This window comes from Lissotriton helveticus, chromosome 3_2 (assembly GCF_964261635.1).
Source record: "Lissotriton helveticus chromosome 3_2, aLisHel1.1, whole genome shotgun sequence".
Classification (NCBI taxonomy): Eukaryota; Metazoa; Chordata; class Amphibia; order Caudata; family Salamandridae; genus Lissotriton; species Lissotriton helveticus.
The window spans coordinates 390,080,553-390,224,731 of NC_136062.1; the positions used below are offsets into that span (position 1 = coordinate 390,080,553).

The 144,179-nt window shown below is 46.9% G+C and overlaps 1 protein-coding gene across 1 annotated transcript; it reads left to right on the forward strand.

Moving 5' to 3' along the window:
• Positions 1-20,244: 20,244 nt before the first annotated feature.
• LOC144826333 (uncharacterized) lies at positions 20,245-94,864 on the forward strand. The gene is made up of 10 exons (XM_078684673.1): positions 20,245-20,999; positions 35,565-35,700; positions 38,237-38,376; positions 44,066-44,201; positions 55,762-55,982; positions 60,908-61,061; positions 67,393-67,508; positions 82,329-82,355; positions 82,448-82,526; positions 93,980-94,864. The coding sequence occupies exons 1-10, from the start codon at positions 20,924-20,926 to the stop codon at positions 94,296-94,298; spliced, it is 1,404 nt and encodes a 467-aa protein (XP_078540799.1). The 5' UTR covers positions 20,245-20,923; the 3' UTR covers positions 94,299-94,864.
• Positions 94,865-144,179: the final 49,315 nt, after the last annotated feature.

A 144,179-nucleotide genomic window follows, 5' to 3' on the forward strand; every position in this document is an offset into this window, starting at 1 on the left:
GTTAAAATTAGAATCTTCTGAGTTAAGTAACTACCCTCAATTACAGGGGCAGGGAGGCCGTGGTTGAAATCTGACGGTAATTGCAAACATCAATATGATGATGCAGGCAGAGAACCTTGAGGACCCTAGGCAATAAGGTAATCCTTACAGGAATACTTTCAGTGAGGTGTGCAAGAACCATTCAACAGAAAGGACTACGGGGGATTTATTTGCAAGTTGCGGTGAAAGGAATCCCCGGGATTCCCGTTTAGCTGGGTGTGTTTCCACACCACGGCGAAAGTAATCCTGTGGATTAGCATGGAACTTTTGATGATATGATCATTATGTGTGGCCTGCCCCTCCTCTGGCCTCGGAAACTCCATGGAGTTCCTCAGCCCTCTGAAGAAGGAGATGGGTGACTACCCCATGATAAGAGCTGCTCAGCTGCACTAACACTCCACCGCTGGCATTCCATATGAGAATTCACCTAGCTCTCTGCCACACAGTTATTGCATGGCATGGGTTTGATCTGCTGCCCTCAGTGGTGGAAATGGTGACTCTGCCATCCGATTGGTGGTGTCCCTACCTTCATTCCACCAAGTAATTCGCTGGGCGGTGAAACCCTCACAGTAGATTGGCTCCTGATCCATAGAACAAAGTGTAGATGCATGCAAGATTACAATTTGCAATGAAGAACATCCCCAAGCAGTGAGTTGGTCACAGCATCATTATGATTGGTCACTACTTTCATCTATATATGTAACACAAAACAGGAAATGCATTATTAACTAAACCTTCATCTTCAGCCTATAATGCCATTTAAAAAAGTAGGGATTTATAGGTAACGCTTTGTAATACCAGTGCAAGTCATTTTCCAAACTCACACTACTGAAAACAGAACTGTCTCCTTCTGTAGCACAGGATCTACTAGAGTCCATGCTGGTAATGGCAAGTGGAGTGCAGATTGCCACTCTAACTGCCAAATAGGGCTCTGGTGGCCAACCAGCCCTGGGAGCAGCACCAACACCCACCGACCACGCACGCAACCTGGGATTCATCCTCGACTCAACACTCTTCATGACCAAGCAAGTCAACGCCATCTCATCCTCCTGTTTCAACACCCTCCGCATGCTCCGACAGATCTACAGGTGGATCCATACCGATACTAGAAGTACGGTCACCCAGGTCCTCGTCAGCAGCAGACTGGACTACGGAAATGCCCTCTACGCGGGAGCCCCGGCCAAACTGCTGAAACGACTGCAACGCATTTAGAAAGCCTAATCCTCGACATCCTTCCCCACAGCCACATCACAGCCCACCTGAGAGACCTGCACTGGCTTCCCTTCAACAAGAGGATCGCCTTCAAGCTCCTCACCCACGCACACAAAGCACTCTACAACACCGGACCAGCTCACCTCAACAAACGACTCACCTTCCACACCCCGAACCGCCAGCTCTCCTCCTCCGACCTCGCCACCATCCCCCGCATTTATAGAGAGACCACCGGCGGCAGAACATTTTCCTACCTCTCCGCCAAGTCCTGGAACACCCTCCCTATCCTCCTACAGCAGACCAAAGACCTATTTACCTGCAGGAGGCTACTCAAGACTTGGCTGTTCGGGCAGTAGCAGCAGTCCACCCCCCCCTTCCCCCAGCGCCTTGACACGGGTAAGTAACACGCTTTACAAATGTCTTGATTGCTTGTATAAAACAAATTAGGACATTTAAAAAAGTGTGATGATTAAGAATTATAATTAATAAAGGGTTAGGGCATGGTTTGGAGACTGAATAAGGGATATGAATATATGAATATAGGTAGGGCATTAAGCCCTAAAGGATTGAATTATGATAAGGAAAAGCATTATATTTAGAACAGGGCCTGAGGTCACTGTAAAGGTAAAAGTTACGTTAGGAGACGGGTTAGGAAGAAAGTTACAAAAAAAGGGATGGGAATAGGCTTTTTGTGAAGGGTGGTAGTAGATGAGGTTTAGGGTTACTATTAGGTTGAGCATAAATATTGGGTTAGGGTTAGAGTGAGAGATTGCTGTAGGAAAATTTAAAGGATCAGAGTAAGAGTTCGTGTTGGGTTAAACATAAGGGTAAGATGTGTAGTAACTGTTAAAAGATTAGGTTGAGAGATAAAGTAGAGCAAGTTGGGGTAGGTTTAGGGTTACAAAAAGGTAAGAGATCACATGGTAAAATTCAGCAGTTTTTGCAGTTTCTTTTTGTAGATGGAATTACACACCTCTTCTACTTCTATGTTTTTATCTTGTAGTATTTTTAAATGCATCTTTTTATGTGCGGTCATAGACATGATCATAAGATTTTCAAGTCGAGTTGAGCCAATTCTAATCAATTCAACTCCTATCTTTCTATCAATCTGTCTATCTATCAATTTATTTATCTATCTATCTAACTATCTATCTATCTATCTATCTATCTATCTATCTATCTATCTATCTATCTATCTATCTATCTATCTATCTGTCTGTCTGTCTGTCTCTCTGTCTGTCTGTCTTTCTGTCTGTGTGTCTGCCTCTCTGCCTGTCTGTCTGTAAGTACAGCTATCAATGTATCAATATGCTGAACTGTCAGTCTATAGGATCATGCATCGAAAGCTGCACAGATGATTGCAGTTGTATATCTATCTCATGCTGGTGACTGTGTCTGCCTCCTTCATTCCACATCATCTTGTAGAAATATCTTTATCTCGTACTGCATGAACTCAAGTGTAGTGCTTCTTAACCCGTGGTCCGCGGACCCCTGAGGGCTCATGGGTACTGTGGCTATTTAGTAATTATTAATAGACTAATAATATATTTATATAGAATAAAAAGCATAATTGATTTTTTTTAAGATATTGAAATTAGAGGCTAAAAATTTAATTGATATGATGATCCTCATCGTGGAAGCAGCCCAAATATACAAAAGGAACCTAGGGGCATATTATCAAGCCCCTTATCGTCGCGTTATTGGCACTTTTATGCCGGTAACGCGGCGATATTTTCATCGCCTTATTATCAAGGCAGTGTTAAGTCAACTAACGTGGCTGAAAGCAGGCAGTACTAAGTCAATTAACGTGGCTGAAAGCCACGTTAATTGACTTGACACTGCCTTGGTAATAGGGCCCCTTTCACAATAAACTCAGTGGGTGTTGTGTGGGCATTCCACCGCAAAACCCATTCACTCTGACGCTGCCACCTATTATCAAGCTTGGCGATAATAGGTGGCAGTGCCAAATTTAACACCTGAAAGGTGGCGAAACGAGGAGAAATGCTTCATTTTTCCTCGTTTTTGCTTTTTTCATGTGTGCTGCCTTATGCAGCACACATGGAAAAAGCAAAACGCCAAGGTTTCTTTATGTACAGGAAGGAACAAACCTCTTTTTAAAAATGCCAATTTGTAACTAACATATGTACTGCATAAAGCAGCACACATATGGTGCGGCCTAGCGTTTCCGAAGTGGCGAAGAGAGGGGCGTTAAGGCAAGATGGCTAACGCCTCTCTTCGCCACTTTCTTGATAATATGCCCCCTAGTGCGGGTGATTGGGTTTCTCAACTGAAGCACGGGCAGTTGGCGACAAAAAGAAATCATACATGTAAAACAAAAAGACAAGGTGATATGCTAGCGTCCATAATGCTTTCACTTTTAAGCACCTTGGGCCTCATTTATGAGAAATGACCCGTCGCTGCGTGAAAGCAGCGACGCGTCACTTCTCAGTGCGCACTCCTTGCGACACCAATGATGCGTCATATTTAATGTATGACACATCATGTCGCAAGCAGTTACAGATACGTCAGTATTTCTGACGTATCTGTAAGCGCAAAAGTGAAGCATTGCTAGAGTGTGTCACAAAAGTGACGGAACTCCAGCAATGCGTCCTTTCACATGGGGCAAGCCCCATGTGAAAGGGCCTGCGTCAGTCTTACGCCTGCTGTGAGGCAGGCGCAAGATTTTGACGCAACAGCGTCCTAAAAGTGAGGCAGTGAAATCTCATAGATTTTACTGCGTCACTTCTACGACCCTTCCTTGCGTCAATACGCCCCCCTTGCATACATTATACCTGGCGCAGGTATAATGTGGCGCAGGGGTTTACAAAGTGACGCATCTACCTAGATGCGTCGCTTTGTAAATATGGGGCCTCATTTATGAGGCCTTGCGTCAGTTTTGCGCTTCCGATGCGTCACTTTTTGTAACGCATCGGCGGCGTAAAACATGCCTCCTGTTGCGCACTATTTACAAAGTGACGCATCTAAGCAGAGGGGATGCGTCACTTTGTAAACCCCTGCGCTACATTATACCTGCGCCAGGTATAATGTATGCAGAGGGGGCGTTCCCCCGCAAAAAGCCTCGTAATAGTGACGCAGTGAAATCTATGAGATTTCACTGCGTCACTTTTAGGATGCTGTTGCGTCAAATTCTTGCGCCTGCCTCACAGCAGGCGTAAGGCTGACGCAAGCCCTTTCACATGGGGCTTACCCCATGTGAAAGGATGCATTGCTGGAGTTGCGTCACTTTTGTGACACACTCCAGCAATGCGTCACTTTTGCGCTTACAGATACGTCAGAAATACTGACGTATCTGTAACTCCTTGCGACATGATGCGTCATACTGTAAATATGACGCATCAGGAATGTCGCAAGGAGTGCGCACTGAGAAGTGACGCATCGCTGCTTTCACGCAGCGATGCGTCATTTCTCATAAATGAGGCCCATGGTGCAACAAGGCACATTATTTACGATGCTGGTGCGTCACAAAAAATGACGCACTGGCGGCGTAAAAGTGACGCACAGCCTCATAAATGAGGCCCCTTACTTTTTAAAAATGTTTTACATTTTTCTAAATTATTCTAAATTTAAAAAGTTCCAACTCTCCCGTTGTCTGCATCATACGTTATTGCTGAATTAAAAATATATATATATATTTGTGTATTTCTGTGCAGGTACACCTTTGTCTGTACTTTTGTGTATTGTTTTCAGATACAAATGCTAAAACTTGCTACGGTGGCGGTACCTCTCCTCTTGATTCATAGGGGGTCTGTAGACGAGAGAAGGTCAAGAACCGCTACTCCAGTGCTAGGGTCTTCAAGGGGGGTATGCAGCGCTACACACATGGTCGAGAGCTGTACTTTCTCCTACTTACAAGCATTTACACGCCTGCCGGCTCTTGCAGCTCCGTGACGTGTCTATTCCGAGGCGCTATGCACTGGGAGTAAATGTACAGTCATTATAAATGCTCACGTTATGGTACGTGACAACATTCCATCTCTGGTGCCCGAAGCACTGACTTCCAGTGTCTCCGATTGACTCTTACACGCGTACTAAAGATAGACCAGGAGGAGCGCTTCAGCTTTTCACCCAGTCTGAGGTGTAGAGAGATCTCTGCTCTGACGTGCCCCGAGGCCCCAGGCCGTGTCTGTGCCTGCGTGCTCTGCCCTGCCCTAGGGAGCACCCTCTGACGTCACGTCACGCAGGCCTGCCTGAACCTGCGCCCCACCCACAGCCCCAGCCGAACCCCAGCCCACATCGCCCCGACCTCTTTAAGGTGGGGAGCTCGGAGGCAGAGCGCGAGCGGCACCGAGTAAGAGAGCGACCGAGCCCCATCGATAGCTGTCCGCCACCTGACCTGCACTGTCTAAGAGCCCGGAACCACGTGCTCTGCACCTGCATAAGGCCCATCTCAGGACCGAGGCACCTGCTGTACACCTGTCTAAGTCCCACCTCAGGACCGAGGCACCTGTTCTGCACCTGTCCAAGGCCCATCTCAGGACCGAGGCACCTGTTCTGCACCTGTCCAAGGCCCATCCCAGGACCGAGGGACCTGCTCGGCACCTGTCTAAGGCCCATCTCTGGACTCCCGCACCTGCTCTGCACCTGTCAATTGGCCATCTCAGGACCCCGGCTCCTGCTCTGTACCTGTCAAAGGCCCATCTCAGGACCCCGGCTCCTGCTCTGCACCTGTCTAAGGCCCATCTGAGGACTCCTGAGGGCATCCTCCAGTCCCGCAGCATGCTCGTGCTCCTGGGAGCCCTGCTGACCCTCGCGGCCTCGTCTGTGGCTGTCCCGTGCCCGGACTACTGTGAAGGTAAGTCCGCTCCGCTGCAGGTCGGCGGGGCCCCGTGAGCAGAAGGACTTCTGGCTGCCGAGGCCATATCTACGGACACCGTTCCCAATAGACAAACAGTGGGTGAGACCCTTGCACACATCTGGCCCATAGTAAATGAGTCTCAAGCTATATTGCTCCTCTGTTCCAGAATGTCCTATCCTATCATCACTTTAGGGGAATTCGTTTATCTATCATTCTGTCCGTCTGCCCATCGGTTTCTGCATCTTTGCATACCTCTGTGACCTTCTATATTTGAATTATCTACTTTATCATCACTAATATGTCGACTGTCCAAATATCTATTTATATTCACACCCATATGTACAGTTATCTACAATCTGTTCATCCTTCTATCTTTACATCAGCCCACCATTTATACATTCGCCTATCTATCTATCTATCTATCTATCTATCTATCTATCTATCTATCTATCTATCTATCTATCTATCTGTCTGTCCGTCCGTCCGTCCGTCCGTCCGTCCGTCCGTCCGTCCGTCCGTCCGTCCGTCTGTCTGTCTGTCTGTCTGTCTGTCTGTCTGTCTGTCTGTCTGTCCGTCTGTCTGTCTGTCTGTCTGTCTGTCTATCTATATATTTGTCTGTCTGTCTATCTGCCTATCTATCTATCGGTTTCTCTGTCTGTCTGTCTATCTATCTATCTATCTACATATCTAGATGAATGTAGTTTGTCTTTCTGTCAGTACATCTGTCTGAATGCCACACTTCACATGTAAAGTTAAACTGTAGAATCCAAATATGAATCTATATAGACATTGGCGTGTGTATACATGGCATAAATGCAAATAGGCAGAGAGGATTGATGTATTCATTGCCATATCTGAGTGTGGGTAGTACCATGCTACATGATATGGGAGGCCACAAGTGGGCCTAAATGCCCCCTGTCTCTTTCTACAGCAGGAAATGTGCCTTTGTAAAGTGCATTTCTCAAGCGTGGAGCATTGTGGGTTAGAAGAGAGAGGCTGGAGAGCTGGTCCATTGGAGTTTATTTATCTTCTTACTCAAGTGCGTTCCCAGTGCCTAACAGATGCCCATACCTAGGCCCATTTTAATCACATTAACAGACAGTGCAACGCTGAGAGCCACCTTGCCGCGCTGCGTGAAAGGGAAAGGGCCGCAATGTGTAGTATTTGCCAATATACAGCGTATTCCTCTCCTTTCCTAGTGTCGGTGCACGTTTGGCCTCTTACTGCCAATGCAGACACCCTTGTGTCAAAGTGCAAGGGAGCCTGCACTGTAGGCAGGATTGTTTTTATACAGAAAGAGACACCTTCCTGCACAAAAACAATTTAGAGAGTCATATTCCTCTTTCTATGTGTGCTGTAGACAGAAAGAGTCAAACAAGCATTTACAATGCAATCAGTCTCACTTTCGGGACCTTATACGTGTTTAGCATGAGCTATTGGCTCTGCTAATGCACAATTGGGGTTACAGAAAGGTTATGTTTCAAGGCACATCTGGGGCCCTCTTGGCACATACCCATATAATCAGGATAGTGCGCACTAAACCTGTGTTGAAGACATGGACCATGTTATAAGGTGACACTTGAACGCTGAGCTATTCAGTTGTGCCAACAGCTGCCTAAATCCCCCTTCACATCTGGCACTCTTAAGGCAACAGTGAAAATCAAAACACCAGAGAGGCTCACTATGCCACCTTGGGGGTCGTTCCAGACTCCCATCTCCTTGACTCCCTCTTGCCTGCCAGGTGCACACAGCTCTTGCTGGAGTGGTTGCACACTGAGTAGGAAAAGAGGGAGACACACGGATGAGAAGCCAAGACACAGGGAGATATGAGATGGAGGGAAGGTAGGCAGAGAGTAGAGGGAGGTGATTTAAGGTAGAAAAAAGGTGAGGCAGCAGTTCACTGATGAAGAAAGCAAGGAAAGAGATACAAAGTCCAAATGGGATCAGGAGGCCCTCCTTCAACTTCTTCCCAAAACCTGCGTAAAATAACAAGCAATGGCAGGCATGCACTTCATACATATGTATAAATGAACCCACAGCCCTAGCACTGAAACACGCATTTTCAGGCAGTAGTGGGCACGTCATCACAGTGCAAGACAGCTGCTGGATGTAGCAGGCTGACTCATTACTCCATGCTGTAACGGCAGACAGAAAAGGTAACCAGACCAATGTATCAATAACAAAAAAGACATGCACTACGACATTGGTACTGTATTCCATTGTTTTGTTAGATTCAGTTACTTTCTTACCTGACTTCACCAGGTCCTCACTGCTCCAGAGAGCTAGAGAGACTCGACCACATTGCAATCCTCGTGGGAGAATGGGGAACGCCATTGGACCTATCCATGTCGTTATGTGGAAGAGGGGGTACATTTAGGCCCTTTTCTACAGAATTACTGACCAGCTTGCACTGTTGCATCGTTGCAAGCAAGTAAGTAATGCAATAAAAAAGGGACTAAATGTTCCCCCTGTTCCAAATAATGACATGATGGTGCCTTACTCCATGCACACGGAAGTGGTGGGCTGAAGGAAACGCAGTATTCATGCTCGAAGAGGGGAGGACTCAACGGCAATTGGGAGGGTGAGATCTTTTAAGCTCCGATGTCAGCTCCTGTGGAGGCATAATTTTTTTGAAAAAAATAACGCGCCGGCGAACAAATGGAAAGGCAGCCCCCACCCCCCCAAATCTCTGCCTTCCTTTCTAAGACTCCACTTCGACTGAGAGTTTTCCCAAGCAGTTGTAGAGCCGGCTATTTTAATTTTGTCAGGCCGGCCTCGGTCTGTTGTGCTAGCGCTTTTGAAGACCTTTGGGGCATGTTTTATTAATCTCCATAACATAACTCGTGTTCCGCGGACCCCTGAGGGCTCATGGGTTCTGTGACTTTTTAGTAATTATGTATCAAGAAAGATGCACAAGGCTGTTCCTGGTAAGTGTTAGTGTGCTGGTCACAAGGAAGTGGGGACGTGGTGATTGACGTATGCAAGCCTACCACTGGGTATCCATTATGTTGGATATAGTTGCCTCACACACCTTTGCAGGTGTCATGCTTCATCATAGGCAGTGCTCCTCGTCCACCTCAAAGAGGGGCCCTTTGGCGGAGATCTTTTTATCCAACTGCCTGTGGGTGAAGTGCGGGTGTGGGGCCAAGGGGTTGTAGACAAAACAGTAAATTAAAACGAAGCAAAGAGTACCATAAACAACTTTATTTGGGCGGTCCCTTGCTTCAATTAAAAAATGGAAGCTAGTCTGGGTTTGCTGGAAATTAATGTTTCCTGGCTCTAGACTAGACTAAGAAGTGTAAAAATCGGTCAACATGTTTCTCGCTTAGGTACATTGACACGCGATTCATCAGGACCTATATGGCGGAGTCTACAAACAATCAGCCTATGTCAGTATCATATGCTCATTACCGGTTATGAGAATGTAGTACCTCTGTTGCACTGTTCCTTGCCTAGAGTGGGGAACAAAAGAGGCTGGTTCAAGGGCATATGCGGCGTAGTACCCACAATTCTAGTGACCAAGTGAACACAACGTGACATGCTAAAATGTGAGTTGCACTAGCATGTGTGAGGGAACAGGTGAGTGCTCAACACAATGAGTAGAACGAGTAACATGCTCTTGTGGAATCGCACGCTTAGAATCAAAGCGAGCAGTGAAAACATAGGTACACATATATGGAAATAAATAAAAACAATAAAAACAATATAGCAGCATTCCGGTTGATCCCAAATGGGGACACCAACTCACCTAAGGGTCAAGATTTATATGCAACATCAATGCCCGGCGGGTCGTACATCAGGGATGAGGCCTCTGTGTCTAAGGCTAAACATATGGGAGATAAAGTGGGGTTGAGGTGGAAAGTACATGACAAATCGTAATATCCTCCCCTCTGTAGTGTTTCAAAGCTCTTGTTCTGGTAGGGTGGGGTGTGGGTTAGGTAGGTGTAGTTAGGGCCCCTTGAATGTATATGAGACCTCCTCCCCTTTTCAAGTATTCCATATTTGTTGGTCTCGTAGAGGGTGCGGGGGGGAGAGAGTGGGCAGTAGGCGAGGGGTCTGGCAAAGGAGAATGCAAGCTCGTTGGTCATCTTAGAATCCCATTCTTTAAGCTGATCATGTGAAGAGGTTTGGTTTACTCTTAATGTGGTTTGCGCCTAATGTGCGGGTGAGAGAGAGGATGGCCGCACACCTGGTGCCCAAGTTTGTTACACAATTTGGGTAGCATTAATTATGATTAAAGAATGGTCGTTATGGACCGGGGTGGGCTTGTTAAATGACAGCCATTGTTAGCGGGTCCCTTTGAATAGTTAACCCGGATGCGACCAAAGGTGCCAACCAAATCTGCCATATCCTTATCAGAACCCTAGTATAGCGCATTAACCCGCTGTTTCTCATGATCCGTGTCTCCACGAGCCGGCGCCTTGGCCAGTTAAAAGGGAGCAGCAGTGAGGTTCGCGGTTACCAGGCGCGGAGGGCGCCGTGCCTAACCTCGTCCAGGGTGGGAGCACTCACCCCAAGTCTCCTGTGTCTGTGACATTTGTCCTACCCCTCTCCGCCGGGATCGGGTAGATGCAGTCGGACGTACTCAGCCTCCATTATATTGTGTGCCAGGCGTGCCCATACCGGTGAAAGTCACGGGGCCTGCATGCCACGTGGTTATTATTGAAAGAGTGGCGGCCATCTTGGGATGGTCTATTGGAGCGACCAGGGATTTGCGCCACACATGAGGAATGTTGTTCGATATCATTCTAATGATGCCAAATCGTGCAGGATTAATAATAAATCAAATTAAATCAAGTGAAGGCTTCTTGCCAGTTGATTACATTGCTTGATTGGCGCTTAATAAAATACCTTATTATGGAGACCACCTCTTTATGGAATAGGCGCTCTACCCAAGTGAACGAGATAGATGTCTCAACTATGGGTCTAGGTTGGTTATGGGGTGAACCATGCCGACCCCTGGAGTCTCACTGGTGCTGCCAGTCGTGGTCAGGCAGGTCACGTGGTTTAGGCGGTTCGAGTGGTGGCCATTTTGTAGTGGTTATGGAGTTGGTGTTAGAAAACGGTGTACACAGCGTAGGATGCTTTATTCAGAAGGCCCAGGTTGGGTTGTGGTGTGCTTGATGATTGCCTATGTCCCACCCTCCAGGAGTTCTCTGTGGGGCGATGGGTGTGTGAGGGGACCAGAACTATGTCGGTGGTTATAGGGAACTCCAGGAAATATCTTCATTCAAACCTCTTTTGTCTGTGGCCAATCGGTGTATCCACCGCTGTTCCTTCAAGAATAGGTTCTGCTTGGGACAATTCGGGCTGGCTTCCAGTATTAACCACTTGAGTGAGTCAGCAGTGTGGTTATTGTCAATGAAATGCCTACACATTTTGGTGTTGCTCTTTTTGCAGCGAAAGTTGCTGCGATGTTCAGTAATGCGTGTTTTAATGGGACATGAGGTCATTCCCACATATTGGAGTCCACATGGGCATAGTAGTAGATATATGCAGTTGGATGTGTTGCAATTAGTGTGCCCCCTTAACTCCCACTTGAAGGACTCTGTCAGCTGTACAGTCTTGTGTATAGTAGTGTATGGGCATTAGCTGCAAGAACCACAGGGGTAGTGCCCTTTCACCGGTGGTAGTTGCCATAGGGTGGACTGGGAGATTTTGTTCAGTATCCTCGGTCTAGTCTTGATCAGAATGTCTTTCACATTCTTAGATCTCTTGAATGCGAACCTGGGGAGTTTGAGGCAGAGATCACCGGTGTTCAAAATTTGCCAGTGGCGTTTGATGATGCTCTTAACTTTTGATGATGCTGGTGTTAAAGTGGTTACACATGTCATGGGTTCGTTTTCCTTAGGGGTTTTCACCCTGTGTTCCAGCAGTGCCTCTCTGTGATTGTTCTTGGCGCTTTTCTGGGCTTTTGCTATATCCTTGCATGGATACCCCCTATCAGATAGGTACCTAGGTAAGATGGCGGATTGGTTCCTGTACTCGGAGAGGCTACTACAAGTACGCCTTACTCTCAGGAACTGCCCAAATGGAAGGTTGGTTCGTAGGGCTCTAGGGTGGTGGCTGGTGAAGTGGAGCAGGCTATTGCGGTCAGTGGGTTTCCTGAACATGGTGGTACTGAGTTGACCTTCCGTTAGCTTGATAGTCAGGTCCAGGAAGGGGATCTGTGTATCAGAAACTGCCATAGTGAAATGCAGGTAGGGATTGAGTGTATTAACCCAATCATAGAAAGCCTTTTAGGAGTCTGTGGTGCCTGTCCAAAAGATCAAGATGTCGTCGATGAACCTCTTCCACAATTTGAATGAAATGAAATGAAATGAAAAGGGGTTTTATTGAGCGCTACAGCTGCCCTGAGGCGTCCAGGCGCTAGGACTAAAACAGTGTCTTCCAGAGAGGCGATCCGAAGATGGTCAAATTAGTTGAAAAGAAAGGTCTTAAGCTGTTTACGGAAGCTCAACAGGTTGGAATTGGTTCTCAGTTGAAGGGGGAGAGTTCCATAATTTGGAAGCATTGTAGGCGAAAGTTCGGCCTCCTGCTCTAGCTCTCTGAATCCTAGAGACTTTGGCCAGAAAGGCATTTGAAGAGCGGAGTAGTTTGTTTGGTTGATAGGGTGAGATCAGGGAGTGACTGATTTCTGGGCCAGATTTCCAAAAAGCTTGATGAGCAATACACATAGATTTAAACTTAACTCTCTCCCTAATGGGGAGCCAGTGCAGAGCTCTTAGACCGGGCTTTATCGAAATTCTGCGTGGAATTCCAAGCAATGTGCGAGCTGCACAGTTTTGGGTCCGCTGAAGGTTTTGCAGGCTATACTCAGGCACCCCAAGGTACAGGGAATTACTGAAATCAAGGCGAGATTGACCACTTCCGCTTGGTCTCAAAATAGGGGCACCGACGGACAGAGCGGGGCCTCCTACTCCCGAGCGGTCGCCGGGTGAGGTGAGGCCTTCACCCACACAAAGCTGGGAAGAAGCCAGTTCCTTCTTCCTCCAGTGGGCAAGGCTCCTACCAGATATGTAACTTTTTAAGTACATCTATTGTTTGATCTGTTGACTAAAATGAATTGTTTTTCACTGAAATTATTCTGTGTATTTGCAGTAGCCAGTTTAGGTCCTGAAGAAAGCTGGGGCAAAGCCCCGACAGCTGAAACATGTCGACCGTTGTACATTGCGCTTCAGGGTAGTCTTACTACCCAGCGTGTTTTTAACTGTAGACACTTGGATTCCCTTTTCAAGGCAATAAGGATCCACGTAGCCTATTTTATCCATTTTTCACTAGCAATCGAGCACTGCACTTTTCTCACATTAGTCTAGGTTCAACACTAGAGCTAGACTACTGACATCCACTCGCGCCCCGGCACTATCTGGTCGGTCACATGATGGATTGTCTAAATAATTCCCACATGACGTAACTTCCACCACAACGGTGGTCTGATGGGAATCATTCTAGCCCTCTGTGCTTTCAACAACATTATGCGCTCTATCGCATTTTCTTCAAGAGTACTTTTTTTACACAGTCATCCAACTGGATCACAGTCTGGTTCAGACACACACTATCTCCAGACCTGGTCTGCTTTATTGTGTATTGTAGCTTGTGAATAGGGGTATGAGCAGACAGGTCTTTAAATATTCCCCTTGACCCTCCCCCACCCTTGTTTTTTCCGAGATTGAATTAAGCCTTGTATCACTATCTGCTTGGACTCAAAGGGAAGAAGTGGAAGTATTTTTTTAATCATCCTGAGGAGGCCAAAGCAGGTCGCTGACACCTTGGTTGCCTGTGTGTTGAAGGTCAATGATTTGTCCAGCCACACCCCCAGACTTTTTATATTATCTCTGGGAGTGGGAGGGGTGCCCATGCTCAGAGGCCATAACAGCTCCAAGGTGGAGGGGGCTGATGGGCCAAGGAGCATGAGCTCCGTTTTATCATCATTGAGCTTCAAACAGGACTTCGTCATCCAGCTCTTGACCTGTTCCAAGCATGTTGTTAAGTTGGATTGTGGTTGGAGGCCGTTCTTTTGCACAAGGGAGATCACTAGCTGGGTGTCATCCGCATAGGTAATGATGTTAATACCAGGTGGACGAACAATCCCAGCCAGCGGTCTCATGTATGCATTAAAGAACGTGAGGCTCAGTGAAGAGCCCTGCGGCACCCCACAGCCCAAAGGCTTGCTTGAAGAGACAGATGTGCCTTCAAAAACCTGGAAAGTTTGATCACTTAAGAAGGACTTGAACCAGGCCAAGGCTTCTCCTGATATTCCTAGGTCAAAGAGACGGTTTAGAAGGATTTTATGGTTTACCGTGTCAAAGGCACGTCGTGTGTTGTTGTGGTAAGGGTTCATCTGGTGGTGTATAAATTTACTCTCGAAATCAGCCATGTGCAAACATGCCACCGATGGGGCAAAAGTGCTGCCCATCGAGGTGCCCTGCGTTTGATGGTAATGTCTCCCCTTGAACTCGAAGTAATTCTCTGTCAGTGCTAAGGTAGCGCATTCCATTATGAATGCGGGCGGTGTATTTGAACCCCAGACCTCGTTATTGAGAATTTCTTCTATCACCCCTAGTGTGGCCCTCAGTGGGATGTTGGTGTAGAGGGCCTCCACATCCAAGGTGATGAGAAAGTCAATCTGGGTGCTGTCCTTGAAGGTGTCTAGAAGACGTAGGACATCGGTCGTGTCCTGTATGTAGGAGGGTATGCGTTTAACCAAGGGTTGGAGGAAGTGGTCACAGAATTGTGAGAGGGGTTCAAGCCCTGAATCTATACCCGAAACTATCGGGCGTCCGGGTACTGGGGTGATCTCCTTGTGGATCTTAGTGAGTATGTAGAAATAGGGGACCCTGGGGTCCTTCTTTACCAGGAATTCCGCTTCTTTTCTACTGATCCACTCCTCGCATTTCTGCAGACCCTCCTACATACAGGACACGACTGATGTCCTACGTCTTCTGCCTCGATGGGCAGCACTTTTGCCCCATCGGTGGCCTTTTTGTACATGGCTGATTTCGAGGGGAAATTTATACACCACCAGATGAACCCTTATCACAACAACATTAAATTGTGGAAGAGGTTCATCGACGACATCTTGATCTTTTGGACAGGCACCACCGACTCCTATAAGGCTTTCTTTAATTGGGTTAATAAACTCAATCCCTACCTGCATTTCACTATGATGGTTTCTGATACACAGACACCCTTCCTGGACCTGACTATCAAGCTAACGGAAGGTCAACTCAGTACCACCATGTTCAGGAAACCCACCGACCGCAATAGCCTGCTCCACTTCACCAGCCACCACCCTAAAGCCCTAAGAACCAACCTTCCATTTGGGCAGTTCCTGAGAGTAAGGCGTAATTGTAGTAGCCTCTCCGAGTACAGGAACCTATCCGCCATCTTATCTAGGGACCTATCTGATAGGGGGTATCCATGCAGGGATATAGCAAAAGCCCAGAAAAGAGCCAAGAACAATCACAGAGAGGCACTACTGGAACACAGGGTGAACACCCCTAAGGAAAACGAACCCATGACATGTGTAACCACTTTCACGCCAGCATCATCAAAAGTTAAGAGCATCATTAAACGCCACTGGCAAATTTTGAACACCTGTGATCTCTCCCTCGAACTCCCCAGTTTCGCATTCAAGAGATCTAAGAATGTAAAAGACATTCTGATCAAGACCAGACCGAGGATACTGAACAAAACCTCCCAGTCCACCCTATGGCAAATACCAACGGTGGAAGGGCACTACCCCTGTGGTTCTTGCAGCGCATGCCCATACACTTCTATACACAAGACTGTACAGCTGACAGAGTCCTTCAAGTGGGAGTTAAAGTGGCACACTAATTGCAACAAATCCAACTGCATATATCTACTACTATGCCCATGTGGACTCCAATATGTGGTAATGACCTCACGTCCCATTAAAACACGCATTACTGAACATCGCAGCAACTTTCGCTGCAAAAAGAGCAACACCAAAATGTGTAGGCATTTCATTGACAATAACCACACTGCTGACTCACTCAAGTGGTTAATACTGGAGGCCAGCCGAATTGTCCCAAGCAGAACCTATTCTTGAAGGAACAGCGGTGGATACACCGATTGGCCACAGACAAAAGAGGTTTGAATGAAGATATTCCCTGGAGTTCCCTATAACCACCGACATAGTTCTGGTCCCCTCACACACCCATCGCCCCACAGAGAACTCCTGGAGGGTGGGACATAGGCAATAATCAAGCACATCACAACCCAACCTGGGCCTTCTGAATGAAGCATCCTACGCTGTGTACACCGTTTTCTAACACCAACTCCATAACCACTACAAAATGGCCACCACTCGAACCGCCCAAACCACATGACCTGCCTGACCACGACCGGCAGCACCAGTGAGACTCCAGGGGTCGGCATATTTCACCCTTTAACCAACCTAGACCCATAGTTGAGACATCTCTCTCGTTCACTTGGGTAGGGCGCCTATTCCATAAAGAGGTGGTCTCCAGAATAAGGTATTTGATTTAGCGCCAATCAAGCAATGTAATAAACTGGCAAGAAGCCTTCACTTGATTTAATTTGATTTATTATTAATCCCGCACGATTTGGCATCATTAGAATGATATCGAACAACCTTCCTCATGTGTGGCGCAAATCCCTGGTCGCTCCAATAGACCATCACAAGATGGCCGCCACTCTTTCAATAATAACCACGTGACATGCAGGCCCCGTGACTTTCACCGGTATGGCCACGCCTGGGACACAATATAATGGAGGCTGAGTACGTCCGACCGCATCTACCCGATCCCGGAGGAGCTGGTAGGACAAATGTCGCGGACACAGGAGACTTGAGGTGAGTGCTCCCACCCTGGACGAGGTTAGGCATGGCGCCCTACGCGCCTGGTAACCGCGAACCTCACTGTTGCCCCCTTTTAACTGGCAAGGCGCCGGCTCGTGGAGACGCGGACCATGAGAAACAGCGGGTTAATGCGCTATACTAGGGCTCTGAAAAGCATATGGCAGAATTGGTTGGCACCTTTGGTCGCATCCGGGTGAACTATTGCCGGGGACCCGCTATCAATGGCTTTCATATAACAAGCACACCCCGGTCCATAACGACCATTCTTTAATCATAACTAATGCTACCCAAATTGTGTAACACACTTGGGCACCAGGTGTGCGGCCATTCTCTCTCTCACCCGCACATTAAGCGCAAACCACATTAAGAGTAAACCAAACCTCTTCACATGATCGGCATAAAGAATGGGCTTCTAAGACGACCATCAAGCCTGCATTCTCCTTTGCCAGCCCCCTCGCCTACTGCCCACACTCTCCCCCCAGCACCCGCTACGAGACCAACAAATATGGAATACTTGAAAAGGGAAGGAGGTCTCAAATACATTCAAGGGGCCCTCACTACACCTACCTGACCCACACCCCACCCTACCAGAACAAGAGCTATGAAACACTACAGAGGGGAGGATATTACGATTTGTCACGTACTTTCTACCTCAACCCCACTTTATCTCCCATATGTTTAGCCTTAGACACAGAGTCCTCATCCCTGATGTACGACCCGCCGGGCATTGATGTTGCATATAAATCTTGACCCTTAGGTGAGTTGGGGTCCCCATTTGGGAACACCGGAATGCTGCTACATTGTTTTTATTGTTTTTATTTATTTCCATATATGTGTACCTATGTTTTCACTGCTCGCTTTGATTCCAAGCGTGCGATTCCACAAGAGCATGTTTCTCGTTCTACTCATTGTGTTGAGCACTCACCTGTTCCCTCACACATGCTAGTGCAACTCACATTTTAGCATGTCACGTTGTGTGCACTTGGTCACTAGAATTGTGGGTACTACACCGCATATGCCCTTTAAACTGCCTCTTTTGTTCCCCACTCTAGGCAAGGAACAGTGCAACAGAGGTACTACATTCTCATAACCGGTAATGAGCATATGATACTGACATAGGCTTGATTGTTTGTAGACTCCGCCATATAGGTCCTGATGAATCGCGTGTCAATGTACCAAAGCGAGAAACATGTTGACCGATTTTTACACTTCTTAGTCTAGTCTAGAGCCAGGAAACATTAATTTCTTAGCAAACCCAGACTAGCTTCCATTTTTTAATTGAAGCAAGGGACCGCCCGAATAAAGTTGTTTCTGGTAACCTTTGCTTCATTTTAATTCACTGTTCTGTCTACAACCCCTTGGCCCCACACCTGCACTTCACCCACAGGCAGTTGGATAAAAAGATCTCCGCCAAAGAGCCCCTCTTTGAGGTGTGCCCGTCGGGGATTGCACCGCCTACCCGACGAGGAGCACTGCCTATGATGAAGCTTGACACCTGCAAGGGTGTGTGAGGCAACTATATCCAACATAATGGATACCCAGTGGTAGGCTTGCACACGTCAACCACCAGGTCCCCACTTCCTTGTGACCAGCACACTAACACTTACCAGGAACAGCCTTGTCCATCTTTATTTATACATACTCTCTTAGGTCAGGGACTGTGGCTGGACCTTCCACTCCCCTTGAGTGGTACTTCTGCCCTCCTGATCAAATTGTATCACCCTCCCTCGTTTTGTATACACACACTACTAATTATTCATAGACTAATAATATATGTATATACATTAAAAAGCACAATTGAAAAATTCATTTTTTAAAAGATATATAAATTAGAGGCTAAAAATGTAATTGATATGATGAACTTGATCGTGGAAGCAGCCCAATTATACAAAGGGAACTTGGGGGCATATTACGAAGGCAGGCGACATGAAATTATCGCCGCTTTTGTGGCCAGTTAGGCCGCAAATCGGCGTTAAGTTTAACGCCGTATTAGCAAGCTGTCGCTAACATCAGTTAGCGACTGCTTTTAGGCGATAGCGAGCAATTTGGGGCCCGCTTTGCATGTCAGCGATATTTATCGCTAATGACATGCAAAGTGTGCGCACCCAACCTATGAGCGACTGAAAGCAGTCGCTAACTTCGCTATCGCCTATTATCAACACAGGCATAGCGATTAAAATATTCGTGCTAGGCACGAATATCGCCAAATCCTAACGCCTGCTCAGACCACTTCTTAGCCTGTATATCCAATGGGAGGTGAATATTCAGGCTAAGTCCCAATTAGTGATAATGCCTGAATATCGCTTAATTTGCAGTGATATTCACGCATTTCGCCGCTATCGCCGGATATTTTATCGCTTTGATTATAAACGTTGCTGATAGCACATTATCTCTTCGATAAAATCCGGCGATGCGCGGCGATAAAAAAAATGACGCTAATCTTATTTAGCGATAATTATCGCTAGTTGTTGATAATATGCCCCCTAGTGCAGATGATTGGGGATCTCAACTGAAGCACGAGCAGATGGCGACAAAAATAAATCATGCATTTACAACGACAAGACAAGGTGATATGGTAGCGTCCAACAGATTGCTTTGACTTTTAAGCACCTAGCTTTTTAAAAATAAAACTAAATGTAAAAAGTTCCAACCCCCCCATTGAAATAATTTCGATGTATGCCTACGTTTCTGTTGGTGAATTTAAAAAAAATCATAAATTTTGTAGTTCTTTGCTGTACACTTTTGTCTGTACTTTTGTGTATTGTTTTCAGATTCAAATGCTAAAACTTGCTACGGTGGCGGTACCCCTCCTCTTGATTCATAGGGGGTCTGTAGACGAGAGAAGGATAATAACCGCTACTTCAGTGCTTGGGTCTTCAAGAGGGGTATGAAGCGCTATACACGTGGTCGAGAGCTGACCTTGCTCCTACTTACAAGCATTTTACACGCCTGCCGGCTCTTGCAACTCCGTGACGTGTCTATTCCGAGGCGCTATGCACTGGGAGTAAATGTACAGTCATTATAAATGCTCACGTTATGGTACGTGACTACATTCCATCTCTGGTGCCCGAAGCACTGACTTCCAGTGTCTCCGATTGACTCATACACGCGTACTAAAGATAGACCAAGAGGAGCGCTTCAGCTTTTCACCCAGTCTGAGGTGTAGAGAGATCTCTGCTCTGACGTGCCCCGAGGCCCCAGGCCGTGTCTGTGCCTGCGTGCTCTGCCCTGCCCTAGGGAGCACCCTCTGACGTCACGTCACGCAGGCATGCCTGAACCTGCGCCCCACCCACAGCCCCAGCCGAACCCCAGCCCACATCGCCCCGACCTCTTTAAGGTGGGGAGCTCGGAGGCAGAGCGCGAGCGGCACCGAGTAAGAGAGCGACCGAGCCCCATCGATAGCTGTCCGCCACCTGACCTGCACTGTCGAAGAGCCCGGCAGCCACCTGTTCTGCACCTGCATAAGAACCATCCCTGGACCGAGGGACCTGCTCTGCCCCTGTCTAAGTCCCACCTCAGGACCGAGGCACCTGTTCTGCACCTGTCCAAGGCCCATCTCAGGACCGAGGCACCTGTTCTGCACCTGTCTAAGAACCATCTCAGGACTCCTGCACCTGCTCTGCACCTGTCCAAAGCCCCTCTTGGGGCCCCTGCACCTACTCTGCACCTGTCCAAAGCCCCTCTTGGGGCCCCTGCACCTGTTCTGCACTGTCCACGGCCCATCTCAGGACCGAGGCACCTGTTCTGCACCTGTCTTAGGCCCATCCCTCAGGACCGAGGCACCTGTTCTGCACCTGTCTAAGGCCCATCCCTCAGGACCGAGGCACCTGCTCTGCACCTGTCAAGGCCCTTCTCAGGACCAAGGCTCCTGCTCTGTCCCGTCTTAGGACCATCTCAGGACCCCGGCTCCTGCTCTGCACCTGTCTAAGGGCCATCTCAGGACCTCGGCACCTGCTCTGCACCTGTCTAAGGCCCATCTCAGGACTCCTGAGGGCATCCTCCAGTCCCGCAGCATGCTCGTGCTCCTGGGAGCCCTGCTGACCCTCGCGGCCTCGTCAGTGGCTGTCCCGTGCCCGGACTACTGTGAAGGTAAGTCCGCTCCGCTGCAGGTCGGCGGGGCCCCGTGAGCAGAAGGACTTCTGGCTGCCGAGGCCATATCTACGGACGCTGTTCCCAATAGACACACAGTGGGCGAGACCCTTGCACACATCTGGCCCACAATAACTTGGTCTCAAGCTATATTGCTCCTCTGTTCCAGAATGTCCTATCCTATCATCACTTTAAGGGTATTCGTTTATCTATCATTCTGTCCGTCTGGCCATCGGTTTCTGCATATTTGCATACCTCTGTGACCTTCTATATTTGAATTATCTACTTTATAATCACTAATATGTCGACTGTCCAAATATCTATTTATATTCATACCCATATGTACAGTTATCTACAATCTGTTCATCCTTCTATCTTTACATCAGCCCACCATTTATACATTCATCTATCTATCTATCTATCTATCTACACAGCTAGATGAATGCAGTTTGTCTTTCTGTCGGTACATCTGTCTTAATAATCCCGCCACACTTCACATGTAAAGTTAAACTGTAGATTGCAAATTTGAATCTATATAGACATTGGCGTGTGTATACATGGCATATATTGTATTGTATTGTAATTGCATTTATATAGCGCTTACTACCTCTGACGAGGCGTCGAAGCGCTTTTACTGCGAGTAGCACACTACTCCGGGACCCATAGATGATTAGTGTTGAATTAGTATAGTGAAACATGCAAGTACATTTTAAGTGGTGGATAGGTTAGTCAGTTATTTGGATTTTGAATGATGGCAGAAGGATAGAGGAGGACAAAGGTTTGTATATATATAGCGCTTGTTGACGCACGCTAATCAGGAAGCCTACAAAGGATTAGTGGTGATTTAATATGGTGAAATATGTAGTAATTTCAGTGGTGGATATTAGTCAGTTACTTGGAGTGAGAAGAATAGCGGAGGGATAAAAGGGGAAGAAAGATTTACATTCATATAGCACTTGTAACCCCTGATGGGTGTCGAATCACTTTTCTGGTGATCAGCACACCACTCCGGAACCCACAAAGGACCACTGTTGTAAATTAGTATAGTAAAAAGTAAAAAAAATATGAAGGATATGTTATTCAGTTATTTGGGTAGTATATCAGTATAGTTTAATATGCAAATGAGCAGAGCGTAATGCGGTATTCATTGCCATATCCGAGTGTGGGAAGTCACATGCTTCATGATAGGGCAGGCCACAAGTGGGCAATAATGCCCCCTGTCTCTCTCTACAGCAGCAGGCTAGGCTCTCGGCACAAACCAAGCGGCACAGGATCTGGCCAACGCCCGGGCAGAAATTTCCTGTGCTAAGGTCAAGAGGGTATACCTGGAACTAATGGGAATATGCTGCAGGGGAGGAAACAAATATGCAGCAGCTGTATTATGTGGCAAGTGCAGCAAGGTTCAAATTAGTGGAACTGAAGTGGCCCCAGAATCACATAATTTCACTGCCTCTGTATATAAAACAGGTAAATACCAACAATGCGTGATAGGAGAGGTGATATTATGTTATTGAGACTTATAAAACATGCCCGAAAGGTCTTCAAAAGCGCTAGCACAACAGACCGAGGCCGGCCTGACAAAATTAAAATAGCCGGATCTACAACTGCTTGGGAAATCTCTCAGTCGAAGTGCAGTCTTAGAAAGGAAGGCAGGTATTACGGTGGAGGGGGATCAGTGCTTAATTTGTGCCGGAGCTTTCCGGTGCTTAGCACCGGAACTTATTACTCAGGGCCGGGTCTATGAAATACCTTCCTACTCGTGACAACAAACACCCTGACGTTTCTCACCTGTGTGCAAACTTTTAAAAATTCGATGCTGCGCCGAGGCTGCCCTCCTTAACATGAGACACAGACACACACCACCAGAAACTGCGTGGGTCCCTGCCTCAGCGTAACAGCCTGGTGACATGTCCCGCAAACATAATAGTGCAGCTCTAGTGCGTTACATATGAACACTCACGCTTGCAAAACAAAATTAGCCCGTCCCTTATTGGCGAATGGCATTGAATCGTCAAGTCAGGTGTCCTGACTTGGACCATTGCAGACTATGTCTACACTTTTCCCCGCCCCAGCATACTGCGCAGCCGCAGCTCAGTTGATCAAAGCAAGCAGTGTTAAGGACTCAGACTTGGGACTCTTGAAGCTGCAGCAGGCCTCACGTTTTGGATTAATTAAAGGCAATGTTATGCCAGTAAGTATTGATTTTGTAGCACACTGATAGTGTAAATTAAGGGAGCGTAAACATTACCACTCGCTTACAGCTCCCCCTCGCACCACCCTCCTTGCAACTTGCCTGGACCTAAGATGGCGGCCGCCAGTGACCACAGAGTGAAGATTGGCGACACGCGGGGCCTGCTCTTAACCTGCCTGGGCTTCCTGTGGTCTCCCTATTTGATTTCCTCGCCTGATTCCTGGTTGTCCCCCAGATTGGGACTGTGTTCTTTACAGGGCCCAGCAATACCTGCCTGACCTGCCTTCAGCCCCGAACATCCTTCGGTAGAGCAACCTCCGAGGGGTGGGCCGTGCTTTGGGGGACCCTGGCCCTCGCGCCCCGCAACACCAGTGATTGCTATTGTATGGCACAGGACTCCTGATCAGATCCACGACCCCTGTCGGGCGCCTGCTGCCCGTGGTTGAGTCCGGTCACCGATACACTGCGAAGACCCGAGGATCCTTTTGCCACTGGATTGTTTTGGTTTTTACTGGAACTTATTTCTATCTAAGTTTGGTTCCCTGGCTCACATTTGCAATCATAGACCACAGACTCTCATGGACTTCTTTACCTTTTCTTTTATCCTGGTCGACATTTTACTGCTGCTCTCGGCCGTTTTTCTCTGGACCCCGACCCGCCATCTTGTCCATTCCATCGTCTTGTACCCTTCTCCCTCGTTTCCCCCTTGACGATCCTCAAATGTTTCTTCCCTTTTCTGTGTACTCTCTACCACCCCTACATGACTCTTAGAGTATATCCGTTCGTAGCCCTTCCTTATGTATATAGAGATAACTCGAATCACTAGTATATGCGGTAGACCTTCGTACTATCTACCATTCCTATGTGACTCTTAGAGTATATCCATTCATATCCCTTCCCTATGTATATAGAGATAACTCTAATCACTAGTATATGTAGTAGACCTATATACTATCTACCATTCCTATGTGACTCTTAGAGTATATCCAGTCATATCCCTTCCCTATGTATATAGAGATAACTCTAATCACTAGTATATGCAGTAGACCTTTGTATTATGTACCATTCCTATGTGACTCTTAGAGTATATCCATTTGTATCTCCTCCTTGTGTGACTTTACATCTTGTACATTTGCAATTTTTTTCTGTTTGTATCCTTTATGTAACGCATGTCATCCTAAGTCCTTATGTTCTCAACTGGCTCTTATGTAAAGCGCTCTGACACCTTAGGGTAAAGTTCGCGCTATATAAAATCGCATAAATAAATAAATACCATGACTTTTTTCTGTAAGAGCACACGGCAACGTGGGTCATGCTCACGGTTTTAAACTTTTTTTAAATGATATTCGCATTTGTGTGGGGAAAAGCAGTGACAGTGTGCGCGCCTGCCGCGCCGCAAACTTTCTAAAATTAAATGCCTCACCACAGCTTCCCTCCTTATCATGAGGCACACACACAAACTGCCTGTAACCAACCTGCCCCATCGCACAGCCCGGTGTCTAGTGACGGCCTCTGGTGTCTCTTAGACGCCTGGCCGTTGTTTGAAGTCAAGGCTCTGCCCTCTCATAACCTCCCGGCTGCAAGGCTGGGCTTCGGCCTCCATTCCAGCAAAGGCGTCGCGCCACGCCAGTGACTGCAGTCCGGGCTCTGGTCTCATACAGCCGCCCTATGTCTGATATAGGGCTCTGTTCACCCACAGCCGCCCAACTCCCACCTGAGCACCGAGAGTCCGGAGAGCAGAGACGTAGCTCTCATTAGCAGGGGCAGCAAGTGTAGTGGCATCGGGACACAGAGGCCCGAGGGGCCTACTTGAGCCATGGTTATTGCTGTGCCGTATAATTCAACTGCAGCCAGGGCCCCCATTTTCATCCTTGCACGAGGGTCCTTGACGCACTGGCCACGCTACTGCTCATTAGTGCAACAGGTGCAGGCACCCAGGTTCAAGAATGAAGGAGGGTATTTCTCTGTATATATGGTTGTATTTTACTATTGGGCACCTTCCCCACTTCCTTTAAGGACTATTCAATGTCGCTGCACCACTGCTGGCGAGGGCTGCTGGCTGCCACAGCTTGAAGGAGACAGGTTAATGAGGGGCGGGAGCTGCCTTGTGGGGCGCCCCTATGAAAACAACCTCTGTCATGGGGGGCGACAGGGGCTATCTGTAGCAATCCGTCCTTCCCGGGGCAAGCATGGGCAAGATTAAGAAGACACACTAACTCCCTCCCCACCCGCCCACGGGGCACTTCGTGGGACTAGAGTCAGAGCAGAAGGGAAAGGGATCGGCATTCAGCAGCCTCACGTGCAGCCGTGAGTGGTTGAAGGGTGGGGGGCATTGCTGTGGTGGGACAGGGGTACACACAGGTTTGACATCAAGCTGCTGGAAGCAGCACAGCCCTGTGAGGTTGTTACCCTCATCATGCGCCAAAGAACATCTTGTCGGCAGCAGTACAGCCAATTCATGCAGCACAGCGTTGATTCAATTATGTGACAAGAAAGTGCAAATGGCACTGCATTGTGCAGCAGTGCACACAATTTTATGTACCATTACCTCACTATCAGCTGAAATTTAATTAGAGGCAGTGATTCACCCTTGGACAATTCTTACGAAGCTGTTTCATTCACTGATGTGATATGCCATGCTGTGAAGAACCCGCAAGACAGTCAAATGGCAGCACAGAAGAGGGTAGTATCCTAAGAGGGAGTTTGGCTGTTATGTTCCCCTTCCTTATGTTACTCTATCACTGGATCTTATTAAAATATCTAGAATCTGCAATTTTCATCTGTGATGAGCCAGAGAACGATGGCAGGTTCGGAATTCCTCCATCTCTCCAGAAATAATTTAGATCTGTCTTTTTCTCCACACTGTGTGCACATGGCTCAGTGAATATTTGCAACAGACCCCTTACACATGCCTGCACAGGGCCAGCTGTAGGGCAGAGTGACTATCACCGCAGCACTGGGTGTTAACTTTGGGGGCAAGGGGCAGGGGAGTTGGGGGTGCCATTTTTTCAAATATATGATGGAGTTAAAAGCACCTGCTACAGTGTTCCTTGCCGCCAGCAAATTTCTGGCAAAAATAAAAATTTCAGCATAACTGGTGATTAATGGATCTGATGAACAGAGAATCGAGCTTTGTCTAGTAGAAGTTTACTTTTGACTCATCAGGTAGCGCAGAATGTGGATATGCTTCAAAGCACTTGCACCATGCAGATCACAATGCGCATGTAACAAAAAGTTCAGTGGGATACTGATTTTGTGGGGGAGATCCTTTTATTACTTGCAGTTAATAAGTTAAAATACTAATATAGACTATTGAGCTACTACGCCTAACTGTCACCAAGAGCTGCATGTAGAAATGCATGTGAGAGGGTGCATTAAGGAGATGTGGGTGGGGGACAATAGAGTAAGTGGGTGGAGCCAGAGGTGGAAGTCGGTGGCGGTGAGGAAGTGGGTGTGGCCTCCCACACCAATTTGAGCACCTGCACTTCATATTTTACAAATTAAGCACTGACGGGGATGGAGAGGCGAGAATAGCTATACAGGTGGTTGGTGGCTCCTGCCGGTCCTTGAGGTAACATTTAAAAAGGCAGGTAGATTTCATAGCACAGTGAGCAGACCCCTTACTTATAATGTCTTTTAATTATGCTCTGAAGATTTTGAGTGAAGGTACTTTCTAAACAAAGGTGAGCACAGAGTTCCAGAGCGACCAAAGGCAAAATATCATTATACCGTGGATCTAAAATTCCTTATATCAGTGCTGAATATTAACTATTGCTGAAACTTCCCTGAAGTTGGTAAGCTTCCCTGTGACTGTGCCAGCCAATGGGGTCATGGGACGTGCAGGTCCCCATCATGGGTGACAGGATATATGCGCTTGTGTGGCTCAGGCGGCACCAATAATTTATAATAAGTGCCCAAGGGTTGGGCCAAGAAATTCCACAGTGTTTACTGGCTGAACGTGCGCGAGACTCTTGTAGGGACCAGTGTCTTTCAGACAGACAAGTAGTGAGCGTGATCAGCCTGACTGAGGTGGGGCGACATATAAGGCTGCAATAGAAAGCCATTCCTCAATTCTCAGAGTTTTAACCCGACAACTTTACTTATTGACACCTGCCCCTCTAAATGCACCAACCATGTGTGACCCCTCGACTCATTCATTTGGGTCAGCTGGTCATTACGTGGAAAACGTGTTTGTTACTTACGCTAGGTAAAATAAATATTTTTTTCACATTTCCATTTGGGATAATAATTAGTTTATTTTTATAAAGCACAAAGAGGCGGCCTTTTCAAGGCCCAATCAAAACAAAACATGATAATAAACCTCCGAGATCCGTGTATGCGATTTATACATGAAAACATGCACTGTAAGGTATGTATGTACTTGCAGATAATAAACATTGCTATGTTATGACCTCACCTGTGACTGCAAAGCAGGGTTGGAGGGTGTGAGAGCCCTTCTAATGATGAAAGGACATTGGTGCACATTGCCTCCACTAAAGGCCAGGCTGGCCATACCTGGCACCGGGCGTTTTCCCTGGAGGCTGGACGGGTGTGGGCCAGACCTGTAGCAGTGCAGCCGTTTTAAAAGCACTGCAGAGTTCTTGTATATCTAGCCGTTTTCGGGCAGCAATAAAATTGACAAATTAACGCTGGTGACTAATTTTCCTGCTGGAGAGAGATGGGAGCTTTGTCCAGTGGCAGTTCTGACTCATCAAAGGTATCACAGAGGGTAATTATGCCTGCTGCAAGGAACGTGTACTATGCAGATCACAGAACCATGTTGGATGTGTATCGATCAGTGGGTTACTACTTTTGTCACACAGATTATTTTGTTACTGTGCAGTTCATAAAGTACAATCATAATCTAGCACAGTGAGCTATGAACTGCCATCAATAAGCTGCATGCAAACCGCAATGTAGATGTTAGAACGTTATGTTTCTTTCCCAGTGTTTCATTACCCTGATGTTTCTACAAAAGGTTTATTTAGGTAGAAATAAATTGTTATTATTGAAGTCAACCCCAACCACTGTGTTATGTTCTGGATTCTGAGTTTGTGCTTATCCAAACCAAGCACTTTTAGAATGACGTGAATCCTATACCTTAAAGTCCTCTTTGCCTTATGTAACATTTATTATACACTGATTTACACAGGTATGAATCATTGTCTCTGTATGTGTGTGATGTAAAGTGCTCGAACACCCTTCACTAGTATGAGAGGCGCTATAAAACAAATTAAATACATGTGAGAGAGGCATGTTAGCGATAGTGAGGGAATCATTGAAGAGCCCCAACTAGGACTGTTATATCCTGGTGCACTGTAAAGTCATCATTTACTGTGCTTTAAAAACGAATACAATTGAACATGTAATGACAAATGTGTTGTAGAATGTACCATTTCCCCCCTAATTTTCTTGGGGGAAGAACCCCCTACTCCACGCTCCCCTTTGTAGTGTTCATGCTCGTATGAAGAACTCGGGATGCACCGTTTGCGGGCTGGTCTGACAATATTTACAAGGGCTGCTGTGGGGTGCCCAGTCTGGCCCCACCTATTTTTTGGGGGACTGGTCTCTGGTTTCTGGTATTCTGGTATTTTTCATGGGCCCTCGTGCATTACATAAAGGTATCGTGTGGGGCACGTTCGGCATCTCACCTCCGCGGAGCTGCTGATATGGCCAGAGCCTGGCTCGCCGGTCCCTTGGTGAATACGATCTCAGACCCATCACCCTCTGACCAAGATAGTACCGTACGTGTGATGTAAGGTCCCACACTCCCACATGCTGCTGTACCCCCTCTGGTGTGCCTGGGGTACCCCTGCCCCTTCCCTCCTCTAGAGGGGGAACCACGAGCCCACCCTCTTCCATGCAGCACCATCCCTATTGTTCGTGCCTGGAGATTTCTGTTTCTTTCATTGTGTAGTTGTCAAGAGATAAATAGCGCACATTCTGACCTGGTGAGTTTATTTCCTGTGCAGTGCGCAACAATCAACCTTCTCTGAACTACCTTTGGATTACTGCTGTCAAAAAGGTGCATTAGTCACACCTTTTCGTGGTTGTGTGGCAGTTGACGAACTCCTTAATCTACCAGAAATACCACATTCCACTGTCTCTCACCCGACACTCCTTTTTCTCTCAAGAACTTTAAAAGGGTTTGGTTTCAGGGCGCCTGGGTCCGATTACTCATGTCTGTGTGATCTCACTACTGACGTCACAGGAGAGATATTGTCCTTATGGGGGTATGTGCCCCTAGCAGTCTCAAACACTGGGGTCTCATACAGATCTGTGACTCAATGATCTTAGACACTGAGGTCTCGCGAACAGCTGTGCCCCTATGATTTTATAAACCGAGGTCTCGCGACGAACAGTGCCCCTATGATTTCATACACAAGGTCTCTTGAGAAGCTGCGCCCCTATGATTTAATACACCGAGGTCTCTTGAGGAGCTGCACCCCAATGATCTCATATATGGGGTCTCATGAGGAGCTGCGCCCCAATGATCTCATATACTGGAATCTCATGAGGAGCTGTGCCCAATGATCTCATATACTGGTCGCCTCATGAGTAGCTGCGCCCCAATGATCTGATATACTGGGGTCTCATGAGGAACTGTACCTGATGATCTCATACACTGAGGTGCCCCAATAATCTCATATACTGGTCGTCTCATGAGTATCTGCGCCCCAATGATCTCATATACTGGGGTCTCATGAGGAGCTGCACCCCAATGATCTCATATACTGGAGTCTCAGGAGGAGCTGCACCCCAATGATCTCATATACCGTGGTCTCAGGAGGAGCTGCGCCCCAATGATCTCATATACTGGGCTCTCATGAGGAGCTGTGCCCCAATGATCTCATATATGGGGTCTCATGAGGAGCTGCGCCCCAATGATCTCATATACTGGGGGTCTCAAGAGGAGCTGCTCCCCAATGATCTCATATACTGGGGTCTCATGAGGAAGTGTGACCTTCAGTCTACTATACTGAGGTCTCTTGAGGAGCTGCGCCCCAATGATCTCATATACTGGGGTCTCGTGAGGAACTGTACCTGATGATCTCATACACTGAGGTGCCCCAATGATCTCATATACTGGGATCTCATGAGGAGCTGCACTCCAATGATCTCATATACTGGAGTCTTAGGAGGAGCTGTGCCCCAATGATCTCATATACTGAGATCTCATGAGGAGCTGCACTCCAATGATCTCATATACTGGAGTCTTAGGAGGAGCTGTGCCCCAATGATCTCATATACTGGGATCTCATGTGGAGCTGTGCCCAATAATCTCATATAATGGTCGTCTCATGAGTAGCTGCGCCCCAATGATCTCATATAATGGGTTCTCATGAGGAGCTGCGCCCCAATGATCTCATATAATGGGTTCTCATGAGGAGCTGTGCCTGATGATCTCATACACTGACGTATTATGAGGAGTTGTGACCCTACAGTCTCCTACACTGAGGTTTCACAAGCATCCAGTGTACCCCTGCTGTCTCATATACTAGGATCTCCTGGAGATTTGTTCCTCTGCCAGTCTCTCACACTGAGGTCTCGTTGGGTTCATGCCTCTGCAGCCTAATACACTGTGATCTCATGTGAATCTGTTCCCACCTGCAGTCTCAAGTACTGAGATCTCATGGAGATCTGTGCCCCCTGCAGTCTCACACAAGCAGTCTCACGAGCCTCTGTATCTCTGGCAGTCTCATACACCGCAGTCTCGTTGGTGTCCCAACAATCTCACATGCATTGAGATCTCATGGGCATCCATGCCCCGGCTGTCCTGGGGATCTGTGCCACTTGCAGTCTCAAGCACTGATGTCTCACGAGGATCTATATCTCTGGCAGTCTCACGCACTGATGTCTTAATGGGATCTCTACCCTCAAAGTCTCACACACTGCGATCTCGTGTGGATCCCTGCCCACAAAGTCTCACACACTCCGGTCTCATCGGAATTTGTGTCCCTGAAGTCTCACACACTGTGATCTGGTGTGGTTCTCAACCCGGGAAATCTCATGCACTGAGATCCCATTAAGATCTTTTTCCTGCAGTCTCGCAGCCACTGAGATCTAATGGAATCTCTGACCCGTACCTCACAGACTCTGCTCTCATGGGGATCTGTGTCCCTGAACTCTCACACATTCTAGTCTCATGTGGATCTCTGCCCCCAAAATCTCACACACTGTAGTCTCATGTGGATCTCTGCCCCCAAAGTATCACACACTCTGGTCTCATGGGAATATGTGTCACTGAAGTCTCACACACTGTGGTCTCATGGGAATATGTGTTCCTGAAGTCTCACACACTGTGGTCTCATGTGGATCTCTGCCCCCAAAGTCTCACACATTCTGGTCTCATGTGGATCTGTGTCCCTTTAGTCTCACACACTCTGGTCTCATGGAAATATGTGTTCCTGAAGTCTCACACGCTGTGGTCTCATGTGAATCTCTGCCCCCAAATTCTCACACACTCAGGTCTCCTGGAAATATGTGTCCCTGAAGTCTCACACATTCTGGTCTCATGTGGATCTCTGCCCACAAAGTCTCACACACTTTGGTCTCATGGGAATATGTGTCCCTGAAGTCTCACACACTGTGATCTGGTGTTGTTATCAACCCCTGGAAATCTCATGCACTGAGATCCCATTAAGAGCTTTGTTCCTGCAGTCTCGCAGCCACTGAGATCTAATGGAATCTGTGCCCCGCACCTCACAGACTCTGCTCTCATGGTGATCTGTATCCCTGTACTCTCACACATTCTGGTCTCATGGGAATATGTGTTCCTGAAGTCTCACACACTGTGGTCTCATGTGGATCTCTTCCCCCAGAGTCTCGCACACTCAGGTCTCCTGGGAATATGCGCCCCTGTAGTCTCACACATTCTAGAGGTGTGGCGCCGCGGCCAGGGCGACTGACGCCGGAATCTGGGGATCACGGTTCGATCCCCGGCACCGGCGGCAGATTAGCCCAGCACCATGTGACTCTGAGCAATAGCTCGCTTAATCTTCCCGATTGCCCCCAGCGCCTAGAGACCCTAACGGGTGATTGTGCGCTTTACAAATGTGGATTATTATTCTGATCTCATGTGGATCTGTGTCCCTGAAGTCTTACACACTCTGATCTCATGGGAATATGTGTCTCTGTGGTCTCACACACTGTGGTCTGATGTGGTTCTCTGCCCCCAAAGTCTCACACACTCCGGTATCATGGGAATATGAATCCCTGAAGTCTCACACATTCTGGTCTCATGTGGATCTGTGTCCCTGAAGTCTCACACATTCTGGTCTCATGTGGATCTCTGCCCCCAAAGTCTCACACACTCCGGTCTCATGGGAATATGTGTCCCTGAAGTCTCACACATTGTGGTCTCATGTGTATCTCTGCCCCCAAAGTCTCACACGCGTTGGTCACATGTGTTTCTCTGCCCCCAAAGTCTCACACACTGTTATGTCATGGGCATCTGTGTTCCTTTAGTCTCACACATTCTGTTCTCATGTGGATCTCTGCCCCCAATGTCTCACACACTGTGGTCTCGTGTGGATCTCTACCCAAAAGTAGCTAGACTTAAGGGAGATAGCTAGAAAACACAAAAACTCTTGAAGAAAACAGTACAGCTTGAAAAGTGAGCAGTGGAAGGACACAAGTAAGGCGTCCATGCGCCAGGGGTGAGACAGACACAAAAGAGAAAGGAAAGCCCACAGACACAAACGAACAGGAAACAAGGAAATGAGTGGCAATGAAGCCAATGGTAAGCAGTGGGTGGTTTCTGAGTGCTCTACAAGTTAACAATATGTATCACAACAAACAGCACATGGTCTGTTTAGTAGGTGAGACCTAAAAAAGGGGCAAACCTGCCTTCCATGGATCGTGGGTAAATATAGCTCACAAGGAACAATGGTTACAAAGGAATGATTTTATTTCAAATAATTATTTGACAAAACAAGCTCGTGGACAATAAAAGCCCACTAGGGTAAGTCTAGGTACAAAATGTGTGAACAGAAAAACACAATATCACTTAGGAACTGCTGTGACGTAATAGCAATGTAAAGATACAGAGAACAGAGACTCTTTTTCAGAATGCATTTTTTGTCTTGTTAATTTTCATTGGATACATTATTGAAATATTTTTTAGGTCATATAGTGATAAGGTGAAATGAGCGTGCACAGCTAAAAACTGGTAAACGTGCAAAACAGAAAAACAGTAACAGAATGATCAACGTCTCGTTCTGAGAGAAGCACTGGCTAAAGAAATAATTTATTTCAACAAAGGGAGAGGTAGGGAGAATAGAGGACACTCTCTTAATCCCCGGTTTCATGTATTTCAACAAAAGAAGAGAGGTCTGGTCAGTCAACGGACTGCCACAGATCTGGAGCAAATGATGGAAAAGTAACAAACTCACTCTGTTTGAGTAGGAAGGCCCTCACACACCGACCTAGTCAGTGTCATGCTTCATCATCGGGTCCCACCGAAGAGACCGAGTGCCTCTTCGGTGTGCTACGACGCCAGAAAGACTGCGGAGCTGGTCGTGTGGGGAGGGCGTGACGTGAGTGAAAAGTACTTAAAAGTGCATAGGAGGGTATCAAAAAAAGTTTTTTAATGTGTGATCCCTAAGACACAGGTAAGTGGTATATGTGTCTGAATTTACGTGCCAAGGTTGTTAGGATTTGGTTAAATTCAGCTAAATACCACAGAGTTAAATTAGTCAGTCAACATGTTTCTGCCGTACTAGTGGTATAGATTCACCAAGGCATTCTTCAGGACTATACCCCGGCGGTATGGACACTCTAATAGTCCACCCTAACCTGGGGACGTGAAAGTGAAAAAAGGAAAAGTGAAAAAGTGCTTAAAATTAGAAGAGCATGATGCTCATTCTAAGGAAAAAAAAACAAAATTCAGGGGTGTCTCAGCACCTGTGGAGAGAAAATATACAAACAAACATATATAGACATACATACAATTAGTGTACGCTATTGCGAATTATCATAGTGCTCCATAAAAAGTGGCCAACATTGGTGTGCCCATAGTAAACGCTATTTTAACCACCATCCAAGTAGCCCTTGGGGATGTTGTAGCGTTAAACACTGGGAGGTGAAGTGCTAGAGGTGGTTTAAAACTACAGTTGTAGAAGGGGGAGTAAACACACAGTACGAATTCTCCTTATAGGAGGGATCAATTGACCAAAAAGTCGGTGACCCCCCTAAGATGGTAAATATGGGTGATATCTCACTTCAAAACAGGGCGCTACTAGCACCATGGGTCTCGGGAGGAGGGTTGGAGCGCGCCTGGCACATCCTGAAAAGGAAAAGAGTTAGATGGCATTGCTTCCAGAGCGTTCAGGTACTTAGCTTGTGAAGATCAGGATGATCGTCCTGCTCAGAATGAAAACTCACGCCCTCAGCGCTCACAACCCGCTTTTTAACCTTCAAAAATCCTCGGAACCGGACCCCGACGATGGGGAGCGGGGCCGGCGATTGAGTTTAAATGCGCTGTGTTCGGGTTTCAGCGCGCGATTCCGGGTTGGGCGTGCCACGCTCACAGCGAGGCTTGGAGCGCATACGCCCATGTGGGCGGAGTGCGGTGCGTTCTCAGAGTGAGGCTTGGATTCATAAGCCTATCGCTCGCCGGCCGTCAATGTGGTGCCGGTCAAGTGTCTGCAATAAAGAATATATGTTGTTTCCGTGTGAATTAAAATTGAATAAACAGTGCTCCTGTGTTATAAGGAAAACGGGAATATTATCAAGGCACTGAATCTTAGATGCACATATTGTTTAAAGAAATAATTTGACAGGCAAGCTGTCAAAACATAGAACTATGGTCGATTAGTAAATAAGCTATTGGCCAGAATGCAGTACAGATTTCTCTCAGTTTGTGTTTCGACCCACGGATGTAGTACATTTATGGACCTTCATCAAAGCCGGAGCATATGGGGGGAGAGGCAAAGGACAGTTTAGAAAGTACTTAAGTAGGCCTTGTTCATAGTGTGCTCAGGGCATCACTCAGGAAGCAAAACAGTGCTTTGTTGATGTGGGGGCCTGGAAGTGACCCCTAAAAACGTTGAGGAAATATAACTACAGGTTGTGCTGAACCATCTTTCAGCATTACCACATCAGTAGCGCTTAAGGCTATCATAGCCAAAATATTGAGTGGCAAAAATATTATATCTCAAATATCAATTACAACAATATCCCCTGATTGGAGTTAATAATAGAAAATCTACCCCTAAGGGAAGATAGGAAAAAATAATAGGGAAAAGATTCTGATGAGGCTATCCATGCAGGCCGTTGTACTTAAAATAAAGCCTGTCTTGCGACGCTGGCTATCCAGCTTGTGCATGATGTAATCACAGCAAATTCACACATAATTCTCTCTTTATTTCTAGTGGTTTCTGGCGTATTCCAACCAAAAGTCACTGTGAATTTCAGTGACGCCCAGCTGGTGTGCGACTGTTACAAAGCTGAGCTGGCCAACCTGGAGCAAGTAACCAGCGCGTACAACCGAAGCTACGAATCGTGCAGGTAAGAGCAGCGCCCATTCACTGGGGCAGATCCTAAAACCTTTTTTTTCTTTTTTGTGTAATGAGTTTACGACCCCTTGCCATTGAAAGCATAGTCACTAACGTCTGGGTGGAGGCAGTAACCGCCAGGAATGTAGGGTACAACTGCTGCCCTTTCGCTGCAATCTTAGCATATTAAAGAAATTGTCTGGAACCCAAATTGAATGTTTTAATGTCATCTTGTAGTGTAATAAAACGACCAGCCGGATATAGATCTGAGAGCATTACACAATCCCCCTCCTGACACTTAGCTACCCACATTGTGTAAGCCAATTGTTCAAAAGGACAGATAATCCAGCGATCCAACACTGGGGCAAATGGTACGTATCCTCTCACTCATTGGATTGTTCTTTCCCACAAATGGCCCATAAGGCCAATCAAATGCAGGATGGAAGTGTGCAAATTTCGCCCACTCATCAAAAGTGTCCCCATCTGATGGCCCTCATGCATATCCTCCAACAATGCTCTTTCCCATTTTGGGTCCATATCTAACCAATGAATCGCGTGCTGTAGGTGGGCTGCTAAATAATAAAGTTCTTGTGTACCCACGCATGGATTCTAATGCCAACCCATATTTACGAAAAGTTCTAAGCATGGCTTTGTGCCAAAATATTGCAACTGCCTGAGGCTGGTGTAATGAGATGAAATATCTTTATTTCTTTTAATTAATTCCTCTTTTCATGTAAGACCTTTTGCAGCACTCAAAGTGGAAAAATTGTCCAAGAATAGTTTTGTGTGGCCTTGCTGCGTAAAATGCAACCTGTACATGGCGCAGACACCCTTGCACTATGTTTCAGGGGTGACTGCGTTGGCGTTAGGCACCAAAAGTGTGCCAGAGCATACCGAGAGCAGATCTGTGCAATGAATCTGTAGTTATGGCACCATTATGCTCTCATGAAGTAACGTAGCGCAGCAACTTTGCTTGCTGCACTATGTTGCGCCACTTCTTGGTAAATATGCCATATAGTGACCGGATTATTGTAAAGTAGCAAATCTGCACTCATAGAAGTATACCTTGAATTAATGCAAATGTGCTACTTTTTAGCATTCACAAACATTGGCAGTAGTAGACTTGGCAGTATACGCCATTCTCAGGTTTCCAGGGATACTACTGTCAATCACTCACCTAATGGGATGCGACAAATGCTTGAAAATATACTAATCACCTGCAATTTTGCAGAGTAGTATTCCAAGACAATATTTTTCGTCCACTGTGCCACTCCAGACAGAGGGCAGATATAGAATTTAGGAGATGGAGTAAAGACAGACAAGGTGGCAGAGGGCTTTACAGCTATTACTTCGCCTGCCCAATTATAGTTGTCTGTCAGCCCGTAGGATATCGCTATACACTGGTGGGAACTGCTGTCATGGCGGATCCTGTCAATATAGAAAAAGTATTACAGATGGCTCCGACAAGCAAGATGTCTGGCCGTCAAACTCCTCCAAACCACCAAACTCCAAAAGCAGAAGTTTGTTTTTGAAACATAAAATTCTAGAGATCCCCACACTTATTTTCTTCCATGACGTGGGAGTACATTTTTGGGCTATGGGGGGGGGGGTGCTATTTTTTTTACCAGAATATATCTGGTGGTGAATGATAGTAAGAAAAAGTGGATGGTCGGATGGCTTACTTTCGACCACCTATCGGCCAGATAGGGTAGAGCACCTACTCTATCTGGCCACTGAAGGAAGTATTAAACTTACAGAGCAAATTTTACTCCTTTGGTTTAAAACTTGTTGTCCGCCTGACTCAATATGGGGCATGTGGACTTTGAGTTTGGCAGAGTAGGTGCCTTAAATCAAACTCTAAATCATCCACCTAATGCAAATCAGAACTAACGCTGCTCCTCATGGGAACAGTTTATTCCTAACACTGGTCACCTCACACATCATCCCTGTGGCCCACTGCTTTATTAGTTGGAAAATTTGAGATTCCCTTCCCCAATTTCAATGATTAAGCTACACCCCTTGTTTGAACTAGGAAATCAGGACAAGTGTGCCCCAGCTCAAGGCAAGGACCTGCAAAAGAGTACAACAGCACCTGGTCCTACCACAAAAAATAGTACATGAGGGTGTGAGAAGCAGGCCCCAACAACATCTCATGATGAGTGAGCTTCACTGCTCCCTTCTTAGAACCGGCTATGTTCACACAGGGGCAACGTGTCTGTTCAGCCCAGCTCTGTGTTGGAAAGGCGATAGCTTAACATGTGCAGTGCAGGTGGCCTGCGGCAACAGTGACCCGGTCAAGAGGACTAGTTGCTGCCTCTGCAGAAGAAAAGGCCACAAGATTGAGTAAAGAGACCAGCACTAACATGACTAACATAATTACAGTTCAATTCTTACATGAAGAAAATGTATTCACCATGAGCACTGCTCATATATTTATGGAACAATGAGGTTACATAAACAAATTGCACAGTCGAAAGCAATTTTCTGTGCTTTGTGTTTCGATGAAAAGACAGTCATTGACATGGATTGACCCCTTTCTCTTTCCTTAGCTGGGGATGGGTGAAGGAGCAGAAGATAGTGATGATTCGTAATACAATGAACGAGAAGTGTGGCAATTCCACAGGAGTCCTCCCAAAAGCACCTTGTGTGCATATCAATGCACAGAGTGGGATCTGTTTCAAACGCAACGGTGAGTAAACTAAGGATTATCCAAATGATCGTAGACCATTTCCGGGTCCCAGCAATACCACCTTGATTCCCGTTGTGTCCTCGCTCTCACTATCTGATCATTTCCTAGTCCATCAGTGCCTGTCCGATAAGTAGCATCTTACCGTTATCTTGCCATCATTGGTCTTGACCGCAGAGTCCAAATTGCATCAAACACAAAGTCATCAATACATTTATCACAAATAAATCATATCAATAAATACATAAAATACCACTTGGCCCTGATTATGAATGCACCTGTAAATGGTGTGATATTTATTGGACTTGATAAAATCGGACTATGCTAGGACGAAATTGATACGGTGAGATAAATATCACTCCATTCTTAGTTTTATTGGAGGTAACATGCAGTTTTTTGTGCTTAACGCAGCAAAAGCTAAATGTTATGGTCAGTACAGAGTAATTTTACACTGCGATATATTGGCTGGTATTTATCACAAAACTCATAATTGCGATACGTGCGGTAACAGCTATTACCAAACAGATCTCAATTAACCGGTCCACTTGTATTGAGAACCTTAATGTATTTTCATGTTGCCTTGATGCAACACTACCTACAGGAATTTTGCTAAATGAATAGCCAGATTAGGTCGAACATTTTGTACTGCAGTTCTAAAGCTGCTACAGTTGTATGTAGGAACAGGGTGATCCTTCGAAATTTTTCTAAAATATATTTTTCAAAGCATATATAAAGTGGAAAAATCAACAAAAATGAGTAACGGTTATCTTACATTTCATATAAAATTCACCTTACCAGTTTCATCCACAGTAACTATTTCTCATTGTATGGTTTGCTAACAGTTGTAGTAGTTTCATTTTCTAGAGTAAACACCTCAAAGGAGGGACAGGAATGAATATCATTTAGGGGCTATACAGTACATTACTTTATATTTGCCAATATCCTTCATGAGTGTAGGAAGCTGGCTCTTTGTAGAGTGGACTAAAAAGACGTGCAGGACGGTCTTACTCAGCGTTCGTGTCCGTCCTGGTAACATAAACTTTGGTCAGTATCCCAGGTACTGGTACTGTACGGTATGGTCAGTTCTGGTGTCCCCAAACTTGGATGGAGGACAGATATGAACTGTAGGAGGATGGCTACCTTTCCTGGGTGGCTGCTGAGTTAGTAGTTCCCGTAGGCGGCAGGTCGGTGCACCATTTCTTACTTATTTGGAGCCTGTGGCTGCAGGAGTGTGCTACTCTACTCCTAGAGAGTTTCTTTGGCAATTGGTGAAGCACTGGTAGCCCCCTGGGTTTCTTATGAGTCTGCAGAGTGGCAGTAGGAATTGGTTGCTCCACGAGGCTTGGGTACAGCAGACAGGCTGGCAGGGTTGGTGCCAATTCTGGTGTGATCCTCGGTTCTCGGTTCAGCAGTCTTCTCCGTCCACTCCTTCTTTTGTGTCCACCGAAATCTGGAGTCCTGGTGCCAGGGGTCCCCTAAATACTCAATTTAGGGGTGTTAAGGGGAGTGTAGGGTAGTAGCCAATGGGCTATATTACCCCTGGAGTCATTACACCCTAAAGATGACTACTTCCTTTGGAGAATGGGCATCACCCTGTCCTAGAATTCCTAATTTCACCACACACAAGATGGTAGAATTCTAAAATTGGTGTTCACTTCAGGCTTGGTCACCCTGGTTGTGTCCAGCCAGGAAGTGTAATGTGCCTACTGTATAACTAATTTCCCCGCCTGACTATGCACCAAATGGGCCCTGGACAGGGGGGTAGGCATTCCCTCATCTATGAGGGAAGCCTGATTTGCATGCCAAAGACGGTGGCCCTTTAAAGCTCCCTGCCTTGAAATGCTTATTTAGCATTCTCTCCTGGGGGATGAGTTAATAACATCTCTCCCCAGAGCAGACCTCTCACCTTCTAGGAGGTCAGAAACTCATTTGAAATGGCAGGCTGGATTAGACCAGTCAGTTAGCACGCTAGAAGGCTGATAGGTTTCGGGGATACCTCTAACAGGGGTGCTTAAGTCATTTGCAGATTGTATCACAATTAGACAACACCTTGCTTTGGGGTAGGAGCACTGGCACTGAGGTCTGGGTAGCAGGACACAGATCACTGTCACAGTCGAAAATTAGCTTCTAGCAGCTAAAAAGGGGGTAAAAAAGTGGGGTGATCACTGAAACAAAAAAGCACAGTTTCCTTCAATGAGCTAATTGACTTTTTTAAACAACAAATCTTTCTGCTACGTATGCTCTATGAATTTTTCCTGTTAACCTGCACATCCTACGATAGATTAAAATGATTAGCATTAATCTCAAATTTGCCATGCAGTGTAATTACAGACAATAAGGATTTTTCCATAAGATAACCACCTCTGTAATGTCCCTAAGATGACAGAGTGGGTCTCATGCACCAAGAAGTAGAATACACTCCCTAATTCCATGAACCAAGGCTTCGTCCATAGCATCTCGCGATCGCCTGTGTCAAAGGCTGCACAGAATTCCACAACAACAAATAAAAGTTTGACAGCTATTGTGACATGGAGACTACAGTGCAAGATAGAACAGGAAGGAGCTATAATGGAGAGTATACATCACTGTGCGTACCCTATCCTGTACAGACCAGAGCCTTTATTATGAGCATTATCATAGTTTGGGGAGGGCCAAGTGGATGAGTTATATAATAAAAATAATTGTTTTGAAGAGTTGTTCTCTGAGAGGTTGTAACAGACATAATCACAATATTAATACTATATGAAGACTTTGCTGTATGTGTGGTGGTTGTAAATAAGCCTTTTTTTGATTCCATGTCCCTAGTCACTGCCAAATTTTAGTCCTGATTCTATGTCGGTGACCTGCACTGGTTTTTATGGTCTGGCTTGACAGCGCAACTGTCACCAGACAACTATGTGACTACCACTAGAGAGGGGGTTGGCTCTGCCCCATTGGGGTCTAGGAGTAAATGTTTTGATTGGGCTGACATATTGTGCTTCCACAAAAAAAGTGCTTGCCCTACAACACCTTTTATCATTTTGGTAAGTTATGCAGCTGCCTGAGCTTGAACTTCCAGGTGCACACAATGACAGTCTACTCTTATAAACGTGTCTTAAATAACTAGGGGGTATATTATCAACAACTAGCGATCATTTTTGTCTCTAACTTGTTTAGAGACAAAAATTATCGCCGCACATCGGCGATTTTTATCGCAGACAAACCTTGCTATTAGCAAGGTTTATCGCAAATGCGATAAAAAACGCCCGCAATGCATGAATATCGCTGAAAAGTCAGCGATATTCATGCATTATCGAGCAAATGCTCTTAGCCATGTTATCCACCTCCCATTGGATAACATGGCTAAGAACTGCTCAGGGCAGGTGTTAGCTTTTGGAGATATTCGCCCTTAGCGCAAATATCTCCAAAAGTTGGTAATAGGAGATAGCGATGTTAGCGACTGTTTCCAGTCGCTAACATCTTGGCACGCCCACTTTGCATATCATTAGTGATAAATATCACTGACATGCAAAGTGGGGCCCAGGATGGTCGCTATCTCCTATTAGCTGTCGCTAACTGGTGTTAGCGACAGCTTGGTAATAGGGAGATAATTTTATCTCCGCTTTCTTGGCTTTTAAAGCCAAAAAAGCGGAGATAAAACCCCTTGATAATATACCCCTAGATTTTTCAGTCTGGTTTGACAGTGCAACAACAACTTGACCTTTTAAAATGCATCAATATAATTCTAATGTTCTTTGTTTCCACACAAACACATATAGTATTTTCTTGTGATGCTTCTCATTACCATACAACATTCCTTTAAAGCCAGTACTATTGGTATTTCCAATTCTTGTTTTATTTTATATATCTGGACACTTTAGTCAAGAAGGGTGGATGTGTACCCACCCATAATGGAGTTGTGAGAAACAGCATTACCTCACTAGAGATAGATAGTATTTCTGTAAGAAAGAGAAATGAGGTGCAGAGTGAACGTTATCTGTTCCTCCGGTTTATGCTCTCAGGTTACTGGAGGGCCGTGACTTGTAACTAAAGTGCTATAAATAGATACAAACATTTATGGAGGGTTGGTACTTGTTTGGCTCAACAGGGGCTTGTGTTAGCTGTTGGTTTGTTGTGGATTAGTTGCTCGCGGTTGATTTTGTAACATGGGTTGATGTAAAGCCCTTCAGGTCAGACTCAATTTTTGGCAGGCCCGACTCTATCTTGGATAATGGAAGACGCCATGTTCTCATTGTAAATCGCCATCTTTCCTGATTCATGCAGAGTCGTAGTCATGTCTGCCCTTGGACTGAGATGTCATCTAACCTTACCTTACTAAGAACTGTCAGAGCATCAAGTCATTTAACTAATGAAATAGATGTAACACTGGATGCAACATTCATTTGGGTCAAATTTCTACTTTTCATCATGCCTGGGTTCAGTAGGAACACATACAAACATATAACCAAAACAGTGTAGTCTGAATTGACTCACTTTTACCATGTATGTTCATGAGGAATGCACACCTTGATGCACATAATCTATATCAGACATGCCTAAAGTTATGTTAGAACTGCCAATGTTTGATAAGATTCTGTATATAAGAACTGCCACTTGACCACTTGTAAAGATCACCCACATTATTTCCCAATATTCTGCCAGAGATAGTCTCACCCACTGCCAGTACATTTTGCAAATTCTACACCTTACCTGAAGCCAATAAATCTGAGTCCTAGAGGAAAACTGCAGCGTGTGTTTACCCTTCACGGGAACACTGTCTTTATGCCTGTGCTGAAAATGACATCCTTTGCTGGCACCTAAGATATGCGGTGCTTTTCTTCTCCCTAAGGAACTCTAGACTTAAGTTGCTGTCTCTTAGACTAGCGCATAGAAGTAGGCATTAGGTGTCAGATTCTACATGACATTTTAACCATGTTAGAAATGATAATTTTATTCTTGATAGTTAAAACATGTCTATTTGCAGTTTTTATAATTTTCTATGTAGTTGTTTTAGATGTACTGCAAACCCGTTGTTCCTGTAGTAATAAATACTTTTACTTAGAAGTGTTCAATCTTCTTAGTACACTGTGTGTGTGTTATTGTGAATAATGAAATAGGTTTGTTACTATTACCACGGTGCCCCTGATCCCTACATAGGGATTGTTAATAAACAAACAGAAATATTTCTATTTCAGTAACCCATTGAGTAGTGTTTTGCGGGGCTACAAATAGCTGCCTTCCACAGTCATTGTTGGTGCATTGAATTAATTTCACCTGTGTCGAACAAGGGTGGGAAATCACAGCTTGTAGAGATACGCCAAAGTCTTAACTTGGGCAACAGGGTCCAAATGAACCCCTTCGCCGCAGCGCGTATTCAGCTATGGCGTGAGGGTAGGGGGGGTGCAAGCGCGGCGCTCCCATACTCATGATGGCTCCTAGCCATCATGAGTCACGGGCGGCGTGTGCTCATGACGGCGTGGAGCCATCATGACCCCGCCCACTCACTAATTCGCCCGCACAAGTGGGAAATTAGTGCCGCGTGGGCGGAGCAGCAGTTGGATGACAGCTCCACGCCGTCATGAGCACACGCCGCCCGTGGCTCATGACGGCATGGAGCTGTCATGAGTACGGAAGTGGTTACGGTTTCGTTTCTTGGCCAGTAAAAATGTGTTTATTTGCTTTACAGCTCTTTCTCTTTTTGTTTTATTTGCAGTGGTCAAAGGAGTGTTTCAAGTATTTGCAAGAGACAACAAAACCGAAGGTGATCGTGTGTGTGGAACTTTCAATGCAACATGGGCAACATGGGACCAAGTAGACGTGGCAAATAGCTCTGGATATGCAACTTGCAGGTATAATAGGAAGAAAGGTGTCAGTGCCTCTGTAGCATGAGTGCACAGCTCAGGATCGTGAACCTGGTAATCTGTTGAGTTTTCAGGATAGACACCGACTATGACATTTACATGTTCAGATCCACTTTGGGTAAATTTGTCTCATGAGTATTCATATAGGTTATCTTGGAACTAGAATTGTTCTTGACCGGATGTATGACATTACAACGCATGCTTTTACCATGCATGCTGTTACAATGCAGTTTTTACAACGCATGCTGTTACACGCATAGCGATTTGGGGTGCTGGATAGTGAATAGTTTAATTTACTATTCCAACTCCAGTCCCCGCGGATATTAGGGAAGGTGTTGGATAGTAAATTAAAACTATTCCCTATCCTAGAGCGCCCCCCAGTGCAATGCGTTGTAATGGTTTTCGTTGTAAAACCTGCGTTGTAAAAGCACTGCGTTGTAAAATTTCCGTTGTAAAGGATGTTTCCCTTCTTGACCTACAAATGGGGTTGGGGTCGCACACTACTCACACACCGGCGGTGTCGCCCCTAAGGACTCTGGTCAATGTAGTAAAGTGTTCGCGATGCATCATCTTTCGATCTTCTGCTATCTTCGCTGTCTTCGCCATCCCTGGACACGTGTTTCGGGGTATTACCCCTCATCAGCAGGGATAGGCCATGTACTGGGGTTGCCGATGGCTGCCAATATCTGCCAGGTATAGTACCACTCAGGCGCGTAGGTGCGGGATCCCAGGCTCGTCAGCCCGCTGCTCAAGGGAGCTTTAAAGTTACAAATGGGGGTGGGGTCGCACACTACTCACACACCGACGGTGTCGCCCCTAAGGACTCTGGTCAATGTAGTAAAGTGTTCACGATGCATCATCTTTCGATCTTCTGCTATCTTCGCTGTCTTCGCCCATGAGGGGTAATACCCCGAAACACGTGTCCAGGGATGGCGAAGACAGCGAAGATAGCAGAAGATCAAAAGATGATGCATCGCGAACACTTTACTACATTGACCAGAGTCCTTAGGGGCGACACCGCCGGTGTGTGAGTAGTGTGCGACCCCACCCCCTTTTGTAACTTTAAAGCTCCCTTGAGCAGCGGGCTGACGAGCCTGGGATCCCGCACCTACGCGCCTGAGTGGTACTATACCTGGCAGATATTGGCAGCCATCGGCAACCCCAGTACACAACTTATCCCTGCTGATGAGGGGTAATACCCCGAAACACGTGTCCAGGGATGGCGAAGACAGCGAAGATAGCAGAAGATCGAAAGATGATGCATTGCGAACACTTTACTACATTGACCAGAGTCCTTAGGGGCGACACCGCCGGTGTGTGAGTAGTGTGCGACCCCACCACCATTTGTAACTTTAAAGCTCCCTTGAGCAGCGGGCTGACGAGCCTGGGATCCCGCACCTACGCGCCTGAGTGGTACTATACCTGGCAGATATTGGAAGCCATCGGCAACCCCAGTACACAACCTATCCCTGCTGATGAGGGGTAATACCCCGAAACACGTGTCCAGGGATGGCGAAGACAGCGAAGATAGCAGAAGATCGAAAGGGATCTTTAAAGTTACAAATGGGGGTGGGGTCGCACACTACTCACACACCGACGGTGTCGCCCCTAAGGACTCTGGTCAATGTAGTAAAGTGTTCACGATGCATCATCTTTCGATCTTCTGCTATCTTCGCTGTCTTCGCCCATGAGGGGTAATACCCCGAAACACGTGTCCAGGGATGGCGAAGACAGCGAAGATAGCAGAAGATCGAAAGATGATGCATCGCGAACACTTTACTACATTGACCAGAGTCCTTAGGGGCGACACCGCCGGTGTGTGAGTAGTGTGCGACCCCACCCCCATTTGTAACCTTAAAGCTCCCTTGAGCAGCGGGCTGACGAGCCTGGGATCCCGCACCTAGTGTGCGACCCCACCCCCATTTGTCCCTTCTTGACCTATTGACTCTCTGTAACCCTGCCAAGAGCATAGCCACGGTTGCACTCATTTGTGGGGCTTGGGTCCATGATGCATAAATAACAGACCTAGTGTAATTTGCTTCATGTTTTCCGGATGCATAAACACAAAGCCCTAGATTTCCATAACAGACCATGGCACAGATTTATCAAGACGTTTCACCCATGCAAAGTCTCAGAAAGTGATACGAAACAGTGCAAAGTCTTGATGATGTGTTTTCTTTCCAGCCCAAATCCTTTTTTTGCTCTGAACTGTTGCCCTAAAATGATATAGCGCTGAGCCTGGCACTGCATTACTATGCATGGAGAGGGCATTGCAAGGGTGGTAGTTTTCCCAATAGACCACCCATGGTTTTTAACCCAAAGACTTATCTTTCCAAATTGGTAGAGCATGCCAAACACCAAAAATAACACCTCTTTTAGACATGAGCTCATTTGGCGACAGGAGAGAGGATGTGGTCTCACGACTAGCCTGCCGTCTTTGGTGCTGGAAACCAGGGTTCGAGCCTCGGGATCGCGTCCACATCCAGTGACTCTGGGCAAAACACTTCATCTCCCCGTGCCTGAATGTGTAATGTAAATACGGTGCTCATGTAAAGCGCTCCAATACCTTTGGGTCGAGTTTGCGCTATATACATATGCAACAAAAATATAAAAATAAAACATAAGCGAGATAGTGCAACCTACCACAGAGAGAAGTAAAAGGCAGTGTTACAGTGGCAGTGAAGGGCCACATCAAATATTATACCTACAAAATTACCCTAATGTGCAAACGAATACATAAATACATCATACTCTTGGGTGTTAGGCTCTCAAACCCTTTATGGCTTGCTGATACTGTTAACCTAGGACTAGACGTTTTTATACCTGTTTGAAAACGTCCTTCTGGAGTTCTGCACCTGCTAGTCCACCCTCGCCATCCTCTGCCTCCATCCGTATCCTTTTTTCCTCATTCTGTGGCTACTGATACTCCTTCACATCCTGCTCCCTTCCAAAGTTGCTAGTCGTTTATAACCTACCTGCTCATTGCTCTTAGTGCTTCACCAGCTAGCATGTTCACTAACATGTTTGCTGGAGCCAGTGCTTAATTTGTGATAAAATAAGTGCCGGGACCCACGTCTGGCGGCCACTGCAGCTTGCACCACCCAATGCCTGTGTCAGCGATTTTCATTTACAGTACCAACACAACTACTAACTATTGCACCCCTTTCAGGTGTATCAATTCAGACTATCCCATCCCTCCAAAGATATGTATTGGGGCAGGCTTAATCATTTGTTTGGTATATTGAATTGACAAACACCTGTTGTTGTGCTCATCTCTAAATTAAATAAACAGCACCGCACCGTGGATGACCATCCTATATGCCAGTGTTGATGTGCCGAGCTCTGAAAATCACAGCCTCAAATTAAGCACTGGCTGAATAACAGTCCATTCATTCTCTGTGCCCTTCCTATCTGAGGCAAATAAAACTAACAATGAACTATTTAACCCTCACTAGATGGCGCTTCTGCGCACAGAAAATACCTCCTACCCACCCATGGGCTTTTTTTGCCCATCGCCTGCACTCGTCTTCTCCCTTCCATAAACCTCTCAACTACCACTTTCATTTTCAGTTTCATAAGAATAAACTCATTCCCCTTGCAACCTATCTCTCCTAAATAATGTGATTACCTAATGTATTAACTCCTCGGGCATTAGTCTTTGTATTTCTTTCTGCTCACAATGCCTCTTCCTTGTCTCAAGTGGATGTATGACGTTACAACGCATACTTTTACAACGCCTACCTTTACATCGCAAGTTTTAGATCGCATACCATTACAACGCATAGTGCTTTTGGGCGCTGGATAGTGAATAATTTAATTTACTATTCCAACTCCAGTCCCCGTGGATAGTAGGGATGGTGTTGGATAGTACATTAAACCTATTCCCTATCCTAGAGCGCCCCCCAGCGCAATGCATTGTAATGGTTTGCGTTGTAAAAGTTGCGTCGTAAAGGCACTGCGTGGTAAAAGTTGCGTTGTAAAGGATGTATACCGTCTCAAGTATGTGTTCTCTTGTGTGGTCTATTGCATGAGGATAACTTCTTCCTGCCATGTGACAGCTTCCTACGAATCTCCAGTTCTGTCACTTACATATGCAACGGGTATTATGAGTTGCTGCATATACCTGTGGGTATGTGCGACGGATGGTAACACCCGGCGGAGATGTTGCAAAGCAGCTCAGGCCTGGGGAGTCTGGCTGGAATCCCAGCCTCGACTCAGCACCCTGTCATTCTGCGCAAATCATTTAACCTCCTTGTGCCTACACATGTGTAACTAGTATGGTTCTCTAGTAAAGCCAATAGTGACAAGTTCACACTGTAGGAAACTGCCAAACATTAAGTACCTATTGTATATTATGACAGCTAGTGACCGGAAGGGGAGAAGATAGTGACGGCAGGCAGGCAATGGCCCACTGCCCTCTTACCTCCCAAAGCGATACCAAAGTAGATGATGGACGAGCGCTGGAGCAAATCAAACACTCACCCCCAGTCAACTGATCTGGGTTTAATCCATCATCATCTTTAGCTCACTCCACCACCCCAGATTCAGACATGCCATATACAAATCAGTCTGACCGTGTGATTCATGTCCATCATTCCCTTTGGTATCTCTCATCTCACAAGGCGCGCTTTCGTGTGAGGTCCTTTCAGCACGGTTCACATGCGCACCCGGTGACCAGACATTTTAGCACATGGTAAATGCCTGGACACTAGGCTTCCAGCACCTGTGTGGTGATTCTGTGTTGTTTCTGTTCATTCCATGGTTTGCAACCTCCCAAGGAAATGGAAGCAGCCATAGATACTTTGTGCTTTCGGGTCTGGTAGGTGTGGTTGCTCAGCAGCTCAGGCAGTACTGGTGCTCAACATCCCTACCATCCCCCCTGCGCCACACCTTTGCTCCTGCTCACCCATAAGAGTGCAATAGTAGCAGCGGTGACTCCTCACTAAGACGGAGGAGCATTGCCCCACTGCTTTTCAGCAGTGCAAAAAAGGAATAATAAAAGGATAACGACACTTTGTTATAATCATTGGGAGCCACTTAAGTGCGGGATGGGATTGGGCTTGAAGAAACCCTCCCTGAGCCCAGATTGTCTTTCTAACTATCGACCCATCTCGCTACTGCCTTTCCCTGTGAAGGTAGTAGAACGATGGGTCAGTTCCTGCCTTTCCATTCATCTTGAGCAGAACAACCTTTTAGACGATCTCCAGTTCGGTTTCCGCCCTGTCCACGGCACCGAAACTGCGGTTTTGACAGCCATGGAGGATCTTCGCATGCGTGCAGACAGGGGCCAGCCAGTAGCATTAATACTGCTGGACCTGTCTGCCGCATTCGATACGGTCAACCATAGGACGCTGTTGCTGAGACTCAGGGAAGCTGGTGTGGAAGGCACAGCTTTGCTGTGGTTTCACTCTTACCTGCAGGACAGGAGACAGGCTGTCTCCCTCCCCCCATTTCAATCCGCCTTCTCACCAGTGCCACAGGGAGTCCCCCAGGGATCTTCCATTAGTCCCATCCTTTTTAATGTGTACCTTAAACCACTGATCACATTAATTAAGTCATTCAGGTTAAAAACAATTAATTACGCAGACGACACCCAGCTCATTCTCTCCTGGGAAGGAGAAGACTCCATCTCTCTGACCTCCTTCCACGAGTGTCTTAGAGAAACGGCTGGATGGCTCCATAGTAACTCTCTTCAATTTAACGCCTCCAAAACAGAGGTTCTGCTCTGTGCTGGCACCACTCTATCCTGCCAGTTCCCGAATGACTTCTGGCCTCCTGAGACAAGGGAGAAACCTAAACCTGTCTCTTCGGTCCGCAACCTGGGGGTCATGCTCAATAACAAGCTGAGCATGGAAACCCAGGTTGCAAAAACAGTGGGGATCTGCACGGCTTTGCTACGCTCCCTGCGAAAAATTATGCCACTTCTCCCTGCACAAGCCCGGGCGTTGGTAGTCAGGTGTACGATTCTGAGTCGCCTTGACTACTGCAACGCCCTGCTCCTTGAGTCCCCTGTCACGTTACTGGACCGGCTGCAACGAATTCAATCAGCCGCAGCCAAGCTGGCTCTTGGCTGGTCGAGAAGGTCTTCGGCCACAGCAGCATTGGCCGATCTGCACTGGCTACCCCTAAAGCAGCGAGTGGCTTTCAAGTCCCTTTGCATTGTATTCAGGGCTCTGCATGGACCTTGCAAGCCCTGTTTCAGTGGTATACTCCCGCCAGAGATCTGCGATCATCCTCGGCGTATCTGGTAAGGGTGCCCAGATACAATAAAGCCAGAACTGGGGGTAGATCCTTTAGGGTCGCAGCTGCCAAATTATGGAACAGCTTGCCCGTTGACATACGCCAGACCCCTCAACTTCTTCCATTTAGGAAGCGCATCAAGACCTGGCTTTTCCCTTAGACCTGCCCGTCTCTATACACCTTGGTCTCTTCCTCAGTAAAGTATTCTCCAGCGCGAGGAAGCCTGCAAGGTATCAGCTGCGCTATATAAATAATTAAAATAATAATAATAATAAAGAGCAGGAGGAGGAGGTAACATGTGAACTGCAGTACGCATGTCGATTTGGCCGACCATCTTGGCCGGCCAAACAGTCATGTGCACTTAGCATGTCATGTTCTCCACCTGCCTGTATTGCACAGCCTGGGTGGAGAACATGCACAGGCTCACACTCCCTGTCTGTGCGTCAATTCATGCCGCTCAGAGCAATCACGACGCTGCTGTCAAGCTGGTGACAGGAGTGTCTTGATTGGCTTAGAGGACCCTGTTCCGTACTGAGTTCACTGAGTGGTAAAACAGAAAAGGTACCAGGAGAAGAAGGTATAAGTGACTGTAGACCAATTAAGTGTTGCTGGTAAGTGGGCCAAAGGATTGAGGGGAGTAGGGAATAAGGAACAGTTAGGTAGGTAAGCCTAAACAAGCTGTGTATCTACAAACTGCTAGATTTTTTCTGAGAGTTTTATAACTCAATACTATGTCACATATTAAGACCAGGGCCACTATTTTTCTTGATCAATTTCCACCTCATTTTGCAACAGCCAAACAGTAAAATCAAAGAGGTGAGTTGTGAGGGAGATTAGCACCATTCCATTAATACACCCCAGGTTCACGCACAGACATTCTCCATAGACATTATTACCCTCTGGACTACGATGCATCCTGTAAGACATGTCACAGGATGTGTACGTGTTTATCTGAGTCTTTGGAGGGAGGATCTATCTGCCTCCATTTCTGCGAGCGATGCTAGCCAGAACCAATCTGGGTAGCCGTCTTATGCATGTTAGTGGAAGGATCTAAACGAACAATTTGTTAGACACTTAGATTACATTTCTATTACTATTGGCTAATGTCCTCTTCTACAAAGCACCTTAGCATGCACAGAATACATTGGAATTTCCTACTCTTTTTTAGATCTACATGTAAACCGACTACTAAGCCATTATGTTTTAACTTGGCTATGCTAAATTTAAAGGGACTTTCTCAGAAACTGGAAACTAGCACACCTGTGATATGTCAATACAATACTGTATTCACACAAATGTGGAATGCACCACCAGCACCAAGAATGATTATGTCCATCCACTGTCGATTTTATATAAACACTTTCTTTATTCTTAGAATTCAGTAAAATGACAGGAAAACAGCAGATGCTTATCGTCCAATAGGTGTGGACATCATCAGGGCTTCGCCAGTTAATCTAAATCGTATAAAGTAGTAGGTCTGTAGAGAATATCAGGTTCCTGTAATGGGAATCTATTCCCTCCTGAATCCAGGGACAGTTAAGAATATAAGGCTCCTGTGCCGTATTAATGCGAGGACAAGACTGTCCGAGTTAGCGTCCTCCTCGAATTCGAAGAGTAAAGAAAGTGTTTATATTAAATAGACAGTGGATGGACAAAATCATTCTTGGTGCTGGTGTTGCATTCCACATGTGTGTGAATTCGGACTTTGATTTGGAGACTGCTCCTTGGAAATAGCAGGAGCAGTGGATATGCACACTGTTTGAGCAAACAGGCTCATGATCTGGGACTCTTTTGGGTGATTGTTGTGTGGGGAGTTGCGTCACAAATATACAGAGGTATAATTGTTTTCGTTTGCTGTTTCAAGTTTGACATTGTACTGTATCTTGCTTTTCCTGTGTCCTGTATGTCTACTCTCCACCATGGGTATAACGCTGCATGGAATGTTGCTATCCCACTTGGAGTGTTGGTCTCGGACAGGGCAGTCCCATGCTCCCGGTAGGGTATTCTGTCAATGCAAATGAGTAAACTGTAACTTAACCTGATGTTTCAAGAACCTATTCTGACGTGTCAGTAAAGTATATACCTGTTTGTTCTGCGGAGTCCAAGCTGCATACTACAAACAGGCGCTTCAAAACTAACCCTGGGCAAAGCACTACGCTACGCTCGCGTAGTTTGCGAATTCGCACTACGTGACCTGTGCGTAGCACAGTGCAAACACGCGTAGCGTAGTGCAGCGGTCATTTTTTGCTTGCTTGCGGTCCTTAACGTCAAGTTGGCAACCGCGAGCAAGCAAAATGACATCCCGGCGAGATTTTTTTCCTTGTACGCGATCAGCAGCAACAAGTTGCCAATCGCGAGCATGGAAAATAAACCTCCAGGCGAAGGAGGTCAGGTTCTCATTATGAGTGCTCGTGTATGCTTGCGACCGCTCGCGATAAGAAACTACCTGTCCGCGTTGAGAAAGCTGCTGATCAAGTAAAAATCTACTCGAGCGGCAGAATAATACTGCTCGCATTGTGCAAGATGCCGTTTTCAATGATTGCACAGTGCCGGATGCTTGTCCGCTCTGTGCAATCATTGAAAACGGCATCTTGCACAATGCGAACAGTGTACTACGCAGTTCGCGTAGCGCTATGCGTAGCTCGCGTAGTGCATAGTGCACTTCGTGTAGCTAATCGTAGCGCTACTTCACGTACTACACCCATCGAAACACAGTGTACAATTACTTAATTTGACTTACACACCTGACACAATGATTTGTAGATGAAAAGTTCTGGAGACTGTGTCCGTCAAGATCTGGAGTGAAGTGGTCACTGTATGTCTACCTCTACTCTCCCCTTTTCAGCACCAGAAGACATTTGGAACCATACAAAACAGAGATGGTTGTCATTCATTAACTATGAGTCTGACATGGACCGTCTCATAATTACCACAATAATCTGAACAACTCGATGCAAGTTTCACACCTAAGGGAATAGTGTCCTTGCTGGTCAGATTCTTAAGCGCTGTAGACTTTGAGGATCTAATATGCAATGTAAAGTCCAGATAACCTATTTTGTGGACTTTTTATTTTTTATTTTTTTTAAATTATTTTTATCGACAAGCAGGGCAAGATGATCAACAAATACATTTTAAACAAAACATATGATATAAACTCAAATATCGGTGCAGATCAAAATAAAAATAAAGTAACGCCATGCATTTTACATTACCCATCTTTCAAATGTAACCTTAAAATAGAACAAAGAAACAAATGGGATAGTGTATATTATTGTATCAATAATGAAAAAGGGAAAAAAAGAGGGGAAAAAAAACCACAAAAAAAAAACCACAGATATGTATTCCCTGAGACATTACCACTGTTAGTATCTTCTGCAATCATGTACTATTCTAAAAGAAAGGTGCCCCAGATTTTAGCAAATTTCCTAATTGCTTTTATTCCCCGGTTCCTTGCAATTGAACCCTCCATAGTATAGATCTCATTAACTAACGCCCACCATTCCATTGCATGAGGGGGGTTCGGAGAGATCCAAGCTCTCGCAATAACCAATCTAGCACTGGTCAAAAGTATATTTAACAAATCTGTGTTAATAGTGCTAGACGGGTATATAGCAAGTAAAATTGAAGCTGTTGATAATGAAGAACTGATCGCTTTTTGTTTATATAAGATATTTTCTATTGCCGACCAATACCTTGCTAATACCGGGCATGTGTAAATCATATGTACAATATCTGCTGCCAACAGCCCACACTTAGGGCATTTAGTACGGTCACTGGTCAAATTATTTTGTGCCCATTTAGAAATTCTCAATGGTGTGTAATATAGGTGAGATATTGTTCTGTATGATTGTAGCATTAAGCTAGATGAATGAGTCGTTCTATTGATGTTTACTAAGGCGGCTGTAATATTCTGAGTTGTCACATTAAATCCTAATATGGAAGTCCATTTTGTCGCTAATCGAGGAGTTTCATCCAATTTATTTTGGTTTAGACACTTATATCCCAGACTAATTACGGATTTTCGATTTGTTGAATAAAAGCAACTCCATAAATCTGAGCTACTTACAGATATCAGATTCATTTTACGGATTAAATAGTCCCTTATTTGAATATACTTAAAGCGCATCAATTCCGGTAATTTGAACAAAAGTTTCAAAGTTTCAAATTGTAAGAAGCCCCTTGAGCCATATAAGTCTCCCAGTTTTAAAATACCGTATTTAGCCCACTCTCGTCCCGTATTATCATTGAAAATCCCATGAAGTCCAGGATTACCCCAAAGTGACAGGTCAGTGTGGAAAAAAGAAGTCTCACAGTTGATCATCATCATATTCCAAATGCGTACTGCATCCCGTGCAGTCTTAAATTTTACTCGTTTAAAATAATTCGGGTCCTGCACCTTCGCCAGAAATTGTTTTGCCTCTCTGCCAAGCATAAATTGATGAAAAAAAAATTGATTATAGCTAATAAATAGGCTGCGTAGCCGGTTCAAAAAAGAAGCAAAAAAGTAAGCTCTAAAATCAGGGAAGTTAAGACCTCCTTTTTCCAGTGGTAATTTCAGGATTGCCATCGATCTTCGCGGCTTCTTGTAGCCCCACAAAAAGCTATTAATAATGCTATCCAATTTTAAAAAAAACAAATTATTAACGCGCAGAGGGATACAACGAAAGAGATATAAAAATTTCGGCAAAATATTCATTTTAATCAGATTCAATCGTCCCAACAGGTTAAGCGGGATCTTATGCCATTTTTTTAGAAGAGCAGCAACTTCTTTCAGTAGAGGTTCATAATTTAATAAGTTTATTTCCGAGATCCTTGAAGAGATTTTAACCCCTAAATAAACCGCGGCCAGGCAATATCCTGGAACTTGAGGATTAGTCTGATAATTCATTATAACTTGCGTTTTATTTATATTAAGTTTGTAACCTGCGATAGCCCCAAAGTTATTGGCTTCTTCTGAGATCCCTACCAGTGCTTCTGCCACATCGGTAGTATAGATGGCTAAGTCATTGGCATAAGCGGTAATTTTCAAAATTTTGTCTTCATGAAGTATGGGTTTTATTCTGGCTTGCTCTTGAAGGGCGTTGATAAACGGTTCCATGGAGAGAGCAAAGAGTAGGGGTGACAGAGGGCATTTTGACCTTATTTCTGCTCATCCACCACTGGGGCCACCTACCTATAGGAGCCAGCTAGTTACATTATCCAAATGAAATTGTACTTTCTGTAGTGTTTGATTGTCTCACTGTCCTGGTATGTGTTTTTATCAAAGAAATTGGTTATTCCTAACATTACTGCTTTGTGTCTTCTCCAGTGCTGGCTGGGTGGCTAATGTAACAAAATATTACTTCAAGAACCTATCTGGACTGAACTGCACCAATGGAACCAATGGCAACAATGGCACCAATGGCACCGATAGCACCAATGGCACCAATGGCAACAATGGCACTGAAAGCACCAATGGCACCGATAGCACCAATGGCACCAATAGCACTGTGACAGGTTCCAACGCCTTCTTCTGCTTCCGCGCAGCGCGTAAGTACTTGGGAATTTCTTGGCACTGGAAGCTCATGTACCACACACACTCATGCTACAGAGATAAGAGCCACATTCACAGACACTGCATCACTCAAAAGGTTTGGCTCAATGCATGTCTTGAAAGCTGAATTTAGAAGGCTCTTCTGAAATATTATAGAAGTATCCATTGTAGTAAAGATTCTAGTGCCACTTTATATTTGTGTTCAATTGTGATATGTACCCCGCTGTATTTATGTAACCGGTAGTTGTAGTACATACCCCACAGCCCTGTCTTTCCTGGTCCTGATTACCCCATAAGGGCCAGGTGGGAAGCTGGACTCTTGAGGAATGGTCACAGTCCAGTTCACAGAGGTAAACAGGTTTTACTTATGGTATCTTGGCTCATATTTAATGCCCCGGCCAGTGAAACAAGGCAATCCTTGCAGAAAATGTGTGAACTGTTTGTTGTAACAGCACAGCCAGTTAGGAAATCTTGAACTAAACGAAACACAAACATGAAATAATGGTTTTAATTGAAAATGTATTTAAAAAAGACAGAAGCACAAGAAAAATTGATTCCTTTATCCAAAACTCACACAGCGGACAACTTTTCGTTGTGATTGCGCTACAGAGATGCTACAAACAAGTCCAGGATACAGTCAGATTAGTCACTATTGTCTAGATGTTTTGGCATTGTTTTTCAAAACTTCCTAGGTTGTGGCAATCTTCAGCAAATGACGGCGAGTTTCGCAGCACTCAGCCTAATTGGTGAAATGCTCAGGTGTACCTATCATCCACAGTCGACTGTTCTGCCCTTCTAAGAACCTCAGTGATAGACATCACTGTCATGCCCCCAGTTTTACTACTTGCTAACGGGTCCCATCCATCCTACTAAGAAGGGATTCCAACCCTACTTTCTAATACTGCTATAGAATTCTTGTTGAGTTCTGGAAACCCGATTCACAAAAGTAAACTGAGACAAAATCCTAACTTTCCGACTTTCAGTATTCACAAGGGGCATTTAGGAGTAGTAAAGTTAGGTATCCTAACCTTACTACTACTAAAAAGTTAGGATTACTAACTTTACTACTCCTAAATTCCCTTTGTAAATACCCAAAGTAGTAAAGTTAGGATTTTGTCTCAGATTACTTTTGTGAATCGAGCCCAATGTGTCTACACAGGGCCTCATTTTGAAAAAAACTAAGCTTACATATTTTCAGATATAATTTCCAGATCAGCTCCCGACCCACTTTTGTCTGCTATTGTTGTGTCCCAGTAAAGGAGACAGACCACTTTTTCACAAGTGGGAACCGAACTGGCTTTGTGCCAGAATTTGGAAGTAGGCGTCAAATGTTCTTTTGCTAAATCAAGCATCTCAGGAGGCCATGGTTGTTGGATTAGGCACAAAGAATCCCATGTCTTAAAGGTCCCAAGAGAAGATAGGATATATATGTATGTGTATAGAGTTTGTATAATTCAAACCTATTCAGAAGGCAGAGGAGGGCTGTACAGGGCCAAATGCAAAGACACAAATATGGAGTTCTGTGAAGGATAGTTGCTTTCTGAGAGTAGAAGGGGACTATTACTGCGTCATGATATAGTACTCTTCGTTGACATAGCTACTGTCATTTCTTATATGGAGGAGGACTGAAGCATTCCTGATAGATATGAAAATGTTGTTCGCATCCTGGATGCATAGGTGCAGAGATACAGAAGGCATCCTGGTTGCATAGGTGCAGAGATACAGAAGGCATCCTGGATACATAGGTGCAGATATACAGAAGGCATCCTGGATACATAGGTGCAGTGATCCAGAAGGCATCCTGGATGCATAGGTGCAGAGATACAGAAGGCATCCTGGATGCATAGGTGCAGTGATCCAGAAGGCATCCTATATGCATAGGTGCAGTGATCCAGAAGGCATCCTGGATGCATAGGTGCAGAGATACAGAAGGCATCCTGGATGCATAGGTGCAGTGATCCAGAAGGCATCCTGCATGCATAGGTGCAGTGATCTAAAAGGCATCCTGGATGCATAGGTGCAGAGATACAGAAGGCATCCTGGATGCATAGGTGCAGTGATCCAGAAGGCATCCTGGATGCATAGGTGCAGTGATCCAGAAGGCATCCTGGATGCATAGGTGCAGAGACACAGAAGGCATCCTGGATGCATAGGTGCAGAGATACAGAAGGCATCTTGGATGCATAGGTGCAGTGATCCAGAAGAATTCCTGGATGCATAGGTGCAGTGATCCAGAAGGCATCCTGGATGCATAGGTGCAGAGATACAGAAGGCATCCTGGATGCATAGGTGCAGAGATACAGAAGGCATCCTGGATGCATAGGTGCAGAGATGCAGAAGGCATCCCAGTTGCAAAGGTGCATTGATCCAGAAGGCATCCTGGGTGCATAGATGCAGAGATGTAGAACAAATCCTACGTTGCATTGGTGTAGAAGGAATCCTGGATGCAGAGATGCAGATAGCAGCCTGATGCATCGAGGTAGAGATACAGAAGGCCATGCACAGGAGCTTATAGTCCATATATTTTTCTCATTATTCTGTATTCTTTTATACTGTTTTTATTAGTGATGTCTTTGTCTTTTTATGGCCATTTTGCAGAATAAAAGTATTTTGACTGACTGAATAGAATGCTACCCTTCCATGGTTGTAAGACAGAAGGACTCCCTAAACCATGCATGCCTTGATAAAGCGGTCTTAACAATCATCAATCATCTTACAATACATGCTTTTACCATGCATGTCTTTACAACACATTTCGTTGTAAAGATATGATTGGCAAAGGTTATGCATGGTAAAGAACAGACCTCAGCTCCCCCAGCCCTGCAATCTACCCACCCCAGCCCTAAAAACTACTGGACCCTCTACCCTAAGCCCTAAAACCCATCCCCCAGCTCAAAAAACTAGCCTAGCCCCGGCCTCCCCACCATGAGCCCTAAAACTGGAATTCCAGCCCAAAAACCAACCCCTATCCCCCCAGTCCCCCATCCCCCCAGCCCCAGCCCGCTCACCAAGCTGCGTAACAGTCACTCCTGTCCCGATCCTTACTGTTCCTGTCCCCGCTCATCTACTCTGCATCTAGTGTGCTGGCTGCCTTAGCCACGCATATGCGGGGTTAAGGCATTTGCATGTTAAGGCAAGCATTGTTCTGCTTTTGTTGGAACGGGACACGTGGTTAAACCCACGTTGTAAATGCTGTTCCCCCTCCATGTACCCATACCCGCACCCACCGAGCTGCCATGCAGTGGACGCCACATAAGAGATCCAATCAGGCTACTAAGCTGGTTCACACACGCTCTGCACAGGTGCACCCAGGAATGGGCTTGTTGCAAGGGATGCATGCAATGTAACAGTGTGAACAGCGGCTGCTCCGCATCAGGTGGGAAAAGCAAAGTGCTGATGTCTGCTAATCAGAGCTCTGTAAAGAAAGAGACAAGGCCCATGTTGGAAGAGAGAAGAAATGAAACTCGAGCCACAATCACCAATGAGCCCGGGTTGTGTGTCATACCATGATCTGCCTACCAATCAGAGCTTTAAATGGACCGGTACTGTCCGGTACGGAGTACCAGCACTTTTTTATTTTGAGAGGGAGAGTACCGGCACTTCTTAAGAGTGACTTAATACTTTTAATTGGAGAGTACCGGCACTTCTCAGAAACAAGCAGGTACTCTCGTACAGAGTACCTGCACTTCTATTTTTCCATTTCAAGCACTGCTACCAATGACCATATGTACTCAGTGATGGACTGTGAGCTAAATTCGGTCCTGGGTAGCTTGTTAATACCAGCTCGAAGTGTAGCAAGCGCCTGGCAGTAGCCAGGAGGATTGTGGGTGGTGGAATCATTTGTATGTCTTCAAGGACACTGTGGCTGTCTCCCAGGGCTATTTGTGAGGCTGCAGGGCTGAGGGTTTCTCTGTCCACCCACTCCCAAAGGCTGCCCGTGACCCTCAGGGTAACAAGGGATTCATCCGCCTGTGTCCTCAAATGGACGTCAATTATGTACTGAAGAGGGCAGCATGGATGTCAAATAGCAGTACAACTAATAGGACGAGCAGCAAAAATAACTATAGCAATAATATAGTATTAGTATAAAATTGAAAACCTAGGGGCATATTACTAAGCTATAGCGATAATTATCGCTAAGCTTGGTTAGCGGCCAAAAATATATCGCCGAGCTTCGGCTATTTTTATCGCTTAGGAGCCTTGATATTATCAAGGTTTATCTCCTAAGCGATAAAAATCGGCCGAAATGCATGAATATCGCTGAAAAGTTAGCGATATTCATGCATTACCGCGCAAATGCTCTTAGCCATGTTATCCACCTACCATTGGATAACATGGCTAAGAACTGCTCTGGGCAGGCGTTAGCTTTTGGAGATAATCGCGCTTAGCGCGATTATTTCCAAAAGTTGGTAATAGGGGAGAGCGATGTTAGCGACTGTTTTCAGTCGCTAACATCTTGTCACACCCACTTTGCATGTCATTAGCGATAATTATCGCTGACATGCAAAGTGGGCCCCTAAATGCCCGATATCGCCTATTAGCTGTCGCTAACTGGTGTTAGCGACAGCTAGGTAATAGGGCGATTAAATTATCGCCGCTTTAGCGGGAAAAATTCCCGCTAAATCGGCGATATGGCCCTTGGTAATATGCCCCCTAGAATCTATAATTACGTAAAACCAAGGGTGTAGCAGAAGGCGTATCTTATCTTAGGGAAGCATAGGGCCAGTAATGGATGGATATGGATACTTAGAAGAAAGGAGAAAGGTGCTCTGATTAGAGGAAAGACTTTTGGGGCCTACTTTACCTTTGCAATAGAGTAAGATCAGTAAGCAGGTATCGTCTAAGACTACAGCGAGTAAATGCACATTTTACTGTATCATTCATTTAAACGAAATACTAACATTTTCCATCTCCTCCCCAGTCATGTCCTCCGGCCTGTATCCTGTTTTCCCTCCAAGTGCCTCGCAGCTGCTGACCAAAACAGAAGCCTCAAGCCTGTGCGTGTCACTGCACGGTAATTTAGCAACAAACGAAGAAATCACGAATTCCAACCGGTCTACAATACCCTTGGGCTTGTAAGTAACCACGAGCAGTGTGTGTGTGTCATCGCTACAATCTAGTGTGGTTGTTAAATCAAATATTTGCACCTGTTGTACAGTGTGGACAACATGTATGGGGTCGCAAATCCTTTGGCCACTCTGGAAAGAAATGCTGCCTTCACTGCAGAAAGTAACATTTACCCATTAAAGTAACTAATTGCAATTAATACCGTGTGCCCGAAATCTGGGAAGACATACACGCACGCACAAATACACACACAAACCCTCTCTCTCTCGTTCCCGCTCTCTTTCGCCCTCTCTCTCTACAGTCAGTCTTCAAACATATATTTCATACATTTTAAAGAGATCCTGTATGTTAATGATTTCTACTTATAACTCCAAGCAAGAATCACAGAACCAAAATGTGTTAAATGTACTGCAGAGCTAAACTTTGACTCACACATGTTGCTAGTCATAGCCACTAGCATAAGCAAACACATTGATAGTAAAGATGGCCGCCTTGTTTACTAAGGAGGGCAGTGGTCCTTGAGTGGAGTCTACCTACCTCCAACCTGTCACACTGCTGCCAGATTTCATTTGACCCTCTGGGGTGTGTCTCTCAGAGGGCCCACACCGAGTCCCTGGCTTTACAGAGATCAAGGGATGAAGACTTACCAGGGTCTATCGCTTGACAGCCTCGAGGAGAGCTGAGCCCTTTAAAAGATGCAATAATAATAACAATTATTATTCTAAAACAACTCAGCAGTCCGCCATGAAGGTTTACCGGCCTTGTAAATTGCTTCTCGTGTGTTCAGCCACTTAGTCGTACCAGGTCTCCAGTCTTTTATTTCAGAAAAGGTGATTCCTTGTTCATCTTTTGATCTTACCAAGACCTTCGTCCAGAACCTAGGCTACACTCTATTGCACACAGCTCTGCGGATAGGCATGTCAGTTTTTCTAACCTCTGGTTCTGCGACTACTGAGGGAGGCATGAAGATGAATTCGGACTTTATTTTTATGGAAGTCATTCTGTTCACCCATGAGACTTTCAGCAGCAAATCAGCAGAGCAGTCTACTGAACTCATTCTCTATAGTAGCAATGTCTGCATTTGGAATGATCATACACAAAACACCAGTCTCGGATTGTGGTGCTCGGTTGAATCCCTCACACGCTGTAATCTGTGGCACTTGCCTTTTTGGGCCAACCAGAGGCAAGGGAAGGGGTACGACTTCCCTGTGTCTGCACTCACACCCCAGGGGCCTCATTACCCACTCTTGTCTTCATATTCTTCACCAAAATGGAGGCAAACACTAACCCCTTCCCTGCGACGTGAATTCTACAGCGGCGTGGGGGTGCTAGGGGGTGAGTGCGGCGCTTCCGTGCTCATGACGGAACCACGCTGTCATGAGTAACGGGCTGCGTGTGCTCATGACAGCGTGGTTCCATCATGACCACACCCGCTCATTAATTTGCCCACACAGGCGGGGAAGTAGTGCCAAGTGGGCGGAGCGGCTGCAGCATGCCATCATGAGCACACACCGCCCGTGGCTCGTGACGGCGTGGTTCCGTCATGAGAACACAAGGGGTTAAAACTGTGCTTGGCCGAACATTCATAGTAAGACACAAGGCAGCCGCATTAGGAGGAGCTGTAGGCTTCCCGATGATAAACAGCCTTAACCACAGGTGCGCAGAGTGTGCCTGGGACACGTTACATCCTCGCATCCCACGAAGCACCGTGGGCATTTCTTGTGACATCACAGTGCAGACTGTCATGGCTGCTGCTGAGTTATGAGACGCAGGGCACAGCCAATTGCAGAGATTAAGAAGGTTACTAGGCAGCATACAACAACACCGTCACATTCCAGCTCCACAGCAGCTGCCGCTTCCCATGCCTCCTGGATTCCATAACTCTAGACACCAGCAGCAAGCAACCAGTTGAAAGGATATAACACATCCCCCTTCTTTAATTCAATAACAAAAATGCTAGCAGATGCTACTGTATAATTAATATATTCACTCATCTAAATCAATTGTAGAGCTACTAAACTCTTCATAACTAACATACAAAAGTTCCAAACACAGTAAGCATTTGTTCACCACTTAGGTGCATACTTTAAGTGCATACATTGACTGTAGACAACTTAGCACTACACCCACACGCAGTTGTCATGTACTTCCTTACAGGTCTTTGCCTTACTCTTCACTCAACAGGTTCATTTCTGAACTCCAAAATTCTCTTCAGTTCAGACAAACTTGGCATAACTTTCCATCTCCCTATTACCAACTCTACTTCAGTTCGGAAAACTTGGCATAACATTTCATCACCCTGTTACCCAGACTCACCCTCTCATGCACACCATCCTCCAACTTATTTTCTTTCTTTTCATCCGGTTCATTATGTCTCCATACATATGGTGCTTGACGCTACTCAATCTTCTTATTTGACTTCCAACAACCCAACTCTAGATACCTAGACTTGACCCTCCTTGCTGGCCCTTCCACAGACCAGGGTGCTCTCCCTTTAAGTAGAGAAAACGGAGACTTACCTGTCTTAGAGTGCGGAGTGGACCTATAATACCACAATCCATCTTTAAACTCACTCGTCCAACAAGTATCACTTATTACTACCAACCGTAGGCTTTCTCTCAACATGAGGCAAAAGCTCTCCATTACACTCTTCCCCCTGGAATAGTAAAAAACTCCCAAACTGGAGGGAAACATCATTTACAACGCATGTCATTACAACAAATGTTTTACAACGCGTAATCTATTACAACGCATGTCATTACATCACATAATCCATTACAACGCATTCCCCAAAGTAAAGCCCCGGCGGAGTTAGAATAGTAATTGCATTGTAATGGGTTATGCGTTGTAACGACATGCGTTGTATTGACATGCATTGTCATGGATTTTGGAATGTAACGAAAGTGTTGTAATGACACGCGTTGTAATGCGTGCGTTGTACATTTTCATATTCCAAACTGGACCTACAATGCTTAATTCCCCTCCATACTGACTAGAGGTCAGGATGGAGGCAGGATAACCCTCTCATCACAATACATCCTCACATAAAGCAACCACCTTTGACCCATTTACTTCTCTCAGCCATTGTGCTGTGTATGCATGTGTTCATATCCCATCCTCGTCGCCACTTTTGAGGCGCAGGGCACAGCCAACTCAAGAAAATAAGAAATTTACTAGGCAGGATACTATGACCCTTGTCACATTAAAGCTCCTCAGCAACTGCCAGCTTCTTGGATTCCATCACTCTAGAATCCAGCAGTGGTAGCATCCAGTTGGCAGGATACAGCAACACTGATGACGACCCTCCTTGTGAGGCCGTGCTACTTTTTCGAAAGGAGACAAAGTAAAGAAAAAGTCTTAAGCTGCTTCAACCTGGATGAGTAAATAGCAGCGAGCTGAGTAGACCACTCTGACTGGCATCTGTCGTGTTTCTTCACTTCCTGTTGGCTCCTCCATTCTCCATCATTGGCAGAACGCTACCTGTTTAACAACAAATGAATCAGCTTAGTGGGCATTAACTATCCACTGATTAAGACCCGGTATGGTCTGCACTCAAGCCAAAGCTCTGACAGAGCAGAGAATGCAGAGCTGAAAGCGATAAACATCACAACAACAGAGGTAATCTACGGCGCTGGAATGGTGTTGCATCCTGTCACCTTCCAGTGGGATGTTGGTGAACATTCTACCCTAGAGTGTTTAAATTCACCTTTGGTGTTTGGCTCACTCACTCTCCCCAGATGTCCGCTGATAATTAGAAAAGTGGAATGTTGAGAGCTCCAATGAAAACAATTAAATGTCTCAGAACTAATAATGGCTGGTAGAAGCCCATAGCTCCAACATTCCAATGGTTATCTTCATGTTATCTTCATGTTCTTCCCTTATTAATTTAGAACATCCCGACCTCAGTGGGTGTAATGTCCAAATAGCCTTATAGCTCTTCTGCCTTGGCTATATCTCTTGTTAAAGGCCCTCACCCGCAATATAGGGCCCAGCCGGCGGGTCAGGCCTATAACATGGCTTCAAAGCTTTTAACAACCGCTATAGCCCTCAGCAGTGGGCTAAAAGGATATAATTGACTCCTTTTTCAACATTCCCTCTGCATCCTGATTTCGTAACAAATGTCCTGGAGGCGTTCAGGGTAACCTTTATTCACATGAATTCAGGGTCCGAACCATGACACCGAAACAAGAGGGAGATTTTGTTTGTACATGAGACATTTAGGAAAGATCTCTAGTGGAAGTTAGAGAGACTGAACGCCCCGCACACCACCGAAACATCTGTTGTAAACTTAGGCCAGGAGAGCACAATGCCTAGGACAGCACACTTTCCCATATCCTGCGAACACACCCAGAGGTTGGGGGATGCTCAGTAAGACAAAGGAAAGCTGGCACTTGCTTCCTGGGACATACCTGTGAAAGGAGTGATACAAGTACAGGTGAGATGATGTTTGGTACCAGAGAGAACCTCAGACGCTGCCTCAACTCTGAGAGCCTTCCCTAATGTTCCAGCTAAACTCGATGTGCAGAAGCAGTGATCTAGTCTCTGGCCTCAACGCCTACTCTGCACACAACAGCCCCAAGCTTCCTGTAGGGTCGGTGTGCGGTGATGGTGATGGTGATCAGGGCCGGACTGGCTACCGGGCAGTTGTGTGTGCTGCCGTGCTGGGGGCTAATTTCGTTGATGGGGACTTGCGTGTGCAAAACGAAATTCGTTTTGCTTTTTTTTATTTCAAATCGCACGCAGGTCCCCATCAACAAAATAAGCCCCCACCACAGAGAAATTAGCCCCTAGCTCGGCAGCACACACAACTGCCCGGTAGCCAGTCCGGCCCTGATGGTGATGGTGATGGTGGTCGTAGACAATCTCCTTTACTCTTGCTACATGTTCCTTCTCATTGCCGACTCTCAAGATGGCCGACACTCCAGTTACCAAATGGTTGTCCTTTGGGATGATCTAACATTACTATGAATCTTCATACAAAGCAATGACAGAGGGGGCCCCCTTCATGTATTGCTTGTTTCTATTGTTTAGGCTAGCTCATTGGAATTCTGCCAAGAATATGGCACTACTTAAATTTAAATCGGTCTGCATCAGGAGTGCCAATTGTATGTCCTGTAGGGCGGTGTCCATGCCAGCGTTTTGTGTTATCCACCTAAGACAACTTTATATAAAATTTGTATCTACATTGTGTGCATTGTCAGTGGAAGAATAACTTAAGTATGTGCAACATTTGCAAATCCACGGGAATGCCCACATGTGTAGTCATCCCTGCACATTTTCAGGACGTACATTTGCAGATACAGAATTGTGCCAGCGAGTGTATTTTGTCCTTAAAAGTTTTTCTTTGTTTCTCCAGCAAATAAAATAGTTTTTCTTGTATTGAACCCATTTTTCTACAACCAGTCAGAAAACCAAGGGGCATATCATCAACGCTTTGCGATAACTATCACAAAGCGCGCCTAGCGCTCCTTTCCCTAACGTTCGCTATTGCAGGTTATTATCTCGGTGATATCGCGTAATTAGCAACGCGTATCTCCTCCATGGCGATAAAAATTCCTGCAATAGCGGGGAAATCGTCGTTTTGCAAGTGACATCGCTGGTTTTCCAGCGATGTTCTCTGTATTACGGCGATAATCTTTCAGATACGACCCTGTGGTCGTATCAGCATAATCCACCCACTATGTTAGGGGTGGCTAAATGAAGAATTTAGCAGACGTTAGTTTTTGGAGAAAACAGCAGGTTTCTCCCAAAAATAATGTATGCTAAAATGCTAGGGCATCCTTACTGATAGCGCGAAGCCGCGCCATTGATGTCCTGACATGTAGTGTACATCAGGAACGCCCACTTTCTCATAAGAGATGCAAAGGTAGGCGTAGTGCAATGGGGTACTAACATGCGAATATGCCTGTTAGCACCCTCTTGCTGATAGGGCGATGGTTTTATCTCCGCTTTTCTGGCTTTTAAAGCCAAAAAAGCTGAGATAAAGCCTTTGCTGATATGCACCGAAGTGCTTTCTCCCCACTCTTACCCTGAAAATGTTTTTTCCCCTGCAATCGACAAAGTAAATTTGTAGGTATTATGAGAGTGGGAAACTGGCTGCAGCGTTATAGTGGACAGACAGCCTGAAACCCGTGCGTTTGTGAGTGCTCCCCTATTGCTGCTGATGTAACCACCCAAGACCCTGACACTGCACAACTTGAACCCTGCAAATGAATTTGCTCGACCCACATTCCACATTGCTTTGAGTTGGCATTGCTCAGTTAGTGAATTTGATCCTTTTCCCCTAGCTTTACTTCTTTGGTTTTCCTGTTTTTCTAATCCGGTTTGTTTTCCTGATAGGACTGCTTGGTACCAAGACGGGATCATAAAACAGAATACGAGTGGTATGATGGAAGAGGTCCCCTGCGTCAATTATCCGAAAGTTAACGCCAGCGTTTTCTGCTATAATGCAAATCGTAAGTCCGGGGTTCTATGCTAGTCTTTATTTGTGTTTGGTGTTATTTATTTGTAATGTTTTTCTACCTTTAACTGACTTGATTGCTAGCACTCTCCTCCCTTCAGAGTCTTTTGTGCACACGATTTTATGTTCTTTTTTTCGTACTCATCTCTCCTTTATTTTTTTCACATTTTCCTCTTTTCCTCTCTCTTTCTTTGTTCTATTTTAATATGTCTAGTCCCTTTATTTCTTTGTATCATTATGTGTTTATTTCTCATGTCTTCTTCGTCTCTCTATTTTGCAATCTTTTCTATTTCTTCAAACTCGTGTACCAAACGCTTTCTTTTTTTTCCTTTGCTGTTAAAAATTATTTTGTTTGCCTCATTTATTACTCTCCATCTTCTTACATCTTTGCTCTTATTCTTGTTTTCTCTTTTCTTTGTGTCTTTCTCATAATCATTCTTTTCTGTTGCATTTTGTCTTCCTATGCTTTTTTGTGTTTAATTACTACTTAAATTATCACTATTTTATTTTCTCCTTTATTATTCTCTCAAACTCTCTACACAGGCAGGCGTGCACGTACAATAGCTTATTAGGATAGGAATTTTGAACTGTAGTCTGGAACCATAATCCTATTTTTAACGATACACTCTCATCTGCAGTTAGAGAAGCGTATCAATTGACTATGATTGCGAATGGTGTCACCTAGTGGCTAGTTTTGGAAAATGTGCTGTAATCAATCAGTCGGATTTAAAAGATATTAGCGCTGTGGGCTTGGAGGTTATGTCATTATAAAGTAAGCACTACTACAAAAGCAGTGCCAGTGCTTACAAGACGGGCGAGAAAACGCTTGGTTCACATTCATGAAACCAGGACACTCCATTCTCTACTTGCGGAAAAACACTATAGCAGGAAGCGAGGCGCAGTTTATGCTAAAATGGAGTCGGACAAAACAGTGATGGGTGGTTCACTTATAATTACTCTGAACCACAATCCAGAGCATCGTTTCCCCCAGCATGTCATCAAAGGCAGGAAGCAGCAAATATCCCTGCTCCTCCTCCAATAGGAAAAGTCCTGCCAGCCAGTTCACCTCTGAATAGGAACATAAGCAACCCCGGCCTGGTTTCAACCTATTTGGACCTCTACAGTAGGTGCAGCTTGAGTCCTAGGGCAGAGTGAGTACAGGACCCACGTCTGGGTAGCTTCAAGACTACAGCTCAGTGAGCACGTGACCCATGTCCAGGCATACGGTGGCACATGGATGGATTGATGTGGTAATCTCAGCCACTGGTAGATGCTTTGGGCCACAATCTAGTTAATCGTTTTTTAACACCATGACACCTCAGGCTGAAACTTGCCATATGCAAATCAGCTTTGGTTCTGCTACAATAGGAACAGTCCAACCCGAACGTCTAGCTCAGGCCCCCCAGACCCGCCGAACGGAGACACCAGTCCACTCTCAAGGGTAGCCCAAGTAACTCCTGGCCTGTTTCGGCATAGTTGTGCATCGTCAGCAGGTTTGGGTCGAGTCACGTGGCACAGGGGGCACCGGACCTACACCTGAACACAGGGCCGGCGCTAGGCATGGGCAGCGTGGGCGGCTGCACAGGGCCTCGCACTCAGCCCACCAGCATGGGGCCACGCACTGGTGATGTGTCCTGTTGTTACCCTGGCGATCTATTACAAAGAAAGGTGTCACCTGCAATTAAGGTCCATTGGAGGGGGCCCCCTCCCTGGGCCTCTCAGGGATGGTGTCCGGAGGCATAGGGGAGGGAGACGGAGACGCTCACTCAATTGCAAGGAGACCATTCACAGACACTGTGGGGGGCCCATTGTCCAGCATTTTGGCGCCTCCACAGTTTTAACTTTTAGACCACAATCAATTCTCACACCTATCGGACTGAAGGTGTGAGAAATGCTTGTGGAGTAAAAGTTAAAACTGTGGGGGCACCATAATGCTGGACAATGGGCCCCCCACAGTGTCTGTGAATGGTCTCCTTGCAAGGGGCCACTTATCTAAATTAGAGGGGGCCTCGCAGGTTCCCTTTTAGCCCAGGGCCTCGCCAATCCTAGAACCGGCCCTGCCTGAACATACCTGTTGCACTCAGAGCATCGCACTGAGGGAAAGAATGGATGGGCGGGTTGCTTGAATTCATTTCAGCCACTGGTGATTACTATGAGCTGCAACTTTGTTGAGCTCATTTTAAGACTACTCCACCCTACCTACATGACATATATAACACAACATCCAAGACCATAATGCCCAGTCCTCATGATGCTTGATATGCTCCGCGCTCCACCCCTCCGTATGGCATGCCGCCCCACGGTTCACGTCTACCTCAAGCTCGCTGTAATGTAAGATATCATGTTATGTTATAGTGAATGTTCCTATTGAGCGCTCGATTACCAAAGGCGTCTTGGTGCTAGCTGAGATAGGACTGCTGTGACGCCGGACGCCACCACTGCTAACTACTGTGAGACCGAGTGAGGCCCCGACCGAAGAGCCCGCGGTAGTGGGATCACACCCCGCATGTGCGCTGCAAGCAATGCCCTGCGGGTGGAAGGTGAGCCCGCGGATTACGGGGAAGACAGGGAAGAGGTCCTGCTAATCAGACAGCAGCACCATATCAAGGGCCACTGAAGGTGTCCAAGACAGCACCAGAGATAGAGAGGCACCCATGAAGACACGGCACACAGGAGAGACCCCCAGGTGGGTGGAGAGTAGAAGAGAACCCCCCCCCCCCAGGCCGGTGGAGAGAAGAAGAGAACCCCCCAGGCCGGTGGAGAGAAGAAGAGAATCCCCCAGGCCGGTGGAGAGAAGAAGAGAACCCGCCAGGTCGGTGGAGAGAAGACGAGAACCCCCCCCCCCCCCCTACCCCCCAGGCCGGTGGAGAGAAGAAGAGAACCCCCCAGGCCGGTGGAGAGAAGAAGAGAATCCCCCATGCCGGTGGAGAGAAGAAGAGAACCCTCCAGGTCGGTGGAGAGAAGAAGAGAACCCCCCACCCCCCAGGCCGGTGGAGAGAAGAAGAGAACCCCCCAGGCCGGTGGAGAGAAGAAGTGACCCCCAGGCTGGGAGGAGAGAGAAAAGAACGCCCCAGGCCGGTGGAGAGAAGAAGTGACCCCCAGGCTGGGAGGAGAGAGAAGAGACCCCCCCCCAGGCCGGTGGAGAGATAGAGAGACCCCGCCCAGGAGAGAGAGACACCCTACACAGAGCTATCCTGTTGCCACTTCCAATGCCTTCATCCAGAGAATTACCAACCCTGGACAGCTGAAAGTGTAGTGGACCGAGAGAAGCCACGCAACAGTGACAAGCACTGAGGAGGAAAACAAGCTTTGCACGCCAACTTACAATGAATGGTCCCGTCGCAGTAGAGAACCTGGCTGATATTTCTCAGAAAAGAGATAGACAAATATTAGACTATTTGTGGCAAGTAACCATCACAGCAAGAAAAGCGAGTATACGGTGCACTGCTGCCAGAGCATAGGCAAAGAAAAGCGATTACCCGCCATCTGCAAAACACCGAGGAGATTCTCAGAGGGGAGAGGGGCCCCGTGTGGCCCGAAAGCAGGAGGAAGAGATTCTCAGAGGGGAGAGATCACCCCACCTGCACCAACATCGCCCAGCAGTGGCCCAGAGATTATTCAGAGTGCCCCCGATACTGCCCTAAGATTGTGGTGTGCAACAGTCCAGTACAGGCAGGAGGAGAGTCCAGCACTCAGAGAGGCACGTCACCACTCTTGACGTAAGAAAAGGGACTCCTACATCCACTACCATCCCTGAAATTGGTGGGCGCACCTGAGAAGATACCCTGTTCTATCTGGCAGGACCAGTGAGAGGTCCATGATGGGAGAAAATGCTAAACTCAGAGAACACGACGGAGTGAGCAGGAGATCCCTACAGGTTTGTGTGGCCTTCCCGCCACATTTTAAGAAAAGATGGTGAGTGGAGAAATATAGGACGGTAACGGTCCTAGCACAAGAAAGACAACGACATCTGGTGCACAGTGAAAGTCAACAGAGGGACGTATTTCACCGGAGTGCACCTTCAAACATGCCAGCCACTGGGGTGCAGAGACGTCATTCTTCTCTGTGACAGTCAGCCACCTGTCGCCGGCTGCGTAAAGAAAAGGGCATCCCTGTTCTGCTTACACAAATGCCAAATCAGAAGAGCTGCACCAAGTGTTCAACGAGGATCATGACTGCAAAGATCCGCCAGTCATCCCTACTCACTGCCAGTCCTCACCAACTGTTGTACGAGTCGTCTCATGGCATCCACTCCATCATCTGTCATGTGCATCACTACCATCCTTGGAGCATCAAGTACCAAAACTGGAGTCCCACACCAATCGCAAGAACAAGCAACAATCTGATAATGCAGTAACCATCAGTTTTTACCGGTGCATATCCTGAACTTGGTAGCGAGAGCTTGTTTCTGACCAAGATTCATCTACCCCTGAAGTTTGCACGAGTGACGAGGCGTTGGCTCCAGAGTCAGAGCCCATATGCCGTTCCCGGGCAACTCATCCAAGGGGCCTCCCAGAGCGTGAGAGATGTACGTTACTCTGCCCCACCAATGGATTCCAGGAAGCAGCCAGGCCCTGCAACAGAGAATCAACAGATCACACAATGCCAAGAATGTCGTCAAAGGATCAAGCGACACAATCGTCCCGTGTGTTACAGTGGACTCATCTATACACTCTTGATGCACCCTTGTAGAACAATAAGACACTAATTGCCTCACAGCAAGAGTACGCTGGACCGATGAACATCACATAGGTGGACCATCCTTCAACTGAAGCGAAGCTGAAATCCCCGGATATCATCAGCACTGTGTTCGTCCCCAGATATACCTGGTTAAAGTATGGACATGTGCCAAGACGTCCAGGTGCTCCCAGCTGCACCTGTCCACCGCTGTCCTGCGTGCTACATCTCTGAACTGTGAGACTTCTTTTATTTTAGTTGGTTTTTCCCATTCCTTCCCATAGGTTGGACTCTTGTTTGTTGTTTTACGTTTTATTAAAATTTGGGAGGAATGTTGTGTCCTGCTGGACACAGTATAATGTTTCTGCCAGCCACTCCCCCGGGGGCTGGCCCACGCACACACCCCCTCACCCATCCAACATGGGCGTCACCAGTCAATCAATCAATCAATCAATCAATCATAGCATTTGTATAGCGCGCTACTCACCCGGAAGGGTCTCAAGGCGCTGGGGGAGAGGGGTCTGTTACTGCTCGAACGGCCAGGTCTTGAGTTGCTTCCTGAAGGAGAGATGGTCCTGGGTCAGCCGAAGGTGAATGGGGAGGGAGTTCCAAGTCTTGGCTGCCAGGTAGGAGAAGGATCTTCCTCCAGCGGTGGTTCTGCGGATGCAAGGTACGGTGGCGAGGGCAAGGCTGGTCGAACGTAGCTGGCGGGTGGGCGTGTAGAAGGTCAGGCGGTCGTTGAGGTACTTGGGTCCCAGGTCGTGGAGAGCCTTGTGCGTGGGTGAGGAGCCTGAACGTGATCCTCTTGTTGACAGGGAGCCAGTGCAGGTCTCTCAGGTGCATGTGCCGGAGATGTGGCTGTGTCGGGGGATGTCCAGGACGAGTCGTGCGGAGGCGTTCTGGATGTGTTGGAGTCTTTTCTGAAGTTTGGCTGTGGTTCCGGCATAGAGGGTGTTCCCGTAGTCCAGTCAGCTGGTGACGAGTGCCTGGGTGACCGTCTTCCTGGTCTCGGTGGGGATCCAACGGAAGATCTTACGGAGCATGCGCAGAGTGTTGAAGCACGATGAGGAGACGGCGTTGACTTGTCTGGTCATCGAGAGGGAGGAGTCCAGGATGAAGCCCAGGTTGCGTGCGTGGTCCGTTGGCTTGGGAGTGGTGCCCAGGGCAGGGGGCCACCAGGAGTCATCCCAGGCGGAGGGCGATAATCCCAGGATGAGGACTTCCGTCTTGTCTGAGTTCAGTTTCAGGAGGCTGTTCTTCATCCACTTGGCGACGTCTTTCATCCCTTCGTGTAGACTGGTTCTGGCGGTGGCGGGGTCGTTGGTGAGGGAGAGGATCAGCTGGGTATCATCGGCGTAGGAGATGATGTTGACGTTGTGTTGGCATGCGATGGCTGGGAGGGGGCTCATGTAGACGTTGAAGAGGGTTGGGCTGAGTGATGATCCTTGTGGTACGCCGCAAATGACTTCGGTGGCCTCGGATCTGAACGGGGGGAGGCGGACTCTCTGGGTCCTTTCGGCGAGGAACAAGATGATCCAATCCAGTGCCTTCTCTTGGATTTCGATGTTGCTGAGGCGATGTACTAGGGTGCGGTGGCAGACAGTGTCGAATGCTGTGGAGAGGTCCAGGAGGATGAGGGCTGCAGTTTCCCCGTTGTCGAGCAGGGATCTGATGTCATCGGTGGCTGCGATCAGGGCAGTCTCGGTGCTGTGGTTGGCTCGGAAACCGGACTGTGAGGGGTCGAGGGATCCATTCGTCTCGAGGAAGGCTGCGAGCTGTCTGTTGACGGTCTTCTCGATGACTTTGGCAGGGAAAGGGAGGAGCGAGATGGGACGGAAGTTCTTGAGGTCGGTGGGGTCCGCTGTTGGTTTTTTCAGGAGGGCGCTGAGCTCGGCGTGCTTCCAGCTCTCCGGGAAGGTGGCATTGTGGAAGGAGGTGTTGATGATGTCCCGGAGTTGGGGTGCAATGATGGAGTCGGCCTTGTTGAAGATGTGGTGGGGGCAGGGGTCGGTTGGTGATCCGGAGTGGATGGTGTTCATCGTGCGGGTGGTGTCTTCGGTGTAGACCGGGGTCCAGTTCCAGAAGGTGGTGGTAAGGGACGTTGGTTCGGCGGTTGGGTGCGTGGTTGGTGCGCCGAAGCTGTTGTGTATGTCGGCGATCTTGCGGTGGAAAAACGAGGCGAGTGAGTCGCAGAGGTCTTGCGAGGGAGTGATGTCGTTGTTTCCGGCGCTGGGGTTGGAGAGCTCTTTGGCGATGCTGAAGAGTTCCTTGCTGTCGTGGGCGTTGTTGTACAGTCGTCCTTTGAATGCTGTCTTCTTGGTGGTGCAGATCAGCTGGTGGTGCTTGCGGGTGGCATGCTTGAGGGCGGTCATGTTGTCTGGGGTCTGGTCATGGCGCCAGGCTTTCTCGAGGGTGCGGCAGTTCTTCTTGGAGTCCTTGAGTTCGTCGGTGAACCAGGGGGCTTTCTTGCTGCCGGGCCTGCTGGGGGGGTTCTTTAGTGGTGCGAGGTCATCGGCGCAGGCTGTCAGCCACTGTGTGAGGTTGCTGGCTGCTTCGTTGGGGTCCGTAGTGCTAGCGGGAGGGTTCTAGCGGAGGGAGGTGGTGAGCTGCTCGGCGGTGATCTTGCTCCAGCTCCGGCGAGGAACCTGTTGTGGGTGGTGGTGGGTCGTGTTTCTCCTAAAGCTGAAGTGGACGCAGCTGTGATCGGTCCAATGAAGTCCGGTGGAGTGGCTGAAGGAGATGTGCTTGCTGGAGGAGAAGACGGGGTCAAGCGTGTGGCCGGCGTAGTGGGTAGGGGTGTTCATCAGTTGCTTGAGTCCTAGGTTGGCGAGGTTGTCCAGCAGGGCGGCGGTGTTGCAGTCCTTGTTGTTCTCCAGGTGGAAGTTGAGGTCCCCTAGGAGGATGTAGTCAGAGGAGACGAGGGCGTGCGGGCTGATGAAGTCTGTGATGTCTTCGCTGAATTGTGTGTGTGGTCCCGGGGTTCTGTAGATGAGGGTGCCTCTGAGGGTCGTCTTGGGGTCGGTGTGTATTTGGAAGTGGAGGTGTTCGGCGGCAGTGAAGGTGTCGTTGGAATTGGTCGAGATGCGGATGGTGTTCTTGTGTACGATGGCGATGCCTCCTCCAGTCTGGTTGACGCGGTCCCTCCGGGTGATCTTGTATCCGTCCGGGATGGCTATGGCGATATCGGGTGCTGAGGAGGCGTTCATCCAGGTTTCCATGAGGAAGGCGACGTCTGGTGATGTTGTGTCGAGCAGGTTCCAGAGTTCGACGGCGTGCCTGTGGACGGAGTGTGTGTTGAGCAGGATGCACTTATTATTATTATTATTATTATTATTAAAACTTATATAGCGCACAGCTACCCTAAGGCATCCCGGCGCTATGAACAGTGCATCAACCGTGGGACCATGAAATAGTAGTAACGACTCACACGGGGAACAGATGTGTTTTCAGACCCCTGCGAAAGCGCAGGGTACAGGTCTCAGCACGAAGTTTTAAGGGGAGGGATTTCCAGAGCGCTGCTGTGTGCACAGAGAATCGTCTCCCGCCCGTGCGTGATCTTTTTACTCTCGGGACATGGAGCAAACACCTCTGGTCAGACCTCAGCGCTCTGTTAGCTTTGTAAGGCACAACCAAACTCCCCAGGATAGGAGGTCCACTGCCCTGAAGAATTTTGTGTGCGATGGATAGTGCCTTAAACTTCACTCTCTCCCGCACTGGTAACCAGTGCAGGGCCTTGAGAGCGGGTCTGGCAGATTCTGTTCGGGGGATTCCCATAAGGAGTCTGGCCGCCGCGTTTTGCACCTGCTGAAGTTTGTTAAAGGTAGATTCAGGGGCGCCCAGAAACAGGCCATTGCTGTAGTCTAGGCGAGATGTTATCAAACCCTGAATCAACAACTTCCTCGATGGAAAGGGAAGGAGCGGGAGAATTTTACGCGCGGCCCGCAGCAGGGCAAAACAGACTCCCGCAGTTCTTTTAGCGTGAGTTCTGAGGGAAAGATCTTGCTCCAGCCAGACTCCCAGGCTCTTAATCTCCTCTTTCATGGTTGGGAGGTCACCCATACAGCTTGGCCAGCATGGTAGTGGCAATAGCGGAGCTTTGTTTCCAAGCAGCATAATCTCTGTTTTAGAGCCGTTCAGCTTCAAGGCTGAGCTGCTCATCCAGGTGTGGACGTCCACCAGACATGAGTGCAACAAGTCAGGATTCTCCACCAGTTGAGGAAGGGCGACCACCAGCTGAGTATCATCAGCATAGCTGATGATTTTGATGTTATAAGGGGTCACCACATCCTCCAGGGGGGCCATGTAGACATTGAATAATGTCGGGCTCAAGGACGAGCCCTGCGGCACCCCCCACTGGAGAGAAATGGATGGAGACTTGTTGCTTCCTTCCCAGACCTGGTAGGACCGGTCTTCAAGAAATGAACAAAGCCATTTCAACGCGGCTCCTCCCACACCCACCTCTGACAGCCGTTGGGTCAACACCTGATGGTTGACGGTGTCGAACGCAGCACTTAGATCCAGGAGGATCACTGCCACTGATCCTCCCGAATCTAAGATGCGTCTCGATTCTTCAACGACTGCCAGGAGGGCCGTGTCGGTGCCCTGGCCGGGACGGAAGCCGGTCTGCGAGTCTCGGAGCAGACCGTTCGACTCTAGAAAGTTGGACAGTCGATGGTTTGCAAGCTTCTCAGCAATTTTGCTGAGACCTGACAGCAGAGAAATAGGCCTAAAATTGGCCAACTCCGCCGTGTCAAGGTTAGATTTTTTTAAAAGTGCCTTGACCACGGCTTTTTTCCAGGTGGGTGGCACCAAACCACGGGAGAAAGAGGCGTTTATCAGGTCCGTAATGGGCCCTACCACCGCGGTTGCTGCTTGCTTTAAAATTTTAAAGGGAACTGGGTCCGTAGGGGAGCCGCTTTTTATGGAGGCTATAGCTTTTAACGTTTCACTTTCTGAAACTGGGCCGAACGTGTCCAAGGAGATAGGGCACTCTTTCGCCTGAATTGGGGGAAGCTCTTCTTGGGTCCCATGAGGTTTAGCGGTCTGGGGTAGAGAGTCCAATATATTTACAATTTTAATATGAAAGAAATCGGCCAACTCCTTGCACCTCTCAGGGTCATGGGTGACTGCTGGTTCGGGAACTTTGAGCAGTTCTTGCACCACCTTAAAGGTTTCCCTGGAGGAGTTTGAGGCAAGTTGTATTCGCTCCTCAAAGAATTGTGCTTTTGCCAAGCGGAGGGCTGCTTTATAGGCTCTAATCGCTGTCCAGTAGTCCTTACGCTTGGCAGCATCAAATTTCTTCCTCCAAGCCCTTTCCAGTTTCTTGCATCCTTTCTTAAGCAGGCGGAGCTCAACCGTGAACCAGGGAGCGGAACCAATTCGTTTCTCCCTCTTCTGTAAGGTTTTCACCGGAATGAAGACATCAAGCGAAGCGTTCAACCATCTGTTGAAGTCAGCATCTCCTTTAATCGGGTCCGACTCAGATGGAGGTTGTGAGTTTGCCAAGTTGTGGGTCCAATCACCAATCGGTAGTCTGGACCATATGCGGTCCACCACAACCTCTTGATATGTCGGTATTAAGGGCAGATTGACTTGCCATTCCACCGAAACTAAGGAGTGGTCTGACCATGGAAGCGGAAGGGCTGGTCTGGCCTTCAGCCGAGGGATGTTCGAGAAGACAGGATCCAATAAATGGCCCTTCACATGGGTGGCTCCTGTGTTGACTAACCGGAGATCACAAGCCGTCAGATCTCCTTTAAGATCTGCAGCAGTCGTGTCTGCAGTGTCCTCAAAATGCAGATTCAAATCCCCTAACACAATGAAGGTAGAAGTGGATGTGGCCAAGAGTGTTACCGTTTCCATCACAGAGCTTACAAAGTTGCCGACCCTACCCGGGGGTCGGTAGATCAGCAGGCCAGCCAGTGTAACCGTTGGCGATATCTGTATAGAAAAGTGGCAACTCTCACAATCAGCCACAAGACCCTTCCGAACCCTGCAATTAAGGTTATCTCGATAGATAACAGCGAGTCCACCTCCTCGTCCCTCAGGTCTATCCAGATGACATATGAGGAAGCCTGGGGGGAGGGCAAGTACGATGTCAGCATCAGAACTGGAGGTAATCCAAGTTTCTGACAGAAACAGGATATCCAGTTCTTGCTCTTGAATAAGGATATTAAGTTCCACTGCGTGACACGGAAGTGACCTGCAGTTAAGCAGGCCCCAGAGCAAGGTGCTTTTACCTAAGTGAGGAGGAAGCAATGCATCCGATCCTCGTAGGGGTGATCCCCGGGCACCCATGTTGCTGACAGGGTAGTTTTCAGGGGGCTTAGTGCATAGTGCAAGTAGCTCTTCTCGTGAATAAGTACGAAGCGGTGGCGGTGATTTTGGCATAGTACCAGGCCCTAGGCCCGTCTGAGCCCGGACGAGCCCAGACGGGCAGGACTCTGGCTGGACTCCGGCGTGAGTCCGGCGACTCCGCTGCGCGTCTCCGCTGCGCGTCGTCATGGCGAGCTTTAAGTAGGGCGTGGAGTCCGGTCTACGAGGCTAGTGCGCTGGCCGAATGTCGCCACAAGGAATCCCTGCCTCACCCAAGATGGCGGTCGCAGTTCCCCAGTGTGTCAAAGAGGTCTAAGTGAGTCCGCTCTCAACAGCGGTGCTTGTTGCCTTTTATATGAGGTAAGCGCTATATGTCAGGTACCTAAAATGCAATTTACACTATAAAAACGAAACAATTTTAAAAGCGCGAAAGCGCTGCCAAAAATAGAGACAAAAAAATACAATTACACTATTTTAAAGGAAACAGTTTTAAAAGCGCGAGAGCGCTGACAGATGTCCTGTAAGCGCACCTAAATCTCAGTGGAGCGCGGTTCAAGTGCCTTAGTTCAAGGCCGAGCGAGCCTAAATGCTCACCTTAAGTAGGGCGTGGAGTCCGGTCTACGAGGCTAGTGCGCTGGCCGAATGTCGCCACAAGGAATCCCTGCCTCACCCAAGATGGCGGTCGCAGTTCCCCAGTGTGTCAAAGAGGTCTAAGTGAGTCCGCTCCCAACAGCGGTGCTTGTTGCCTTTTATATGAGGTAAGCGCTATATGTCAGGTACCTAAAATGCAATTTACACTATAAAAACGAAACAATTTTAAAAGCGCGAAAGCGCTGCCAAAAATAGAGACAAAAAAATACAATTACACTATTTTAAAGGAAACCGTTTTAAAAGCGCGAGAGCGCTGACAGATGTCCTGTAAGCGCGCCTAAATCTCAGTGGAGCGCGGTTCAAGTGCCTTAGTTCAAGGCCGAGCGAGCCTAAATGCTCACCTTAAGTAGGGCGTGGAGTCCGGTCTACGAGGCTAGTGCGCTGGCCGAATGTCGCCACAAGGAATCCCTGCCTCACCCAAGATGGCGGTCGCAGTTCCCCAGTGTGTCAAAGAGGTCTAAGTGAGTCCACTCCCAACAGCGGTGCTTGTTGCCTTTTATATGAGGTAAGCGCTATATGTCAGGTACCTAAAATGCAATTTACACTATAAAAACGAAACAATTTTAAAAGCGCGAAAGCGCTGCCAAAAATAGAGACAAAAAAATACAATTACACTATTTTAAAGGAAACCGTTTTAAAAGCGCGAGAGCGCTGACAGATGTCCTGTAAGCGCGCCTAAATCTCAGTGGAGCGCGGTTCAAGTGCCTTAGTTCAAGGCCGAGCGAGCCTAAATGCTCACCTTAAGTAGGGCGTGGAGTCCGGTCTACGAGGCTAGTGCGCTGGCCGAATGTCGCCACAAGGAATCCCTGCCTCACCCAAGATGGCGGTCGCAGTTCCCCAGTGTGTCAAAGAGGTCTAAGTGAGTCCGCTCCCAACAGCGGTGCTTGTTGCCTTTTATATGAGGTAAGCGCTATATGTCAGGTACCTAAAATGCAATTTACACTATAAAAACGAAACAATTTTAAAAGCGCGAAAGCGCTGCCAAAAATAGAGACAAAAAAATACAATTACACTATTTTAAAGGAAACAGTTTTAAAAGCGCGAGAGCGCTGACAGATGTCCTGTAAGCGCGCCTAAATCTCAGTGGAGCGCGGTTCAAGTGCCTTAGTTCAAGGCCGAGCGAGCCTAAATGCTCACCTTAAGTAGGGCGTGGAGTCCGGTCTACGAGGCTAGTGCGCTGGCCGAATGTCGCCACAAGGAATCCCTGCCTCACCCAAGATGGCGGTCGCAGTTCCCCAGTGTGTCAAAGAGGTCTAAGTGAGTCCGCTCCCAACAGCGGTGCTTGTTGCCTTTTATATGAGGTAAGCGCTATATGTCAGGTACCTAAAATGCAATTTACACTATAAAAACGAAACAATTTTAAAAGCGCGAAAGCGCTGCCAAAAATAGAGACAAAAAAATACAATTACACTATTTTAAAGGAAACCGTTTTAAAAGCGCGAGAGCGCTGACAGATGTCCTGTAAGCGCGCCTAAATCTCAGTGGAGCGCGGTTCAAGTGCCTTAGTTCACTTGAGGTGGTTGCTGCTGGTGCTCGGCTTGGCGGGTGCGGTGCAGGTCCGGAGGCAGGTGAACTTGCAGGCTTGGCAGGTGAAGGGTCCGTGGGTGCGTTTCGGGTGGCTCGGTAGCAGGCGGGGTACCGTCTGGTGTTGAGTGCATTGAGGGTGGCGGCGTCGTAGGTCCATCGGCTGGTATCTTCGGGGGCCAGGGGTTCTGGCGCTGGGCGCGGTCCAGGCACGGACGGGCGCAGACGGGCTTGCCTTTGGCACGCCCGCTGCGCGTACGCGTGGGCGTCATAAGTGAGGAGCCGGGAGGGAGGAGCAGCTGGGTGGCGGGAGCGGGGCGCGAATGAGCTGGAGGGGGGCGGGGCCGTAGGGAGGCAGCGGCGGGAAGAGACTGGCGGTGGGCGGCTCAGCGGCGGTTGGGTCGTTCGAAGCGGCAGCAGGAAAGCAGGCAGGCAATCTGGCAGGCAGCGGAGCTTGGGGGCGACCTAGCCTGGTAAGAGGCTCATCGGTTGCTCCAGTCAGGTGACCCCGCAAATAAAAGAGCCAAAGTGCACGTGCTCTGGGCTAGTTTCGCAGTCCCATAATCCTGTGTCCGTGTGGTCCTTTGTACACTATGCGGGCCTAGAGCCCAGAACATAACAATAGCAAGGGTAGCAAATCCAAAGACAGAACTCTAGCCTGCTGAGAACGGCCATGTTTTCAGTGCTTTCCTGAAAATCAGGAGCTTGGGCATGGCTTTACTGTGCCAGGGAAGGGAATTCCAAACTTTAGATGCTCCAAGCACAAAACTACTGCTAACCCAGTTTGCATAGGTGAATCTTGGCACCACCAGCAGTTGTGCCGAGGCTGAACGTAACGACCTGCCTGTAATATACCAGAAAAAACTCTTCCTCCCAAAAATCAGGTCCGATCCCATGCAGTGCTTTGAACACAATACACTTTAAAAGGGACCCTCTTTCTGACAGGGAGCCAGTGAAGTTTCTTGATGTAATTCGAGACCGACTGATATTTAGAGATTTTAAGCAGCTCACGGGCTGTAGCATTCCGCAAAGGTACATCCATATCAGATCAAATAACAAACACTGAATCTAAATGGAAAAATTGGTGTAGTTACCGGTTATCTCGAAATTGTGCACTGGTGCAGCCCTGGTCCAGGGTTTTTGGTTTCTACACCTTTGGGGTGTTGAGGTGGAGGAGACTTGTTTTATAGGTGTTTGGCACCACCGGTCAAGAGCATTTTGTCAGAAAGGTAAGAAAGCAAATTGGTGAAGTGTATGAATGAGTGAATGATTGAAAATATGGACTTGCATCACCATGGTATTTATGATTGTATTGTAATTATGGAGTTTCATATAAACTTTTAAATACCATTTCAACAGATGACTAAAGCCACATATGAGTTCAGTAGAAATCATTTGTAACTGGTCAAATGGATTTTTCTCCATGCATTTCTGTTATATCTTTATTCAATGCAAAATATTGCAATTCGTGTGATGTCCAAGTTGACAAGGTGTTTGGACACGGAAATTTTAGGGGGGTCGAGGTGACAAAAAAGTAGAACATCTATACATTTCCCTCTTCATTGTCAATGATTATTAAAAGGATGCCACAAGGCTGACTTGACAACACTACTAACTCAATGTTAATTGTCGCTTTTCATTTCCACAGTTAAAGATGCAGTTTGTGTGGACCACAGTAAGTACTGTTTCATACTACCAATTATAGCACACTTTAAATCCAGCACAAATTTCCAGTTGCTTTAATCATATTTTTTCGTTTGTTTTCAGCTTGGAAAAATATTCTAATGGGATGTATTTTAGCATCCATATTTGCCATATTGCTGATAGCGGCGGCCTGTATGCGAGGGTAAGTGATCAGTATATTTATAAGATGCCTCTTTCGGTCATCAAAAGAGCGTTGCTGAATTTTCTTTTTCTTTCAACCCTTTCTTTCGCCTGTATCTTACCCCTAGATGCATCATTGTTGCCTTTTGCGATGCCTAAATTGCGAAAATTAAGGAATCGCAATTTAGAAATCGCAAACGGCAATGCATCAAAAAATCTAATTTTTTTTGCACTTCCTTATTTTTCCTTAATTGCGATTCACAATTTGCGAATCGCAATTAAGGAAAACCTTCCCATTGATTCCTATGGGCCAAAAGGCCCATAGGATTGAATGGGAAGGCATTCACATTTTGCGACTTTCATTTAGCGATTCGCAAAATGTGAATGCAATTTCAAGGGTGCAGGGGGGGTTCCAAAGAACCCCTCTCTGCACCTCTTTAATTGAACTTTAAGTGCAATTTGCACACACACATGCCCTAAGGACATGGGGTGTTGAGGTGGAGGACGTGTGCGTGTGTAAATTAAAACTTTCAAAAATGTAATTTGTGCATATTTGAAAGTTTTCGGTAAATTAGCATGAAGTTCAACTTCATGGTAATTTACCTCTTCCAGATTGCGAATTCGCAATTTTAAAATGACCATGCATTGCATTTAAGAAATCTGAAATTGCGATTTCTTAAATGCAATCGCAATTTTAGAAATCGCAACATAGTTGCGATTCCCAAAATTGCGAAAAGCATGATGCATCCCAAATTTGAGAATTGCATTCGCAAACGGCCGAAACATGCGATTTGCACTGTTTGCGAATGCAATTCTCAATGATGCATCTAGGCTTATGTCTTTTGTAGGCGAACTTTCATTTATCACACGACGCAAAACAAAATCTAACCACAAATCCCTACTAAACGTCACAGTGAATACACTTACCCTGTTGAACACATATTTCCCCCCGGCTCCTTACATCTGACTTTCTTTTCTTCATATATGTTTTCTTTCTATATTCTTTTATCTATTATCTTTTCTCTATTTTCAATTTTCAGTTGTTTCTGTATTACATGCTGTAATTTGTAATCTCCTATACCCTGGTTCCATAAATAAACCCACGTGCTATTTTATGCCTGCCATGGCAGTCTATTGTTTGCACTCATGAGCAATTTCATTGCTATCCTTCTGATTGATCCGTAATGCATTGGGGGGTTGTTAGTAGGCTGTTTTCCCATTGCTGGGTTTCTGATTGGTCCATAATACATTGGGGGCTATATGTAGGCAGTTATCCCATTGCTGTGTTTCTGATTGGTCCATAATGCATTGAGTGCAGTAGTGGCTGGTATCTACTGGCGGTGGAGGTGCAGATCGTCGGAGTGAGGGGTAGGGAATGAAAAAAAAAGTTTAAACACTTACCTGTTGCCACCACTGCCTCTCATCGCTCTTCTCCTGCTTCCAAAGCAGGGAGCAGCCGGCTCCCAGGCTCCCCATAGCCAATCACAACGCTGCAATACAGCGTTTTGTTTGGTCTGAGTGCTGTGGTTCGGGTCTCAGCCAGGGTATGGGAGGCTGGGCATGTTTTGCACCCAGGTTGTAATCAACTCCAAAAAACCACGGAAACCCAGTCCCAGACGCAGCGACAATTGCCAGTTTTCAACACCGAGCGATACCCAAGGCCTGATCTCCTGCCGACACCACTGCTGTACCTACACACACCTCTAAATCCACAACAGCAGTACCCAGCCTACCGCACATCATCGCACACAAAGCACAACACTCTATCCTCCTCAACGTATGCTCCCGTTACAAGCACGCTATAGAAATCTGAGACCTCCTCAACGCCCACACGCCGGACGTCGCCTTCCTCACAGAAACCTGGACCAACGTCAAATCTGCACCCAACATCACAATCGCCATACCAGATGGATACAAGATCCTGAGAAAAGACCGCCCCATCCACCAAAGAGGAGGCATCAACATCGTCCACAAAACCTCCCTCCACATAACAACCACTGACCCGGAAAACGCCACAACCCTCATGGAACATCTTCACTACCAGATCCATACCAACCCCAGAACACCACCTCTCTGTGCAACCCTCATCCACTGGCCACTTGGCATTTGTGTTCCCTTCACTGACACCATCACTGACCTCATCGCATCCCACGATATTGACTCCACAGACTACATACTACTTGCAGAACTAAACTTCCACCTGGACAACCACAATGACCCCAACATCACCACCCTCTTAGAGAACATCACCAACACAGGAATGAAGCAACACAGCAGGACACACGCTCGACCTCATCTTCGCTTCAGGAAACAGCACCTCCTATAGCTACACCACCGAACTTCTTTGGACAGACCACCACTGCATCCATGTCTCCTTCAGAAAACCCACTGTGCTCAAGCACACGCACCGCCTCTCCCACAGAAGCTGGTACAAAGTCACCGAAGATCAGCTTACCGCTGCCCTTACCAGTACCCCACCAACAATGACACCAGATGCTAACATGCAATCTCCAATGCTGGATCACCAACTGTGCAGACACTCTCACTCCCCTCGAGAAAGCTACAGGACAACACAACAAGAAACCAAGCTAGTTCACCCCTGCACTCCAAGAATCCAAGCGATCCTGCTGACGACTTGAAAAGAAATGATGGAAAAGCAAAACCCCAGAAACATGCACCCCCTACCGACAGCCACCGCAGCACACCACCAACTCATCACAAGAAGAACTTCCTCCAAGGCAGAAACCTCACCAATGCCCACAGCTCTAAGGAACTCTTCTCAATCATCCAGGAATTTGCCTAACCCAGTACCTAAACAGCACATATCCCTCACTCCCAAGACCTGTGCAACAGACTTAACACCTTTTTTCACCTCAAGATTAAGATGCTCTATGACAACTTCGACAACCAGGACCACTGCATCGCTCTTGTACCCGCCCTAAGCAATGCCACCTAACAGACCCTACTCACCTGGACCCCCCTCATGACAGAACACACCTTAAAGACCACGAAGAGCATCCCCTCATGATCACCCTCTGACCCCTGCCCACCCCACATCTTCCACAGAGCCGCCACTGCCATAACACCCAAACCACGCGGGACGATCATCTACTACTGCCAGACCACCACATTCCTCTGCAGACCTGACGGACCTTTAAAATTTAAAGCCTATTTGAGAGCTCCCATTCACAGCCAAGGTAATTGAATAGGCAGTCATTACCCAGCTAGCAAACTTCATTGAAGCCATGAATGTACTGGACATCACACAATCTGGATTCCGCAGCAACCACAGCATCCAGAACACCCTACTCGTCACCAACACGACATCCGCACCCTCCTTGACCAGGGCCAAATGGCAGCTCTCATCCTCCTGGATCTCTCAGCTACCTTCGACACCGTCTCCCAATGCATGCTAGCCACCAGACTCCATGACAGCAGCAACTGAGGAAAGGCCCTCGACTGGATACGAGTATTTCTCACCTACAGAACTCAGCGAGTCAGACTCCCACCCTATCTCTCTGAAACAACAAAGATCAGATGTGGAGTACCCCAGAGATCCTCCCTCAGCCCCACCCCCTTCAATATCTACATGACCCCCCATGCTACCATTGTCAGAAACCATGGGCTCAACATCGTCGCCTACGCCGATGACACCCAGCTCAGCCCCACCCTCACCTAGGAACCCGACATCACCAGGCACAACTACCAAGAAGGGATAAAAGCTGTCGCCACCTGGATGAAGGATATCTGCCTGAAACTCAACTCTGAGAAAACATTAGTCCTTATACTTGGCTCCTCTCCCTCTGAATGGGACGACGGACCCCCTCGCCCCAACAGACCATGCACAAAACCACTGAATCATAGTGGGCTCATCGCTCACTATGAACTGCCAGATCAACGCCGTCTCCTCTACCTATTTCCACATACTGCACAAAACGTTCAGATGGATCTCCTCCAAATACAGAAAATCGGTGACACACGCCATCATCACTAGCGGACAGGACTTCCATAGCGGATAGGACTTTGGCTACGCCCGCTATTCCGGTAGCAACAAAAACTCCTTCACAAACTCCAGACTGTGCAGAACGCCGCGGCCAGACCGATCCTAGACATACCTGCCACAAAAATATCATGCAACACCACTGGCTCCCCAATTAAAGTAGAATAGCCTTTACGCTCCTCGTGCATGCATACAAGGCCCTTCACAACATATGACCAGCATACCCAAACAACTACCTCTCCTTCCATGCACCAAAGGGAAACGTATGATCAGCCGACCTCTCTATGGCCACAGTGCTATGCATCTAGAAAGACCAGAATGAGTGGAAAGCCCTTCTTCTCGTACCTCGCAGCCAAGACCTGGAATGACCTCCACCTCCGACAGAGCCCTAAACTGTTCCTATTTAGGAGGGATATAAAAGACCTGGCTCTTCAGAAGACCCCAGCATCCTATGGAGCCCCTCCCCCACCCCCCAGTGCTCTAAAGAAGCCCTTGATTGATTGATTGATTGATTGATTGATTAATTGATTGATAGGTGCAGTTATCAGCCGGCGCCGGTCTGCCCTTACAGTCCTAGCCACATTTGATTTTTACCTGCAGACTTTCCAGCCAGTTGATTCGGGCTCAGTGTTTCTGCATGAGGAAAAACTGAGTGTTTAAACACTGAGCCATTATAATCAGGCCCACTGGAATTATAGGGCAGGAGAGGGCAAATTATGCAGCAGAGTTGAGGAAATAATGCGGCAATTTAGGGCAAATTATGCAACCTCATGCAGCACATTTTGTAATGGTATTACTTAATTATTTCATCAGTTTTAGGTCGAGCCTTGACAGCGCTTTGGCTGTCTGGAAGATCTGTTGTATGGTACTGTAACAACCTGATGTTCCCGGGATCGGGGAAAGCGCGAAAGTACGTAGAACAACAAACAAGGTTTAAGAACTTTACCGATTTAATGGTCAAAGGTAAAGAACAAAGTAACACGTATGCAACACATACTGTACATGGAATAAATTAAATAATAACGATACCCAATCACAGCACCAGGATGTTGTTACCGTCCTGCGCATGAACACTGGTCCCAGTGTTCTCCAACGAAGGACACTGTGCTAAGAAGCGGCCGACAATGCCGCTCGACTGCTGTGATGGGTGCGTTACTTCGGGCTTAGTTCCTGGTCATCCACGGGGCTCGTATGTAGTTACAGAACGAGGGAATGCCCAGCCGGGCACTCTACCTTCCGTTCTGGTTCTTGGTCAGGGAACAGCCGCTCTACCTGCACCACTCTTTGAGCATTCCAGTGTATGACGTCTGGAACCGTGTGTAACCAAGTTAGACGCGGCAACCACCTCTGTGGGGTGCGTCTCTGAAACAGTTACCCGGGTACCAATATCCAGAAGGTGTAACAGGGCAAGGAGCAGCCGCTCTACGTGCCCTGTCTTCCCAACGGCCCCACTCCTTTTCCGCTGAGACGCGGCAAACACCTCCGCGGTGTGCGTCTCAGCTATGGCGGGTGAACGGGTCTGTGAAGGGGCGGGGACTGACGACAGCTTTCAATGCCCCTTCGTTCTAATGGGGGCTCCAAACGCTACCTTGCTCTCCACTGCTTCCTTAGCAGAGACGCCGCAAACACCTCCGAGGTGTGCGTCTCCGCTACGAGTGAAGCCGATCGGAAAACGGGGTCAGAGAGCGTCCGCTCTATCCGTCCTCAGGGTCCTGGGGTGAGTTCCAGCGGCAGGGAAACCTCAGAAACGGGTCCTATGGCTGTAGTGCGGTGCCGGCAGGTGTACGAATATCCGACGCAGCGTCCTCGCTGCTACCTGCTTATGTAGGCATGTCTGTTCCGCGCTGGCTCCACGCTAGGCATGCTGGTAGTTGTGGTCCCAGCGGCACCGATTGGGATAGCAGGATCACGCACTCGGCGTCTGTTTGCTGAAGGGCGAGGGCAATCCTGACAGGTACTTTGTGGGTTCTGAAGATCAGCCCCAGGACTTGTCTGCGTCCACTTTTGCTTAGAGACTCTTTTTTTCTGTTCAACTGTCGCTATTTAACTCGCTTGATAGAAAACGACCAACAAAGGTCAGTAAAATACCAGAATCCCTTTAGCATTCCCTAGATTCCAGGCCATAGAAACTTGTCTTCCAAAGGCACCCATAGACAATAATAGTTAATTAAATCTTGTTTTTCCAGTGATATGACCAACTAAGGCATAACATTTATATTAAAAACAGAGCTTCGGACAATACATTTCCCGCTGATAGGCAGTATTTCTCTCCATGTGTACCCATACCTGGCGTGTTCCGCAGTTTGGTGCTAACTTTCCCTCCATGTTAAAGAACAGTAGATGTTTCAGCACCCAGGCTAATGTACTGAATAGGTAAATACATATAAGTACCCATAAACGAGACCGATTGCATTGCAAATGCTTGTTAAACTTGGTAACACTGTCTGGGCATTGGTTGTACCTCATTAATACAATTTAATACCCATTTATAGCAATAAGCAACAGAAAGGTGACAAGTCCACCTTTGCAAAGGGCCTTTCACTGTGCAGCAACACGTTGCATTTAGGTAGTTTTTAAACTGTTTGTGCTAGAAACACAATAGTTTTGTGGATAAAATCTGTAGATTAAGGGGCAGATGATGGATTTGCTGGCTAATGTGACAGATCTTTATTTGTGCGAAAATGGCCATACAATCGCATAATTACAGTGGCCAACCAGAATATATCAACTTCCCCCTCCAATTCTAATCAAAGCCATTGACTCTTCGCACTAGGATAGCTTCACAATTGCCCAACTAATCGTATGAATCCCATCACGCTGGGAATCAATAGTCCACTGCGGTCGGGTTATATAGATCAATGCATCAGATGCAACATAAGGGTTCCTGCACTCACTCAATGTTTGTGCCTGAGGAACCCAAGTCAGCTGCAAGTGGCTACGCCTATCTGCAGCCACTGGATGGAATACTGCTGAATGAAAGCAATGGAAGCTATTCACCAAGGTGAATTTGGTCGTAAACATGCTGCTATGATTGAAATTACCTTTTGTAATAACTACCATTTGTTTCTGCCTTCTCGCACAGCAAGAAAGCAGAAGTTCCTGGTTGGGGGTGGGCAGTCTTGCTCGAGGGCAGGAGGGAGTGGCCTGCCCACTGTTGTTCATACTGACTGTTTGGACAGCCTGAGGCCGCCCAAGCAGTCAGTATAAACAACAGTGGACAAGCCACTCCCCCTGCCCTCGAGCAACACTGCCCACTCTCCCTGTTCTCTCTGTATGCTGCAGCATACAGAGAGAAAATGACCCGGGTGGGGGCAGTGGCCTCACCAATCACAACGCTGCGGTGGAGGGGAGGGAGGCTGCCTGCAGCCTTCCTGATTACGTACACTGCAGGAATTCAAAACCAGGAAGGCGGGAGTCGGGAGTCTCCGGGACAGTAAGTTTACTTTATTTTATAACTTTTTTTTTCCTTAAACCCCTCCGCCTCCCCTCTCATCCCCTCTGGGGTGCGAGGACCCCATTTCCACCCCCCTCCACCCCCGTAATGCCGGCTGCTACTGGAAGGCATGCAAGTCAGGCATACATGCAGCTTTCCAACTTTTCTCACTCTTGTTGAATATCATTTTTCTCCCCGTCTCACAATGGATGTCTCGTCGAACAGGAGGGTTTCTGAGCTCAACACCTCCGGAGTCAAGTGCATGCCTTAGTGGAATACGCTTGAGGTCGCCTTTGGACACCGGACTACAAACAAAACGCGTAGAGGCCATGCCTTGGCTGCAGAATGTGTCAGCTGAGAGGGAGAATCACTTTCGTAGCTGGTATTACCCAGCGTTAGTCTGTGGGTTCAAAGAACACCGTAGTGCAGGTCTATGGGGCTGGTTTTCAGAAAACATTGCACAGGGACCTTGCCTTCCAGTTACTTCTGAGCTTATGGTTCAGTTCTCAGCCAGTGAAGAACATACATTCTAATATCGGTGCCCAGTCTAGCAGAACTGTTCATGTTTACTTCGGGTCCAGCTCAGGAGGTTTCGTCTTTTACCACTGAGTACTAGGAAAGTACAACCTAAAGTCCCGATTAGAAAGGTCACAGTTAGAAGGAAATTACGTGAGGGCTAGCACTCTTGCACTTTATTGGCTAAGATTCCAGCGTTTGAAAAAATGAATACCTCACATGTCAGTGTACTTTTGGACTACGATGTACAGCTTTCTCTGTGCTAGTAATGCGTCTTCTGTAGGCCACACAGACATTTGAGGTTTATTGACTCATTTGAAACTAGAAACGGTGGGTGTTATGGTGGTGTAAATAGTTTTGTACCAGCGAAGTTGAGGCAGTTATGCAGTACCTATTTTCTTTTGTATCCTGGCACAGCCACCCACCACCACCATGGCATATCAACAGCTATTTGTGTCTCTTGTCTGGTGTTAATGTTTTTGGTGCACCTGATTGTCAGATGTCTTGCTTAGATTTGCTTCTTATACTATTTTGTATCCTTTCAACACTGTTATTCGACTACGTAGGTCAGTGATCAAAGCAGCAACCCTTGCTGTAAAGACAGAACAAGCAGAAAAGCGAACACAACTGACACCATAGCAGGAACAAGAGCAGCAACAATGGTTGCCAGCAAGGCAGGAATAGCAGTTGCAACCACAGTGCCTTGCACTTATTTAAATTAGAGATCAACTCTTTTGGGAGTCTAATCTCCAGCACATTTACTTGAGAAAGTCATTATATTACACCTTACATTTCACTAAAACCCATGCTGTAATCTATTTTACATGTTTTAAGGTCTACTTCTCATTGCTACTTCTAATTATTTTATTCCAACTTGACTTTATGTGTTAGGTCATTAAAATGTTTTAATTTCTCAAATTTGCTTGAAAATACACCATTTGTCCACTCTTTTTTCAAAATTTTCGCTGGGTACAACCCATACGTTGTTCGGCTTCGCTCGCTCGCCACAGTGCAGCACAGCAATTATTTTACGCCCCGCCACTTTCAAATGTTACTAGCCGCCACTGGAATTCACACAGTGGTCCCTGGCAGGCGTAAATCCATTTAATGGGCCGTGTATCTGTGCAAAGAGGGCAGACATCTCTGCAGCCATAAATCCCACTCATGGCCATATATTTACTGCTGCCACGAGCTGGCGTAATGCCTTTTGTATGGTGTGAAGGGCAATGGACCAGCCCCAGATTTTACGTGGATGTAAGTGCAGAAATTTCGCTGTGTGAAAAATATTTTGTCGGTGAAGAAGACAAGTGCATTTGCACAAGGCAGACTTTTCCTGCCATCCAGAGACCTCCTAAGAGTGGGAATTGGATGCAGCAAAGAAGGGCACTTGACCCTCCCAGGAGTATGCCTGGAAAATGTTCCCCGATGCAGATTTCCAGACGCCCTCCCGGAAAGCTTTGTGAATAGAAGAAAAGTCGGTAAAATATATCAGGCAACTATTTCTGCTCATAGGTTTTATAGTTAATTAGTCATGAATCAGGTCTGGTGACAGTCGGTTTGAGGGGTGCTGGTTTGAGGGCTGTCTGTGCCAGGATCATGCTCTACGTAAATGAAAATGACTGGATTGCATTTGAGCTGGTAACTCAACAATTTGGAGCCAGAATTCCAGACATCCCCTCCCCCTCCCCACCCCCTAGCATCCCATACCATCTCACCCTTTGGTATGATTTTATTATCTCTATATATCTGGACATTGGTGCAGTGAGAGTGAAGGGACTCCCATGCATAGTGTGTTAAGGCACCCCAGTGATTTCTGAGTCTATTAGCACATCTGCAGAGCACTAAGGTGCCAACGCTTAAGCGCCCCCAATTTTTATGTTGTACTACTCTGGTACGAGTGTCTGTACCTCTCAGTCTTGGTGAGAATGCAATTGGGATCTGCTACTGCTGTTTGCTGCCATGTCTGCCAACTTGGGCCCTTGTTTGTGTATTAATCCCCTCTTTCATAGTGATCCTCACTCTGTAACTCTAGCTCATTCCTTTTTTTTGGCCTATACAAAATTCTGAGTGCATACCTCTCTTTCTTCCATCTTCTGATACTGCACAGCTGTCATTTCTCCTACTGCCGTCTAAGAGGAGCTCTGCTGCTACCAGGATAGATCTTAGCACACACAGTAATGAATAAATGTAGTATTTGCACACCTGCGGGATACACCAGCCTTGATAGATTGAGAACACAACATGGACTGGTGCACGCTAGCAGACAAAAACGATATACCTGGGTAGAGGTTGCCTACGCAAATGAGAAAAAATTAGGGGGCATATTATCAAGCAATAGCGATAATTATCGCTATTGCTTGGTTAGAGACAAAATTTTACCGCTGAGCTGCGGCGATTTTTATCGCAGATAAACCTTGGTATTACCAAGGTTTATCACAAATGCGATAAAAAACGGCCGCAATGCATGAATATTGCTGAAAAGTCAGAATATTCATGCATTACCGAGCGGATGTACGTTGTTACAACGCATGCTTTTAGCACGCATGCTGTAACAACGCGCTTTTTATAACGCATTCTTTTACAACGCATAACAGAAAGGGGTGTTGGATAGTGAATATTTTAATTTACTATTCCAACACCAGTCCCCGTTGACACTAGGGAAGGTGTTGGATAGTAAATTAAAAGTATTCCCTATCCTTGAGCGCCCCCCAGAGTCATGCGTTGTAATAGAATGCCATTTAAAAACAGCGTTGTAATAGCACTGCGTGCTAAAAGTTGCGTCGTAAACGACGTTCCCCTTACCGAGCTAATGCTCTTAGCCATGTTATCCACCTCCCATTGGATAACATGGCTAAGAAGTGCTCAGGGCAGGTGTTAGCTTTTGGAGATATTCGCGCTTACCGCGAATATCTCCAAAAGCTGGTAATAGGAGATAGCGATGTTAGCGACTGTTTCCAGCCGCTAACATCTTGGCACGCCCACTTTGCATGTAATTAGTGATGAATATCACTGACATGCAAAGTGGGGCCCAAGATGGTCGCTTTCTCCTACTAGCTGTCGCTAACTGGTGTTAGCGACAGCTAGGTAATAGGGAGATAATTTTATCTCCGCTTTCTTGGCTTTTAAAGCCAAAAAAGTGGAGATAAACCCCCTTGATAATATGCCCCTAGGTTCCCAGGGCGATCATTTCGTGAGCTGGTAGAGGAACCTCTGGGGGACTCAGAACCACTGACGTATGGGAACAATAAGTTTGCCAATGTATTATTCCTGATCAACCAATGCTTTCTTGATTTCCACTTTATTTATGCCTCATGGACTGCTCAAATGATATATTACCCCTTTGTGGCCCTGTGATTATGCTGCCATTTTGTATTTTATTGCCTCATCAAATTTAATAAAAAGACTTTAAAAAAGTGTTTTCTACCTTTCCTGGAAAGTAGAAACGAAGAGATAGATTGGCAATTATTCTGCTTTCCTCGCACAGCTCACAATCATTTGATCTATCTCCTTTCTCTGTTTTCCCCAGGAACCAGTTCATTTGTTGCCTCGATAAATCCCACTCAGGGACTGTGGGCAACTCGAATGAGGTTGGAAGGGTCACAGCCAGGGTACCCACGTGGAACACTACGAGCATTTACACGCCGGTGGTAGACGTGATCGACCCAGTATATAGCAATTCCGTGAATATACTGCCTGAACCCCGGCTGCCTGCCATCCGGCCAGAGATGCTCAACTACCGAAGCCACCTGTCCTATGCCATACCGCGTCCTGAGTTGCCTGCCATTCCGACTGGCCACAGCCGCGTCTATGACAACCTGGGCTACGATGCCTCCGGGGAACAATGAGAAAGACATTTCTATATTTGCTTTATCCAGGTATGTTCCTGAGGGCAATATCTAAATGCTCCATCTAAGAGCACACAAGTCCTTGCAAAAACATTTCAGGATGCTCGACCTTGATACTTTTGCGACTCCTGGGACTCATGACTTGAAAGTGGACCTCAACGCCTGCAAAGATTGGATGGACATATCACTGAATGGGGGAACCACGCCCTACTGGGAGTCTATGGGATCTTTAAAAAATATACATCCAACATGTATTAATGAGATTGAAAAGAGAACACTGGCTTTACTGATCTCCTCTATGGACAAAGATGGGGGACAGCAAGTGAAATGCCCTTGATACTTTCATCAGATTGCTTTCAAGTCTGAAGGTCAGCGACCTTCAAAGCGCATATTGCACTGATTATGCAGAGTGTATGATAAGAGATCCTTTTGGACTGAGGGCCATCTAAATGTATCCTTCCTCCATTTGGTGGGGAGAAAAGAGTGCTAGTCTAAATGTGCTCTTTCGTTATCCTGTGTTTTTTTTACATGGAAACAAACAATTTGTATATAAGTAAAAGTCTGAAATACACTAATTTGGTGAAAGTTTAGTACAGTGATCCTTTCGCCTTGATTCATGGTGGAACACTTTCAGTGTGTGTTTATGCGTGTGTTTGCATGTGTTTGTATGTAAGTGCATCTGTGTGTGTGTGTTGCTGGTTGAAGGCTTGACGTTGGAAAGCTGGCTGTGTTGTGACTAAGTTAATATTGTACTTTTATTGAATCATTGGTACTTCTGTGCCACGCCTAGCTGCTATCCCATGAATACACCTTCCTTGTCAAGTCGACAGGAAGAGATGTGCAGGTCCCCCCCTAATAGATATATCTTCCTCAGAGACCTTTATTTCCACCACAATGACCTCAACGACATGAACACCGCCAACCTCTCATGAACATGAACAACATCGACCTCATCCAACTAGTCACCAACCCCACACACATTGTAAGACACACTATCAACCTCATCTTCACCGCCAGCAACAAAGTCAAGTACAGCCATTACACTGATGTGGGCACACCATGCCACCATCCTCTTCCCCAACTCAGGATCCCCCAACACTGCCACTATACCACCCAACTCCTCCCACCACAGCTGGTACAAAGTATTAGAGAGCCAGAGTACTGATGCCTTCAACACCTCCCACCCTCAATCAATCAATTAGGGTCTTTTAAAGCGCACTACTCACCCATGAGGGTCTCAAGCCGCTTGAAGGGGGCAGCTCTGGGTCAGCCGAAAAGCAAGGTCTTGTGGCTCTTCCTGAAGGTGTGCAGAGTGGGGGAGCATCTGATGTTGACTGGGAGCTCATTCCAGGCCTTGGCTGTGAGGCAGGAGAAGGTTCTACCCCCAGCTCTGGTTCTATGGATGCACGGGGTCGCTGCCAGGGTGAGGTCGATGGAGTCGAGGTTTCTTTTGGATGCGTTGAAGGAGATACTTTTGTTGAGGTATTTGGGTCCGATGTTGTGGAGGGAGTTGTAGGCATGGGTGAATAGCTTGACAGTTACTTTCTTCACAACGGGGAGCTAGTGGAGGTCTCGCAGGTGTTGGTTCATGTGCTCATATCGTGGGATGCCGAGGACGAGTCTGGCTTCAGTGTTCTGGATATTCTGAAGTTTGTTGATTCCCGCGTCAAGGGCGTTTTGTAGTCCAGGTATTTCTGGCTTCGGGGCAATCCCCTTGAAGGTCTTGCAGAGGTAGTGGAGGGAGTTGAAACAGGTGGAAGTGACAGCATTGATCTGGCGAGTAATGGTGAGGGAGGAGTCTAGAATGATGCGTAGTTTGCTGGCGTGGTCCGTCAGGGTGGGTGGGTTTCTGAGGGCGAAAGGCCACCAGGAGCTGTCCTAAGCAGTGGGGGAGGGTCCAAGGACGAGTACCTCTGTCTTCTCTGAGTTCAATTTTAGGCAGCTGTTGCTCTTCCAGGCTGCGATGTCCTTCCTGGAAGCTGAGTCTGGTGTCTTCGGGTAGCTAGGAGACTGGAATGAGAGGCGGGAAGAAAAATGTGGGAGCGAGTGGGGCCATGGGGGCGGGGGCAACAGCTTCGGAAAGCGGTGGGAGGCCAAGGGTGAGGCTGAACAGAATTAGGCAGACAAAAATACTGGCTGAAGAACTGTACTGCAAAAGAGTAGGTCAGTAAATAAGTAAGCACCAAATTAAAATAAAGAAAGTAACAGTAGAGGTCAGTTAGGTGTTGAACAGCATAGGGCTTATGAATGAGTTTTTAGGGATGGCATACATGTTTTTCTTAGGTTCTGAGGTGAAAGGTGGATTCTCTGGGTTCTTCCGGTGAGGAAGGATGCGATCCATTTGAGGGCATCTTCTCAGATTTCAATGTGGCGAAGCCTTTTGATAAGAGTGAGGTAGAATATGGTGTCAAACGCTGCTGAGAGGTCGAGGAGGATTAGGTCTGCCATTTCTCCCCAGTCAATACTGGTCCACACTTATAAAGCCCTACAGAACCACGGACCAGCATATATCAACCACCGCCTGAAATTCGTCCAACCCTGCAGACACCTGCACTTTGCCTTTCTCACTCACACACCCCCGTCCATCGAAGCAACAGTGGAGGATGCTTCTTCTCCTATCTTGCTGCAAAGTCCTGAAATGAAATCCCCCTTCACCTCTGGACCTCATCCTCTCTGATAGAGTTCAGGAAAGGACTAAAGACCAGGCCGTTCTACTGAACCCTCCCCCGCAGGATGGTTTCCAGCACCTGGAAGCCCTCACTGGTGAGTAGCTGTGAATACCCTCACTGGTGATTAGCCCTGGATACCCTCACTCGTGATTAGCCCTGGATACCCTCACGGGTGAATAGCCCTGGATACCCTCACGGGTGAATAGCCCTGGATACCCTCACGGGTGAATAGCCCTGGATACCCTCACGGGTGAATAGCCCTGGATACCCTCACTGGTGATTAGCCCTGGATACCCTCACTCGTGATTAGCCCTGGATACCCTCACGGGTGAATAGCCCTGGATACCCTCACTGGTGATTAGCCCTGGATACCCTCACTCGTGATTAGCCCTGGATACCCTCACGGGTGAATAGCCCTGGAAACCCTCACAGGTGATTAGCCGCACTTTACCAGCACTGATTGATGGATAAAAAGAAAATATGCAGTTGGAGCACAACAATCTTCTCTAATGTACATCTCTCACACTTTAGGTAACTCACAGCAATGGTTTTACAGGTTAACACCAAGAATTTACTATAGATGCAAAAAGCTTTAAAAAGTATTGTAATTCACAGCAGTAATGAAATAACAGAGCTGTTTGAAGATGCGATGCTTATCAGATTCAGAATGGAGGACTCAATTCCCCTAACGCAACGTGGAAGAAGACGGTATCAATAACGATGAACTGTAGGTTGAAAAAAGTCATAGAAAAAACGAAAGGTAAAGCAAGCAAAGGGCAAAACACAGTAAACCATGCCATCTCATAATTCACAAGCATGTTAGAGTACAAGCAAACGTCAGGAAACGGAGGAAATCAAAGCAAGGAGAAAATCAATTCATGTGAGAGATGGGAAATAGGGTGTATGAAGGAGCCAGGCACCTTCTTGAGGGAAGTAAACTGGTTATAGAGCACTGCTGCCACTCATGATCTGGTAGCTTCACCCAAAGCTCCTAAAAGGCGAGCAGGCCTGTTGCTCCAGCCACCACAGTCTACTGTGCATCTGGGGAGGGAAACATCCTTTACAACGCAACTTTTACCACGCAGTGCCTTTACGACGCAACTTTTACAATGCAAACCATTACAAAGCATTGCGCTGGGGGGCGCTCTAGGATAGGGAATAGGTTTAATTTACTATCCAACACCTACCCTACTATCCACAGGGACTGGAGTTGGAATAGTAAATTAAACTATTCACTATCCAGCGCCCCAAAGCACTATGCGTTGTAAAGGCATGCGTTGTAAAAACAGCGTTGTAAAGGCATGCGATGTAAAAGCATGCGTTGTAATGTCATACATCCATATGGGGATCTAGGCAGATGATGTTGGTCATCTTCCCTCAGAAACTCTCCCTGTCTCCACACACCTTACTCATTCCTGATATTCCCTCCTTTCCTTGTGCGCTACTCAATGCCCCTCACCTCCACCACATCTCTCTCTCTCTGGATGTCCGTTGTTTCCTCTGCCTGTCCTTCCCTACCGTCCAGCTGGGACTCATTTTTTTTCTTATTCCATAGAAACAAAAGATGGGCAGTACTGAAGGCTCACTTGCCTTTAAAATCATCCCCGTTTTGTTTCTATGTCCATAGAAGTTTGGCTGGCAAGTGAACCTTCATTGGTCCATTATTCATTCTATGCCATGGACACAATTGAAGGACCATAATGGAGGCTTCCTTGTTGGTCAACCTTCCATTACATGTGTAGGACGAGCTGATAAACCATTCCCGCCATTATGTCTCTGGTTATATTCGTGCAAGTGCAGAACACCATTATTTCTGCTCGGTCTTACCTAAGAGGTCTACACATCTTCCAAGCAGGGTTGGATTGGAAGCTGAAGATGAATTGTGAGCGTGCTCAAACGTCTCCAGGAGGGGTGACAACCTTTCCCTTAATTTTTTTTACAACTTTGTGTAAAAATGAGATATTTTACAGCACAGATTTCCGTATATATATGGGCACAGCAGTCAAAACTACTACTGCTCTGCCGCAGAAAATCATGGTTGTGCTGATAAGGAAATAGTGTGCTGAAACCTCAGGGCTGCATCCAGGGATGAACGGTAGTTGACGACCCCTCGACTACCCAACTACAGAAGCATCCCTCTGCCTCCCGGCCTGTCTAGTTTCAGGACTGAGTAGATGTTCTCCTAATACCAGGAGGATTTTTCTCCTCCTCAGAGCACGTGGATGTAAAATCAACAGACAGGACTAATTGGAACACATTTCTACCCCAGGCCCCTCTCTCTCATTGTGAACTAGAGTGCATTTTTCACTGTATTATGATTTTGGGTCCTCTGCCAATGCTTATCATACTCATTGCTTTGCTCACTGAGTCCGTGACTGCAACATTGTATTATCGATACATCAGCCTCATTGTGGGGGCCGGCGGGGCTGCTCTGCTCTCAGAGCGGGTGAAGAGTGGTTAGCCCACTCCTAAGTGCGCAATGATTGTTTGGTCGGCCCTCTCGGGCTGCCCAACCCAGTCATGCACACTTTCCCCGTTCTCCATGCAGGCTGCATTACAGTCAGTATGGAGACATTCCCACCCCTCTAGCCCCTGGCTCCGTGCAATGTCAAGGCACTCAGACCAACCACAACCCTGAATGCAGTCCAGATCACCTACCGACCCCTGTCCCCACCACGTCTTTAACAAGGCCGACTCCATCATCGCACCCCAACTGCGGGACATCATCAACACCTCCTTCCACATCGCCACCTTCCCGGAGAGCTGGAAGCACGCCAAGCTCAGCGCCCTCCTGAAGAAACCAACAGCGGACCCCACCGACCTCAAGAACTTCCGCCCCATCTCGCTCCTCCCTTTTCCTGCCAAAGTCATCGAGAAGACCGTCAACTGACAGCTCGCCGCCTTCCTCGAGATGAATGGATCCCTCGACCCCTCGCAGTCCGGTTTCCGAGCCAACCACAGCACCGAGACCGCCCTGATCGCAGCCACCAATAACATCAGATCCCTGCTCGACAACGGGGAAACAGCAGCCCTCATCCTCCTGGACCTCTCCGCAGCATTCGACACTGTCTGCCACCGTACCCTAGTACAGCGCCTCAGCAACATCGGAATCCAAGAGAAAGCACTAGAGTGGATCATCTCGTTCCTCGCCGAAAGAACCCAGAGAGTCTGCCTCCCCCCGTTCAGATCCGAGGCCACCAAAGTCATTTGCGGCGTACCACAAGGATCATCACTCAGCCCAACCCTCTTCAAAGTCTACATGAGCCCCCTCGCAGCCATCGCACACCAACACAACCTCAACATTATCTCCTACGCCGACGATACCCAGCTGATCCTCTCCCTCACCAACGACCCCGCCACCGCCAGAACCAGCCTACATGAAGGGATGAAAGACATCGCCGAATGGATGAAGAACAGCCGCCTGAAACTGAACTCAGACAAAATGGAAGTCCTCATCCTGGGATCATCACCCTCCGCCTGGGACGACTCCTGGTGTCCCCCTGCCCTGGGCACCACTCCCAAGCCAACGGACCACGCACGCAACCTGGGCTTCATCCTGGACTCCTCCCTCTCGATGACCAGGCAAGTCAACGCCGTCTTCTCATCGTGCTTCAACACCCTGCATATGCTCCGTAAGATCTTCCGTTGAATCCCCACCGAGACCAGGAAGACCGTCACCCAGGCACTCGTCACCAGCCGACTGGACTACGGGAACACCCTCTACGACGGAACCACAGCCAAACTGCAGAAAAGACTCCAACGCATCCAGAACGCTTCCGCACGACTCGTCCTGGACATCCCCCGACACAGCCACATCTCCGGCCACCTGAGAGACCTGCACTGGCTCCCCGTCAGCAAGAGGATCACGTTCAGGCTCCTTACCCACGCACACAAGGCTTTCCACGACCTGGGACCCAAGTACCTCAACGACCGCCTGACCTTCTACGCGCCCACCCGCCAGCTACGATCAACCAGCCTCGCCCTCGCCGCCGTACCACGCATCCGCAGAGCCACCGCCAGAGGAAGTTCCTTCTCCTACCTGGCAGCCAAGACTTGGAACTCCCTCCCCATCCACCTTCGGATGACCGAGGACCATCTTTCCTTCAGGAAGCAACTCAAGACCTGGCTGTTCGTGCAGTAAAGTTCCCGTCTCCCTCAGCGCCTTGAGACCCTTCCGGGTGAGTAGCGCACTATACAAATGTTGTGTTATGTTATATAGTGTTGTAATGGGCTTAGCGGAGGGAGCTTGCCTGGCTCCCTGTTTACTGTTCCTGGAGTCGGAGGGAGGAACAGAGACTCGACCTTAAGGTACGTTTTTTAAATTACCCTCCTCGCATCCCCCACTTATCCACCCACCACCTGCGAGCTATGCCACTGAGCGAGATGACGACATGCAGGTGGAGTATCCTCAGCATAACCAGAAGACTCACCAGGGGAGAGCTAGTGATCACTTGACCTGTGATCATTTGGATAGTTGTACACACCACCCCCCAGAAAAATTGAACCTTTGGGCACTGCCAAGCAAGGTGAAGAAAGGTAGCCTGTGGTGACTTACAACATGAGCAACATGCGTCGGGAGCCAAGCACATTTGAAGCAATGTAGGGGGTAACGGTAAGTGCGATGTAAAGATTTTAAATGAACTAATCGTAGTCGATACTTCCAGGACAGGAGCAATTGCTTTCAGCAGCAACAGAGCCACTGTGTCTGTGATTTCAGGGTTGGTGTCTGCTTTCCATTGCTTCATAGCTCTCAGAACAGTTACTGGAGAGAAGCACTGCATAGTATTATAGAGGGGCGCTATTTATTTGTGGTAGACTGATTTGCAAGGATATGTTCCAGAGCCAGGAGGGTAGGAGATGGGGCAGGGAATGTGTTGTGTAGTGCATGACACGATTCTCACAGCTGATAGTATAGGGTGTTGAGAAACATTGATGGGTGGTGCTTCCTCCACCTGTGCAGCTGAGTGGCACTATTCATCTGGATACAGATCTGAGAACAGTTTTTTCTTGTATTTATGTGCAGTCATAATGGCTCTTCAGTCTGAGAGTTGTGGCAACTGGGAATTATTGGTCAATGGGATAGATGGGGCATAAAGATGCATATGTTTTTCTCTTTTCCTCAAACCTTTCCATACCCACAACGCAGACTTTCCACAGTGTTTACCTCTCTCCCGGGGTTTTTATAAGGTCGGTAGAGTGCAGTATTCAAGTGGGAGGCACGATCCGCTTAATGGGCTACAAGTGGTTGATAAGGAGTCGCGTATATCCAGTAGAGTAGGTATTGAGGTGAAGAACTGTAATCTTCATTCTCAGGGAATACTTACTAATAAAAACAGAACTTGGCACAGAAGCTGAAAATATGAAAAGACATCTTTATTAAATTTAATAAGTGAGGCCACGTCACACAGAAGCCGTAGCAACTGAATGAGGTAGTCTGAGGAATACAGAGAACAGAGGCCTTATATATATATTCAGGGTTACAAAACTCAGCATAAAAGTAAGGGGCAGTCCTTGCTTTTGCAAGCATGCAAAATGCCTAACATTGCTTCTTACACAAGCCGGACAAACCCATAATAAAAGGACCACAACCCATATCATAAACAGACCATAAAAGAAGGAACAGAAAACAGATAAGGGGTGTGTGTGTGCATACCAAACTCTACAATGTCCTGTGCTTTGATCCTCAATCTTGATCAGCTAAAGGGCAGGAACTGGTTTAACAAGGTCAGCTTCAGGCAACAGGGTCAGTTCACTCAGGTCAAACAGTAGTCAGCACAAACTTAAGCTAAGGTCTACATGTCCTTAAAAGACTTGTTTCAGCCACAATCATGGCCTATGTGAGGGCAACCACAAAATGGCTGCCATGCACAAAATGGAACCCACGGGTTCAGAATTCACAGAACCTCAGAGGTTGGAAACAATTAGCATGTAGTGTCAAGCATGAAGAATGACGATCTCCACACAATACTTATGAATGTCAAATCCAAAGGAGAACCATTGACTCTAAACTAGATCTCCTCACAAGTTGACACTCTGGACCAGATTTCTTCAATCTGTGGGGCGCCCCCGCCCCCGGGCAGTGCGACACCATCCCAGGGGGGGCGCGCACTCCACCCTAAGATCTAACCTTTGTTCGTCTCACTGTCACGCCTCGCAAGTCTTCACCCATTTCAAATGGGGTATCTTTTGCTTGTAGAACTCCGGTAACAGAGGGTTGGAGGGGGAAGGAGGGTAAATTTACGAGGCACAATGTGCCTGTGCTATTGTCATGTTAAGAGCAGACGCATTCACCATCCCAGGAGGCAGTTAATTCGTAGAGCTGAAATGCTACAGCTGCAGTGGGAGGCAGGAAGTCTCTCTCCTCTGCTAAAACCGAAAGCAAACGAGCAGACAGTCCTGTTCCTCTGTGTTCGAATTTATAGCACATGAGACTCCTAGTCTCCCACTGCAGCTGAAACATTTCAGCTCTACGAATTATTAATTGGTGTTCAGTATAACCAATGAGACGTTGAAACAAATAAAATATGCACAAAGAAAAACTGGAACAAATATATTAAACATCAATATGTACTTATTGTCTGTGTGACTAAAAAGCGGGATTTTTGAACTATTAATAGGTGCCTATAGTCAGTGCAGCTAAAAAGGAAGGATAATCTGTGGCACCAACTCGAGCATGGGTAGGGGAGAAATGGAAGGAGTCATTGAGTTAAGAATGTTATTAAAGTCGCACAATACATAGCACATGGGAAGCTATATACAGTATGGATGTGTTCTGGAAAAACTTGATGATTTTATATACTCAGGATGGGCCCAACTTGAGCTATATAGATGAAGCAAAATCATGAGTTGCTTGCAGGTTTGGAGGTTGTACGTCTTCAGAAAACTAAATGGCTGCTTCAAATCCTGTCTGTTAAAGGGGACCAACATTTTAAAGCAGAAGTTTCAAAGTTGATGCTGACCTTTCCAGACTTTAACTTCTCTGTAGGAATGTTTGCAAGTTAGACTGCAGCTGAAATGAGTCTGTTCCTTGTTTTTAGTTTTAGCAGAGGAGACATCCTACCTCCCACTGCAGCAGAAGCATTTCAGCTTTACGAATTTAACCCCATCCTGGGAGGGTTAGGTCTTCCCAGAAGAGAGACAACGTTTTGTTTTTTTAAATTACACAAGCAGACGTGCAACTCCAACCGGGCTAAAAGTGTTACAAGTTGCCAATAGAAGAATAGCAGCCATGTGTTTAAACACCCTGCATATTGCTTGTCTTGACACAAAATACTGTTATATATAAAGAAGTTTGTATTCAATAGTAATGTGACTTTTCTGTCTTTGTATCCTTTTATTATCAGTCATGATCATAGATCATCCAGGCAGCCCTAGATCACAATTAAAAGTGCTTTCTATTTATATTTGCTGTTCAAAGTATGCACAGATATGTGCTGACAATACAGATTTAGGTGACTGCTCAAATTTGTACCGCCTGGGACATCAAAATAATGAGCTGGCAACACTAATCATAAAACTTGTAGTTTGTTGCAAGATCAGCACATTTATTTCCTCCACCCTCGATCCCTAGTTAATGCCATAATAGCAATAGTTTAACATATATGAAACCCTACGCTGCCGTCAATAACAAGCTGAGTTACTGTAAGTGTCTGGGAAAGCACCTTGCATTCAGACAACTCGCTCCTCGTTCTCACCCTTCACTTTCACGCTCACCCTGTACTCACAGCAATTACAATGCACTCACACTGATCCCCATGCACTCACACCATTCACCTGCTCACCCTGCACTCAGTGATTACACTGCACTTCCAATGCACTTGCGATGTACACCGTGTACCTCACCCTGCAGTCACACAAGCACACTACTCAACCTGCACTCATGTGGCACTACACTCAAATAAGCCCATCACTAACCATCCATTAATTCGTCCCACTCTGCACTTACATCCACACCCAAATTCATATGGTCCCCTCACGCACCCTGCAGTCACTCCTCTTACCCTACTCTCTCACTGTTGAATGGCTCACGGTGCACTCACATGGGCACTTCTGTCACCCACACAGTGCAGAGGTTTAATGTGCCTGCTACAAAGAACGTGTACCATGCAGATCAAAGAACTGAGTGTTAGGACCAGTCCTAGCGGGGAATGTGAGCCCCCACCTGAAGTTTGCGTCTAGTGTTGTCCCTGTACATAAGTATGGGCATGACATGCCCCATCAAGATTTTTGTCCTAAATTACAAAAGTACAGATTTACATGGGCTGCAATTCAGCCTTTCAGGGGGCCCCTGATAGAGACAGCTCTGTTTTTGCCTTAATAGCCTGAAATAATTCCTAAAAAGATTCTTGTAAATACTGTTTTGTTTCCTTTCTTTTTTATGTGATTGATGTGAGAGAGTCCATTACTATTTGCCGAGAATTGTGTTTGTTTCATGCAACAACCATAAATAGTTTATTTTAGATCAAAACGGGTCCTCACATATGAGCAATTGGAGGATATCACAGATATTATTCGTAAAATTATTGGGCTGCTGCTGTGTTACAACAGTGAAAACACACAACACTATGAATATTAGAAGTAAACACTTTTAGAATTTCGACCATAGTGCCTGTGCACCGTTAGTAGCCTGGCTAAAGATGGTATGGCAGAGCTGAAAGTGAATCATTTAAACTCAAAGCTGTTCTGAACATGGGCCCCCAAAATAGTTTTGGCCCAGGGCACCCAAAATCCTTGAAATGTCCTGCCACCACAAAGTCTATCCAACAACATTGCTCTGAAGTAAAATAGGCAACATCATTAATTTATTATTAGTTCTATTTTTTTAAAACATAAGCCCGACATGTACTAAACCCCCACTGCTTCAGGCAAGCTACTTATCGTACCACTAAAGAATTCTTAATTAGGTGCTTGTTCAGCACCCTTTCGGTGGACTTTCACCTTTGTCTCTGGATCCATAACTGGTTGGTGGGCAATTATCCCGTTATAATGCTGCCTAAAATGTTTGTTAATGATTTCTAGAGAAGAATTGTTTCTCATGTACGAGCTATGAGCTAGGGAGTGCTCGAAAAATCAAATAGCACTGTCTCCTTTACCATCACTGTTTTGGCTGAAAATATCTGCAGAATATTCAGCTTTGAGAGAAACTGCGATCAAAACTCTCTTGCCTTTCAGCTTGTACTATTTATGTGAGATTGGGTTCTCAGCACTTGCGGTGTTAAAGACTAAGTACCGTTCAAGACAGGATGTGGAGCACAACCTGAGGATGGCAGTAGCAAAAATCCATCCAAAGATTGACCGTCTCTATGGCGAAAAACAGGCACACCCGTCACATTTATGTTGGTGTGGTTATTATCAATCTATGCTATGTGTAAAGTAAAGAATCCTAGTAAAACTAATTTGTGCACTTTTTATCTTGGAAAATTATGTTTTGAGCTGTGTAATAAGCCTCTGTCATTACACTACACCCACTCACAAACCTGCAGTTTACTAAACACTCTTATTGTGTTGAAAATTATTTTTCAGATTTGGCCCGGGATATGCGTGTGGCGGTCGATTATGTAGTGTACCAGATTTCAGAAATTTCTGACAGGTGGTGGTGGGGGGGGCAACATCTAAAAAAATTCAACTGGAGGGGCCCACCACTCTCTTGGTCATAAACCACCTGTGGGCGCCACGGCTCGCCCCATCGTGGCCCTCCTGCTAAATAATTGTGATTGTGATGTGAGCTTGAGACTGGCTCATTAGCATAGGGTGAAATAATATCAAAGTATAAGATCTCATTTTATCCTAACTTCACCATAATGGTCCAGGCGGCCGCTGGGACTACCTATTCTCCAAGAGAAGTCTCCAAGAGGGTGCCGCACCAAACGCCCTCCTGTACCCGGCCTAGCTGTGGACCTGCCAGAAGATTGAAAAGCACTAATTCACTGAAGCCAAAACTGCCCTGAAAATCACCAAACATGTTAGCAAGATTCAATGATCCCCAGCAACAATGCCATGCTAATCAGTGGTTGATCAGCTGGTTGACTATGACTTATCGTTCCTTGAGCTATTCATGCATGAAACTTTGCCTTGAATGGAAACACTGAGGGGCTCTGACATGAAGGAAATGTCCATTACTAAATTAGTAATTTATTGATGGTGTTCTATGCTTGGTACATGAAAAGTTATTATGTCCTGTAGGGCTGCCCCTGGATCAACAGCTCGGCCACCCAGCCGTTGTTTACAGGGTCGTTTGGCCAGTGATTTCCCATCCCCAACCGGCTCTCTCGGAATGCACCTTGTTTCTTGGGCTGGGCTGTGGGTAATATATCACAACCTAATTGCGGGGTTGGTGTGTGAATGTTTCCTCTTTCTATGTGCGCTGCATTCTGCAGCATGCATAGAAAGAGGAAAACACCATCAATGATTGTTTTTGTGCAGAAAGTTTTCCCTTCCTGCACAACAGCAATCATACCCACAATGTAGGCCCTTGAAAAATGGTGCAAGGGTACCTGCACTGGTACATGGTAGCCAATTGTGCGCTAGTGCAGGGGAAAGCACAGGGATGCGTTGTATTGTTGTAAATATGATACATCCCTGTGCTTTTAAAATGATGCCGCTCGGTACAGCAAAATGGCCTGTGGAGTCGTGCTGCGTCATTTTAATATAAATGAGACCCCTAATGTTTTGATAAATACTGTTCGATTTGTAATGAATGAGGAAGCAAAAAGAGGAGTGATGAAAATAACAAAATGGATATTACTTTCCATAAAGTATTTTAATGACATATTTAAAAGAAAAGGTGCCCCAATTATTACAAGATTAGACAGGTGCAAAGGATCTCTGGTCACTTGTACTGCTTTGTGTTTGCACTTTTATAGTGCTTTCCACACCAGACAAGTAGTGAACAGATGGCACACTACTCTGCACTGTATGGACAGAAGCGCGTGTGTCACTTGGCCTGTATGCAGGGCACAAGTCCTAAAAACAGAAGTGGGGGGACGCTGACGTCACGACAGGAAGTGACATCATGAAAAGTGGCTTGCACTCAGTTGCAGTTTATAGTTATCGAGCTCCCGGTACAAAAAGCGGGGGGACACCGTCCACCGACGTGGTATCCCGACTCGAGCCCTGCCTGTATGGTTGGTGTGTGGTATCCTACATCTCATACTCTCCTCATGTTTTTGCCGCTGCTCTTACACAATGGATATCAAAAGGCTACCTACCCCAAAGTGTTGGAAATGCTTTGATGTTATGAGTGTCTGGCAGAGGCTACAGTGACCATGTTGCTGAAAATATATGGCTGCACCTACACGTGACAGGAGGAGTAAGTGTGAGACGAGACACGTACATGCAAGCGAACGCCTACCATCTATAACCTGGTCCGTGACAACTTTTTGCCCATTAACTGTGGCGTCAAAGGAGGTGCTAGTGTAGAAGTAGTAACAGTTTACATCAAGTGTAATATGCGTTTTACAGTACAACCAGAGGTGGTACAGAAGCAACCCATAGGAATGGGCATTATACAACCAGTCATGGTATTTACTCTGAGATGTCCACCTGGGAGTGACAGAGAGTTACGCATAGGAATGTGTAATATGTAACCTGCTATGGTATTCGCTCTGATACGTCCATTTATGATTGATATGGAGCAACCGAAGGAATGGGCAATTTACAACATGCCATGGTATATGCTTTAAGATGTCCACCTGGGAGTGGCAGAAAACAACCCATAGGAATGTGCAATCTGTTACCTCTAATGGTATATGCTCTGAGATGTCCACCTAGGAGTGACAGGGAGTAACCCATAGGAATGTGAAATCTGCAACCAGCCATGGTATACGCACTTATGATTGACATGGAGCAAACATAGGAATAATATGCAACCAGTCGTGCTCTGAGATGTCTACCTGGGAGTGGCAGGGAGTAACCCATAGGAATGTGCAATATGCAACCAGCCATGATATATGCGCTGAGATGTAAACCTGGGAGTGGCAGATAGTAACCAATATGAATAAGAAATATGCAACCAGCCATCATCCGTGCTCTGAGTGTGTGTTCAACAGAGCTGTGGTTATTTATTTACTTAAGGTTTATTTTAAAGTGAAACTTACACTCCTTGTGGAGTCCATTCGCCCTGGGGATCAGTGGATAACAATAATGGAAAAGTGCAGCAGTTAAAGATGATTAATATTCCATCTTTTCAGAGATTTTTAGGTTTGCTTGATTAGAGCTCCACTTTGCATTTTTGGAGGGAGAGTGTTTCATATGTGTGCGTTTTGTATTCGGAATGCTCTTCTACTCACATGCAAAGTAGGTCCGCCATGTTGTATGCCTTGGCCAGGTGTGGCATATTCATGCAGATGTACATTATAGAAGCAGTGATGGTATATGCTAGACAATTAGTCCCGTAGCGGCAGATAAGTACTAGAAGGGATGATTGAGAGGGAGAGGTGAGGCGTGAGGAGGCGTGGTCTGTGGCAACAATGGACCAGTTGTTAGTCCCAGCAATAGAGCAAATTACACTCCAAAACTGTGGTGATGTTGATAGAAGCAGATAGTAAGTAAATTAAGTAAATATTTTTTTATTTGCATAGTTAATAAAAACCATTGCAATACAAACATCAAGACTTAATAGCAGATCGACATGCATTAATAAAACCAATATTACATAAATCACAATTTTTTCATTTCTTTTAAAATCATAAAATGTACTCTATTGTAGAACCGTGGGTGGAAATAAGTACAGTCTTAAATTTTAATACTATCTTATAAGCAATTAGGATTCAGGTCTTGGCATTTTCCTTTCCACCACCTTCATAAACTTCACAAGACTACAGTTCAGCTGTAGATTATGAGGTGCAGAGCAGGCAAGAACTGTTTGTTTTCGTGAGCGTATCCTTTGCTGATTAAAATGACATTTTAGCAGATGCTTTCGTTCCTCCAAAAGTTCATCGCAAGAACAAAACAAATGCAGCTTATCCTCTGGCGCTGAGCCGCATAACCGACAAGAGGAGCCCGCCTTGTCCTTTAACCAGGAAGGAAAATGCCGGATACAGGGTAACATGCGAACCAGTACTTTCAAAACTTAATTTTAACGGTTTTCGCATAGCCCAATTCAAAGTAATTCTGTGGTACTGGTGTGGAATACGTGCACAGAGTCATCCAGCCGTGTGACCTTTTCATGAGGAATGCCTTATCTTCAACCCACGAAAGCTGTTTGCTTGTTTTCCTGACCAGCTGTTTAAGCATTAAGTGGTTTTGGGGTATCCCAAAGCTGGTTTAAGCCAGAATTCACCAGGCTGCTTTTGAGGTACTTGGCTGCTGGTGAGGCTGAGTGTTGCTCTAACTCCTTCCATACATAGTCATTTAGAGTTCCTTCTTTCGATTTTCGCACTTTGTCCCATCTTATTATGTACGCCCCCTGTCTTGCCAAGAGCTGTTTCTGGACGCCAAACTCTAGCCTAATTTGAGCCGGTGAAGTATACTTGGTGAGACGAAAAATAAGCCTGTATGCAGCTATGGCTGTATTATCAAGGGTCTTTGCAACTCTGCCTCGCTGTACCGCGCACCCATAAGTGATTGTTTGTAGGACTTCGGCTCGTATTACTTGTACCAGAGGTAAGAGAGATGGGCCAGTGAGTTTACTGTTTAGTGCTTTTAATGAGATTGCTAAGGCAAGGCCTTTACCTCTAATACTGGTTTTCTGTTCAGTGACTGGCCGCTTTTATCAATTTTTACTCCTAGACATCTATATAATAACGTATCCTCAATACGAATATCATTCCAAAACCAGGTAGGCGATTTTTTCCTGTTCTTGCTAATCGTCATTGTCGGCGTTTTCTCCATCTCCAGGTTTATGGTCAGTTTGTTTGCTGCTGATTACCCTGTGTAGCATTCACAAGATGTTGTAGTCCTACATTTGGTTGGCTAATTAGGACTATATTGTCTGCATAAAGAAGGCACGGTAATAATAGCCCGCCTAACTTTGGGGCATGGGAGTTACAGCTGTTTAGGATCGGGATGAGGTCTGCTAAAAACAAATTAAATAATGTGGGAGCTAAAACACAACCCTGTTTAAGGCCTTTGTTGGTTGGTATGTGTCTTGACAAGAATGTTCCATCACCCAGTTTTATCTGGACCCATGTCTCCGTATGAAGGTTTATCAGCAAGTCTGACAGAGACCTTGGTATCCCCCAGCTGTTCATTTTAGACCATAAGATGTTTGATTTATATTGTCAAAAGCGGCCTTGTAGTCTATAAAGCAAAAGTGAATGGGCATTTTAGTTGATTCAGCCTTGTCTATTAACATACACAAGGGTAGGATAGTAGGTGGTTATCCCAACTGATTTAGCGCAGCCAGTCTGATTAACCAAAATTAGGGAATTCTCTTTGGCCCAGGCCTGCAACTCCTCCAAAATACTTTGCCTCAATGTCCATTAGGGCCACTAATCGATAGTTTTGTGGGAGTGAATTGTCCCCTGACTTAAAAATTGGAGAGATGATTGAGCCTTTCCAGGAGACAGGCAATTTATTAAAATGTTTTATTTCCAGAAATAGTGGTTCAAATGTTGCTGCCCATTCTTTCTCATCTTGTTTATAAAGGATGGGCGGAATTCCATTCGGGCCTGGCGCCCCCTCTCTTCTTCCTTTTTTGATTTGGCGTTTAATGATGTTTCATGTGCTCGTCAAACCATCATTTATAGTGTGACCTTCTGGATTACCAGTGCTCCTGTGAGATATGTGCGCTTTATATTTTGTAAAGCTTCTTAAAACGTTGTCAGTTTTTGTCTCCAATTTAAAGTCCATATCGTGGTTGAAGTTATTCCTGAGGTAATCTGCCCATTCTTCTTCTGTAGTATTAGAGGAAACTCCGTCATGCATCGGTCTAAAAAAGTGGTTTATAGTTTTCCAGAATCTTGCACCATCGGCCCGTTTGTGTCAGCATGTAGTTTTGCCCAAATGTTGTCCTCCGCAAGTGGCTTCCCATTCTATTTTTTTCAGCGTTGCCTTTAGTTTTTGGAAAAGATTAAGTTTCACTATGTCCATAGGGTTCAGCCGAAGTGGTCTCATCGTGTGATTAATTGATCTTTTTGTTCACCTGATCTTTTCTTTATACTCTTGTGTAAAGTGTTTCATACTACTATGACCCAATTGGAGTTGTGGTGTAGGTCTTGTAGCATAAGCTGTCATAGATGTTATAAATTGCTCCCATTTCTCGACTTCACTAGATCCAATTCTAGCATCAATGTGCTGTTTAGCTTTTTCCAGTATATTAGCATTGGTAGCTGCTGAGTACTTAATCCTTTTATGATTGATCGTATATACTAGCTCTTTCGGCGCAAAGGATAACTCAAATTTAGGCTTGCTAACTTTGAGAACAATTGCTTGTGGACAATGGTCGCTGTCTGCTTTTTCACCCATCTGAAATGAAATCATATAATGAAATGAAGATAATGAAATAAAAGTGTAATTCAATATAGTATTGCTTCTTGTTGAGTGAAATGTTGTAGCTGGGGGGTTATCTCCAGCAAATCTACCATTCAATGCTCTAATATTAAAAAGTTTGAGGCGTTCTAACCACTGTTCCCAACAAGCTGCGCGGGTGAGCGTGCGCGCAGAGAAGACTCCCTAAGCGCGCAGGGTGCTGAATTTAGCGCGCATTCCAGCAACACCGTTCGCGCCGCCGCATTTAAAATGCGAGCGGCGCGAAAAAGTGCCATTTCCTCGTGGCGGGAGATTGTGAAAAGAAAGCAGTCTCAAACACAGCGTGTGCTTTAGCACACGCTGTGTTTGACACTCTGCATTCCTTTTCTTACACCGCACAGCTGCGGGGCTGATTGTGAACCTTTAGTATTCATGTTAATTGTAGCGCCCAGGTGCGCTGCAATCAACACGAATACTAATTCAAAGGACCTACAATCAGCCCCGCAGATGTGCCCTGTAAGAATCGTCATTGTGCACTACTGAGGGGCTGTTTGTGCTCCTTTGTGTTGCGTTGCCATCCTCCAGCTCTCCTGTAAGGGAGAGACGAACGATCATCACGACCATTAGTATAGACATAACACAGACGACTGAATGTAGCTCACACGGACAGAAAAAATTAACAAGATTGTTCAAACAGTTATTGCTTGAGAAGCACCTGGGCCTTCAAAAATATTTTTGAAATCGTAAAACGGGCTGACCCACATTGATCCATGTTTTATACTATAGTGTGCGTAATAAAATGCGAATGACAAACATAACAGGCCATTGTGAAGAGAGCAGGTTGAAAGTCCTTATGAAAATAGTATATATATTAATATAATTTTAGTAAAAATGGAAAGGCCTCGGTTAACAACCGAACTAAAACCAGGGACAGACACCAGGGAGCAGGGACAGACACCAGGGAGCAGGGGCAGACACCAGGGAGCAGGGGCAGACACCAGGGAGCAGGGACAGACACCAGGGAGCAGGGACAGACACCAGGGAGCAGAGACAGACACCAGGGAGCAGGGACAGACACCAGGGAGCAGGGACAGACACCAGGGAGCAGGGGCAGACACCAGGGAGCAGGGACAGACACCAGGGAGCAGAGACAGACACCAGGGAGCAGGGACAGACACCAGGGAGTGGGGACAGACACCAGCGAGCAGGGACAGACACCAGGGAACAGGGACAGACACCAGGGAACAGGGACAGACACAGTAGAGCAGGGACAGACACCAGGGAACAGACACAGACACCAGGGAGCAGAGACAGACACCAGGGAGCAGGGACAGACACCGGGGAGCAGGGACAGACACCAGGGAGCAGGGACAGACACCAGGGAACAGACACAGACACCAGGGAACAGACACAGACACCAGGGAGCAGAGACAGACACCAGGGAGCAGGGACAGACACCAGGGAGCAGGGACAGACACCAGGGAGCAGGGACAGCCACAGTGGAGCAGGGACAGACACCAGGGAACAGACACAGACACAGTAGAGCAGGGACAAACACCAGGGAACAGACACAGACACCAGGGAGCAGAGACAGACACCAGGGAGCAGGGACAGACACCAGGGAGCAGGGACAGACACAGTGGAGAAGGGACAGACACAGTGGAGCAGGGACAGACACCAGGGAACAGACACAGACACTAGGGAGCAGAGACAGACACCAGGGAGCAGGGACAGACACCAGGGAGCAGGGACAGACACCAGGGAGCAGGGACAGACACAGTGGAGCAGGGACAGACACAGTGGAGCAGGGACAGACACAGTGGAGCAGGGACAGACACCAGGGAACAGACACAGACACCAGGGATTAGAGACAGACACCAGGGAGCAGGGACAGACACCAGGGAGCAGGGACAGCCACCAGGGAACAGGGACAGACACCAGGGAGCAGAGACAGACACCAGGGAGCAGGGACAGACACCAGGGAGCAGGGACAGACACAGTGGAGAAGGGACAGACACAGTGGAGCAGGGACAGACACCAGGGAACAGACACAGACACTAGGGAGCAGAGACAGACACCAGGGAGCAGAGACAGACACCAGGGAGCAGGGACAGACACCAGGGAGCAGGGACAGACACCAGGGAGCAGGGACGGACACCAGGGAGCAGGGACAGACACCAGGGAGCAGGGACAGACACCAGGGAGCAGGGACAGACACCAGGGAGCAGGGACAGACACCAGGGAGCAGGGACGGACACCAGGGAGCAGGGACAGACACCAGGGAGCAGGGACAGACACCAGGGAGCAGGGACAGACACCAGGGAGCAGAGACAGACACCAGGGAGCAGGGACAGACACCAGGGAGCAGGGACAGACACCAGGGAGCAGGGACAGACTCAGTGGAGCAGGGGCAGACACCAGGGAGCAGGGACAGACACCAGGGAACAGGGACAGACACCAGGGAGCAGGGACAGACACCAGGGAGCAGGGACAGACACCAGGGAGGAGGGACAGACACCAGGGAGGAGGGACAGACACCAGGGAGGAGGGACAGACATCAGGGAGCAGGGACAGACACTGTGGAGCAGGAACAGACACAGTGGAGCAGGGACAGACACCAGGGAGCAGGGACCGACTCAGTGGAGCAGGGACAGACACCAGGGAGCAGGAACAGACACCAGGGAGCAGGGACAGACACCAGGGAGCAGGGACAGACACCAGGGAGCAGGGACATACACCAGGGAGGAGGGACAGACACCAGGGAGGAGGGACAGACACCAGGGAGCAGGGACAGACACCAGGGAACAGGGACATACACCAGGGAGGAGGGACAGACACCAGGGAGGAGGGACAGACATCAGGGAGCAGGGACAGACACCAGGGAGCAGGGACAGACACCAGGGAGCAGGGACAGACACCAGGGAGGAGGGACAGACACCAGGGAGGAGGGACAGACATCAGGGAGCAGGGACAGACACCAGGGAGCAGGGACAGACACCAGGGAGCAGGGACAGACACCAGGGAGGAGGGACAGACACCAGGGAGGAGGGACAGACATCAGGGAGCAGGGAGCAGAAAGGCACCAAAAACGAGTGGGACAGAGGGCAGGAGGGCACCAAAAAGGAGTGGGACAGAGGGCACAAGGGTGCCAAAAACGAGTGGCATTTGGCGCCGCAGACACGCGAGGTTCGGTTCCTTGCGCACATAGCCATGGTTGCAGCGCACAGAGATCCTCCACTGCCGCACACAGAGGAAAAAAATTAGAGGGAACATTGGTTCTAACATCTGTTATCCTATTCCGGTTCTTGCAGGTAGTTGCGGCTTCCCTTTATGGTATATACCAAGCTGAATTTTGAGTTAGAATCTCGTCATCCGATGAGGTTCCCATAAAGATAAGTTTGAAGTCCCCAGTGAGCAAAAGATCTGTTACAGGTTTTTTCCTTACACACTTCTCCAGAAAGTCGCAGAGTTCTTTTGCTGCCTTTGATTTCCTTTTTGGGTGAACATAGTCATTGATCAAAGTAAGATCGATGCCCCCTTTGCCTGGGTATGGTTGTGAGGTAAGAAGGTTTACTGCCAATTACTCCGATGAAATTGAACCAACTTTGTTGACCATATGGGCACTTGTGACTGAAACATTGGTTACTAGACCGCCTTGAAGATGACCGTATTTTGCCTTTCTTAGTGCACTGGTATAATAGCGCAAATATCCCTGAAGGTGTGGCGGATCTGCTTGCCATGTTTCTTGTAGTGCCACATTATCTAAAGTACTTACATACCTTACAAAATCAGAGTCAGTCATTTTGGTGGCCAATAGAAGCAGATAGGTATATTTATAGATTTTTTAATAGTGGTGCAGCAAGTTACGCTTTATACCAGTGGCCTTATTCACACCAAACATACCCAGAATGTATTTTAAATTAGTTGGCCTGAAAACAATTGCATAGTGCAATAACAGCAGTATAGCAATTCAAACAAAAACAGAGATATTTCAGAGATGCCTTTCAGTTCAAGAGTGCCCTACACAGATTCAACAGCCTTAGGACACAGACATATTTTGTTAGCAAATAGATGGTGGCTGGACGGGTGGCTATCACCCATTGGGCTAGAAGGACTTCAAGCCCTGCCATAATTCCCCCCTCCTTGTCATTCTAAGCTGGGCTGCTGCAGCTTAAAGGACCCGCACAATTATTAAGCTGATGTATGCTGGGCTGGGCTGCCCTGGAGATGGGACTTTTGTAAACGAAATAAGGTCCATGTAGGTAATCAGTTCAGTAGCCAGTAGTGTAGGTTATATAAGTAGGTGTATGCAGTGACAAGTAAGATGGTAAAATAGTTGCCCCACGGAAGAAGTATCCTGCTGCTCAGCCCCACTCATTCCAACTGACCACACTCTCATGAATAATTCTATTACATCACACTCACACAGGCTGATCACAAAGAAACTAAGATATCACAGAATACAACAAAGGCCACAATGACATCCACTTACAGAGTATTTTGAAGGTAATCTAAAGACTGAAGTTCATACAAAAGTAAGGGAACTGTGCACCTGAGGGCAACGAGGGTGTGGCCAGAGATGTGGCTTAAAAAGACAAAATGTGCATATTTAAAAACATATTTTTATTGACAATTTAATGAATACATCCAGTTAGGCAAACTTATTGTGCACACAGGAATTGTCATCTGTCACCAAATGAAGGCTGCAGAGGATTGCATGTAAAGACACACACTACGTATTACAGTTAATGACTATTAATTACCGGAATCAGCGGAAAGCGTAATACAGATCGGTGTCCACGCGCACAGTTCCCAGAGTCTAAGGCCCAATAGTCAATAAAGCCAAACCAGAAGGAGGCGGGAACAGAGCCAGAACAAGGGAAAGAAGAGGGGGGAAGAACAGAGAGAAGAAGGGAGACCAGCCTACGCAAGTGAAGTGAGGGGGTCAAGCATACTCATGCACATCATTATGTGTCCTAAGAAAACTATCCTATGTAGCATCTCCAGAGAGATGTGGTTTGAGGGTCCTACATGAGCGGTGTGTAAATGCAGGTATGTTAGCAGTGGTTCCCACATGTTTCTGGGCCGGGTATGGGTGGCCACAAGCTCCCAGTATGCAGAAGGCTGTTCCTGGAAGAACACGGAATGCCTGATCCACTCTTTCCTATGCAGGACCCAGCCTCTTCCCCAGTACATCGCAATGCTCCTTTGCAAGAGCATGGCCACCAATTTCCTACAGTTTGCCGGCAAGTTTTTCACATAGCCCAGTAAAGCAATCAAGAGAGAGTGTTCCAGGCGCGCACCAAGCAACTCCTCGATAGCCGCATAGTGCCCACACCGCCAGCGCTCGCCCCGCAATGCTAATTCCATTTACATACCAAGGAAACTTGTGAGACATATTTGTGGGATAGAACTGTTGCAGGTTTATTTCGTACAACAGGCATAGCGTTTTAAGGTGGGTCATCTTACAGGCGATCCAAAGCGGCAGCCCCTCGCTGACCCGCATGCCTAAGGAGCCATCTTGCACGGCGAGACGATGCTCTAACGGTGCTGCATATTACCATTTCGTTATCTCCCGCCGCCCCTGTCAGGGCGGAGAGATGAGGCACACCCCCGGTCGGTTCAGGCCCCCCGACCGCCCGAAGGACTAACGGGGCGCCGACGCTGTTTCCTGGAACCTCCTTCGGCTCCAGGTGCTTGGCTCAGGCACCCTTACTGTGCCAGGCAGAGGTATCTTGACTGTATCCTTCTGCCGCAGAGGTACCCTTACTGTCCATCTGCTTCCAGATCGCCCTGTGACTCCGCCTGCAACACAAAACATGACCATTAAGAAATTCACAACTTATAACCGCCGCTCTGCAGCTGGGTAAGGGTTCAGGGTGGGAACAGCGCAGAGCCGAAGGGACGCCTGGCAGGAAAGGGAGGCCGAGCACAGTTGCTACGGCGCTAAATACCTAAAGGAACGTCCCCCTCCCCCAGGTGAGCCCTCCCCATTGGTTGTTTGCGTAGGGAGGACGCTCAGGGGGAGGGGTGCCGCTCTGAGGGCTGCTCTGCTCGCCCGTCGTGTGGGACTAGGGCGCTGTCCCGCCCATGCTCCCCTGCGTGTCGCGCGGTCAGCGGCATAGTGCCCACACTGCCAGCGCTCGTCCCGCAATGCCAATTCCACTTACATACCAAGGAAACTCGTGAGACATATTTGTGGGAAAGAACTGTTGCAGGTTTATTTCGTACAACAGGCATAGCGTTTTAAGGTGGGTCATCTTACAGGCGATCCAAAGCGGCAGCCCCTCCCTGACCAGCATGCCTAAGGAGCCGTCTTGCACGGCGAGACGATGCTCTAACGGTGCTGCATATTACCATTTCGTTATCTCCCGCCTACCCTGTCAGGGCGGAGAGATGAGGCACACCCCCGGTCGGTTCAGGCCCCCCGACCGCCCGAAGGACTAACGGGGCGCCAACGCTGTTTCCTGGAACCTCCTGCGGCTCCAGGTGCTTGGCTCAGGCACCCTTACTGTGCCAGGCAGAGGTATCTTGACTGTATCCTTCTGCCGCAGAGGTACCCTTACTGTCCATCTGCTTCCAGATCGCCCTGTACTCCGCCACAGCTCTGGCGGAGGCCCACGTTGATGACAGAGCCCCCCCACCCACCTAGTTACTTGCAACCCGCAGCTGACAGAGCCTCTTGTACGTCTAGGAGAAAGACATCCATACCCAACCCAGACAAGTGCACCCCGTCGCTCTCGTAATAACCTTCAGTTCTTTCTCGTATCAGTGCATGCCTAATGAAACCCAGGCCCCTCCTCTCCATAAACTTCTGCATGGACCTGTTGACCCTCTTGCAGGACTGTTCTATTGCACCCAATGAACGTGCACCCCTCCAGGCTTTGCGAGGGACAATTTCTGACCACATCAACTCCGTGGCCCCCAATTGGTTCGTTATAGCCGTCACATCCTTCTGCATGGTTCCGATTAGGGCCCTCCTCCCTACTGTGACCAGATCATTCCCTCCCAGATGAAAAATGAGGATGTTGGGAGGACCACCCCGTGATGCCAGACATTGTTCAAGCTTGCGCCGTAGTTGGCCCCATCTCATTCCAGGAAAACCCAACCACAGTATTTGTGTCTTTGCTAGGACCCGATCCCAGCTCCTGGATATCGCCCACCGCTCCAGCCTGGGAATGTAAGAATGGCCCATCACCCACACGCAACAATCAGCTGCAAGAAACAAGACAGCGTTGAAGTCACCTGACAAAGGGAGAAGACCAAAAGCTGTACATCATGCTTTGTTTATTAATGAACACTGCACTCCACTCGAAAACGTGATCAACACTGTACATTCCTTTTTGTTTATTAGTGAACACTGCACTCCACTCGAAAACGTGATCAACACTGCACTCCCTCGAAACGTGATCCTACCTAACTTCGTACTCTAAACTTTTCCACATGCACCCTTATGCATATGTTACCTGTACCAAACACATGGCCCTCATTGCCCAGAAATCTTCACGGGCGGATGTATCGCTGATAGCAAGAGGATGACCACCTCCCTACCCTCTTGACACCTTCCTCGCCTAGCCCCGCCCTGAATGTGGCGGTAGCTGCACCTATCCTGAATGAATGACTGGAGAATTTCTGACCTGCAGCTGACAAGCCTGCCTTAGCCAAGACTGTGGCCATTACCCGCTCCAACTGGAATTTAGTAAGTGGTGAGCCGTCAGCGTGTATTAGGAAGTGACCTGCCAGCAGCGGCCTGATCTTCAGGTAAGTCCTAACAGTGGCGACCGGACAGTATCTGGAATCCTCCAGTGCCTGTAATGTGATGGACACTCCCTTCCCCGCCTGGTCCGTTTTGGAGTTACGTATCCAGAGTACTAACGAGTCCCTGGCACAAACGTCCATCATATCCAAGGCTCTCCCTGATCTATCTGATTTTGATTTGGCCACCAGCTCACTTGCCCTAAAGGCGCCAAAGAACGCCAAGCAGAAGGCTGTCTGAAAAAGCTGAGCTTTGAAAGCTGAATTTGTAACAGATGGCACCATGTCCATCATGCGCTGTAGCGCGGGGAACTCAATTCCTGCCCTTCTGTCGGGCAGCCTGATTTCATCCCTAGCCCATCCCTTCAATGCTGCCCTAATCTTAAATGCACACGTGGGGTCCTCCCCTCCACTTAGTTTGATCTCGTGTTTGAGCGCCGCCAAGTGGCCGCACACCCATGAATGAGCTTTGCCAGACTCCTTTGCCCATACTACGAAAGTCTCAACCTGTTCTAATGGACTCAGGGCCAATGCTCCCAGGGACTGGGTTACTGCCCGGAAAGTGGTCAGCTGGGCCGCATATCTTCTTCTGGTGGCCTGAGCCACAGACCGTTGTCCCATCCTCTTCAGCCGCTCCCCCACTGAAGGAGTCGCCAAAATGTTTCCAGGAAAGGTGTCATCTCCTCCCTCGCCTGCGGCCAGGCCTCTCGGAATCGTGGCCACTGAAAGCGAGAGAGAGCGTCAGCAGCCACATTCTTAACACCTTCAATATGCCTAGCACTGAACTCAGTGTTATTCCGTAAACCAGCCCTGACTACTTCCCTGAGCAAGCTTAAGACCAATGAGCAGTTGGCAGTCAGACCGTTGATGGCTTGGACCACGGCCAAGTTGTCCGACCAAAACACCACTTTCTTGTTGCCCAATCCCTCTGGCCATATATGCAGTGCAACCACAATGGGGAACAGCTCCAGGACTGTTATATTTGCTGTCACTCCTTTCTTGCGCCAAGCGTTAGTCCACTTCATGGCACACCACTCTTCACCAAAGATCACCCCAAAACCTTCTCTACCTGACGCGTCTGAAAACAGACAAAGGCCTTGGCTGCTTTCCCAGGGGGCCCTCCAAATAACTGTACCATTAAAATACCTCAGAAATTCGTCCCAGATCTGTAGGTCTGCCTTCAACCCAGGACCCAGGCGCACTAGTTGATGTTTCTTTTCCATGTTGGCCGTAGCCTTCACCAGTCTGCGGGAAAACACCTTGCCTGCCGGTATGACACGCGCTGCAAAGTTCAATTTGCCCAACAGACTATGAACCGCCTCGAGTGGTGCCTTACTCCTCCCTACCATTGCACTAATATTTTGCCTCAGATCACGAACCTTGTCAGCTGGGAGTCTGGATTCACCTTTATTAGTATCTAGTTCTATGCCCAAAAACGTCAGTGTCTGTGAAGGCCCTTCCGTTTTCCCCGGCGCTAAGGGAACACCTAAATGCTCCGTCAGCTCCTCAAAGGCTTGCAAAGCTCCGGCGCATTCCTGGGAACCATCCTGGCCGAAGAACAGGAAATCGTCCAGGTAGTGTGTGACTTGGGACACGCCATGTTTGGTCGTGAGAGCCCACTGGAGGAATGAACTGAATGCCTCGAAGTAGGCGCACGAGACTGCACAGCCCATGGGCATGCAGCGATCAAAAAAGAATGCCCCTTCCCACTTGAAGCCTAACAAGTGCTGACTGTCTGGGTGAACAGGTAGGAGGCGGAATGCTGATTCGATGTCGGCCTTGGCTAACCACGCCCCCTTCCCCGTCCACCTAATCATGTCTATGGCCATGTCCAGTGAGCAATATGAAACTGCACACGCCGCTTCTTGCAGCCAATGGTTGACCGAATTGCCCTCTGGGTAAGATAGGTGATGGATCAAACGGTATGCCCCGGGCTGCTTCTTTGGGACCACTCCTAGTGGAGATACTAGAAAATTATCTAAAGGGGGTGAAGGAAATGGCCCCGCCACCCTCCCCAGGTCAGCTTCCTTCCTGATTTTGTCACTGACAACCTGAGGTAAGTCCCTCGCTGATTTGAGATTCAAAGCGTCCCTTGAGCCCAAGGGGCCTCTGTAAGGTATCTTAAAGCCGTCCACAAAACCATCAACCAGCAGCGTACGCTCCCTTACAAATGGATACACTCTGAGTAATGGTAAAATATTCTGCAACACTATGGGAGATGGGCCTTTGCTTCCCCCTGACTGCTTGTGTGCTCCGTCCGTTTCTCATGCTGTGCAGGTAACCTATTGTCGTGCTCCATCCGCTCCCGGAGTTGTGGGAGGGGGGGTGTTTTCGCCGTTGGTACAAGCAATTGCTGTGTGTTGGGCGCCGCATTTGCTACAATCATGGGCAAACTTACACGCTCTACCCCAGGTACATGTCCCGTTATTAAACATTCTGCATGTTCCTGAGTTAAAGCGTCTTGGTCCGGATCCCTGGCCCCTCCCCCGCCACCCCCCGAAAGGGCTGTTGGAATGATCGCCTCGGGAACTGTTCCCACTTCTGGGACTGATCCCACTTCCTGGTGTCAGGTTCACCTTGTTCCTTATACAACGTCTCCCTCTTATTATTACCTGTCTTGCACATATGTTTGATCCAGAGCTGGATATCCGTATGTTCCCACCCTATGGCAGGGCAGCTGGCCATGGTCTTCCTAAATTCCTGGTCATACCAGAACCAACCCATCCCTCCTGACTCCCTTGCCCCTTGCTGAATGGAGTTGGCGTATTCCATCAGTGCCTCACTCTGCCCTGGGTCCTTCTGCACTATGATTGCTGCCAGTATGTTAAACGCCTCAGTCCAGTTCTCAATTGTCTTCTCAGGCCAACGCTGATATCTAACCTTTTTATCATCCTCTTTCTTCCCCATCCTCCTTGTGTCTGCACCTGAGTCGTCATGCATTAACAGAGTCAAAATATCGATATATTCTCTCCTCCATATCCCCTCTTTTGCAGCTTGCGGTACCTGTCTGGCGAGGGAGCAGCGACCTGCTGGCTTCGTGCCAGGACTGCTCGGGCCGACCGGTTGTAACGCCTCCCCTTGCGCCGGGGCGACCCCACCCAGCACAGGATGAACCAGCCCCGCTGAGCCCACAGCGCCAGTGGTCGTACTATTTGCAGCGCCCTTTGCCGCACTGTCCGCGGCGGGCACTTGACCGGCAATCTGCGGGATGATGGGGTTGACACTCTGAGGGATGATGGGTGTAGCACCCTGAGGGGTGATGGGGGCGACACTCTGAGGGATGACAGGGGTGGCAATCGGCAGCACTGCCGTCGGTGGTAGCAGTGATGGCCCAGCTGGCAGCGGCGGCGCAGCTGGCAGTGACGTCGCGACCGTAGACATTTGCAAGGCCGTTGTACTCCCTGGGCCGTGCGCCCCTAAATTCGATCCCTGCTGAGCCCATACTTGTGTTACTGGATCAGATGTTGTCAGCCCGGGAAGGGGGGCCAGCCTTCCCTGTGCCGCTGCCATATCGTCTAAACGTTTTTGAAACAATGCCATTAAACCCATCATATCGTCCATTGTCTTACCCATTTGGGCCAAGTCTGTTATTCCAGCCGCTGTCTGATGCACCACGGCAGGTATTGTAGGTAATTCCACGAGCCCCACGGCAGGGAGGGGTGGCGACACTTGGTGGATGCTTCGTGCTGGCCTCACCGCAGGGGGGGGTGGCGACACCTGACGGTTGTTTCGTGCTGGCACGGCCGGGAATTCCTTGCGGGTGTTTTTCCGCTTACGAGAGGACCTTCGCGTCCCCTCTCCAGATGTGCTCGGGGCATCCTCGGGTGCGTCTGGTTGGCCGGCGTCCTCTAGTCTACGCGCCTCGATGAAACCCTGTGCCCACGCGGGCCCTTTAGTCTGCGCGGCTGCCAGAAATTCTTCCCACAGCCCGTCTTGCGGCAACGCGGCGCCGCGGGTGATCATTGCAATGGCTTCTGCCCTTTCGGGTTCCTAGGGATGAGAAAATACATGAGGTTGTGCTACGCCTTGCTGCGTCACTTTGCCCGACCCGTGACATCCTGCCACTCCTAGCAGGATCTGCTGGCAACCGCGTACGTTCTGCTGGCAAATGCCTATCCTGTTAATGACCACCAACCGTCGCACACGCCCCATTAATTACCTGTTGATATAGTTCCAATCCTCCACTGCCAGTCCTCGTAACGCGTCCCCGATAGTAATCTGTAAAACAACACCGCGTTACTCAATTGCAAACTGTATTTCATGACACCGCGTTTCTCCCTGATGCAAATTGTATCTCGTGATCAAACCGCTGTCGCAGACCCCTGAATGATCCCATTCCTACTGGATACACTAGTACCCGGGTCAGTATTGTTACCTAATATTACCCGCGCCCTTGAATTACCTGCTGCTCTACTCCTTAATCCTTTGTAGCTACTAGTCCTTGCGATGTGTTCCAAGCGCGATCTGAAAGAACAACGTAAATTTACTCATTGCGTACACTTTAGTTTGTTTTCAAACTGCCTGGCACTTACTCCTGACAATGCTGTTTCATTCCTAGCATTCGGTTTCCTTAAAAGTTAACCTAAAATTTGATTTCTTTAAAATTTGTACAAACCAATATAGCATAAACCAACCATCATGTCTTATATTTATATTTACTACCGATGTTCGAGCTACCTGTCCCATATTGCGTGAAAGGAGGGCGCGCTGGCCTGGGCAACCAAACCGCTAATGTTGATGCGGCATTATCCGCTTGCTTTGTCTTCGTGCAATCAACCAGTCGCACAAGAGCGACACATTAGCATCACTATCGAATCCTCGTGCCGGTCTCCTAGATGCAACGACTTGAGGTCTCCTAACCAAAGAAGCGAGGAGGGAACCTTAGTTAACCCCATTGAAAGCACTGCAGGGTAAGTCAGCGAATTTTGGAAGAAATTGCACGGGGACGTGCGCATTCACGGCAGTATCATCCAATGCACACGCCGAATTCTCATAAACCTGTAGCCCTGCTTCTAACCTTGAGGATGAAGCATTTTGAGAAAACTAAGTTCAATGCACTGACTTGATGGGCGCAGGCGGTGTGGGACTGATGTAATCCCAAAACCTTCTGTATTTGCACTTGTTCTTTTGTAAAGCGCTCTGACACCTTCGGGTAATGTAAGGCGCTCTGAAGCTTTCGAGTAATGCTCGCGCTATTTTAAAATCGCATTAACACGTTGAATGCTATGGGAATTCCCCTGCTGTGCTGGGATTCCTGGATCTTCATGCTTTCATGACGAGCTGGGCTCGTCATCAGCGTGCGAGGAGGCTACTTCATGACGAGCCCAGCTCGTCATGAGCGTGGAAGGGGTTAAACAATTAAAATCAAACCCTAAATTTTATGTATTGCAATGGCTTTTGCAAAGCACTCTGAAACGTTCGGGCAATGTTCGCGCTATACTAAAATCGCCTTAAATAGATTAACATCCAACCTAATGTATTGCGATGGTTTTTTGTAAAGTGCTCTGACACAATCGGGTAACTTGTGAAACGCTCTGACACATTCGGGTAACGTTCGCGCTATGCTATGCTAAAATCGCATGCAATAGAATAATATCAAAACCTAAAACCTTCTATAATGCAATGGTTTCTTGTACAATGCTCCGACACATTCGGGTAATGTTCGCGCTTATACTAAAATCGCATTATATGATTAATCAAAACCTAAATCCTTCCGTATTGCAATGCTTCTTTTGTAAAGCGCTCTGACCTCTTCGGGTAATGCTCGCGCTATATACCTTCGCATTAAATAATTTGCTATAGAAACCCGCCTCATATCCTAGTCTGCCAAAACATCCTCGTCTGTCTCTTCATTCGAGTGACAGAGTGCTTTACGAACGGCACCCACGAGTACGAAGCCTGTCGAGGCTCTGCGGAAGTGTTGTGGCTCCCTCATGAAAAACCACGCAATGTATGGCGCGTCTATTGCCTTCGCATTAACTAGTTTAATATAGCAACCCGCATCATATCCTAGTCTGCCTAAACATCCTCGTCTGTCTCCTCATTCGAGTAAAAGAGTGCCTTGCGAACGGCATACCCGAGTACAAAGCCTGTCGAGGCTCTGCAGAAGTGTTGTGGCTCCCTCCAAGAAAAGCCACGCAGTGTATGGCACGTCTATAGCCCTTTGAGCCTGCCTATCTTGTTGCCCCTATTTTTGCCCTTGCCTAAGCAGAATTCATACAATTGAAGGAGCACTAAGTACATTGCCCTGCCTTGATCCCGGGAGAGTACAGGGGATTTGAATACAGGTATAATCGTAAAACGCCCTGACAACTTCGAGTGATGTTCGTGCTCTCTCACTCGTATTAAATAATTCATTAAAACCCGCGATGTTCGCGCTCCATAACTCGCATTTAATAAATTATTTAACACTTTTTTAACAGAATAAACACAGTACATTGCCCTGCCTTGATCCCGGGGGAGTGCAGGGTATTTGAATTATAGGTATCATGGTAAAGCGCCCTGACACCTTCGAGTGATGTTCGTGCTCTATAAACTCGCCTTAAATAAGTTAATTAACCCCCGTGATGTTCGCGCTCTATACTCACATTCATAAATTAATTAACAGTGACTGAAGGAGCACTTTCGATCGGTAAAGCGCCCTAACACCTTCGAGTGATGATCGCGCTCTACAAACTTCCATTACATCCAGTAATTTCGCATTAAATAAAGTAATCTAAAACCCGCATTGGCCCGCAATAGTTAAGGAGCGCTCCCGAACCTGTCGATTAAGGCCCGCACGAAGAACCCTGCCCCGGCAATGCCTCTTGGCCGGCAATGCAGCCGAATTTGTCAACGCGGGGCCGGCAATGGCGGCCGGATATGGTGGCCAGCCATGGCAGCCGGCTATGGCCAACGCGTGGCCAGCAATGGCGGCGGGATCCTGCCCCACCCAGCACGGCCTCGCGGCCCGCGCTGAATACGAGCAAGAGGTCAATAACATCTGTTTAAGGAAATATATTGAAATCTATAGTCCTCTCTTTACTTTCTTCTACACGGATTGTTTTGAATTTTCCAGTATACTACTCATCTTCAGTACATTTGTGAAGCTGCGTTTGGTGCAGGTGTCGAGGTATATTACTGCAGAGATTTGTTAAGGGGGAATTCTATATCGCACAATGTACAATGCTTCTATGATTGCAGATTTATAATATCCTTTGTGAGTCCGCCCCTCGGTGCATTCTTGCCCTGGAATGAAACCTCCTCACCTTTGGGAGTCAGTTTCCTAACGTTTAAAAACTAATGATGTGTGGAACCACACGGCGAAACAAGAAGACACGTGCATCTTTTTTATGCTGTATTTTTCAAGCGACCGTTATTGTTTTATGAGTAAAAATTGTATCTGTGTGGCCGGCCATGGTGGCCGGTTATGGCCAACGCGTGGCCAGCAATGGCGGCGGGATCCGGCCCCAACAAGTACGGCCTCGCGGCCTGCCATCATCTCGCTGCGCCACCTCTCTCCCTACACAGAGCTCCACCATTGTCACGGAGCTCCCATCGTGCAGCCACGCACGTAACCTTAGTGCTCGCTGAATCTGTGCCTCATTTACGGTAACGTTTCCCTTGACTTTGGCTTGCGCGCAGTTCTTCAGAATCAGTGCCTTAATTACCGTAACTTTTCCCTTGAATTCGGCTCACCGCAGTTCGACAGAATCAGTGCCTCATTTACAGTAGCGTTTCCCTTGAATCCGGCTCATTTAAAATGCTCTCATGTATCCGTTTAAACGTATTGCGAGGGGCTCCGACTCCTTTCGGGTAGGGCCGTGCTATATAGAGTGCTTTTGCTGACGGCGTTTAAACATGGTTTACATGGGTACTTCTTGGATACCCGCTCTACGTCCCTAAGCTGAATGACGATCCCAAACCCCTTCTGCCTATCCCGCTACCAGCAACCACCAGCCCCCCCCCGTGGACGATACCACAGGGCCCCATCAACCTGGTCATATCCAGGGACCGGGCCGGGGGGAGGCTACTTGGAAGCCACATACCTTATACCCACGATGACCACAACGCGAGGTAACAGCGCAGAGCCGAAGGGACGCCTGGCAGGAAAGGGAGGCCGAGCACAGTTGCTAAGGCGCTAAATACCTAAAGGAACGCCCCCCTCCCCCAGGTGAGCCCTACCCATTGGTTGTTTGCGTAGGGAGGACGCTCAGGGGGAGGGGTGCCGCTCTGAGGGCTGCTCTGCTCGCCCGTCGTGTGGGACTAGGGCGCTGTCCCGCCCATGCTCCCCTGCGTGTTGCGCGGTCAGCGGCAAAAATAGCTACCCTATATCAGTAGATATTAGAACATCCCCAGGCAATGTGGAGAAAGATAGCGTTAGGGGACCTACAGTGCTTGCAGCGTGCTACAGCAGCCATTCCGACTCTACAAAGCAAATCGCGTGTTCTATACAATCTATGCAAAAACTTGAAGTGGAGGAGGCATAGCCGTTAGTTAGGGGACAGGGCTATTGCTTGCGTACTACAACAGGTTCATTGCTCTAGCGTGATTAATATACCCAGCGTGGCTTCCCACTTTCCCTTGGGGTGCAGATGGGTGCTGTGAGCTGCATGTCAGAATATGGTTGTGTAATCAGTTTGCGTGGTGAGGGATTTGTCAAGAAATGCTCAAGCACATGGAACGTTGGTGAAGCTGCAGGGAAAGAAGCTATGTAATCACGGAATGAAGCACAAAGTTGAAAATAAGTAATTTTCTCTAAAACTGTCTGTTCCACAACATTCCGCACCAGATGGATCTCTATAAAGGTCCCATCGGGGAATACGTCATAGTGTATTGAATCATTGTAGTGATTCAAGCCTCTACAGTCATGCCTCAACTAGAGAGAGCTAAGTAGGGTTTCTGGGAGGAGGGATATAGGGAGCATACAGCATTTCCAGCCCTGCCCTGTAATGCAGTGCATGCCTTGCCCACACCATACGTCTCAGTGTCGATCTCCGATAATAGCTGGACTTGCGTCAATCAATCAGGTGATCATAATGCACGCTACTCACCCGAGACGGTCTCAAGGCGCTGGGAGAGAGGGGATTTGGGTGCCGCTCAGGACCAGTCGTAGAGCCAGGTCTTGAGGTTCTACCTGAAGGTGTGCAGGGTGGGAGAGCATCTGTTGCTGACTGGGAGCTCATTCCAGGTCTTTGCTGTGACGCAGGAGTGGGGGCTCTACCACCCGCTCTGGTTCTAAGGATGTGTGGGGTCTCTACCAGGGCGAGGTCACCCAGGCAGCAGCATCCCGTAAGGTTTACCAGTAGTCGTTCCCCGACCACAGGGGCCCAGCCAACAACACACATGTGCCCTGCACAGCACCAGGTTTCCTGCTATGCCAGACTTCCACCAGACCAAAGATCGCCATGATGGACTGTAAAAGGGTGGCCGTTCTGGGGTTGCACCAGCATGAGTTGGTTGATTGTTTGTTCTGGAGAGCAATCAAGCACGACTTTATAGTCACCCCTCCAAAGTATCACACCCGGGCCAAGGGAGTCCGCTAATCTCAAAGTGTCTTTAAAGAAGTCCAGGCCCGCAAGCATCACATATCCTCCCTGTGTATTGCATAGTGCTGTGCATGTGCAGCAGTGCAGACCCTTCCGCAGGATTATGGCTACTCCACGTGCATAATTAAAATAGCAAGCTACATGCTTCTCACCAACCAACTCTGCCCACAGGTGCTCATGCCTGAGCACCGTGAGATGAAGTTCCTGCAGAAAACAAATGTCCACCCCATGACGCTCAAGGTGAGTGGCAGCCTGTCGTACTCTGCGCCAGTAGTTTAGACCCCAGAAATTCCACGTGATGCATTTCAATTTAGTCATGTCTCACTGCTAGGTTTCTAGCCCTACAGTGGCAGGTGTTCTACCAGAGGAAAGAAAAGTCATAAGGTGGTCGGGGATAGAAAAGGGGAGAGAAAGAGAGGAACATCCGTGAAACAGTCAAAAACAAATGACCCACACTGGAGCCCACCCGCCGCCACTCCAGCCCCATCAAATCAGCTGAATAGTTCCACCCAATATCCCTCCCTGCCCACTAGTGTAACATAAGTCATGAAAAAGTAGGAAATCATTCCCGAGGGGATGCTGGGAGACCAGCATAACCCAGCAGGCAGAAGCTGGGTGGCTGGACGAGCTTGTGTGAGGAAGCAGAGATGCCTCCCAGCTGGTAGAGCAGCTTCAGCTTGGTTGTCTACTGGATACATAGTTGAAGAGGAAAGCAAGGGGGGAGACACTGTACTGTGAAGCACCACCCACTTTCTTGACCAAGGTGAAGAGGTGTCACCACCGGCCCCTGCGATGCAACCACTTGATCAGTCATTGTCACTTGTATGGTTCTCTGCCTCAGCAGGGATCCGGTCAGATCCCTGCATCTTCTTGGCCATGCGAAGAGCTCTTATATATTTAGCAGAACTTTTCAGGTCAGTGAAATATGTTTTCCATGCACAAAATATTTACAGTTTCCCTGGGTATAGAACAGAATATTTGAAGCTGAGTTTCTGCAGAAATCTACAAATGCAAAAATGTTCTTTTTTCATTATGGTGGCATAAAATCTTAAGACCCTGATACGGGTGTGACAGATTCAATCTTTTATCCTTGTACATCAACCAACTTAGAGTGGTGATCTCTTTTTTGGTGTGATCAGTTAGATATTCGGTTCATATTTTGAGCTTATACACATTTTCTGTTGATTTATTGTACACTGATGAGGTTTTGGGGCCCCTGTAACAACCCTCATTGGAATACTTTAGGTCCATACAGAATTTTGTTATCATATCCGCCATCCGGTAAGCTGTGGTGTTGGGTTTCTCAGCCTATGCTACATAGGTAAGAAATAGGTCTGTACAAAATCTTTGTATACAACATGCTCTTGGCCACTTATTATCTAGTAGAACCACAGTCATTTGGCTTTGAGGCTGACCGCTCTCCTAATTAATTCTATTCTTGACTTTGATATCTATACATAGTTGCACATGGTCTCTTGCATGTTAGCAACACAATTGGTAACTGGTTCTTTAAGATGATCACAACAATAAGTTATTTTTCTCACCCTCTTATACGCTTGCTTTTTTGGCGCTTGTGTTTGGTTGTGTGTTGGTTAACATTGGGTAATTTCCGAATTTGCTGACATTTCTGATTTGCTGGCTTTATCTGTATATATATTGAACCTGTGTTAGGTTTTAATTGTGTCCAATTGTTTGCCGCCTTGAAAAAGTCCATTGTACGAAACACGTGTTAGCTGACAGTGTATGTTTTTTATGAATCCCTGAAAAAAATACTAAAAGAATAAAGAGAAAGAAATAGCTTAATGGACTCCCTTGGTTACTATATGGGTCACTGTCTTTTTTACAGCTTGGACTAATATATGTGCATGTCTTTCTGCAGAAATCGGTTCACTGTCAAGAATTCTCTTCTGTGTGCTTGAACCACCAGGATAAAATCAGGAAAAAACGAGACAGAGTTACTCTGATAGACAACATTCTGCTAGCCTCTAGCTAGACGTAGCACTGTATCCTTCTCTCGATGGTTTAATTGTTGTGCAATAATTGGTCTGGCAGGCATGCCCGTAGATGGCCTAAGGCTGAGCAATCTTTGTGCCCTTTCCATGATGCAGACTGGCAATTGGGAGGCACTGAACAGAGCCTGGAGTATCTTCGCCACATAGTCTTTGACACTGCCCATTGCAGTGGATTCTGGGATTCCCATGATCCACAAATTGTTGAAGCGTTATCTCGCTTCCAGGTTTTCGTTCTTGTTTCTGATTACCTCTAGTACCTTCTCCATACTGAGAAGTTTCTCCAGGGTGGAACATTCTCATCTTCCAATGCAGAAGTGTGTTATTCAACATGCTTAATGCGTTCTTGAAGATTAGTAACCTTCTCCTTCAAACAAACAAATCAGTCACTTAGGGAGTAGAATTTTGTAGTTGATGGTGGTGTGAGACTGTCTCAAGTCCTTAAACATTTCTTAGAAATCATGTTCTGGTGGAGCAGTCCCATTTGCTCCTATATCCTGCTGATCGTTCTCCATTGAGGTAGGGTCCCTGGGAAGTCTGCGTTGTTGGAATATTAGCTTAGCCTGCTTGGTGTCACTCGTCCCCACACCCCACCACCTCACCGCCCTGAGAACAGTTGACCCTGCCAATACAGGGAGCAGCCCAGTGAATTTCCACAAGTACCCTGCGGAGCATTCTCACTCACCCAGGGGGGACAGCCGCTCACCGCCAGTTGTGAGTCGAAGAATGTTATATACTGGTTAAAATGCCCTTGTGGTTTGATTTACGTTGGGAAAACAAAACGCAAAATTAATATTAGTCTGAATGAACACAAATGTAACATCAAAATCTATCATCGCTACTCATTTTGAGTCATCCAATTACGATACATGATTCTTGAAACTGTCTATTTTAAGGATGGGAAAGACAATCGCAAACCCATTTTACAGAGAGAACTTTATTGGAATAAAAATCTTGACTCTCCGACGCCACTCGCATTAAATGGCCATGTTGAATATTGTTGTTTCTTATATTTAGTTTCAACTGTATATTGTTTGTGCCTTATTTCTGTCAGGGTTGGGAGGACTAGAGCACCTGCATTGCTGAGAGCATACTACAATTCCCATGCGGCATTGCAGAGGAGCGGAGCTAGCGTATTTAAAACGACGAAGCGCGCACACAGGGACTTTTGCTACTTCAGAATCGGAGTTGGGGAGACTATTTGCATGGAGATGCGGGAAGCAGGAAGCCGCGAACCAGCCTGGATGAGCTGGATTAATTTTCCTGAAATTTTCAAGGGGTTTCTTCACCGGACGGTGAGTGTTGACACCAGGTGTGTGTTTCATGAATTGACGGTGGTTCACATCGGACTGTGAACGCGCGTTATTTGAGAGGAAAGGGGCAGGAAAGGCAGTAGAGGCTGTGGTGCTGCAGCTGTGGAAGTCGCCTTGCATTAACCTGTCACAAAAATCTTTCCACTTTTGTTTACCAGCAAAGACGGATTTATGATTATTACGGGAGCGGTGAGGAAACCGCAATCTTGATTTTGTATTTATTGGAGGGCGACGTGGGATACAGCACACTATTCTTTAGAATTATAGAAGTAACACTTCTTGGCGAATACTGATGTAGTCTATCTTTCGAGACTGATTTATTTTACCTTAATAAGACAATGACACACTACGAGAACCAGTGAGCAGTAGATACAAAGAGGGGGTGTTCAGCTCACAGTTTTATGCGGGTTGTAGGAAAATTGCTGTGTTTCCAACGGTTACCTGTTTGTTCTGTTGTTCTAGGATTATTCATTAGATAGTCCAGAGATGTATGAGGTGGAGAGATGCACAGACATGTAAGGCTCTGGGGAATAAGGTAGCATGGAATTTAGTGAGATCTTAATGAGAGTAGTCTCTCATGTAGATATGTGCTTTGACCTCTTTTGTTTTGTTTTGTACGTTCTCACCCCCGCTGTTCCCTACCACTTCCCTCACTTGATCGCCCTAATGCTCTGTGACATTTTTGTCGGCGATTGGGGATGTCAAGGGGTGGACCCCATTTAGCATCATCCGGATCCTGAGGAGTGCAATACCTGACAGAATTACCCACCCAAGAAAGGTTACTCCTCCCGGTCCGGGTGTGGCTATAGATGACATCTATGGATGATGTGGTTCAGGTTTTGCCCTTGGTGCAACAGGAACTAGCGGCCTCGCGGTTAGAAACAGCAGCATTGAGGGATATGGTTGACAAGTTAACCAGGAACCCTTTTGATGTTTCAGTTACTAGTAATCCTCAAATTCAAGTGATGGTACCTCCCCCCCTATTCCGTTGGGTAGTCCAGAGAGGTATGCAGGTGTTCCTTTAAATATACAGGTGTTTCTCACACAAATCATGCTCCACGTTTTCTGTAAGGTAGCTATGGAATTTAGTGAGATCTTAATGAGAGTATTCTTGCATGGAGATATGTGCTTTGACCTCTGTTGTTTTGTTTTGCAGGTTCTCATCCCTGCTGTTCCCTACCTTCCCTTCCCTCACTTGATCGCCCTAACGCTCTGTGACATTTTTGTCGGAGATTGGGATTGTCAAGGGGTGGATCCCATTTAGCATCATCCGGATCGTGAGGAGTACAATACCTGACAATTTCCAGTCGTATGTGAACCCTTCTTCTTTGATTACAGCTGCCCTGTTTTGTATTTCGTTTTGCACCTTTTTTAGCTGTTAGTATTTTCTATTCATTCTCTTCCTTGAAGTAGTCCAACATCGTGATTGATTTTTCAACAAATAGGTGCTTTATCACTAACCACACTTTTAAGTTTTGTTAACATTCTATGTCCATCCATTTTTCACTGTTTACCATTTAGCATTTCAATATGGTGGTTCATTTTACGTTTGATAAACATGTCTGCTTTCCACCTTCAAATGCACTCTTTTTAACTTCTGGGTACATTCAATTCTTATTGCCAGAGTACAAGCGAGACGCTGGATCACACGCTTCTAAGTAACGCACGCATTGATAAAATCACGTTCACCGAGTTGGGTTATACATTTTCATCCACACCGCATCTCTATTAGTTTTAGGCACTTTAGGAACTCGCATTGCTTTGTCTTTAATATTTCTGTCACTTCATTAACATTCACTGAGTATTGTTACGAATATTCCTACGTACCGCGTTTCTGTCACAATTTAGCATTTTCGAAGAAAATTCACAACATTGTTTTTTATACATTCTTTACTCATGTTTTTAGGTATCTAGGTACTTTTCTTATTGCTCTTTACTCCTTTTTAAGTATAGAATGCTTTATTAAAATATATATAGTAAACATGGTACAAAAATATATTAAAGAAAATAAAAACGAATCCCAATGTTATCAACCGATGAAAATACTTAATACTTCATACATTGCAAAGTATAAAACCAATAGGAAAGGGAAACAAAGTCAAAGAGTACCAATGGAAGAATAATAATTTTTTTGTGCTTTTTGTGATTGAAAGACAGAGATAAGAAGGAATAGAAAGAAGGAAGAAAGAGAAAGAGGGGAAAAGAAAGAAAGAAAAAGAAACAGTTATCAGAAATCACAAGCTATATACTGGTAGAGCTGTCCAATGACAATATAATAAAAAACGCAATAATCAGTTACAATCCTGTAATAAGTACGTAATATAAAGGAGAGAACAGAGCAATCATGGCGGTTGAAAAACAAAGTTTGTGTCCTTGGCATGTGATGCAGAGGAAGAAATATAATTAGTGTGGGGAGACCAAATGGCCTCTTTACGAATAAGTTGCTGGGAAGTGGTTGCAAAGGCTTTATCTAGCCTGTGATGATAGCATAGAAGATTCCACCAGGCAGAAAAAGAGACTGTGGAGGCATCTTTCCAGGTCGATGTTATAAAGTGAAATGCAATGGCAATAGATAAATCTATCGATGAGCCTATTATGCGAGCACCCAACCAGCACATAGAGGAACTACCCAAAAATATAGAGGGAATATCAAAAGGGAAAGTAGTTGAACAAATGGAGGTGATATTCCTGTCTACTTTTGTCCCAAAAATTTAAATATTGGGGCAAAGAAAAAAGGAATGAAGAGTTTAACCGGGAGAATTTTTGCAGGACCAACAGTTAGGGGATAGGAAAAAGCTACATTAAGAAACAGCCATTGATGATAAAAATTGCCTCTGATAAAAATAATAAAGTGTTTGAGTAGTGCTGGCATTACATAAAATATGGTGAATCCGAGTCCAAATAGAGTTCCAAGTATGCATGGAGAAAGTGTGCTGCAGATCCGTTTCCCATAAATGTTCAATCTTGCTTTTGCGCCGAGAAGATAAAGGGAAAAATAGGTATTTGTAGATTTGAGAAGCTCGCAAGGAAGTGGAAGAAAGTAACGGTTGAATAGAGGATTCAGGGAGAGAAGAAGAAGTGTCAGAAAGTAGAGAGAATTGCACAGTTAAAATCTGTCCTAAAGAATCAAACTTAGAGAGAGATTAACCGGATACGTTGTATCTAGACTGAAATTCCTGGAAAGAAAAAAATTGTTTATTATTTAATAGGTGTTTAACCGGTAAAACACCTTTTAAAATCCGGTCTTTCCCAAAAAGAGTATGATATAAAACTTCGATAGATTTATTCTGCTATATAGAGGAATCCAAAAATAACTGCAGAGGAGAACGTGAGTTGGTAAGAATCGGATAAAGAGTAGATATGAGATATGAAATAGTGGGAGATTCAAAAGAATGGGGAGGATATGCAAGGTGGTCTAGCACAGAGAAGGGAAATGGATGAATAATCGATTCCTCTAATGTATGCCATACTGCTAAGGGAGGATCATCTGATGAAGAAAAATAGGGTAAGACTTTTCGAAGTAGGAAGGAGGAGTGATATTGGTGAAAATTGGGAAAGTTAACCCCGCCTCTATCTTTAGGAGCAGAGAGATCAGCAAGAGAGATACAAGCTTTTCGATTGTTCCAGAGGAATTTACTCAATATACTATTAAGGTTCTAAAATTGTTTTAAAAAGCCAAACTTACAAAGACGCCCTTACCAAATACCATTCTCTTTGTAAAATAGCCAGGGCGGAGCATGTTAATCGTACCATTCTAAATGCTCAGAATCGACCTAAAGCCTTATTTAAAGCTGTGCAAGAACTATCGAGCATGTCTTGCCTGCCCAAAGCTCCATGCCTGGACGAAACGCAATGCAACTACCTGGCAGAATTTTTCATGACCAAAATCGAAACCATCTATGCTAACTTTGGAGTTCACACACACACCGCACCCTCCCCTGAGCTGGACATGTCTGAATCCTCGGATGAATCAGAAACTAATACGCAAATGTGTCCGCTTTCTTCGCCCCAGTTGACGGCTTGGGACCCTCTTACTATCACTTCTTTACAGAAAATCCTGGGTTGCATTAAATCTGGTTCCCCCTTGGATCCCATGCCCCCCCAAATCCTTCTAACTCTTGATCTCCCTACACTCACGCTAATCTTAGAACTCCTCAATGCCTCACTCAGAGAAGCTAAGGTTCCGAGTACGTGGAAACACGCGATGATTGTGCCTCTACTAAAGAAAGCTAATGCCGATCCCAATAATCCAGCTAATTTTCGTCCCATCTCTCTCCTTCTGATCTTGTCAAAAATCTTGGTAAAGCACATTAATAAACAGCTCACCACTTACATTGAAGCAGGCAACTTCCTTCATCAGTCCCAGTCTGGTTTTAGGGCTGGCTACTCGACCGAGTCAACTCTTCTCGAGGTTTCTGAGACCATTCGATGCCAGGTAGACAAAGGGGAAACAGTGGCACTCATCCTACTGGATTTGAGTGCCGCGTTCGACACTGTTTCCCATTCCATCCTTCTTACTGCCATAAAATTCATCGGCATCAGTGGCTCAGCGCTCGGTTGGGTGGCCAGCTATCTTTCTGAACATACGTTCCAAGTTTTTTCCCCTTCCTCAGCCTCTAAAATTCATCACTCCACCCGTGGTGTCCCTCATGGCTCTATTTTGAGCCCTTTATTCTTTAACTTATATGTTAGACCCCTTGCCACCATTGCAGAACAAGCCGGGCTCATTATCTATTCCTACGCCGATGATACTCAGATCATCTTTTCACTCTCCACAGGTCAAAACTCCTCCACTTCATCTCTTCACTCTGGTCTTAATAACATAGCTAGTTGGATGCATGACAACAAATTGAAACTAAATAGGGACAAGACCGAGCTGCTTTTGTTTGGCCCCAATACCACACTCTGGGGTCCCCACCATTGGCCACAGCAGTTGGGCTCCCTACCTGTTCCCTCCAAGACAGCTCGCAACCTAGGCATCGTATTTGATGATCAGCTGTCGATGAGGCAACATGTGATCAAGGTCTCGGCCACCTGTATTACCATCATCAGGTGGCTGAGAAAAATTATATTGATGCTTCCCCATGACACCCAGAGAACCGTAGCCCAGGCGTTAATTACTTCTCGGCTGGACTATGGGAATATCCTTTTTCTGGGTGCATGCAAGGAGGTAACGCGCAAACTTCAGACAGTTCAAAATATGGCCGCTCGATTACTTTGTAATCTTCCCAGTACCTCTCCCACCTCGGCCTCTCTGCGCTGCCTTCATTGGCTCCGCATTGAAAACCATTCTAAATTCAAGGCCCTTTGTTTCATGCATCGCATTAAGTCAGGCATTGCTCCTTTCTACTTAAGAACTCTGGTTCATCAATACTGTCCCCCCCGTACTCTCCGTTCGTCAACCCAAGAAAGATATCAGGTCCCTCGCATCAGGAGAGCCAGAATGGGCGGTCACTCATTTGCTTACTTGGCCCCTTCCCTGTGGAATGCATTATCTTTCTCCCTACGTTCGGAATCCTGCTATCTTAGGTTCCGTAGAGACCTTAACCGCTTCAGCGCGGCGCGAATTTTCGCGCTGTGCTGAACGTTCCATTGGGCTTATGGAACCATGACGGAACGGTTCCGTCATGAGCACAGCTCAACCGACGCTCATGACGGAACCGTTCCGTCATGAGCATGGAAGGGGTTAAGACCTGGTTATTCAACCTTTAGACCCCCTAGATTCTTTATAGATCTTTTTCCGCAATTAACTGTCCTCTCTTTTCTGGTTAGCGCCGGTAAACCTCCGGGTAGCTGAGCGCTGTATAAAATTAAATATAATAATAATAATAATCGGTAACATGGAAAGGTAAAATTTAACTACCGGAAGCATCATTATCTTGGAAGTATCCAACCTACACCACCATTACAATAATAAAGGGGACCAATTCTCAGCCATGGCAGTAATTTTAGATAAAACCTCGTCCAAGTTCAATTGAACATTTGTAGCAATTGAAGCAGAATATTTTATCCCTAAATACGTAATGCATCTAGTATTCCATTTAAAATCCCTCCGTTCAAACCTACTACAAAGACAATATTTATTGAGCGGAAGGATCTCGTACTTGGAAAAGTTCAACTTATATTCAGAAATGGAAGCATGAATAGAATTCAGCAGTGAAGCCATCTAGATCAGAAGATTTTTCCTTTGGAAGTAATACTAAGGCTGACTTGATTTCGAGGAGAGAGAGGTTCTCTTCTAATACTGAACAATCTGAAAGCTCGGAGGAACGTGGGGGAAGTACATCGAAGAAAGAATCCAACGCTGCTTCAGAAGGGGAGTGTAAAGAGTCTTATAAAAATCTGTAAAACAGCTTCATATTTCATCATCTTTAAAATGATGAACGCCTCTAGCATCGGTAATCTTGACCACCTTAGAGCGTTGAGATTTAACCTTTAAATAGTTTGCTAATAACTTGCCAGCTTTGTTACGACCACTGTAGAATTTAGAATTAATCTTAAGTAAGGTGCCAGAAGCCTCAGTTGATTTTTTATTGAAGGACAACTTAGCTTGAATTACATTTTTAAGATTGTCCTCATCATTGGACGTGAAGTAAGCATGTTGTAGACGCTTGATAGAGGCTAATAGCGAGCAAAATCTTTACAGTATTGCCTATTTTTAGACACAACATAGTCAATAATGAAATCTCTGGCCATAGCCTTAAAGGCATCCCAGATAGTAGAAAAGGGTATATCCGGAGAGGCATTCCTAAGGAAAAACTTTGGCAAGAACTCTTGAAACGTTCCAGGAATTTAGGGTCCTTGAGTAAGTAATTATTAAAGCACCATCTGCATGATTTGGTGGATTTAGAGGGGAGATCTAGATTGATCAAAACTGGAGCATGATCGGAAATAAGAATGGACCCAATATCCGCTTGAGTTAAATTAGGAAGGAGAGGAGGACTCAAGTAGATATGATCTATTCTAGAGGAAGATGTATGAGTAGGGGAGTAGAAAGAGTATTCTAATGTGTCCGGATGAGATAATCGCCAGGTATCAACCAAACCCCTTGATTGAATTGTAGTCATAAAGGATTTTTGCATTTTGTTTGGAATAAACCTAGCATTAGATGTCCTATCTGTGTAGGGATCCATGACTTGATTACAGTAACCACCCACTAGTAGATTGAGATCAGGACAGGAGTGGAGGGTACTTGACGTAGTCTTCCAAAATTGTATGTCAATACCAGTAGGGCCATATATAATGGGGGAACCATTTCGAATGAGGTGTAAAAGAAGCCATCTACCATCTACCTCCCTGTCTTCCTTTTTCCACAACAAGGGAAAGTGGTTTATGAATAAAAGTAATCACTCCATTTTTTCTATCCTTGGACGGGGAACAGAAGATATATCCAACCCATTGTTTTTTAAGAGAATTAATCTCATTGTCTGTAAGATAAGTCTCTTGAAGCAATATTATTTTACATTGCAACCTATACAAATGAGTAAGAACCCTCTGCTTTTTAATGGGATTGTGTAATCTCTTAACATTCCATGAAACAATACGAACATTTTCTTTCATGATAACCAGGAAAGAGCGTATTTAAACTACAGGATAGAAAATACATTGCAATTAGAGATATCTGGAACAGTTAATAAAACTAAAAAAAGAGTAAACATATGATAAACACAGAAATGCATGTATTTCATAACATCAAGGAATACGTAATGAAGAGCAGGGAAAACAATGAATAATAAAATGAAGATGAGGAAAGTGAGTAGAATGGAGAGTAGTAAGCATAAAGTGTTACATGAAAGGAAGAAATAACGGCAGAGGACAGTAAGAAAAGAGTAAAGAGGTAGAAAATATAAAAAAGATAAAAGATAGACAAAGAAAAGTTGCCTAGAAGCCCGAAGACTTCAGTCAAGAAAAACAGGATAAATGACCAGAGTACAGAAAAAGAACATGTGGAAGCGGGAAGCTGCAAAGGAGAGAAAGACGGCCAAGCCAACCAGGACAACCGAGAGCGACCAGAGCCAAATACTAGAAAAAATAGATAAGAAAATAAGAAGCCAATAATGAGACATAACATTGAAAGAGATTAATTAAAGAACAGACCTGAATCCATAAACGTGAAGTAGTCAATCAACAACAACCAGATTGTGAGAAGAAATACTCAACACTTACCATACGTGATGGTAACTGATAAAATTAGGATAAAATGGAGAGGCTGGAAAGAGGGAAACATCTGGGGAATGAGTCTGAATATGAGGTAAGAACATCTGTGGAAAAAGACATAGGAAAACAATAACAATTAAGACCGACCATAATAACAAACAAACTACCGTAGACTAGAAAATACACTGTAAAAATCTGGGACCAACAATGTTAGGAGAAGCTCAACATCTTCAAACAGATATGTAAAAAGAGATGAACTCAGAGAACGTAAGACAAAATATAGACAACAAGTAGATCAAGACCCTCCATAGTCCATGTCATTCCCTTTATGACGAGAAATAAATTGTCTTAGATCTTCAGGATGGTCGATAGAGTAGGACCTCTCTTTGTCAGTAACTTTCAAGAAGCAAGTATGTATCAAACCGTATCTGGCATTCATGGAACGAAGCGCCAGGCGGAGAGAGAGAAATTCCTTGCTATGATTTACAGGGGCACATGCTACATCTTGAGAGAAGAAAACCATGTGACCAAACCATAACATCTGTTTTCTTTGTTTAGCCACTGAGAGGCCCATTAACAGTTCAGTATATTCCAGAAATAAGAAGATTATCCCTCTGGGACGAATGGTTGACATTGAAGAAGAATAACCTCCATTTTTAGGGCCAATGCAATGAGCATGCTGCATATTGAGATTGCTACATTCCTTGAGACCAACTATTTTGTGACCAGTGTCTTTAAGAAGGGGATCATATCCTACCCTTCCTCCCCCTCAGGAATGCCATAAATTCGTAGAATATTACACCTATTGTGGTTTTCTAAATCCTCCGTTTGCGTTTTGAGAAAGGTAATCTCTTTAGCCAGGGGAACATCCTTTTCAACGCAACTTTTACCACGCAGTGCCTTTATGACGCAACTATTACAACGCATGTCATTACAACGCATAGCGCTGAGAGGCGCTCTAGGATAGGGAATAGATTTAATTTACTATCCAACACCTTCCCTACTATCCACGGGGACTGGAGTTGGAATAGTAAATTAAACTATTCACTATCCAGCACCCCTTAACGCTATGCGTTGTAACAGCATGTGTTGTAAAAACTGTGATGTAAAGGCATGCGTGGTAAAACCATGTGTTGTAATGTCATACATCCCTTTAGCCATGGCGGCAACCTGAGGGATCAGATCTTGAGTGTCACTAATTCTCTGATCCATCTCCGATACTCTAGAATCTAAATTAGACATTTCTCAACCAACCTCTGAAGGGTAGCATTGGTTTCAATCATAAAGGGTTTAATCAGCTTAATCTCCTCCATGAGATCTGCCAAACCCTCTGCGATTCCCTAGCCTCTTTTTTCCACAACAAGATTGCTGACATCCACAACAGCTTTGTCAACCAACCCGGAAGCCAACCCACCCTACCATCAGCTGACCATCTTCCCCCCGTTAACACCCTTAACGCCTGGAAGCCAATCTCCACTGAGGACACCATCCGCCTGATGAACTCCATCCACTCTGGATCCCCCACAGACCCATGCCCTCACCACATCTTCAACAAAGCAGACTCCGTCATAGCTCCGCACCTCAGAGACGTCATCAACTGCTCCTTCAACTCCGCTACCTTCCCAGAAGACTGGAAACACGCTGAACTCACCGCCCTTCTGAAAAAACCAACAGCAGACCCCACCGAACTCAAAAACTACCGCCCCATCTCGCTTCTTCCATTCCCGGCCAAAGTCATCGAGAAAGCCGTCAACAACCAACTCGCCGCCTTCCTTGAAGCCAACAAATCCCTCGACTCCTCACAATCTGGCTTCCGAGCCAAACACAGCACTGAGACCGCCCTCATCGCAGCAACAGACGACATTCGAACTCTGCTGGACAATGGAGACACAGTCGCCCTCATCCTCCTCGACCTCTCTGCAGCCTTCGACACAGTCTGCCACAGCACCCTTTTACAACGCCTCAGAAACATCGGAATCCAAGGAAAGGCACTGGAATGGATCACTTCGTTCCTCACCGGAAGAACCCAGAGAGTCCGCCTCCCACCTTTCAAGTCCGAGGCCACCGAAGTCATCTGCGGCGTACCACAAGGATCCTCACTCAGTCCCACCCTCTTCAACGTATACATGAGCCCCCTCGCGGCCATCGCCCGCCAACACAACCTCAACATCATCTCTTACGCGGATGACACTCAACTGATCCTATCTCTCACCAAGGACCCCAGCACCGCCAAAACTAACCTACACGAAGGAATGAAGGAAGTCGCCGAATGGATGAAACAAAGCCGTCTGAAACTGAACTCAGACAAAACAGAAGTCCTCATCTTAGGTAAATCCCCCTCTGCATGGGACGACTCCTGGTGGCCGGAAGCCCTCGGAAATGCACCCATCCCGACAGACCACGCACGGAACCTTGGCGTCATCCTGGATTCTTCACTCTCAATGAACAAACAAGTCAGCGCCGTATCCTCTTCCTGCTTTAACATTCTTCGCATGCTCAGAAAAACATTTAGCTGGATCCCCTCCGATACAAGGAAAACAGTCACCCACGCTCTAGTCACGAGCCGACTGGACTACGGAAACACCCTCTACGCAGGTACCACCGCTAAACTCCAGAAGAAACTACAACGAATCCAAAACGCCTCAGCCAGGCTCATATTAGACATCCCACGCAACGAACACATCTCTGGTCACCTTAAAGACCTCCACTGGCTACCCGTCAATAAGAGGATTACTTTCCGACTGCTTACCCACGCACACAAATCACTCTACGACATCGGACCAGATTGCCTCAACTCTCGACTGTCCTTTTACACCCCCTCCCGACAACTTCGCTCTTCCAGCCAAGCCTTCGCCACTGTACCTCGCATCAACAAGACCACCATGGGAGGCAGATCCTTCTCATACCTGGCTGCCAAAACATGGAACTCACTCCCCGCTTACCTTCGCCTCACCCAGAATCACCTAGCTTTCAGAAAGCAGCTTAAAACGTGGATATTTGACAAATAATCCTCCTCCCCTTCCTAAGCGCCTTGAAACCCTCT

Coding starts and splice junctions, on each gene's coding strand:
- LOC144826333 (XM_078684673.1), top strand. CDS start 20,924: ATGCTCGTGCTCCTGGGAGCCCTGCTGACCCTCGCGGCCTCGTCAGTG. Junction 55,983..60,907: donor CTTCTGCTTCCGCGCAGCGC/GTAAGTACTTGG, acceptor TCTCCTCCCCAG/TCATGTCCTCCGGCCTGTAT. Junction 67,509..82,328: donor TTTCTGCTATAATGCAAATC/GTAAGTCCGGGG, acceptor TCATTTCCACAG/TTAAAGATGCAGTTTGTGTG.